Genomic DNA, 144179 nt, shown 5'->3' with positions numbered 1-144179 from the left:
TTATCCCCAATTTATCATTAAAGTAACTACAGTGGTTATAGTTCTTTTATAGTTAACTTTGGTCATTTGGATGTATGGTTTCTCACCATATGAAGTATAGTGTCTAACTCTAAGGTTTTCTTAGGTTCATTAATTTATGAAATATAGATATGGTAGGATTCTATTTGTGATCACCAAGTGGTTCACAAATAAAGGTTGGGATATAAGTCTAGGATTGCTTACTAGTGATCTCCCCATGATTTCATGTGATGAATAATATCTACGGATCATATAAGTGTTAGCATTTGGATTATTCTCCTATTTCTCCAAAGCATTGATGGCGTGTATTTCACACGTTCGTTGGGCAACCCCAAGAGGAAGGTATGATGCGCACAGCAGCAAGTTTTCCCTCAGAAAGAAACCAAGGTTTATCGAACCAGGAGGAGCCAAGAAGCACGTTGAAGGTTGATGGCGGCGGGATGTAGTGCGGCGCAACACCAGAGATTCCGGCGCCAACGTGGAACCTGCACAACACAACCAAAGTACTTTGCCCCAACGAAACAGTGAGGTTGTCAATCTCACCGGCTTGCTGTAACAAGGGATTAACCGTATTGTGTGGAAGATGATTGTTTGCAGAAAACAGTAGAACAAGTATTGCAGTAGATTGTATTTCAGTAAAGAGAATTGGACCGGGGTCCACAGTTCACTAGAGGTGTCTCTCCCATAAGACGAACAGCATGTTGGGTGAACAAATTACAGTTGGGCAATTGACAAATAAAGAGAGCATGACCATGCACATACATATCATGATGAGTATAGTGAGATTTAATTGGGCATTACGACACAGTACATAGACCGCCATCCAACTGCATCTATGCCTAAAAAGTCCACCTTCGGGTTATCATCCGAACCCCCTCCAGTATTAAGTTGCAAAGCAACAGACAATTGCATTAAGTATGGTGCGTAATGTAATCAACAACTACATCCTTAGACATAGCATCAATGTTTTATCCCTAGTGGCAACAGCACAACACAACCTTAGAACTTTCTCACATCGTCCCGGTGTCAATGCAGGCATGAACCCACTATCGAGCATAAGTACTCCCTCTTGGAGTTACAAGCATCTACTTGGCCAGAGCATCTACTAGTAACGGAAAGCATGCAAGATCATAAACAACACGTAGATATAACTTTGATAATCAACATAACAAGTATTCTCTATTCATCGGATCCCAACAAACGCAACATATAGAATTACAGATAGATGATCTTGATCATGTTAGGCAGCTCACAAGATCCGACAATGATAGCACAATGGGGAGAAGACAACCATCTAGCTACTGCTATGGACCCATAGTCCAGGGGTAGACTACTCACACATCACACCGGAGGCGACCATGGCGGCGTAGAGTCCTCCGGGAGATGATTCCCCTCTCCGGCAGGGTGCCGGAGGCGATCTCCTGGATCCCCCGAGATGGGATCGGCGGCGGCGGCGTCTCTGGAAGGTTTTCCGTATCGTGGTTCTCGGTACTGGGGTTTTCGTCACGGAGACTTTTTATAGGCGAAAGGGTAGGTCAAGAGGCGGCACGGGGGCCCCACACCATAGGGCCGCGCGGCCAAGGGGGGGGCCACGCCGCCCTAGGGTGTGGCCCCTCCGTGGCCCCTCTTCGTCTCTCCTTCGGACTTCTGGAAGCTTCGTGAGAAAATAGGCCCCTGGGCTTTGATTTCGTCCAATTCCGAGAATATTTCCTTACTAGGATTTCTGAAACCAAAAACAGCAGAAAACAAAGAATCGGCACTTCGGCATCTTGTTAATAGGTTAGTTCCGTAAAATGCACGAATATGACATAAAGTGTGCATAAAACATGTAGATAACATCAATAATGTGGCATGGAACATAAGAAATTATCGATACATCGGAGACGTATCAGCATCCCCAAGCTTAGTTCTGCTCGTCCCGAGCAGGTAAAACGATAACACAGATAATTTCTGGAGTGACATGCCATCATAATCTTGATCATACTATTTGTAAAGCATATGTAGTGAATGCAGCGATCAAAACAATGTATATGACATGAGTAAACAAGTGAATCATATAGCAAAGACTTTTCATGAATAGCACTTCAAGACAAGCATCAATAAGTCTTGCATAAGAGTTAACTCATAAAGCAATAATTCAAAGTAAAGGTATTGAAGCAACACAAAAGAAGATTAAGTTTCAGCGGTTGCTTTCAACTTGTAACATGTATATCTCATGGATATTGTCAACATAGAGTAATATAATAAGTGCAATAAGCAAGTATGTAGGAATCAATGCATAGTTCACACAAGTGTTTGCTTCTTGAGGTGGAGAGAAATAGGTGAACTGACTCAACATTGAAAGTAAAAGAATGGTCCTCCATAGAGGAAAAGCATCGATTGCTATATTTGTGCTAGAGCTTTGATTTTGAAAACATGAAACAATTTTGTCAACGGTAGTAATAAAGCATATGTATCATGTAAATTATATCTTACAAGTTGCAAGCCTCATGCATAGTATACTAATAGTGCCCGCACCTTGTCCTAATTAGCTTGGACTACCGGATCATCACAATGCATTGTTTTTACCAAGTGTCACAAAGGGGTACCTCTATGCCGCCTGTACAAAGGTCTAAGGAGAAAGCTCGCATTGGATTTCTCGCTATTGATTATTCTTCAACTTAGACATCCATACCGGGACAACATAGACAACAGATAATGGACTCCTCTTTTATGCATAAGCATATAACAACAATTAATAATTTTCTCATTTGAGATTTGAGGATTGTTGTCCAAAACTGAAACTTCCACCATGGAACATGGCTTTAGTTAGCGGCCCAATGTTCTTCTCTAACATATGCATGCTTAACCCTATGGTGGTAGATCTCTCTTACTTCAGACAAGACGAACATGCATAGCAACTCACATGAAATTCAACAATGAATAGTTGATGGCGTCCCCAGTGAACATGGTTATCGCACAACAAGCAACTTAATAAGAGATAAAGTGCATAATTACATATTCAATACCACAATAGTTTTTAAGCTATTTGTCCCATGAGCTATATATTGCAAAAGTGAATGATGGAATTTTAAAGGTAGCACTCAAGCAATTTACTTTGGAATGGCGGAAAATACCATGTAGTAGGTAGGTATAGTGGACACAAATGGCATAGTGGTTGGCTCAAGTATTATGGATGCATGAGAAGTATTCCCTCTCGATACAAGGTTTAGGCTAGCAAGGCTTATTTGAAACAAACACAAGGATGAACCGGTGCAGCAAAACTCACATAAAAGACATATTGAAAACATTATAAGACTCTACACCGTCTTCCTTGTTGTTCAAACTCAATACTAGAAATTATCTAGACCTTAGAGAAACCAAATATGCAAACCAAATTTTAGCATGCTCTATGTATTTCTTCATTAATGGGTGCAAAGCATATGATGCAAGAGCTTAATCATGAGCACAACAATTGCCAAGTATCACATTACCCAAGACATTTATAGCAATTACTACATGTATCATTTTCCAATTCCAACCATATAACAATTTAACGAAGGAGAAACTTCGCCATGAATACTATGAGTAGAAACCAAGGACATACTTGTCCATATGCTACAGCGGAGCGTGTCTCTCTCCCATAAAGTGAATGCTAGGATCCATTTTATTCAAACAAAACAAAAAACAAAAACAAACCGACGCTCCAAGAAAAAGCACATAAGATGTGATGGAATAAAAATATAGTTTCAGGGGAGGAACCTGATAATGTTGTCGATGAAGAAGGGGATGCCTTGGGCATCCCCAAGCTTAGACGCTTGAGTCTTCTTGATATATGCAGGGGTGAACCACCGGGTGCATCCCCAAGCTTAGAGCTTTCACTCTCCTTGATCATGTTGCATCATACTCCTCTCTTGATCCTTGAAAACTTCCTCCACACCAAACTCGAAACAACTCATTAGAGGGTTAGTGCACATTATAAATTGACATATTCAGAGGTGACACAATCATTCTTAACACTTCTGGACATTGCATAATGCTACTGGACATTAGTGGATCAAAGAAATTCATCCAACATAGCGAAAGAGGCAATGCGAAATAAAAGGCAGAATCTGTCAAAACAGAACAGTTCGTATTGACGAATTTTAAAATGGCACCAGACTTGCTCAAATGAAAATGCTCAAATTGAATGAAAGTTGCGTACATATCTGAGGATCATGCACGTAAATTGGCTTAATTTTCTGAGTTACCTACAGGGAGGTGGACCCAGATTCGTGACAGCAAAGAAATCTGGAACTGTGCAGTAATCCAAATCTAGTACTTACTTTTCTATCAACGGCTTAACTTGGCACAACAAAACACAAAACTATGATAAGGAGAGGTTGCTACAGTAGTAAACAACTTCCAAGACACAAAATAAAAACAAAGTACTGTAGGTAAAAACATGGGTTGTCTCCCATAAGCGCTTTTCTTTAACGCCTTTCAGCTAGGCGCAGAAAGTGTGTATCAAGTATTATCAAGAGATGAAGTGTCAACATTACCTTGGGCTTTACCCTTACCTTTCTTATTGTTTTTTTTTCCCTTTGGTTTAGGAAATATATGAGTTTCTCCCGGTATAGAGGTGAATTTCAGAGTGCCTTCTCCAACATCAATGACTGCTCCCAATAGTTTCAGCAGGGATCTTCCGAGTGTGAGTTTTCCTGTTTCAACAACAAGATAATCAATGGATATTGTTCTTCCAAGAATGGTTGTATGCACACCTGCGGCTATTCCCTTAGGAATTATAGTAGAGTTATCAATGAGAGTTATTTCTTCTCCTCCTTCATCAACTCCCCAAAGTTTCAAAGATTTATAAATACTTTCAGGCATAAGGCAAAATTCATACATAATATCACAGTAGGCATGGAGAGTTCGATCACCTATGACAATTTTAACAGAAGGATCCCACAATGAGAGTTTAGAGTTCACTAAAACTTGTTCAAGACGATTACGAACGTGGCAATAGTTATCATTCAAGCGAGATATACTTATCTCGAGATTATTTAATCTACTATATATGCTAGTGAGGACTGAATCAAAGTTATTAGCTGAATCATGTGATGCAACCAATTTCTTTATGGCATTAAAAGCTTGATCCCCAGTGCAATGAAGGAAATCTCCTCCCACTAAAGTATCCAAAGCATATCTATAGTGAACCATAAGACCAAAATAAAAATTACTAAGGAGCAAACTTAGAGTCATTTGAGGTTCAGTTTTACGATAAGAAGTAAAAATTCTAGACCAAGCATCCTTAAAACTCTCCTCATCCCCTTGTTTAAAAGTAAAGACTACTTCTTCAGGCGAAGAAGTAACAGGTTCAGAGCTAGACATGGTAACAAAAGTAACTAATTTTTTTGTATTTTTAATATAGAGTGCAAGACAATAGAGCAAACTAGATAAAGTAAATGCAAGTAAACTAATTTTTTTGTGTTTTTGATATAGCAAACAAGATAACAAGTAAAGTAAAACTAGCAACTAATTTTTTTGTATTTTGATTTAGTGCAGCAAACAAAGTAGTAAATAAAACTAAGCAAGACAAAAACAAAGTAAAGAGATTGAGAAGTGGAGACTCCCCTTGCAGCGTGTCTTGATCTCCCCGGCAACGGCGCCAGAAAATATGCTTGATGGCGTGTATTTCACACGTTCGTTGGGCAACCCCAAGAGGAAGGTATGATGCGCACAGCAGCAAGTTTTCCCTCAGAAAGAAACCAAGGTTTATCGAACCAGGAGGAGCCAAGAAGCACGTTGAAGGTTGATGGCGGCGGGATGTAGTGCGGCGCAACACCAGAGATTCCGGCGCCAACGTGGAACCTGCACAACACAACCAAAGTACTTTGCCCCAACGAAACAGTGAGGTTGTCAATCTCACCGGCTTGCTGTAACAAGGGATTAACCGTATTGTGTGGAAGATGATTGTTTGCGTAAAAACAAGAGAACAAGTATTGCAGTAGATTGTATTTCAGTAAAGAGAATTGGACCGGGGTCCACAGTTCACTAGAGGTGTCTCTCCCATAAGACGAACAGCATGTTGGGTGAACAAATTACAGTTGGGCAATTGACAAATAAAGAGAGCATGACCATGCACATACATATCATGATGAGTATAGTGAGATTTAATTGGGCATTACGACAAAGTACATAGACCGCCATCCAACTGCATCTATGCCTAAAAAGTCCACCTTCGGGTTATCATCCGAACCCTCCGATATTAAGTTGCAAAGCAACAGACAATTGCATTAAGTATGGTGCGTAATGTAATCAACAACTACATCCTTAGACATAGCATCAATGTTTTATCCCTAGTGGCAACAGCACAACACAACCTTAGAACTTTCTCACATCGTCCTGTGTGTCAATGTAGGCATGAACCCACTATCGAGCATAAGTACTCCCTCTTGGAGTTACAAGCATCTACTTGGCCAGAGCATCTACTAGTAACGGAAAGCATGCAAGATCATAAACAACACGTAGATATAACTTTGATAATCAACATAACAAGTATTCTCTATTCATCGGATCCCAACAAACGCAACATATAGAATTACAGATAGATGATCTTGATCATGTTAGGCAGCTCACAAGATCCGACAATGATAGCACAATGGGGAGAAGACAACCATCTAGCTACTGCTATGGACCCATAGTCCAGGGGTAGACTACTCACACATCACACCGGAGGCGACCATGGCGGCGTAGAGTCCTCCGGGAGATGATTCCCCTCTCCGGCAGGGTGCCGGAGGCGATCTCCTGGATCCCCCGAGATGGGATCGGCGGCGGCGGCGTCTCTGGAAGGTTTTCCGTATCGTGGTTCTCAGACCGGGGTTTTCGTCACGGAGACTTTTTATAGGCGAAAGGGCAGGTCAAGAGGCGGCACGGGGCCCCACACCACAGGGCCGCGCGGCCAAGGGGGGGGCCGCGCCGCCCTAGGGTGTGGGCCCGCCGTTGCCCCTCGTCGTCTCTCCTTCGGACTTGGAAGCTTCGTGAGAAAATAGGCCCCGGGCTTTGATTTCGTCCAATTCCGAGAATATTTCCTTACTAGGATTTCTGAAACCAAAAACAGCGTAAAAACAAAGAATCGGCACTTCGGCATCTTGTTAATAGGTTAGTTCCAGAAAATGCACGAATATGACATAAAGTGTGCATAAAACATGTAGATAACATCAATAATGTGGCATGGAACATAAGAAATTATCGATACGTCGGAGACGTATCAAGCATGGTCATGGATTAGGCATGATCCACTTGTTCTTAATATCCTTACCTCAAGTTCTTAGGATTGATGATCATTACTCAATTTATAATGATCAAAGTTTGGCTTCCTAAGGATCTCTCATTAAATGGGGTTCTCATTTCCATGATCAAGCATTGTCTTGATCCATTAAATATAGACTTTCTTTTATAGTTTCTTGAATAGACATAGTTATAGTTGTCTCATTCATTATATCCCAGGAGATTGCCTGAGATAATTACTTAGGGTTTTACTCAAGGAATGATGGTTTAACCATTTGGATATTTGAATAAATCTCTCCCTTGAATCCAAGTGTTTTCTCAACTAACTTGAGTATAACACCAGATCTTGAGCTCTCTTATATAGAAATGATTATTCTAGGGTTTACGGTGTACTCACAATATCTCCATAGGTATCAAGTCTAAAACTCCACTTGGCTATCTTGGTTGAATTAATCTCCTCCTTACTTTATCAATTCATGGATATGGTATTATTCCATGTGATATTAGGTTATCTCACCACTCCAAGGGGAAATGGTTTACCACCTAATACTTTAGTTCAAAGGTTGTCCTTTATTCTTAAATAGGTAAAGCTAAGATTGGTATGAGTGGTGTCTCTCTCATTTGGGAAAGGACTTTTAATACCATCCTAGGATTAGGTTCCATAGAGAATGATGTGATCATCAATATCTATGTTTAACATAATTGGGTTCTCTCTCTAGGGATGGTCTTGAATAATATTCCAGGGTTTCTCTTGAAGATGATGTTGTGATCATATGGATATATATATCCAAGGTTTGCCTCTAGGTTTGTCATTGCTTCCCTAAATGAAATAGGACTCTCACCTCTCTAGGTTTGATGTATAATACTATGGAATAGAGAAAGATATATATTTCTAGAGTTGATCTCATTGTTATGTTTCCAAGACTAAAGTAGGATGAATACCATGAGATTCATGATAGGATCAAGGATTAGTTTAAGACATGGAAAAGATAAGTGAAGAATGGTTTCTCCATTTATTGTTACTTGATCTCCAAATGGATGTATGTTCATATGTTATGGTAAGGATTACCATATTATAATCTTTTATCAGATCAAGCATTTGATCATTGAGTAAGGTGTTGTTGTGTTGATTATTAGTTCCATTTGATCTAACCCCTTAGATCAAATCATCTCTGCCCAAAACAAGGTTTTAGCAAAGTCACATTGAGGTTTATAGCGCTTGACTTGATGAGCTACTTCAATTCCACCAAGGTCAAGTGAAAATTCAATTACTGTGACTGTTTTACTTTAAAGCGCGAAAATTCCCCGGATTTTCTGTGCATGAATGCAATGCACACATCTGTTTCCTCTATTTTTGTAACCCCATTACCTGGGATATTACAAATTGGCTCTCCCTTATCCTACAAATTTTGAAGACAAACCTTATATTCACTTTCTGTATTGCACTTACATGTGGGTGTGAACTTCCTGCATAGGATTTGTTTTTTATGTAGAGGAAATTACCGGAGTGTTCTTTATAGTGGCAACCATGGGAGGCTAGAAAGAGAGTCAATGAGTTGAGAGTCCCAAGTCTGTTGATTAGTGATGACGTTGGGACTCCAAGTGCAGAGTGTTTTGTGATGAGCAAAAATTGCACACCGTTGGGGAACCCCAAGAGGAAGGTATGATGAGCACAGTAGCAAGTTTTCCCTCGATAAGAAATCAAGGTTTATTCGACCAGTAGGAGAAAGACGTGACTTCTGAAGGTGTTGCTAGTTGACTTGTAGAAGGGCGTGATACGTCTCCAACGTATCTATATTTTCTTATGTTTCATGCTAGTTTTATGCCAATAGCTACATGCTTTATATGCACTTTATATCATATTATGGCATTTATTGGACTAACCTATTAACAAGATGTCATAGTGACAGTTTCTGTTTATTATGTCTGTTTATTGCAGAAAAGGCCCAAAAACCAAAGTGCTCGGACAAATCCAGAAAAATTACAGAAATTCTATTTCGCCAGAAGACCCACGGAGCCAGAAGGGCCAGGCCAGAGGAGGCCCACGGCCTCCTCCCAATCCACTGGCGCGGCCAGGAGGGGGCGGCACCGCACTATGGGGTGGGCCCCTCGGGCACCCCCTCGTGCCGCCCTTTCGCCTATATTAAGCTCATGCCCTGAAAACCCTAAAGGGAGGGACGATTTCTCCAGAAGAGTTCCGTAGCTCCGCCGCCACCAAAAACCCTAATTCGGGGGACAAAAGTCTCTATTTCAGCACCCTACCGGGACGGGGAATTGCCCCCGGAGCCATCTCCATCGACTCCATCGCCATCTTCATCGCCGTTGGTGTCTCACATGATGAGGAGGGAGTAGTTCTCCCCGAGGCTGAGGGCTCTACCGGTAGCTATGTGGTTCATCTCTCTCTCCCATGGTGTGATCTTTATGTGATCATGAGCTTTGTAATCTAGTTGAATATGTAGATGTTACTCTTGTCTATTATGCACTCTAGAGGTTACTTTAATATAAACTCCGGAGTCACTCTCCACGGTGTGATGGTGACAGTGTGCACATCGTGTGTGATTCCTTTATGACGTTCTGGAGCTTGTTTACTCCGGCTTGAGGTGTGCTTTTGCAGCCCTACACAATGAATGATGTTTGTTATCCAACAAGAGAGTGTTTGAGAGTAGCATTTATTTATTCAGTTATGTGATCATTGTTGAGAGTGTCCACTAGTGAAAGTATGATCCATAGGCCTTGTTTCTAAGCATTGAAACACCGTTTCCAACAAGTTCTGCTACGTGTTCGCTTACTGCCATTTTTATTTTAGATTGCAATTACTACTTATAATCATCCATATTACTTGTATTTCACTATCTCTTCGCCGAACTAGTGCACCTATACATCTGACAAGTGTATTAGGTGTGTTGGGGACACATGTAATGTCCCAGGTTTAGAGACGATCGAGGAGTAGATTTTAGAAAGGGATGTGCATTGCATAGTAAATTCTGGGGAAATTTCGCGCTTTTAAACAAAAACTGCATCGAAGGGGGACAAGTTTCTCTCTCGACACCTTACAGGGTTAGGGTTTTGAGAGTGCGACAAACTTGCATCTCACTTCACTAGTTTAGGGTTTTAAGAAGAGAGGGGAGAGTTTGCATGATTGAGTTCTAAGTAAAGTGACATGGTTGAATTCAAACCAATGATGAATTTGAATTTCAAACTCAAACATTAAATAATTACCCTAAATAATTCAATTGTGAGGAAATTCATTAAGTAAATAATCAATAATAAACAATATGAAATTTTTTAATAAAGTAAAGCTCATTAGGGAAAACTTTGAGCTTTATTTATTAACACACAATTTACATTGTCATTACAATATTCATAAGAGAAAATAAATGAATTATAACACATTACAAGAATTGGTGAAATTGAAAAATACAAGATAATGAAAAGAAAAGTACAAGTAATGACCCTAGTCTAAATACTACAAGATCATCTTCACTTGATCTTGGATTTGATGAACTCCATGTCCATTTTGATCAATTCTTGATTCCCTGCACAAAATCACAACTAAGAGAAGTTATGCCAAGTGGCATAGCCACTTGGCAGATTAGAAATCAAATGGAAATAAGAAATGAACAGATAGGATCAAAGTGGCAAGTTCACGACCGGGAAGAAACGTGAAAGTTATGGATTCCACACTGAACGAATACCAAGGAGGACTTGCTGATATCTTACGAGCCATGTTACTGGAATTTGGGTGCGATCCCCAGATTCCAGTAAAGAAGTACATGTTCTATGATGGTCCTGTACTGGCCAAGTGCAGGGTAGGACTGCGACTTCCCGAATCTTTGGGAATGAGCGTAGTCATGCCAGCTGGAGAAGCTAGGACAACCAACACAGCCTACCATATAGCTGTTATGAGAGCCATAACCGACATACGGGAACATAAGACAAAAGAGCTTATGGATTCCGAGTTCTCCCATATTCCTCATAATCAGGAGGAAGAAGATCCCTTGCTCAACCACTACAAATATGCCAAACGCAAACCCATAGCAGCGGCAAAATATATGGATAATAGCCGTAACTTCATATCATTACTCTTTCAGTTGAACCATCACCTGATAGGAGCAATTGATACGATGCTTGAGGAATTTACTGAACCCAAGGAGGAGAGTAGGGGAAAAGAACCTATGGAGAATGTGGTGCATACACCAGTTTATTCAGCTGGTGACTACATCAGTATTGATCCACTTGCACGTGAACCCACACCTGCTACACCTGGGAACTACCTGGGTAGTTCCTATGGGGGATACGAAGGCGGAGAGGAATCCGGAAACAACCAGCGTTCCGAGACTCCTATCGAGAATTCCAGGGGTTGGCGTTGGGGAGATGATACTGGAACTCATAGTACTTCTGTGTATTATGATGGAGAGATGAATGATGACGCAACAACCCAGAACCAGAGCTATCCTAGTAATGAAGGAGTGGATGGAGGATATCCGACACAAGTTGAGTCGGGTATGAGTTTTGGTAACCCTTATGGTGGGGCTACAGGGGAGTACACTCGATGGGTGGACTATGATGCACTCAACGATCAGTTTGTGAACACTGATTTCTCCTTAGGATCATCATCTGATTCGGATTACAAGCCAACGGGGAGACCTTATGTTCCAGGGTCTATCAGGAGGACGACACGTTCGACCGGATGGAAGCCTGGGATGTACCGGGAGTGAAGATCGACTAGAGTCTACCAAGGGAGGCGAGGCTATAATACACAAGTACCACGTGTATTATAGTTTGTAATATTTGTATAAATTTGTACATATACTTTAATAAGTGAGTTTGCATACTCACATCGACTTGAGTATTGTAATAAGACCACTTAAGTATGTATATACAGGGTATATGTTTTGTATGATTTGGATTTGCTTCTTGATTTCCATTGCGTGACTAGTTCTGTGCACAAAGTTGAGCTCAGAAAACTTGCGCATGGAGTAATTATGAGTATCATCTTGTGTTGCAGAACTAGGGGGATTATGTCGGGAACGCTAGGAGACGAGACTGAAGCGCAGCGCATGGAGCGCGAAGCAAAACAAAAGGAAGAGGCTGAGGGTGCAGCCAGAGATCAGTTTCCACCACCACCACCACCCATGACGCAGCAAAACTTTATCCAGTACATGCAGCTGGTAGAGGAGCGACAGCGTGTAACACTGGAGCAGCAGAACAAATTCTTCCAGGATTTGTTGCAGCAAAACAGGGTGGAGAGACCTGAGAACCTGGGAGTCACATTAGCGGACTTCCAAAACACCAAGCCGATATCTTTCGCATACGCGCCCGAGCCAATGGACGCGGAAGATTGGCTGATGGATACAGAGCGCAAGCTCAACACCGTTGGATGTAACGACCAAGAGAAGGTTCGTTATGCTACCCATCTGCTATGTGGACCTGCCGCATCATGGTGGGATAATATTGTAGCCGTTTACCCGGCTGGAAAGGTATTTACCTGGGAGGAATTCACGAGGAAGTTCAGGGAATCCAATGTCCCTGAAAGTATTGTGGAGCTAAAGCGTCGAGAATTCGAGAGTCTCGAGCAGAAGGACAAGGCAATCCTGACCTATGTCAGGGAGTTCTCTAAACTGTCCCGGTACGCTGTTGAAGAAGTCAACACCGAGGACAAGAAAAAGAAGAGATTTCTGAGGGGGTTAAGTCCCCAGTTCAAGGTACAGCTCCGTATGATGAGAGCGACAGAGTTTCAAGAGTTGGTGGATGCAGCCATCACTCTAGAAGATGATTTCAAGCAACTACAGGAGGAAAAGAGGAAGAAGGCCAAGTTTGAGCCTAAAAGATTTTCCAATAACAAGCCCAACAACAGCTTGAATTTCAAGCCAAGATACAACAACAACAACAACAACAACAACAACAACAACAACAACAGCAACTACTATGGTAGCAGGAAGAACCAAGCGTTTCAAACTGCTAACCAAGTAATTTGTCGCATCTGCGGGTTTAAAGGACACACCTCAAAGGATTGTCGTAAACCCAGAATCATCTGTTTCGGGTAACGCTAGGAGGGGCACATGATGAAAGACTGTCCTAATAAGAAGAATGGAGGAGGTCAATCTGGAGGAGGAGGAAGTCGAGGAGGAAACACCGGAGGCAACTGGAAGAATAAGAAGCCCTTCGGCAAGCTGAATTGTACCAGTCTGGAGGAGGTGGTCAACTCTGACCAGGCGGTGATAGGTACGCTCCAGATACTCACTCATCCTGGCAAAGTACTTTTTGATACTGGTGCAACTACATCATTCATTTCTCAACAATTCATCATCAAACATGGGATTAGTTGCACTAAGTTAGATACACCCATAACCATACTTTCTGCGGGGGGAACGATAGTAGTAACCCATACCAAACAAAAACAAGTCATTATGATCAATAAGTGCGCGTTTGACGCGGACCTGTTCATTTTGCCGATGAAGGACATTGATGTCATTCTTGGTATGAACTGGTTAGAAGCTAATGGAGCATTGATCGACTGTGTAAACAAGACGGTGTCTTTGAAAAGCCCCGATGGAAGTAGAATGATCTACCAAGGCGACAAACATACACAGATTGAAGTGGAGCTACAGCTGAACAGCATGAAGGAGGTGAAGTTGGAAGATATACCTGTAGTAAATGAATTCCAGGATGTGTTTCCTGCGGAATTACCTGGTATGCCACCAGATAGGGAGATAGAATTCACTATCGACCTGATTCCAGGAACAGCTCCGATTGCCAAGGCACCATACAAGATGGGGCCCAAGGAGTTGAAGGAACTGAAGGAGCAATTGGATGACTTGGAACAAAAGGGATTCATTCAGGAGAGTGTTTCACCATGGGGATCACCTGTGATCTTCGTGGATAAAAGAGATGGAGGAAGAAGGATGTATGGAGACTACAGGAATCTGAACAACGTCACAATCAAGAACAAGTATCCACTTCCAAGAATACAAGATCTATTTGATCAAGTAAGAGGCGCAGGAGTCTTTTCCAAGATTGATCTAAGATCCGGTTATCACCAGATAAAGATCAAGAAGGAAGACGTTCCGAAAACTGCCTTTGTCTCAAGGTATGGACATCATGAATACCTTGTAGTACCTTTTGGATTGACCAACGCCCCAGCAATATTCATGAATCTCATGAATAAGATATTCATGCCATATCTAGACAAGTTTGTCATCGTATTTATCGATGATATTCTGATATATTCCAAGAACAAGGCAGAACATGCTGAACATCTGAGGTTAGTGTTGCAAACACTAAGGGAACATCAACTCTACGCCAAACTTAGTAAGTGTGAATTTTGGCTAGATCAAGTGGAATTTCTTGGTCATGTCATTAGTAAAGATGGAATAGCTGTTAACCCGAGCAAGCTAGCAGCAGTTCTAGAATGGGAAGCACCCAAGACTGTCAAGGAAATCCGAGGATTCCTAGGAATGGCAGGATATTATCGGAGATTCATTGAAGGATTCTCTAAGATAGCAGGACCTATGACAAAGCTGTTAAGGAAGAACACACCATTCGTGTGGTCAGAGGAGTGTGAGAAGAGTTTTCAAACTCTGAAGGAGAAACTCACAACAGCACCGGTGTTAGCGGTTCCGGAAGTTGGCAAGGACTACACCGTGTACTGTGACGCATCCAAGCATGGATTGGGTTGCGTACTCATGCAAGATCGGAAAGTGATATCTTATGGATCGAGGCAACTCAGACCTCATGAAGTGAATTATCCAACACATGACTTGGAATTAGCAGCAGTCGTGTTTGCACTCAAAACTTGGAGACATTTTCTCTATGGAGCGAAGTGTGAGCTCTATACAGACCACAAAAGCCTCAAATATTTCTTCACTCAGAAGGAACTCAACATGAGGCAGAAAAGATGGCTAGAATTGATCAAGGATTATGATCTGATAATCAATTACACACCAGGGAAAGCTAATGTTGTAGCAGATGCCCTGAGTCGGAAGAGTACCGGAGGAGTGGAACAAGAAATATCACCGGAGTTGAGGAAGGAAATAAGTCAAGCCCAAATACAACTTTGGGAGAAAGAAGCCCATGAAGGATTATCGGCGTTGCAAGTAGCCGATGAGTTGAATGTCAACCTGAAGAATGAGATAATGATGGGTCAGCTGGACGATCCATTCATCGTTGAGGAGATGAGAAGAATAGATGAAGGAAGACCATCAGAATTTCATCGCGGAGAGTCTAGATCATTATGGTTCCAGAAAAGAATTTGCGTTCCGGATATTGCTGAAATTAAGGAGGTAATACTCCGGGAAGCTCATCAAACACCATATTCCATACATCCGGGAAGTACAAAGATGTACATGGATCTAAAGGAACTATTCTGGTGGAATAATATGAAGAGAGAAATAGCACAATATGTGGCAGAATGCTATACCTGCCAGCGAGTGAAGGCTGAACACCAGAGTCCGGCAGGGAAGTTACAACCTTTACCTATACCAGAGTGGAAATGGGAGGAAATAGGGATGGATTTCATCACCGGACTACCCATGACCAATAAAAAGAAGGACATGATATGGGTAATCGTGGACCGGTTGATGAAGAGCGCTCACTTCTTAGCAGTAAACCAGCAGGATAAAGGAGAGAAACTCATCGATCTTTACATCAAAGAGATCGTGAGTAAGCATGGAGTGCCTAAGAAGATTGTATCGGATCGAGGATCCGTGTTCACATCAGCATTCTGAAAGCAACTTCACGAGGCTTTAGGATCTAAGTTGGACTATAGTACCGCTTATCATCCCCAGACAGGTGGACAAACCGAGAGAACTAACCAGATCCTAGAGGATATGCTTAGGGCTTGTGCCCTAGATTTCGGAGGATCATGGGAAGAACATTTACCACTAGCAGAGTTTTCATATAACAATAGTTATCAAAGCAGCATCAAGATGGCACCATTTGAAGCTCTGTATGGAAGGAAGTGTAGATCACCGATATGTTGGTATGAAGCCGGAGCAAGCAAGGAGTTCAACCCTGATTATGTCAAGGAAAAACAACAAATCATTGACATTATCAGAGACAGGCTCAAGATAGCACAAAGTCGGCAAAAGAGTTATGCCGATCAGAAGAGGAGGACATGGGAACCACAAGTTGGAGACATGGTTTATCTTAAGGTAAGCCCGATGAAAGGACTCCAGAGGTTTGGAGTAAAAGGAAAGCTCAGTCCTAGATATATAGGACCTTTCAAGATACTGAGTCAGAATCGAGGTTTAGCCTTTGAATTGGATCTACCGGGAAGGTTAGCTCAAGTTCACAATGTATTCCATGTGTCACAACTTCAGAAATGCTTAAAGACCCCAGATGAACCAATATCACATGATGAGCTGGAGTTACAACCAGACTTGACACAAGCCAGCCAAGATTCTCGAGGAGAGCTGGAAGCAACTCAGAAATAAAGCTATCAAGTATTGCAAGATACAATGGAAGCATCACCCCGAGAGGGAAGCCACCTGGGAAAAAGAAGAAGACCTGAGGAAAACATACCCCGAGCTGTTCAGGTATTACAACCACAACTTCGGGACGAAGTTTTCTTTAAGGGGGAAAGGCTGTAATGTCCTGTGTTTAGAGACGATCGAGGGGTAGATTTTAGAAAGGGATGTGCATTGCATAGTAAATTCTGGGGAAATTTCGCGCTTTTAAACAAAAACTGCATCGAAGGGGGACAAGTTTCTCTCTCGACACCTTACAGGGTTAGGGTTTCGAGAGTGCGACAAACTTGCATCTCACTTCACTAGTTTAGGGTTTTAAGAAGAGAGGGGAGAGTTTGCATGATTGAATTCTAAGTAAAGTGACATGGTTGAATTCAAACCAATGATGAATTTGAATTTCAAACTCAAACATTAAATAATTACCCTAAATAATTCAATTGTGAGGAAATTCATTAAGTAAATAATCAATAATAAACAATATGAACAATTTTAATAAAGTAAAGCTCATTAGGGAAAACTTTGAGCTTTATTTATTAACACACAATTTACATTGTCATTACAATATTCATAAGAGAAAATAAATGAATTATAACACATTACAAGAATTGGTGAAATTGAAAAATACAAGATAATGAAAAGAAAAGTACAAGTAATGACCCTAGTCTAAATACTACAAGATCATCTTCACTTGATCTTGGATTTGATGAACTCCATGTCCATTTTGATCAATTCTTGATTCCCTGCACAAAATCACAACTAAGAGAAGTTATGCCAAGTGGCTATCACTTGGCAGATTAGAAATCAAATGGAAATAAGAAATGAACAGATAGGATCAAAGTGGCCGAGCTGATCCATGCCTTGGACAAGCACCAGGACCAGGTGCACAGCACATGCTTACACACACACACAGCCTGCTCACAGGGCTATGTGCATGCAACACACACACACAGTGAGTCACCATAGTGACAAGCAAGAGCTGTCGACCAAGGAGAGCAAGTGAGCACCATATATAACCTTTTCAGAGCCAAACCCTAGCCATTTGCATCATCCATCGACAGGCAGCAGTGGTAAGTTACCAAGAACACCAAGAACAGCTAGAACAAGAAGAACAGCCAGTGATGTTCAATCTGTTCAACCTCACCACTGAAACCAAATCAAGATCACTAGGAGGAGCAGGGCAAGTAAACCAACCACAAGAAATCAGCACAGAAGCAAAACCTCTACACCAACACACCATTTTCTAGGAGCTGGAGTGAGGTATACATATCAACATGAACAAACCAGATGGTTTTGTTCATAAATTGCACAGGCATGCTCTCAAACACACCACAAGGGTAGAAACCCTATATGTGAGTCATCATATGGCTACTGGCCAAATTGGTGCAAGTGAACAAGAGAGAAACAAATAGGAAAGCACCCTGGGAACATTGGCTATGCCAAACCAGTGACATAATCAAAGAAATCCAACAAGGGATGATCCTATCTAGCTAGTCAGCTTCACTTAGCACCTATAGCCACTACACCATCAGACAGATAGACTATCAAGTGTCTATTCATGTTTATCAACATCAAGGCTACTGGAAGTTCACTAAGTGACTAGCCAGTGAGCATCTATCCATCACAGAAAGCCACTAAATAGGGGAGCTACCCTAGGGCAGCATATGAATACTGCCAGGGTCACCTCAAACCCTAGAACAGCCAAACCAACAAGCCAGATACATATATCATCACCCTGGTTGGGTTCAAATGAAGGCTAGGGTTCCCAACCACTGTGGGCATCCATCTAGCCTAAGCCAATCTAGTGTGATGATCATCACTGTATCACAGTTCACATCAATTATCCACTCTATCAATTAAGGCAACACAGATAATTGATGTTAACAAGCAAAACTTGGAATAAATAATTGCTAATGATCTAAAGGATCATTGCAAGCATCAACTGATGCTTGAGCAAGCACCATCACACATCAGGCCAAGCTTGTGTGATGCACACACATCACACAGAGGGCAACAGTAAGGCACAGGCAACCAGCATGTGATGATCATTTGATCATCAGGGCCTGCTAAAGCATGCCAAGACAAGCTAGAATCAATCACTAGTATCCCACATTAATTCTGTACATTAAACAGCCACAGATAAGCAACAATTGAATCACAGACTAAATCATAAACCATTTTATGATTGTATCCAGAAGCATTCCATCAAGGGATGGAGCTGCCAAGTCAGTAACAATACTCAATTAAGCATGATCATGAAATTATAGCACACAGAAGAGCACTCTGGGGTACTGGCACTTGTAAATTTACAAGAATTGCACACAGCAAACAAGCCAGAACACCATAAATAAATACACTTGAGTAATTGGTGAAGATAGCATCAGGAACAGAGACACTGGCACTTGCATACTACAAGGATCATGCATAGTGATCAAGCCAGGGACAAGAGTATGCACATACAGGGATATCCTAGTAGCAATAATGATCACAGAGCCAGCCAAGAGGCCATGAGCATCACCGGATGGTCATGAACAAGCACAGAAAGGCCACAGGAGGAAGCTAGCAAGCAACAGACGTGCATAGAGAAAAAGAGAAGAGCAAGAAGAACTGAATCCATGGCTAATGCACAAAGAAGAAAGATACGCATGGCAGCACCAAAGACAAAGACCCGGCTGGTTTGGCAAGGCACACAGAGGCACAGAAGCAACAGCAGCAGGCAGTGCCAGCATCTCCATGAGGAGAGGCAGACGAGTAATTAGAGCATGGCATAGAGGAGGATGAAGAGAGGGAGAAGATGGAGGCGCATGTACCTGGAGCGAGCAGACGGCAGGCGTGGCCGTGGCGGCCACGGCGGCGCGCGCCGAAGGCACGGCGGCACCTGGCCAGGCCATGCCAGGCCCGACTAGCACCGCAGCGCTCCGCACCACGGCGGCGAAGGCCGGCGGCGCCATCACGCCATGGCGCCAGGCTCGTCGGCAATGACAAGATCGCGGCGATTCGCCCGCGGTCATGTCACGGGAATGTTGGGGAAGAACGGCGGCGGCGGGGAAAAGCAGATCGATGTGGATCAATCGAAGCGCCGTCGAACGGCGGTTCGATTGATACCCATCTCACCGCCGGCGATGGCCGGAGTTGGCCGGAGAAAATCGGCGAAGGCGGCGGCGACACGGGAGTCGCCAGAGCTCAGAGGAGTTAGGGTTAGTGCGTGCGCGAGAGGAAGGGGACGGGTGCGTCCGACCGAGCCGGACGAGCGGCTCGGGTTAGGGTTAACCGCTGGGCCGCACTGACAGGTGGGCCCAGGGGCAAATCAGTCTTTTCCAAATTTCATTAAAAAAACCAGAAACTTGGAAATTCAATAAAAATTTGATAAAAGCTCTAAAAAAATAATTAAAAATATGAAAATAGATCAGCATAAAATTCTCTATTTAAATAAAATATCAAAGAGAATTTTTGAAGACAATTAAGAATAATTCCTGTTTTGATGATTTAAATAATCATTTAAATCATACACCTAATTTCCCATAATGAAAATAAGTCCATTAATGTATTTGGACTTTAAAAACACCTTGACAACATTCCAAGGTTGTATTTTACTTTAAATCAAGTATCCTCAAATTATTCTTAGTATTAACCTCTTACATAAAATAATGACAACATCGGAAGGGGGGAACAAACCCTAAAACTGGAATCATGCATAATCGTTCTTTAACCATTGCCCTTATCGGACAATGATGCTATTTTTCAGAGACAGAGGACAAGGGTCAGTCCACACCTTCCAACTGCAAAACTTTGCAGTGTTCAGGCAAGTTCATCACTTGCTCATGTCATTTGAGTATTTTTATCAAATTACTTGCAAAGTATTATGGTTATCACTATTGCACAAAAATCAAAACCACTACTTTCATAACTATGAATATGACTATGTGGTGGGCAATGGAACCATGGATTGTGTTGATATGGTGGAGGTTCCATTGCACGGGTTTATATCCATCTAGGATTAAACAACAAATGTCGCCAGTGATTCTTGTGCCGTAATAACCGTGTTAACCATAAGATCTGGAGTGGGACGGACTAGTCAATCGTATTTCCACCTCTTGTACATCAACGGATGCGCTTACCGTAGCCAGTTGTATCTTGCGGAGCAACTTGAGGGTGGGGAACCCATTCTAAGTCCCCACGGTCATGCTGTGCATACCGTAGCGGTTGCGGCTTGCGGAACAACTTGAGGGTGGGGATCCCATTCTAATTCCCCACGGTAATGTGGTCTATGATGGGTTGCAGCTACCGGCGAAGGAGTTTGGTTCAATCCTGCATCGTTGTCGTGGTCGGGGTCCACCCTGAAATTACGGGAATAATGGGACCGACGAGGACCCAGGGTCGGGGTTTGCAACAAAGGGTGGGTGTGCGAGGTAGCGGAGGAATATGATTGACTATGACCTTATACCGGGCCTCACACCAAAGGAAGTGTGGACGGGAAAGCTGCCCGGTTGGCACCAAGGTTAAGATCTCTTATGGGTAAAGCAACACACCTCTGCAGAGTGTAAAGAACTGTGACCTGTCACTCCCCTCGTTCCGGATTGAGGAACTGCGAACGCGGCCGGAAAGGAGCTCCATGAAGTTCTAGTAAACCGGTGAAGGCTGACGGACATAGCTCTTTGAAATAAAAGCAATCTCTTGAAGAAATGTTTATCAAAACTTGCATTGGTATTAGACTTTCTGGTCTAATATCGTAGCTAGTGCATTAAACACCTCTTATCTGTAATGAACTTGTTGAGTACGCTCGTACTCATACCACTCTTAAATCCCATGCTTAGATTGTCTGAATCGTCTGGAAGAGGACTGCAACAACAATGAAGAAGCCGAGATCATCGGCTATGATGAACCTGACCTCTCAGGAGGAGTGGAAGGCGTAGACTATCTCATAGTTTACGGATCCGGGGAGGCTTACGGAGGAGAACAAGCCTAGAGATATCTGATGAGTAGTTGAAGCCGAGCAGCACGAACTCTTAATATTTAGCTGCTCGAGGAAATAAATGTTTAGTTTAATGAGACACTTATATTGTAAGTTAAGTTGGGTTCGCCCCGAACCCAGGAGTACTTCTCTTAGGACCCAAGAGGAGCTCCGAGATGACATGTGTATGTTAATTGTAATAATATGTGAATGAGTTATGGACCTGCTATGTTCTGTTGTACTACTCTGAGGGATGTAACATTTGCGGAATGGTACTTCGTGAATGTTATATCAACGACTGGCATAATACAACATGCAGTGGTATGCAGGGTCACCACAGTTGGTATCAGAGCAAAAGCTTTGACCTTAGGTTGGAACCTAGTAAATGGGACCAAACGTTAGGAGTCAAATAGGACTAGTAAAGAATTCTCTAAAAATATGGTGTATATTCAATTGAGAATACAACACTCATATCTTTTAGTGCGATAATTCTTTATTATCTCTATTATGATGCATTATTACTAATCTTATAATCTTTCTATTTCTACAGCCAACATGGCAAGTTCACGACCGGGAAGAAACGTGAAAGTTATGGATTCCACACTGAACGAATACCAAGGAGGACTTGCTGATATCTTACGAGCCATGTTACTGGAATTTGGGTGCGATCCCCAGATTCCAGTAAAGAAGTACATGTTCTATGATGGTCCCTTGGCCAAGTGCAGGGTAGGACTGCGACTTCCCGAATCTTTGGGAATGAGCGTAGTCATGCCAGCTGGAGAAGCTAGGACAACCAACACAGCCTACCATATAGCTGTTATGAGAGCCATAACCGACATACGGGAACATAAGACAAAAGAGCTTATGGATTCCGAGTTCTCCCATATTCCTCATAATCAGGAGGAAGAAGATCCCTTGCTCAACCACTACAAATATGCCAAACGCAAACCCATAGCAGCGGCAAAATATATGGATAATAGCCGTAACTTCATATCATTACTCTTTCAGTTGAACCATCACCTGATAGGAGCAATTCATACGATGCTTGAGGAATTTACTGAACCCAAGGAGGAGAGTAGGGGAAAAGAACCTATGGAGAATGTGGTGCATACACCAGTTTATTCAGCTGGTGACTACATCAGTATTGATCCACTTGCACGTGAACCCACACCTGCTACACCTGGGAACTACCTGGGTAGTTCCTATGGGGGATACGAAGGCGGAGAGGAATCCGGAAACAACCAGCGTTCCGAGACTCCTATCGAGAATTCCAGGGGTTGGCGTTGGGGAGATGATACTGGAACTCATAGTACTTCTGTGTATTATGATGGAGAGATGAATGATGACGCAACAACCCAGAACAGAGCTATCCTAGTAATGAAGGAGTGGATGGAGGATATCCGACACAAGTTGAGTCGGGTATGAGTTTTGGTAACCCTTATGGTGGGGCTACAGGGGAGTACACTCGATGGGTGGACTATGATGCACTCAACGATCAGTTTGTGAACACTGATTTCTCCTTAGGATCATCATCTGATTCGGATTACAAGCCAACGGGGAGACCTTATGTTCCAGGGTCTATCAGGAGGACGACACGTTCGACCGGATGGAAGCCTGGGATGTACCGGGAGTGAAGATCGACTAGAGTCTACCAAGGGAGGCGAGGCTATAATACACAAGTACCACGTGTATTATAGTTTGTAATATTTGTATAAATTTGTACATATACTTTAATAAGTGAGTTTGCATACTCACATCGACTTGAGTATTGTAATAAGACCACTTAAGTATGTATATACAGGGTATATGTTTTGTATGATTTGGATTTGCTTCTTGATTTCCATTGCGTGACTAGTTCTGTGCACAAAGTTGAGCTCAGAAAACTTGCGCATGGAGTAATTATGAGTATCATCTTGTGTTGCAGAACTAGGGGGATTATGTCGGGAACGCTAGGAGACGAGACTGAAGCACAGCGCATGGAGCGCGAAGCAAAACAAAAGGAAGAGGCTGAGGGTGCAGCCAGAGATCAGTTTCCACCACCACCACCACCCATGACGCAGCAAAACTTTATCCAGTACATGCAGCTGGTAGAGGAGCGACAGCGTGTAACACTGGAGCAGCAGAACAAATTCTTCCAGGATTTGTTGCAGCAAAATAGGGTGGAGAGACCTGAGAACCTGGGAGTCACATTAGCGGACTTCCAAAACACCAAGCCGATATCTTTCGCATACGCGCCCGAGCCAATGGACGCGGAAGATTGGCTGATGGATACAGAGCGCAAGCTCAACACCGTTGGATGTAACGACCAAGAGAAGGTTCGTTATGCTACCCATCTGCTATGTGGACCTGCCGCATCATGGTGGGATAATATTGTAGCCGTTTACCCGGCTGGAAAGGTATTTACCTGGGAGGAATTCACGAGGAAGTTCAGGGAATCCAATGTCCCTGAAAGTATTGTGGAGCTAAAGCGTCGAGAATTCGAGAGTCTCGAAGCGTAAGGACAAGGCAATCCTGACCTATGTCAGGGAGTTCTCTAAACTGTCCCGGTACGCTGTTGAAGAAGTCAACACCGAGGACAAGAAAAAGAAGAGATTTCTGAGGGGGTTAAGTCCCCAGTTCAAGGTACAGCTCCGTATGATGAGAGCGACAGAGTTTCAAGAGTTGGTGGATGCAGCCATCACTCTAGAAGATGATTTCAAGCAACTACAGGAGGAAAAGAGGAAGAAGGCCAAGTTTGAGCCTAAAAGATTTTCCAATAACAAGCCCAACAACAGCTTGAATTTCAAGCCAAGATACAACAACAACAACAACAACAACAACAACAACTACTATGGTAGCAGGAAGAACCAAGCGTTTCAAACTGCTAACCAAGTAATTTGTCGCATCTGCGGGTTTAAAGGACACACCTCAAAGGATTGTCGTAAACCCAGAATCATCTGTTTCGGGTAACGCTAGGAGGGGCACATGATGAAAGACTGTCCTAATAAGAAGAATGGAGGAGGTCAATCTGGAGGAGGAGGAAGTCGAGGAGGAAACACCGGAGGCAACTGGAAGAATAAGAAGCCCTTCGGCAAGCTGAATTGTACCAGTCTGGAGGAGGTGGTCAACTCTGACCAGGCGGTGATAGGTACGCTCCAGATACTCACTCATCCTGGCAAAGTACTTTTTGATACTGGTGCAACTACATCATTCATTTCTCAACAATTCATCATCAAACATGGGATTAGTTGCACTAAGTTAGATACACCCATAACCATACTTTCAAGGGGGAACGATAGTAGTAACCCATACCAAACAAAAACAAGTCATTATGATCAATAAGTGCGTGTTTGACGCGGACCTGTTCATTTTACCGATGAAGGACATTGATGTCATTCTTGGTATGAACTGGTTAGAAGCTAATGGAGCATTGATCGACTGTGTAAACAAGACGGTGTCTTTGAAAAGCCCCGATGGAAGTAGAATGATCTACCAAGGCGACAAACATACACAGATTGAAGTGGAGCTACAGCTGAACAGCATGAAGGAGGTGAAGTTGGAAGATATACCTGTAGTAAATGAATTCCAGGATGTGTTTCCTGCGGAATTACCTGGTATGCCACCAGATAGGGAGATAGAATTCACTATCGACCTGATTCCAGGAACAGCTCCGATTGCCAAGGCACCATACAAGATGGGGCCCAAGGAGTTGAAGGAACTGAAGGAGCAATTGGATGACTTGGAACAAAAGGGATTCATTCAGGAGAGTGTTTCACCATGGGGATCACCTGTGATCTTCGTGGATAAAAGAGATGGAGGAAGAAGGATGTGCGGAGACTACGTGAATCGAACAACGTCACAATCAAGAACAAGTATCCACTTCCAAGAATACAAGATCTATTTGATCAAGTAAGAGGCGCAGAGTCTTTTCCAAGATTGATCTAAGATCCGGTTATCACCAGATAAAGATCAAGAAGGAAGACGTTCAGAAAATCGCCTTTGTCTCAAGGTATGGACATCATGAATACCTTGTAGTACCTTTTGGATTGACCAACGCCCAAAGAATATTCATGAATCTCATGAATAAGATATTCATGCCATATCTAGACAAGTTTGTCATCGTATTTATCGATGATATTCGATATATTCCAAGAACAAGGCAGAACATGCTGAACATCTGAGGTTAGTGTTGCAAACACTAAGGGAACATCAACTCTACGCCAAACTTAGTAAGTGTGAATTTTGGCTAGATCAAGTGGAATTTCTTGGTCATGTCATTAGTAAAGATGGAATAGCTATTAACCCGAGCAAGGTAGCAGCAGTTCTAGAATGGGAAGCACCCAAGACTGTCAAGGAAATCCGAGGATTCCTAGGAATGGCAGGATATTATCGGAGATTCATTGAAGGATTCTCTAAGATAGCAGGACCTATGACAAAGCTGTTAAGGAAGAACACACCATTCGTGTGGTCAGAGGAGTGTGAGAAGAGTTTTCAAACTCTGAAGGAGAAACTCACAACAGCACCGGTGTTAGCGGTTCCGGAAGTTGGCAAGGACTACACCGTGTACTGTGACGCATCCAAGCATGGATTGGGTTGCGTACTCATGCAAGATCGGAAAGTGATATCTTATGGATCGAGGCAACTCAGACCTCATGAAGTGAATTATCCAACACATGACTTGGAATTAGCAGCAGTCGTGTTTGCACTCAAAACTTGGAGACATTTTCTCTATGGAGCGAAGTGTGAGCTCTATACAGACCACAAAAGCCTCAAATATTTCTTCACTCAGAAGGAACTCAACATGAGGCAGAAAAGATGGCTAGAATTGATCAAGGATTATGATCTGACAATCAATTACACACCAGGGAAAGCTAATGTTGTAGCAGATGCCCTGAGTCGGAAGAGTACCGGAGGAGTGGAACAAGAAATATCACCGGAGTTGAGGAAGGAAATAAGTCAAGCCCAAATACAACTTTGGGAGAAAGAAGCCCATGAAGGATTATCGGCGTTGCAAGCAGCCGATGAGTTGAATGTCAACCTGAAGAATGAGATAATGATGGGTCAGCTGGACGATCCATTCATCGTTGAGGAGATGAGAAGAATAGATGAAGGAAGACCATCGGAATTTCATCGCGGAGAGTCTGGAACATTATGGTTCCAGAAAAGAATTTGCGTTCCGGATATTGCTGAAATTAAGGAGGTAATACTCCGGGAAGCTCATCAAACACCATATTCCATACATCCGGGAAGTACAAAGATGTACATGGATCTAAAGGAACTATTCTGGTGGAATAATATGAAGAGAGAAATAGCACAATATGTGGCAGAATGCTATACCTGCCAGCGAGTGAAGGCTGAACACCAGAGTCCGGCAGGGAAGTTACAACCTTTACCTATACCAGAGTGGAAATGGGAGGAAATAGGGATGGATTTCATCACCGGACTACCCATGACCAATAAAAAGAAGGACATGATATGGGTAATCGTGGACCGGTTGACGAAGAGCGCTCACTTCTTAGCAGTAAACCAGCAGGATAAAGGAGAGAAACTCATCGATCTTTACATCAAAGAGATCGTGAGTAAGCATGGAGTGCCTAAGAAGATTGTAACGGATCGAGGATCCGTGTTCACATCAGCATTCTGAAAGCAACTTCACGAGGCTTTAGGATCTAAGTTGGACTATAGTACCGCTTATCATCCCCAGACAGGTGGACAAACCGAGAGAACTAACCAGATCCTAGAGGATATGCTTAGGGCTTGTGCCCTAGATTTCGGAGGATCATGGGAAGAACATTTACCACTAGCAGAGTTTTCATATAACAATAGTTATCAAAGCAGCATCAAGATGGCACCATTTGAAGCTCTGTATGGAAGGAAGTGTAGATCACCGATATGTTGGTATGAAGCCGGAGCAAGCAAGGAGTTCAACCCTGATTATGTCAAGGAAAAACAACAAATCATTGACATTATCAGAGACAGGCTCAAGATAGCACAAAGTCGGCAAAAGAGTTATGCCGATCAGAAGAGGAGGACATGGGAACCACAAGTTGGAGACATGGTTTATCTTAAGGTAAGCCCGATGAAAGGACTCCAGAGGTTTGGAGTAAAAGGAAAGCTCAGTCCTAGATATATAGGACCTTTCAAGATACTGAGTCAGAATCGAGGTTTAGCCTTTGAATTGGATCTACCGGGAAGGTTAGCTCAAGTTCACAATGTATTCCATGTGTCACAACTTCGGAAATGCTTAAAGACCCCAGATGAACCAATATCACATGATGAGCTGGAGTTACAACCAGACTTGACATACATCGAGAAGCCAGCCAAGATTCTCGAGGAGAGCTGGAAGCAACTCAGAAATAAAGCTATCAAGTATTGCAAGATACAATGGAAGCATCACCCCGAGAGGGAAGCCACCTGGGAAAAAGAAGAAGACCTGAGGAAAACATACCCCGAGCTGTTCAGGTATTACAACCACAACTTCGGGACGAAGTTTTCTTTAAGGGGGAAAGGCTGTAATGTCCCAGGTTTAGAGACGATCGAGGGGTAGATTTTAGAAAGGGATGTGCATTGCATAGTAAATTCTGGGGAAATTTCGCGCTTTTAAACAAAAACTGCATCGAAGGGGGACAAGTTTCTCTCGACACCTTACAGGGTTAGGGTTTCGAGAGTGCGACAAACTTGCATCTCACTTCACTAGTTTAGGGTTTTAAGAAGAGAGGGGAGAGTTTGCATGATTGAATTCTAAGTAAAGTGACATGGTTGAATTCAAACCAATGATGAATTTGAATTTCAAACTCAAACATTAAATAATTACCCTAAATAATTCAATTGTGAGGAAATTCATTAAGTAAATAATCAATAATAAACAATATGAACAATTTTAATAAAGTAAAGCTCATTAGGGAAAACTTTGAGCTTTATTTATTAACACACAATTTACATTGTCATTACAATATTCATAAGAGAAAATAAATGAATTATAACACATTACAAGAATTGGTGAAATTGAAAAATACAAGATAATGAAAAGAAAAGTACAAGTAATGACCCTAGTCTAAATACTACAAGATCATCTTCACTTGATCTTGGATTTGATGAACTCCATGTCCATTTTGATCAATTCTTGATTCCCTGCACAAAATCACAACTAAGAGAAGTTATGCCAAGTGGCTATCACTTGGCAGATTAGAAATCAAATGGAAATAAGAAATGAACAGATAGGATCAAAGTGGCCGAGCTGATCCATGCCTTGGACAAGCACCAGGACCAGGTGCACAGCACATGCTTACACACACACACAGCCTGCTCACAGGGCTGTGTGCATGCAACACACACACACAGTGAGTCACCATAGTGACAAGCAAGAGCTGTCGACCAAGGAGAGCAAGTGAGCACCATATATAACCTTTTCAGAGCCAAACCCTAGCCATTTGCATCATCCATCGACAGGCAGCAGTGGTAAGTTACCAAGAACACCAAGAACAGCTAGAACAAGAAGAACAGCCAGTGCTGTTCAATCTGTTCAACCTCACCACTGAAACCAAATCAAGATCACTAGGAGGAGCAGGGCAAGTAAACCAACCACAAGAAATCAGCACAGAAGCAAAACCTCTACACCAACACACCATTTTCTAGGAGCTGGAGTGAGGTATACATATCAACATGAACAAACCAGATGGTTTTGTTCATAAATTGCACAGGCATGCTCTCAAACACACCACAAGGGTAGAAACCCTATATGTGAGTCATCATATGGCTACTGGCCAAATTGGTGCAAGTGAACAAGAGAGAAACAAATAGGAAAGCACCCTGGGAACATTGGCTATGCCAAACCAGTGACATAATCAAAGAAATCCAACAAGGGATGATCCTATCTAGCTAGTCAGCTTCACTTAGCACCTATAGCCACTACACCATCAGACAGATAGACTATCAAGTGTCTATTCATGTTTATCAACATCAAGGCTACTGGAAGTTCACTAAGTGACTAGCCAGTGAGCATCTATCCATCACAGAAAGCCACTAAATAGGGGAGCTACCCTAGGGCAGCATATGAATACTGCCAGGGTCACCTCAAACCCTAGAACAGCCAAACCAACAAGCCAGATACATATATCATCACCCTGGTTGGGTTCAAATGAAGGCTAGGGTTCCCAACCACTGTGGGCATCCATCTAGCCTAAGCCAATCTAGTGTGATGATCATCACTGTATCACAGTTCACATCAATTATCCACTCTATCAATTAAGGCAACACAGATAATTGATGTTAACAAGCAAAACTTGGAATAAATAATTGCTAATGATCTAAAGGATCATTGCAAGCATCAACTGATGCTTGAGCAAGCACCATCACACATCAGGCCAAGCTTGTGTGATGCACACACATCACACAGAGGGCAACAGTAAGGCACAGGCAACCAGCATGTGATGATCATTTGATCATCAGGGCCTGCTAAAGCATGCCAAGACAAGCTAGAATCAATCACTAGTATCCCACATTAATTCTGTACATTAAACAGCCACAGATAAGCAACAATTGAATCACAGACTAAATCATAAACCATTTTATGATTGTATCCAGAAGCATTCCATCAAGGGATGGAGCTGCCAAGTCAGTAACAATACTCAATTAAGCATGATCATGAAATTATAGCACACAGAAGAGCACTCTGGGGTACTGGCACTTGTAAATTTACAAGAATTGCACATAGCAAACAAGCCAGAACACCATAAATAAATACACTTGAGTAATTGGTGAAGATAGCATCAGGAACAGAGACACTGGCACTTGCATACTACAAGGATCATGCATAGTGATCAAGCCAGGGACAAGAGTATGCACATACAGGATATCCTAATAGCAATAATGATCACAGGAGCCAGCCAGCAGGCCATGAGCATCATTGGATGTTCATGAACAATCACAGAAAGGCCACAGTAGGAATATAGCATGCAACAGAAGTGCATAGAGAAAAATAGAAGAGCAGCAGCAACCAGAATCCATGGCTAATGCACAGCAGCAGCATACGCATGGCAGCAGCCAGCACAAAGACCCGGGCTGGTTTGGCAAGGCACACGAGAGGCACGTAAATAAAGAATAGTGCAGTGCCAAAGATCTCCATGAGGAGAGGCAAGACGCGTAATTAGAGCATGGCATAGAGGAGGATGAAGAGAGGGAGAAGATGGAGGCGCATGTACCTGGAGCGAGCAGACGGCAGGCGTGGCCGTGGCGGCCACGGCGGCGCGCGCCGAAGGCACGGCGGCACCTGGCCAGGCCATGCCAGGCCCGACTAGCACCGCAGCGCTCCGCACCACGGCGGCGAAGGCCGGCGGCGCCATCACGCCATGGCGCCAGGCTCGTCGGCAATGACAAGATCGCGGCGATTCGCCCGCGGTCATGTCACGGGAATGTTGGGGAAGAACGGCGGCGGCGGGGAAAAGCAGATCGACGCGGATCAATCGAAGCGCCGTCGAACGGCGGTTCGATTGATACCCATCTCACCGCCGGCGATGGCCGGAGTTGGCCGGAGAAAATCGGCGAAGGCGGCGGCGACACGGGAGTCGCCAGAGCTCAGAGGAGTTAGGGTTAGTGCGTGCGCGAGAGGAAGGGGACGGGTGCGTCCGACCGAGCCGGACGAGCGGCTCGGGTTAGGGTTAACCGCTGGGCCGCACTGACAGGTGGGCCCAGGGGCAAATCAGTCTTTTCCAAATTTCATTAAAAAAACCAGAAACTTGGAAATTCAATAAAAATTTGATAAAAGCTCTAAAAAAATAATTAAAAATATGAAAATAGATCAGCATAAAATTCTCTATTTAAATAAAATATCAAAGAGAATTTTTGAAGACAATTAAGAATAATTCCTGTTTTGATGATTTAAATAATCATTTAAATCATACACCTAATTTCCCATAATGAAAATAAGTCCATTAATGTATTTGGACTTTAAAAACACCTTGACAACATTCCAAGGTTGTATTTTACTTTAAATCAAGTATCCTCAAATTATTCTTAGTATTAACCTCTTACATAAAATAATGACAACATCGGAAGGGGGGAACAAATCCTAAAACTGGAATCATGCATAACTGCTTCTTTAACCATTGCCCTTATCGGACAATGATGCTATTTTTCAGAGACAGAGGACAAGGGTCAGTCCACACCTTCCAACTGCAAAACTTTGCAGTGTTCAGGCAAGTTCATCACTTGCTCATGTCATTTGAGTATTTTTATCAAATTACTTGCAAAGTATTATGGTTATCACTATTGCACAAAAATCAAAACCACTACTTTCATAACTATGAATATGACTATGTGGTGGGCAATGGAACCATGGATTGTGTTGATATGGTGGAGGTTCCATTGTACGGGTTTATATCCATCTAGGATTAAACAACAAATGTCACCAGTGATTCTTGTGCCGTAATAACCGTGTTAACCATAAGATCTGGAGTGGGACGGACTAGTCAATCGTATTTCCACCTCTTGTACATCAACGGATGCGCTTACCGTAGCAGTTGTATCTTGCGGAGCAACTTGAGGGTGGGGAACCCATTCTAAGTCCCCACGGTCATGCTGTGCATACCGTAGCGGTTGCGGCTTGCGGAACAACTTGAGGGTGGGGATCCCATTCTAATTCCCCACGGTAATGTGGTCTATGATGGGTTGCAGCTACCGGCGAAGGAGTTTGGTTCAATCCCAGACTGTTGTCGTGGTCGGGGTCCACCCTGAAATTACGGGAATAATGGGACCGACGAGGACCCAGGGTCGGGGTTTGCAACAAAGGGTGGGTGTGCGAGGTAGCGGAGGAATATGATTGACTATGACCTTATACCGGGCCTCACACCAAAGGAAGTGTGGACGGGAAAGCTGCCCGGTTGGCACCAAGGTTAAGATCTCTTATGGGTAAAGCAACACACCTCTGCAGAGTGTAAAGAACTGTGACCTGTCACTCCCTGTTCCGGGATTGAGGAACTGCGAACGCGGCCGGAAAGGAGCTCCATGAAGTTCTAGTAAACTGGTGAAGGCTGACGGACATAGCTCTTTGAAATAAAAGCAATCTCTTGAAGAAATGTTTATCAAAACTTGCATTGGTATTAGACTTTCTGGTCTAATATCGTAGCTAGTGCATTAAACACCTCTTATCTATAATGAACTTGTTGAGTACGCTCGTACTCATACCACTCTTAAATCCCATGCTTAGATTGTCTGAATCGTCTGGAAGAGGACTGCAACAACAATGAAGAAGCCGAGATCATCGGCTATGATGAACCTGACCTCTCAGGAGGAGTGGAAGGCGTAGACTATCTCATAGTCTACGGATCCGGGGAGGCTTCCGGAGGAGAACAAGCCTAGAGATATCTGATGAGTAGTTGAAGCCGAGCAGCACGAACTCTTAATATTTAGCTGCTCGAGGAAATAAATGTTTAGTTTAATGAGACACTTATATTGTAAGTTAAGTTGGGTTCGCCCCGAACCCAGGAGTACTTCTCTTAGGACCCAAGAGGAGCTCCGAGATGACATGTGTATGTTAATTGTAATAATATGTGAATGAGTTAGGGACCGGCTATGTTCTCGTTGTACTACTCTCGAGGGATGTAACTTTTGCGGAATGGTACTTCGTGAATGTTATATCAACGACTGGCATACTACAACATGCAGTGGTATGCAGGGTCACCACAGTTGGTATCAGAGCAAAAGCTTTGACCTTAGGTTGGAACCTAGTAAATGGGACCAAACGTTAGGAGTCAAATAGGACTAGTAAAGAATTCTCTAAAAATATGGTGTATATTCAATTGAGAATACAACAATCATATCTTTTAGTGCGATAATTCTTTATTATCTCTATTATGATGCATTATTACTAATCTTATAATCTTTCTATTTCTACAGCCAACATGGCAAGTTCACGACCGGGAAGAAACGTGAAAGTTATGGATTCCACACTGAACGAATACCAAGGAGGACTTGCTGATATCTTACGAGCCATGTTACTGGAATTTGGGTGCGATCCCGCATTCCAAGTAAAGAAGTACATGTTCTATGATGGTCCAGACGGCCAAGTGCGGTGGTAGGACTGCGACTTCCCGAATCTTTGGGAATGAGCATAGTCATGCCAGCTGGAGAAGCTAGGACAACCAACACAGCCTACCATATAGCTGTTATGAGAGCCATAACCGACATACGGGAACATAAGACAAAAGAGCTTATGGATTCCGAGTTCTCCCATATTCCTCATAATCAGGAGGAAGAAGATCCCTTGCTCAACCACTACAAATATGCCAAACGCAAACCCATAGCAGCGGCAAAATATATGGATAATAGCCGTAACTTCATATCATTACTCTTTCAGTTGAACCATCACCTGATAGGAGCAATTCATACGATGCTTGAGGAATTTACTGAACCCAAGGAGGAGAGTAGGGGAAAAGAACCTATGGAGAATGTGGTGCATACACCAGTTTATTCAGCTGGTGACTACATCAGTATTGATCCACTTGCACGTGAACCCACACCTGCTACACCTGGGAACTACCTGGGTAGTTCCTATGGGGGATACGAAGGCGGAGAGGAATCCGGAAACAACCAGCGTTCCGAGACTCCTATCGAGAATTCCAGGGGTTGGCGTTGGGGAGATGATACTGGAACTCATAGTACTTCTGTGTATTATGATGGAGAGATGAATGATGACGCAACAACCCAGAACAGAGCTATCCTAGTAATGAAGGAGTGGATGGAGGATATCCGACACAAGTTGAGTCGGGTATGAGTTTTGGTAACCCTTATGGTGGGGCTACAGGGGAGTACACTCGATGGGTGGACTATGATGCACTCAACGATCAGTTTGTGAACACTGATTTCTCCTTAGGATCATCATCTGATTCGGATTACAAGCCAACGGGGAGACCTTATGTTCCAGGGTCTATCAGGAGGACGACACGTTCGACCGGATGGAAGCCTGGGATGTACCGGGAGTGAAGATCGACTAGAGTCTACCAAGGGAGGCGAGGCTATAATACACAAGTACCACGTGTATTATAGTTTGTAATATTTGTATAAATTTGTACATATACTTTAATAAGTGAGTTTGCATACTCACATCGACTTGAGTATTGTAATAAGACCACTTAAGTATGTATATACAGGGTATATGTTTTGTATGATTTGGATTTGCTTCTTGATTTCCATTGCGTGACTAGTTCTGTGCACAAAGTTGAGCTCAGAAAACTTGCGCATGGAGTAATTATGAGTATCATCTTGTGTTGCAGAACTAGGGGGATTATGTCGGGAACGCTAGGAGACGAGACTGAAGCGCAGCGCATGGAGCGCGAAGCAAAACAAAAGGAAGAGGCTGAGGGTGCAGCCAGAGATCAGTTTCCACCACCACCACCCATGACGCAGCAAAACTTTATCCAGTACATGCAGCTGGTAGAGGAGCGACAGCGTGTAACACTGGAGCAGCAGAACAAATTCTTCCAGGATTTGTTGCAGCAAAACAGGGTGGAGAGACCTGAGAACCTGGGAGTCACATTAGCGGACTTCCAAAACACCAAGCCGATATCTTTCGCATACGCGCCCGAGCCAATGGACGCGGAAGATTGGCTGATGGATACAGAGCGCAAGCTCAACACCGTTGGATGTAACGACCAAGAGAAGGTTCGTTATGCTACCCATCTGCTATGTGGACCTGCCGCATCATGGTGGGATAATATTGTAGCCGTTTACCCGGCTGGAAAGGTATTTACCTGGGAGGAATTCACGAGGAAGTTCAGGGAATCCAATGTCCCTGAAAGTATTGTGGAGCTAAAGCGTCGAGAATTCGAGAGTCTCGAGCAGAAGGACAAGGCAATCCTGACCTATGTCAGGGAGTTCTCTAAACTGTCCCGGTACGCTGTTGAAGAAGTCAACACCGAGGACAAGAAAAAGAAGAGATTTCTGAGGGGGTTAAGTCCCCAGTTCAAGGTACAGCTCCGTATGATGAGAGCGACAGAGTTTCAAGAGTTGGTGGATGCAGCCATCACTCTAGAAGATGATTTCAAGCAACTACAGGAGGAAAAGAGGAAGAAGGCCAAGTTTGAGCCTAAAAGATTTTCCAATAACAAGCCCAACAACAGCTTGAATTTCAAGCCAAGATACAACAACAACAACAACAACAACAACAACAGCAACTACTATGGTAGCAGGAAGAACCAAGCGTTTCAAACTGCTAACCAAGTAATTTGTCGCATCTGCGGGTTTAAAGGACACACCTCAAAGGATTGTCGTAAACCCAGAATCATCTGTTTCGGGTAACGCTAGGAGGGGCACATGATGAAAGACTGTCCTAATAAGAAGAATGGAGGAGGTCAATCTGGAGGAGGAGGAAGTCGAGGAGGAAACACCGGAGGCAACTGGAAGAATAAGAAGCCCTTCGGCAAGCTGAATTGTACCAGTCTGGAGGAGGTGGTCAACTCTGACCAGGCGGTGATAGGTACGCTCCAGATACTCACTCATCCTGGCAAAGTACTTTTTGATACTGGTGCAACTACATCATTCATTTCTCAACAATTCATCATCAAACATGGGATTAGTTGCACTAAGTTAGATACACCCATAACCATACTTTCTGCGGGGGGAACGATAGTAGTAACCCATACCAAACAAAAACAAGTCATTATGATCAATAAGTGCGCGTTTGACGCGGACCTGTTCATTTTACCGATGAAGGACATTGATGTCATTCTTGGTATGAACTGGTTAGAAGCTAATGGAGCATTGATCGACTGTGTAAACAAGATGGTGTCTTTGAAAAGCCCCGATGGAAGTAGAATGATCTACCAAGGCGACAAACATACACAGATTGAAGTGGAGCTACAGCTGAACAGCATGAAGGAGGTGAAGTTGGAAGATATACCTGTAGTAAATGAATTCCAGGATGTGTTTCCTGCGGAATTACCTGGTATGCCACCAGATAGGGAGATAGAATTCACTATCGACCTGATTCCAGGAACAGCTCCGATTGCCAAGGCACCATACAAGATGGGGCCCAAGGAGTTGAAGGAATTGAAGGAGCAATTGGATGACTTGGAACAAAAGGGATTCATTCAGGAGAGTGTTTCACCATGGGGATCACCTGTGATCTTCGTGGATAAAAGAGATGGAGGAAGAAGGATGTGCGGAGACTACAGGAATCTGAACAACGTCACAATCAAGAACAAGTATCCACTTCCAAGAATACAAGATCTATTTGATCAAGTAAGAGGCGCAGGAGTCTTTTCCAAGATTGATCTAAGATCCGGTTATCACCAGATAAAGATCAAGAAGGAAGACGTTCCGAAAACTGCCTTTGTCTCAAGGTATGGACATCATGAATACCTTGTAGTACCTTTTGGATTGACCAACGCCCCAGCAATATTCATGAATCTCATGAATAAGATATTCATGCCATATCTAGACAAGTTTGTCATCGTATTTATCGATGATATTCTGATATATTCCAAGAACAAGGCAGAACATGCTGAACATCTGAGGTTAGTGTTGCAAACACTAAGGGAACATCAACTCTACGCCAAACTTAGTAAGTGTGAATTTTGGCTAGATCAAGTGGAATTTCTTGGTCATGTCATTAGTAAAGATGGAATAGTTGTTAACCCGAGCAAGGTAGCAGCAGTTCTAGAATGGGAAGCACCCAAGACTGTCAAGGAAATCCGAGGATTCCTAGGAATGGCAGGATATTATCGGAGATTCATTGAAGGATTCTCTAAGATAGCAGGACCTATGACAAAGCTATTAAGGAAGAACACACCATTCGTGTGGTCAGAGGAGTGTGAGAAGAGTTTTCAAACTCTGAAGGAGAAACTCACAACAGCACCGGTGTTAGCGGTTCCGGAAGTTGGCAAGGACTACACCGTGTACTGTGACGCATCCAAGCATGGATTGGGTTGCGTACTCATGCAAGATCGGAAAGTGATATCTTATGGATCGAGGCAACTCAGACCTCATGAAGTGAATTATCCAACACACGACTTGGAATTAGCAGCAGTCATGTTTGCACTCAAAACTTGGAGACATTTTCTCTATGGAGCGAAGTGTGAGCTCTATACAGACCACAAAAGCCTCAAATATTTCTTCACTCAGAAGGAACTCAACATGAGGCAGAAAAGATGGCTAGAATTGATCAAGGATTATGATCTGACAATCAATTACACATCAGGGAAAGCTAATGTTGTAGCAGATGCCCTGAGTCGGAAGAGTACCGGAGGAGTGGAACAAGAAATATCACCGGAGTTGAGGAAGGAAATAAGTCAAGCCCAAATACAACTTTGGGAGAAAGAAGCCCATGAAGGATTATTGGCGTTGCAAGTAGCCGATGAGTTGAATGTCAACCTGAAGAATGAGATAATGATGGGTCAGCTGGACGATCCATTCATCGTTGAGGAGATGAGAAGAATAGATGAAGGAAGACCATCGGAATTTCATCGCGGAGAGTCTGGATCATTATGGTTCCAGAAAAGAATTTGCGTTCCGGATATTGCTGAAATTAAGGAGGTAATACTCCGGGAAGCTCATCAAACACCATATTCCATACATCCGGGAAGTACAAAGATGTACATGGATCTAAAGGAACTATTTTGGTGGAATAATATGAAGAGAGAAATAGCACAATATGTGGCAGAATGCCATACCTGCCAGCGAGTGAAGGCTGAACACCAGAGTCCGGCAGGGAAGTTACAACCTTTACCTATACCAGAGTGGAAATGGGAGGAAATAGGGATGGATTTCATCACCGGACTACCCATGACCAATAAAAAGAAGGACATGATATGGGTAATCGTGGACCGGTTGACGAAGAGCGCTCACTTCTTAGCAGTAAACCAGCAGGATAAAGGAGAGAAACTCATCGATCTTTACATCAAAGAGATCGTGAGTAAGCATGGAGTGCCTAAGAAGATTGTATCGGATCAAGGATCCGTGTTCACATCAGCATTCTGGAAGCAACTTCACGAGGCTTTAGGATCTAAGTTGGACTATAGTACCGCTTATCATCCCCAGACAGGTGGACAAACCGAGAGAACTAACCAGATCCTAGAGGATATGCTTAGGGCTTGTGCCCTAGATTTCGGAGGATCATGGGAAGAACATTTACCACTAGCAGAGTTTTCATATAACAATAGTTATCAAAGCAGCATCAAGATGGCACCATTTGAAGCTCTGTATGGAAGGAAGTGTAGATCACCGATATGTTGGTATGAAGCCGGAGCAAGCAAGGAGTTCAACCCTGATTATGTCAAGGAAAAACAACTAATCATTGACATTATCAGAGACAGGCTCAAGATAGCCCAAAGTCGGCAAAAGAGTTATGCCGATCAGAAGAGGAGGACATGGGAACCACAAGTTGGAGACATGGTTTATCTTAAGGTAAGCCCGATGAAAGGACTCCAGAGGTTTGGAGTAAAAGGAAAGCTCAGTCCTAGATATATAGGACCTTTCAAGATACTGAGTCAGAATCGAGGTTTAGCCTTTGAATTGGATCTACCGGGAAGGTTAGCTCAAGTTCACAATGTATTCCATGTGTCACAACTTCGGAAATGCTTAAAGACCCCAGATGAACCAATATCACATGATGAGCTGGAGTTACAACCAGACTTGACATACATCGAGAAGCCAGCCAAGATTCTCGAGGAGAGCTGGAAGCAACTCAGAAATAAAGCTATCAAGTATTGCAAGATACAATGGAAGCATCACCCCGAGAGGGAAGCCACCTGGGAAAAAGAAGAAGACCCGAGGAAAACATACCCCGAGCTGTTCAGGTATTACAACCACAACTTCGGGACGAAGTTTTCTTTAAGGGGGAAAGGCTGTAATGTCCCAGGTTTAGAGACGATCGAGGGGTAGATTTTAGAAAGGGATGTGCATTGCATAGTAAATTCTGGGGAAATTTCGCGCTTTTAAACAAAAACTGCATCGAAGGGGGACAAGTTTCTCTCTCGACACCTTACAGGGTTAGGGTTTCGAGAGTGCGACAAACTTGCATCTCACTTCACTAGTTTAGGGTTTTAAGAAGAGAGGGGAGAGTTTGCATGATTGAATTCTAAGTAAAGTGACATGGTTGAATTCAAACCAATGATGAATTTGAATTTCAAACTCAAACATTAAATAATTACCCTAAATAATTCAATTGTGAGGAAATTCATTAAGTAAATAATCAATAATAAACAATATGAACAATTTTAATAAAGTAAAGCTCATTAGGGAAAACTTTGAGCTTTATTTATTAACACACAATTTACATTGTCATTACAATATTCATAAGAGAAAATAAATGAATTATAACACATTACAAGAATTGGTGAAATTGAAAAATACAAGATAATGAAAAGAAAAGTACAAGTAATGACCCTAGTCTAAATACTACAAGATCATCTTCACTTGATCTTGGATTTGATGAACTCCATGTCCATTTTTATCAATTCTTGATTCCCTGCACAAAATCACAACTAAGAGAAGTTATGCCAAGTGGCATAGCCACTTGGCAGATTAGAAATCAAATGGAAATAAGAAATGAACAGATAGGATCAAAGTGGCCGAGCTGATCCATGCTTTGGACAAGCACCAGGACCAGGTGCACAGCACATGCTTACACACACACACACAGCCTGCTCACAGGGCTGTGTGCATGCAACACACACACACAGTGAGTCACCATAGTGACAAGCAAGAGCTGTCGACCAAGGAGAGCAAGTGAGCACCATATATAACCTTTTCAGAGCCAAACCCTAGCCATTTGCATCATCCATCGACAGGCAGCAGTGGTAAGTTACCAAGAACACCAAGAACAGCTAGAACAAGAAGAACAGCCAGTGCTGTTCAATCTGTTCAACCTCACCACTGAAACCAAATCAAGATCACCAGGAGGAGCAGGGCAAGTAAACCAACCACAAGAAATCAGCACAGAAGCAAAACCTCTGCTCCAACACACCATTTTCTAGGAGCTGGAGTGAGGTATACATATCAACATGAACAAACCAGATGGTTTTGTTCATAAATTGCACAGGCATGCTCTCAAACACACCACAAGGGTAGAAACCCTATATGTGAGTCATCATATGGCTACTGGCCAAATTGGTGCAAGTGAACAAGAGAGAAACAAATAGGAAAGCACCCTGGGAACATTGGCTATGCCAAACCAGTGACATAATCAAAGAAATCCAACAAGGGATGATCCTATCTAGCTAGTCAGCTTCACTTAGCACCTATAGCCACAACACCATCAGACAGATAGACTATCAAGTGTTTATTCATGTTTATCAACATCAAGGCTACTGGAAGTTCACTAAGTGACTAGCCAGTGAGCATCTATCCATCACAGAAAGCCACTAAATAGGGGAGCTACCCTAGGGCAGCATATGAATACTGCCAGGGTCACCTCAAACCCTAGAACAGCCAAACCAACAAGCCAGATACATATATCATCACCCTGGTTGGGTTCAAATGAAGGCTAGGGTTCCCAACCACTGTGGGCATCCATCTAGCCTAAGCCAATCTAGTGTGATGATCATCACTGTATCACAGTTCACATCAATTATCCACTCTATCAATTAAGGCAACACAGATAATTGATGTTAACAAGCAAAACTTGGAATAAATAATTGCTAATGATCTAAAGGATCATTGCAAGCATCAACTGATGCTTGAGCAAGCACCATCACACATCAGGCCAAGCTTGTGTGATGCACACACATCACACAGAGGGCAACAGTAAGGCACAGGCAACCAGCATGTGATGATCATTTGATCATCAGGGCCTGCTAAAGCATGCCAAGACAAGCTAGAATCAATCACTAGTATCCCACATTAATTCTGTACATTAAACAGCCACAGATAAGCAACAATTGAATCACAGACTAAATCATAAACCATTTTATGATTGTATCCAGAAGCATTCCATCAAGGGATGGAGCTGCCAAGTCAGTAACAATACTCAATTAAGCATGATCATGAAATTATAGCACACAGAAGAGCACTCTGGGGTACTGGCACTTGTAAATTTACAAGAATTGCACACAGCAAACAAGCCAGAACACCATAAATAAATACACTTGAGTAATTGGTGAAGATAGCATCAGGAATAGAGACACTGGCACTTGCATACTACAAGGATCATGCATAGTGATCAAGCCAGGGACAAGAGTATGCACATACAGGATATCCTAGTAGCAATAATGATCACAGGAGCCAGCCAGCAGGCCATGAGCATCACTGGATGTTCATGAACAATCACAGAAAGGCCACAGTAGGAATATAGCATGCAACAGAAGTGCATAGAGCAAAATAGAAGAGCAGCAGCAACCAGAATCCATGGCTAATGCACAGCAGCAGCATACGCATGGCAGCAGCCAGCACAGCACCCGGGCTGGTTTGGCAAGGCACACAGAGGCACAGAAGCAACAGCAGCAGGCAGTGCCAGCATCTCCATGAGGAGAGGCAGACGAGTAATTAGAGCATGGCATAGAGGAGGATGAAGAGAGGGAGAAGATGGAGGCGCATGTACCTGGAGCGAGCAGACGGCAGGCGTGGCCGTGGCGGCCACGGCGGCGCGCGCCGAAGGCACGGCGGCACCTGGCCAGGCCATGCCAGGCCCGACTAGCGCCGCAGCGCTCCGCACCACGGCGGCGAAGGCCGGCGGCGCCATCACGCCATGGCGCCAGGCTCGTCGGCAACGACAAGATCGCGGCGATTCGCCCGCGGTCATGTCACGGGAATGTTGGGGAAGAACGGCGGCGGCGGGGAAAAGCAGATCGACGCGGATCAATCGAAGCGCCGTCGAACGGCGGTTCGATTGATACCCATCTCACCGCCGGCGATGGCCGGAGTTGGCCGGAGAAAATCGGCGAAGGCGGCGGCGACATGGGAGTCGCCAGAGCTCAGAGGAGTTAGGGTTAGTGCGTGCACGAGAGGAAGGGGACGGGTGCGTCCGACAGAGCCGGACGAGCGGCTCGGGTTAGGGTTAACCGCTGGGCCGCACTGACAGGTGGGCCCAGGGGCAAATCAGTCTTTTCCAAATTTCATTAAAAAAACCAGAAACTTGGAAATTCAATAAAAATTTGATAAAAGCTCTAAAAAAATAATTAAAAATATGAAAATAGATCAGCATAAAATTCTCTATTTAAATAAAATATCAAAGAGAATTTTTGAAGACAATTAAGAATAATTCCTGTTTTGATGATTTAAATAATCATTTAAATCATACACCTAATTTCCCATAATGAAAATAAGTCCATTAATGTATTTGGACTTTAAAAACACCTTGACAACATTCCAAGGTTGTATTTTACTTTAAATCAAGTATCCTCAAATTATTCTTAGTATTAACCTCTTACATAAAATAATGACAACATCGGAAGGGGGGGAACAAACCCTAAAACTGGAATCATGCATAACTGCTTCTTTAACCATTGCCCTTATCGGACAATGATGCTATTTTTCAGAGACAGAGGACAAGGGTCAGTCCACACCTTCCAACTGCAAAACTTTGCAGTGTTCAGGCAAGTTCATCACTTGCTCATGTCATTTGAGTATTTTTATCAAATTACTTGCAAAGCATTATGGTTATCACTATTGCACAAAAATCAAAACCACTACTTTCATAACTATGAATATGACTATGTGGTGGGCAATGGAACCATGGATTGTGTTGATATGGTGGAGGTTCCATTGCACGGGTTTATATCCATCTAGGATTAAACAACAAATGTCGCCAGTGATTCTTGTGCCGTAATAACCGTGTTAACCATAAGATCTGGAGTGGGACAGACTAGTCAATCGTATTTCCACCTCTTGTACATCAACGGATGCGCTTACCGTAGCAGTTGTATCTTGCGGAGCAACTTGAGGGTGGGGAACCCATTCTAAGTCCCCACGGTCATGCTGTGCATACCGTAGCGGTTGCGGCTTGCGGAACAACTTGAGGGTGGGGATCCCATTCTAATTCCCCACGGTAATGTGGTCTATGATGGGTTGCAGCTACCAGCGAAGGAGTTTGGTTCAATCCCAGACTGTTGTCGTGGTCGGGGTCCACCCTGAAATTACGGGAATAATGGGACCGACGAGGACCCAGGGTCGGGGTTTGCAACAAAGGGTGGGTGTGCGAGGTAGCGGAGGAATATGATTGACTATGACCTTATACCGGGCCTCACACCAAAGGAAGTGTGGACGGGAAAGCTGCCCGGTTGGCACCAAGGTTAAGATCTCTTATGGGTAAAGCAACACACCTCTGCAGAGTGTAAAGAACTGTGACCTGTCACTCCCTGTTCCGGGATTGAGGAACTGCGAACGCGGCCGGAAAGGAGCTCCATGAAGTTCTAGTAAACTGGTGAAGGCTGACGGACATAGCTCTTTGAAATAAAAGCAATCTCTTGAAGAAATGTTTATCAAAACTTGCATTGGTATTAGACTTTCTGGTCTAATATCGTAGCTAGTGCATTAAACACCTCTTATCTATAATGAACTTGTTGAGTACGCTCGTACTCATACCACTCTTAAATCCCATGCTTAGATTGTCTGAATCGTCTGGAAGAGGACTGCAACAACAATGAAGAAGCCGAGATCATCGGCTATGATGAACCTGACCTCTCAGGAGGAGTGGAAGGCGTAGACTATCTCATAGTCTACGGATCCGGGGAGGCTTCCGGAGGAGAACAAGCCTAGAGATATCTGATGAGTAGTTGAAGCTGAGCAGCACGAACTCTTAATATTTAGCTGCTCGAGGAAATAAATGTTTAGTTTAATGAGACACTTATATTGTAAGTTAAGTTGGGTTCGCCCCGAACCCAGGAGTACTTCTCTTAGGACCCAAGAGGAGCTCCGAGATGACATGTGTATGTTAATTGTAATAATATGTGAATGAGTTATGGACCTGCTATGTTCTGTTGTACTACTCTGAGGGATGTAACATTTGCGGAATGGTACTTCGTGAATGTTATATCAACGACTGGCATACTACAACATGCAGTGGTATGCAGTGGGATGTAACATGCTTGAGAGGGATATCTTTGACCTCTACCTCCCTGAGTTTGATAAACCTTGGGTGATTCACTTAAGGGAAAATTGCTGCTGTTCTACAAACCTCTGCTCTTGGAGGCCCAACACTGTCTACAGGAATAGAAGCGTGCGTAGACATCAAGCTATTTTCTGGCGCCGTTGTCGGGGAGGTAAGGTAAAAGGTATTCACACCCTCCGACTACTAAGCTATTTCCTAGCACTGTTGCCGGTGTGTGAGTGCTCGAAGCTATTTCCTTTAGATTATGCTGTTATATCTTTTTGTTTCTTATTTTTATTTCACTAGTTAGGCTTAATGGAAAACAACAACAAAATTAGAGATCTTTATGAAATTTATATTGAATTAGGACATGATGCTTTTGAAGAGAAAATTAAAAAAACCTATGGAAGTTTGTCTGTATAATAGTGGTAGTAATGTTATTAGTATAATTTTTTTTGGACACCATTATTTTTAATGCTATGGAAAAACCCAATCTTGGGGAAGCTAGTTTATATTAAAATAATCTTTTTTGCTCCTCAGCTTTGGATGAAGTATTTTGCCCTGATAATGCTTTGTCTCCAATATGTGGTAATTCGAATGATGCTTGTGATATTTTCAGTCCATCTACTATTGAGGATAAAATTCATTATGATTATTCTATGCCTCCAATTTATGATGATTATAATGATGGATGTGATAGTTTTACTCCCACTATTACTAATAAAATTGATTATGCTTGTGTGGAGAGTAATGATACTTTTATGCATGTGGATCATGATAAGAATGCTTTATGCGTTAGCTCTATTGTTGAGTTTATCAATGATACCACTGAAAATTATTATGAGAGAAGGAGACATGATTTTATATATCTCAATAATATTAAGTCGCCTCTCTTTTTGTTGAAATTTTTGAAGTTGCACTTGCTTTGTCTTTTTACGATACTAGCTTCATGCTTCAATAATTTGTTTTCTTACAAGATTCGTTTGCATAGAAAGTGGGTTGGACTTAAATGTGTTTGGTATTTGCTTTTTGGTGCTCTCTTATATTCAACTCTCATCTTTATAAGAGCATCATGAAAATTATCATGCCTAGCTAAAAGGCTTTAAAGAAAAAGCGCTCTTGGGAGACAACCCATTGTTTTATTTCTGCAATTTTTGTTTTATTTTTGAGTCAAGGTACCGCCTACTACTGTAGCAATACATTTGTATCTTTATTTTCTTGCATTGTTGTGCCAAGTAAAGTCTTTGATAGAAAGTTGATACTAGATTTGGATTTCTGCACAGAAACAGATTTTTAGCTGTCACGGTTTTGAGTTTTTCTCTTTGTAGAAAAATCTAAAAATCCTAAAAAAATTCATGAGTAATCCTCAGATATGTACGACACTTTCATTCAAATGGAGATTTTCCATCTGAGCATGTTAAGTGCCTCGAAAAAATTCGTCTTTACGGAATGTTCTGTTTTGACAGATTGTGCCTTTTATTTCGCATTGCCTCTTTTACTGTGTTTGAGTGGATTTCTTTGCTCCATTAAATTTCAGTAATCTTGGGTAATGTCCAGAAGTGTTGGGAATGATTGTGTCCTTGCTGACCATGTGAATTTTTGATTATGCACTAACCCTCTAATGAGATTGCTTTGAGTTTGGTGTGAAGGAAGTTTTCAAGGATCAAGAGAGGAGGATGATATAATATGATCAAGAAAAGTGAAAAGTCTAAGCTTGGGGATGCCCCCGTGGTTCATCCCTACATATTTCGAGAAGACTCAAGCGTCTAAGCTTGGGGATGCCTAGGGCATCCCCTTCTTCATCAACAACTTATCAGGTCACCTCTAGTGAAACTATATTTTAATTCCGTCACATCTTATGCACTTTACTTGGAGCGTCTGTGTGCTTTTATTTTCGTTTTGTTATTTTCATTCTCTGAATAAATCGGATCTTAGCATGATTGTGTGGGAGAGAGACACGCTCCGCTTTTTCATTTGAACACTTATGTTCTTCGTTTTACTTTAATATTCATGGCGAAAGCTGAAAGCCTCAGCACTTATTGTTTATGTTTATGGCGAAAGCTGAAAGCCACAACACTTGCTGGTATTTGGTTGGAAACAGAAAATGCTTCATGTGGTAGTTGGTATATTGTCTTGAATAATTTGATACTTGGCAATTGTTTTGAGCTCTCAAGTAGATCATGTTTAAGCTCTTGCATCATGTAGTTTAAATCTATTAGTGGAGAACTACCGTAGAGCTTGTTAAAATTTGGTTTGCATGATTGGTCTCTCTATGGTCTAGATATTTTCTGGTAAAAGTGTTTGAGCAACAAGGAAGACAGTGTAGAGTCTTATAATGCTTGCAATATGTTCTTATGTAAGTTTTGTTGTACCGGTTTATACTTGTGTTTGCTTCAAACAACCTTGCTAGCCAAAGCCTTATACTGAGAGGGAATGCTTCTCGTGCATCCAAATCCTTGAGCCAAAACCTATGCCATTTGTGTCCACCATAACTACCTACTATGTGGTATTTTTCTGCCATTCCAAGTAAATACTTCATGTGCTACCTTTAAACAATTTAAAACTTTATTACTCCTTATTTGTGTCAATGTTTTATAGCTCATGAGGAAGTATGTGGTGTTTTATCTTTCAATCTTGTTGGGCAGACTTTCACCAATCGACTAGTGGCATATACATCCGCTTATCCAATAATTTTGCAAAAAGAGCTGGCAACGGGGTGTCCAGCCCCAATTAATTAACTTTCATTAATAATTCTCTTCACATGTTTTGCCCTGATTTATCAGTAAGCAACTTAATTTTGCAATAGACACTCCTCCATGGTATGTGAAATGTTGGAAGGCACCCGAGAATTCGGTTAGCGATGGCTTGTGAAAGCAAAAGGTTGGGAGGAGTGTCATCTATAAATAAAACTAAAATACATGTGTAAACAAAAGAGAAGAGGGATGATCTACCTTGCTGGTAGAGATAACGTCCTTCATGGGAGCCGCTCTTTGAAAGTCTGTTTGACGAGGGGGTTAGAGTGCCCACTACCATTCGTTGACAACAACAAACACCTCTCAAAACTTTATTTTTATGCTCTCTTTATGATTTCAAAACTTGAAAAGCTCTAGCACATGATTTAATCCCTGCTTCCCTCTGCGAAGGGCCTATCTTTTACTTTATGTTGAGTCAGTTTACCTACTTCTTTCTATCTTAGAAGCAAACACTTGTGTCAACTGTGTGCATTGATTCTTACATGCTTGCTTATTGCACTTATTATATTACTTTGTGTTGACAATTATCCATAAGATATGCATGTTGAAAGTTGAAGGCAATTGCTGAAACTTAAATCTTTCTTTGTGTTGCTTCAAAACCTTTTATTAAGAATCTATTGCTTTATGAGTTAACTCTTATGCAGGACTTTTTGATGCTTGTCTTGAAAGTACTATTCATGAAAAGTTTTCTATATGATTCGGTTGTTTAGTCATTATCTATTTGTTAGCAAACTCTAGACCATTGCTTTGAGTCACTTCATTCATCTCATATGCTTTACAATAGTATTGATCAAGATTATGTTGGTAGCATGTCACTTCAGAAATTATTCTTGTTATCGTTTACCTACTCGAGGGCGAGTAGGAACTAAGCTTGGGGATGCTTGATACGTCTCCAACATATCTATAATTTCTTATGTTCCATGCTAGTTTTATGCCAATAGCTACATGCTTTGTATGCACTTTATACCATATTATGGCATTTATTGGACTAACATATTAACAAGATGCCACAGTGCCAGTTTCTGTTTATTATGTATGTTTATTGCAGAAAAGGCCCAAAAACCAAAGTGCTCGGAAAAATCCAGAAAAATTACATAAATTCTATTTCGCCAGAAGACCCACGGAGCCAGAAGGGCCAGGCCAGAGGAGGCCCACGGCCTCCTCCCCATCCACTGGCGCGACCAGGAGGGGAGCAGCGCCGCCCTATGGGGTGGGCCCCTCGGGCACCCCCTCGCGCTGCCCTTTCGCCTATATTAAGCTCCTGCCCTGAAAACCCTAAAGGGAGGGACGATTTATCCAGAAGGGCTCCGTAGCTCCGCCGCCACCAAAAACCCTAATTCGGGAGACAGAAGTCTCTGTTTCGGCACCCTGCCGGGACGGGGAATTGCCCCGGAGCCATCTCCATCGACTCCATCGCCATCTTCATCGCCGTTGCTGTCTCCCATGATGAGGAGGGAGTAGTTCTCCCCCGAGGCTGAGGGCTCTACCGGTAGCTATGTGGTTCATCTCTCTCTCCCATGGTGTGATCTTTATGTGATCATGAGCTTTGTAATCTAGTTGAATATGTAGATGTTACTCTTGTCTATTATGCACTCTAGAGGTTACTTTAATATGAACTATGGAGTCACTCTCCACGGTGTAATGGTGACAGTGTGCGCATCGTGTATGATTCCTTTATGACGTTGTGGAGCTTGTTTACTCCGGCTTGAGGTGTGCTTTTGCAGCCCTACACAATGAATGGTGTTTGTTATCCAACAAGAGAGTGTTTGAGAGTAGCATTTATTTATTCAGTTATGTGATCATTGTTGAGAGTGTCCACTAGTGAAAGTATGATCCCTAGACCTTGTTTCTAAGCATTGAAACACCGTTTCCAACAAGTGCTGCTACATGTTCGCTTGCTGTCATTTTTATTTCAGATTGCAATTACTACTTATAATCATCCATATTACGTGTATTTCACTACCTCTTCGCCGAACTAGTGCACCTATACATCTGACAAGTGTATTAGGTGTGTTGGGGACACAAGAGACTTCTTGTATCTTAATTGCATGGTTGCTTGAGAGGGATATCTTTGACCTCTACCTCCCTGAGTTCGATAAACCTTGGGTGATTCACTTAAGGGAAACTTGTTGCTGTTCTACAAACCTCTGCCCTTGGAGGCCCAACACTGTCTACAGGAATAGAAGCGTGCGTAGACATCAGGGCGCACTACCGGCGTCAGCAACAGCGTGGAACCTGCACACAACACAACCAAAATACTTTGCCCAACTTACATTGAGGCTGTCAATCTCACCGGTTTTGCTAAAAACAAAGGATTAACTGTAGAGTGTGGGAATAGATGCTTGTTTGCAGTGGAATTAAAGAGAACAATGCTTGCAGTAAGTAAACAGAACATGATGATTTTATCAGTGTAAAGGAAAGGACCGGGGTCCACAGTTCACTAGAGGTGTCTCTCCATAAAGATAAATAACATGCTGGGTGAACAAATTACAACTGGGAAATTGACAGAATAAAGACCATACATGACAAGATGTTTACTGTGAAATTCATTTGGGCATTACAACATAATACATATACCATAATCCAACTGCGTCTATGACTAATAATCCACCTTCCGGTTATCATCCGAACCCCTTTCAGTATTAAATTGCAAGCAAGAGATTATCGCATTAAGCAATGTGTGTAAAGTAAACAATATAATTATCCTTAGACAAAACATTCTTGTTTTCTCCCTAGTAGCAACAACATATCTACAATCTTAGAAGATATTGTCACTCTTCCAGATTACTAGAGGCATGAACCCACTATCGAGCGTAAATACTCCCTCTTGGAGTTACAAGCATATACTTGGCCAAAGCATCTACTAGCAATGGAGAGCATGCAAGATCATAAATAACATATGACAAGTATATAATCGATCTCAACATAGTATTCAATATTCATCGAATCCCAGCAAACACAACATGTAGCATTACATAAAGATGATCTTGATCATGATAGGCAGCTCACAAGATCTAAACATGAAGCTTAAATTGGAGAACACAACCATCTAGCTACTGCTATAGACCCGTAACTACTCACGCATCACTTCAGAGGCGGGCATGGCGATGTAGAGGCCTCCGGTGATGATCTCCCTCTCCAGGAGTGTGCCGAGAAGAGCTTCAGAACCATCCCGAGCTAGGGTCGTTGATGGCGGCCGCGACGGAACTTTTCGTGGAAGGAGGCTCGGGTCTTTAGGTTTTTTTTCGAGATCGTGAATAAATAGGAGGAAGGACGAGGTCGATGGGTGTCTGGGGCACCCACACCACCCCATGCTGCATCCAGGGCCTGGGCCACGCCATGGCCTGGTGTGGCCGTCTCATGGCACCACTTCGTCTCTCCTCCGGACTCCGTCTTCGTTACAGTAAAATAGGAACTTCGGCTTTTGTTTCGCCCAACTTCGAGCATATTTCCTGTATAACTTTTCTGAAATACAAAACAACAAAAAATAGGGAACTGGCACTATGGCATCTTGTCAATAGGTTAGTTCCGGAAAATGTATAAAAGTGCAACGAAGTGTAAACAAAACATATAGAAATTGGTATAAAATAAGCATGGAGCATCAAAAATTATAGATACGTTTGCAACGTATCAACATCCCCAAGCTTAACTCCTGCTCGTCTTCGAGTAGGTAAGTGATAACAAAAATAATTCTTAAGGTGACATGCAGCCAACACAATCTTGATCAAGTTATTCTAAAAGCATTGTGAGCTGGGATCAAAGTACTCTAAACATAGCCATGATAGATATAATTCTAACAATAGAACTTAGTAACTATGTTACAACATGAAAAGTAACTCAAACAAAGGATCATAAATAATTATGCACTGAAAGCAACTGTTTGTTTTTTAGCATAGAGAAAACATAACAAAGTGGTACTCAGCTTGTCCTTTATGAAGTAGCAAAACATAAATGTCAGGACACCTTTAAAGTTCAAAGGGTGACTAGGTACAAGTAATTTGAGAACAAGCAATAGCATAATGCAAAGAGCATATTGACCGGATCACCAATGATAAAATTCGTGATCATTATTGATGTCTACACACGCTTCTATTCCTGTAGACAGTGTTGGGCCTCCAAGAGCAGAGGTTTGTAGAACAGCAGCAAGTTTCCCTTAAGTGAATCACCCAAGGTTTATCGAACTCAGGGAGGTAGAGGTCAAAGATATCCCTCTCAAGCAACCCTGCAATTAAGATACAAGAAGTCTCTTGTGCCCCCAACACACCTAATACACTTGTCAGATGTATTGGTGCACTAGTTCGGCGAAGAGATAGTGAAATACAAGTAATATGGATGAGTATAAGTAGTAATTGCAATCTGAAATAAAGATGGCAGCAAGCAAACATATAACAGAACTTGTTGGAAACGGTGTTTCAATGCTTAGAAACAAGGCCTAGGGATCATACTTTCACTAGTGGACACTCTCAACATTGATCACATAACTGAATAAATAAATGCTACTTTCTACACTCTCTTGTTGGATAACAAACACCATTCCTTGTGTAGGGTTATAAAAGCACACCTCAAGCCGGAGTAAACAAGCTCCACAACATCCGGAGTTCATATTAAAGTAACCTCTAGAGTGCATAATAGACCGTTGCAATTTAGACCGAGTACTAACATAGCATACACACTGTCAACAATAGCTATGAAAGGGGGAATAGATCGCATCAATACTATCATAGTAATAGTTAACTTCATAATCTACAAGAGATTACAATCATAACCTACGCCAAGTACTACATGATGCACACACTGTCAACATTACATCATGGAGGAGGAATAGACTACTTTAATAACATCACTAGAGTAGCACATAGATTAATAGTGATACAAAGCTCATGATCACATAAAGATCACACCATGGGAGAGAGAGATGAACCACATAGCTACCGGTAGAGCCCTCAGCCTCGGGGGAGAACTACTCCCTCCTCATCATGGGAGACAGCAACGGCGATGAAGATGGCGGTGGTGTCGATGGAGATGACTCCGGGGACTATTCCCCGTCCCGGCGGCGTGCCGGAACAGAGACTTCTATTCCCTGAATTGGAGTTTCGCGATGGCGGTGACGCCCCTGGAGTCTTTCTGGAGTTTCGTCAATCGGTATCAAAGTTTTAGGTCACGAGGGCTTATATGAGCGAAGAGGCGGAGTCGGAAGGGCACCAGGGCGTCCTCCCCATAGGCTGGCACGGCCAGGGGCCTGCCCGCGCGGCCCTGTGGTGTGGGGGCCCCCTGGCCCATCTTCGTCTCCCCTTCAGACTTCTGGAACCTTCCCGGGAAAATAAGATATTTGGTCTTTGTTTCGTCGAATTCCGAGGCCCAAACAGCCTTTCTGGAACCAAAAACAACAGAAAACAAGAACTGGCACTGTGGCATCTTGTTAATAGGTTAGTTCCGGAAAATGCATAATAATGACATAAAGTGGGTATAAAACATGTGAGTATCATCATAAAAGTAGCATGGAACATAAGAAATTATAGATACGTTTGAGACGTATCAAGCATCCCCAAGCTTAGTTCCTACTCGCCCTCGAGTAGGTAAACGATAACAAGGATAATTTCTGAAGTGACATGCTAGTATCATAATCTTGATCATACTATTGTAAAGCATATGAAATGAATGAAGTGATTCGAAGCAATGGTAAAGACAATGATTAAACAACTGAATCATATAGCAAAGACTTTTCATGAATAGTACTTTCAAGACAAACATCAATAAGACTTGCATAGGAGTTAACTCATAAAGCAATAGATTCTTAGTAGAAGGTTTTGAAGCAATATAAGTTTCAGCAGTTGCTTTCAACTTCAACATGTATATCTCATGGATAATTGTCAACACAAAGTAATATGATGAATGCAAATAAGCAAGTATGTAGGAATCAATGCACACAGTTGACACAAGTGTTTGCTTCTAAGATAGAAAGAAGTAGGTAAACTGACTCAATATAAAGTAGAAGAAAGGCCCTTCACAGAGGGAAACATGGATTACTATATTTGTGCTAGAGCTTTTATTTTGAAAATATAGAAACAATTTTGTCAACGGTAGTAATAATTCATATGTGTTATGCATAAGACATCCTATAAGTTGCAAGCCTCATGCATAGATTACCAATAGTGCTCGCACCTTGTCCTAATTAGTTTGGATTTACATGGATTATCATTGCATAACATATGTTTCAACCAAGTGTCACAAAGGGGTACCTCTATGCCGCCTGTACAAAGGTCTAAGGAGAAAGTTCGCATTGGATTTCTCGCTTTTGATTATTCTCAACTTAGACATCCATACCGGGACAACATAGAAAATAGATAATGGACTCCTCTTTAATGCATAAGCATTCAACAACAAATAATATTCTCATAAGAGATTGAGGATTGATGTCCAAACTGAAACTTCCACCATGGTTCATGGCTTTAGTTAGCGGCCCAATGTTCTTCTCTAACAATATGCATACTCAAACCATTTGATCATGATAAATCACCCATACTTCAGACAAGACGAACATGCATATCAACTCACATGATATTCAACAAAGGTGTAATAGTTGATGGCGTCCCCAGAAACATGGTTACCGCTCAATGATACGCGTACATCACGCGACCGTTGGGAACCCCAAGAGGAAGGTGTGATGCGTACATCGGCAAGTTTTCCCTCAGTATGAAACCAAGGTTTATCGAACCAGTAGGAGCCAAGAAGCATGTTGAAGGTTGATGGCGGCGGAGTGTAGTGCGGCGCAACACCAGGGATTCCGGCGCCAACGTGGAACCTGCACAACACAACCAAAGTACTTTGTCCCAACGTAACAGTGAGGTTGTCAATCTCACCGGCTTGCTGTAACAAAGGATTAGATGTGTAATGTGGATGATGATTGTTTGCAGAAAACAGTAGAACGAGTATTGCAGTTGATTGTATTCGATGTTAAGAATGGACCGGGGTCCACAGTTCACTAGAGGCGTCTCTCCCATAAGAATAAGCATGTTGGGTGAACAAATTACAGTTGGGCAATTGACAAATAAAGAGGGCATGACCATGCACATACATGTTATGATGAGTATTATGAGATTTAATTGGGCATTACGACAAAGTACATAGATCTCTATCCAGCATGCATCTATGCCTAAAAAGTCCACCTTCAGGTTATCATCCGAACCCCTTCCAGTATTAAGTTGCAAACAACAGACAATTGCATTAAGTATGGTGCGTAATGTAATCAACAACTACATCCTTAGACATAGCATCGATGTTTTATCCCTAGTGGCAACAGCACATCCACAACCTTAGAGGTTTCTGTCACTCCCCCAGATTTAATGGAGACATGAACCCACTATCGAGCATAAATACTCCCTCTTGGAGTTACAAGCAAAAACTTGGCCAGAGCCTCTACTAGTAACGGAGAGCATGCAAGATCATAAACAACACATAGATAATAGATTGATAATCAAAATAACATAGCATTCTCTATTCATCGGATCCCAACAAACACAACATGTAGCATTACAGATAGATGATCTTGATCATGTTAGGCAGCTCACAAGATCCAACAATGATAGCACAATTAGGAGAAAACGACCATCTAGCTACTGCTATGGACCCATAGTCCAGGGGTGAACTACTCACTCATCACTCCAGAGGCGACCATGGCGGTGAAGAGTCCTCCGGGAGATGATTCCCCTCTCCGGCAGGGTGCCGGAGGCGATCTCCTGAATCCCCCGAGATGGGATTGGCGGCGGCGGCATCTCTGGAAGGTTTTCCGTATCGTGGCTCTCGGTACTGGAGTTATTATCGACGAAGGCTTAAGTAGGCGGAGGAGGTAGGTTTAGGGGCGACGCGAGGGGCCCACACAGCAGGGCTGCGCGGCTAGGGGGTGGGCCGCGCCGCCCTGGCGTGTCGCCGCCTCGTCGCCCCACTTCGTTTCCTCTCCGAACTTCTGGAAGCTTCGTGGAAAAATAAGATCCTGGGCATTGATTTCGTCCAATTCCGAGAATATTTCCTTACTAGGATTTCTGAAACCAAAAATAGCAGAAAACAACAACTGGCTCTTCGGCATCTCGTTAATAGGTTAGTGCCGTAAAATGCATAAATATGACATAAAGTATGCATAAAACATGTAGGTATTATCAATAAAGTGGCATGGAACATAAGAAATTATCGATACGTTGGAGACGTATCAGCATCCCCAAGCTTAGTTCCTGCTCGTCCCGAGTAGGTAAACGATAACAAAGATAATTTCTGAAGTGACATGCCATCATAATCTTGATCATACTATTGTAAGCACATGTAATGAATGCAACGATCAAAGCAATGGTAAATGACATGAGTAAACAACTGAATCATATAGCAAAGACTTTTCATGAATAGTACTTTTAAGACAAGCATCAATAAGTCTTGCATAAGAGTTAACTCATAAAGCAATAATTTCAAAGTAAAGACATTGAAGCAACACAAAGGAAGATTAAGTTTCAGCGGTTGCTTTCAACTTGTAACATGTATATCTCATGGATATTGTCAACATAAAGTAGTATAATAAGTGCAATATGCAAGTATGCATGAATCAATGCATAGTTCACACAAGTGTTTGCTTCTTGAGATGGAGAGAAATAGGTGAACTGACTCAACATAAAAGTAAAAGAAAGGCCCTTCGCAGAGGGAAGCATCGATTGCTATATTTGTGCTAGAGCTTTGGTTTTGAAAACAAGAAACAATTTTGTCAACGGTAGTAATAAAACATATGCATCATGTAAATTATATCCTACAAGTTGCAAGCCTCATGCATAGTATACTAATAGTGCCCGCACCTTGTCCTAATTAGCTCGGATTACCTGGATTATCACCGCAATACATATGTTTTAACCAAGTGTCACAAAGGGGTACCTCTATGCCGCCTGTACAAAGGTCTAAGGAGAAAGCTCGCATTGGATTTCTCGTTTTTGATTATTCTCAACTTAGACATCCATACCGGGACAACATAGACAACATGGACTCCTCTTTAATGCATAAGCATTCAACAACAATTAATTTTCTCATATGAGATTGAGGATATTTGTCCAAAACTGAAACTTCCACCATGGATCATGGCTTTAGTTAGCGGCCCAATGTTCTTCTCTAACAGTATGCATGCTCAAACCATTCAACTCATGGTAAATCGCCCTTACTTCAGACAAGACGGACATGCATATCAACTCACATGATATTCAACAAAGAGTAGTTGATGGCGTCCTCAGGAACATGGTTATCGCTCAACAAGCAACTTATAAGAAATAAAATGCATAAGTACATATTCAATACCACAATAGTTTTTAGGCTATTTGTCCCATGAGCTATATATTGCAAAGGTAAATGATAGAAATTTTAAGGTAGCACTCAAGCAATTTACTTTGGAATGGCGGAGAAATTCCATGTAGTAGGTAGGTATGGTGGACACAAATGGCATAGTGTTTGGCTCAAGGATTTTGGATGCATGAGAAGTATTCCCTCTCGATACAAGGTTTAGGCTAGCAAGGTTATTTGAAACAAACATAAATATGAAGCGGTACAACAAAACTCACACAAAAGACATATTGTAAACATTATAAGAATCTATACCGTCTTCCTTGTTGTTCGACCCTTACTAGAAAATATCTAGACCTTAGAGAGACCAATTATGCAAACCAAATTTTAGCAAGCTCTATGTATTTCTTCATTAATAGGTGCAAAGTATATGATGCAAGAGCTTAAACATGAGCACAACAATTGCCAAGTATCAAATTATTCAAGACATTCTACCAATTACTACATGTAGCATTTCCCGTTTCCAACCATATAACAATTTAACGAAGAAGATTCAACCTTCGCCATGAACATTATGAATAAAGCCTAAGGACATATTTGTCCATATGCAACAGCGGAGCGTGTCTCTCTCCCACACAATGAATGCTAGGATCCAACTTTATTCAAACAAAACAAAAACAAAAGCAAACAGACGCTCCAAGCAAAATACATAAGATGTGATGGAATAAAAATATAGTTTCACTAGAGGAACCTGATAATGTTGTCGACGAAGAAGGGGATGCCTTGGGCATCCCCAAGCTTAGACGCTTGAGTCTTCTTGAAATATGCAGGGGTGAACCACCGGGGCATCCCCAAGCTTAGAGCTTTCACTCTCCTTGATCATATTGTATCATCCTCCTCTCTTGATCCTTGAAAACTTCCTCCGCACCAAACTCAAAACAACTCATTAGAGGGTTAGTGCATAATCAAAATTCACATGTTCAGAGGTGACATAATCATTCTTAACACTTCTGGACATTGCACAAAGCTACTGAAATTTAATGGAATAGAAAAATCCATCAAGCATAGCAAAACAGGCAATGCGAAATAAAAGGCAGAATCTGTCAAAACAGAACAGTCCGTAAAGACGAATTTCTAAGAGGCACCAGACTTGCTCAAATGAAAATTCTCAAATTGAATTAAAGTTGCGTACATATCTGAGGATTACTCACGTAAATTGGCATAATTTTCTGAGTTACCTACAGAAAATTAGGCCCAGATTCATGACAGCAAGAAATCTGTTTCTGCGCAGTAATCCAAATCTAGTATGAACCTTACTATCAAAGACTTTACTTGGCACAACAATGCAACAAAACTAAGATAAGGAGAGGTTGATACAGTAGTAACAACTTCCAAGACTCAAATATAAAATAAAAGTGCAGTAGTAAAATCATGGGTTGTCTCCCATAAGCGCTTTTCTTTAACGCCTTTCAGCTAGGCGCAGAAAGTATGTATCAAGTATTATCAAGAGACGAAGCATCAACATCATAATTTGTTCTAATGATAGAATCAAAAGGTAACTTCATTCTCTTTCTAGGGAAGTGTTCCATACCTTTCTTGAGAGGAAATTGATATTTAATATTACCTTCCTTCATATCAATAATAGCACCAACAGTTCGAAGAAAAGGTCTTCCCAATATAATGGGACAATATGCATTGCATTCAATATCCAAGACAACAAAATCAACGGGGACAAGGTTATTGTTAACGGTAATGCGAACATTATCAACTCTCCCCAAAGGTTTCTTTGTAGAATTATCAGCAAGATTAACATCCAAATAACAATTTTTCAATGGTGGCAAGTCAAGCATATTATAGATCTTTCTAGACATAACGGAAATACTTGCACCAAGATCACATAAAGTATTACAATCAAAATCATTGACCTTCATCTTAATGATGGGCTCCCAACCATCCTCTAACTTCCTAGGAATAGAAGCTTCGCATTCTAATTTCTCTTCTCTAGCTTTTATGAGAGCATTTGTAATATGTTTTGTGAAAGCCAAATTTATAGCACTAGCATTAGGACTCTTAGCAAGTTTTTGTAAGAACTTTATAACTTCAGAGATGTGACAATCATCAAAATCTAAACCATTATAATCTAAAGCAATGGGATTATTGTCCCCAATGTTGGAAAAAATTTCAGCAGTTTTATCACAGGCAGTTTCAGCAGTTTTAGCAGTTTCAGGCAGTTTTCCAGGCTTTGCATTAGAAGTGGAAACATTGCCAACACCAATTATTTTACCATTAATAGTAGGAGGTGCAGCAACATGTGGAGAATTAGCATTACTAGTGGTGGTAATAGTCCAAACTTTAGCTATATTATCTCGTTTAGCATTTTCTTCTTTTTCCCACCTAGCACGCAATTCGGCCATCAATCTTATATTCTCATTAATTCTAACTTGGATTGCATTTGCTGTAGTCACAATTTTATTATTATTATTTTCATTAGGCATAAGTTTCGATTTCAAAATATCAACATCAGCAGCAAGACTATCGACTTTAGAAGCAAGTATATCAATTTTTCCAAGCTTTTCTTCAACAGATTTGTTAAAAGCAGTTTGTGTACTAATAAATTCTTTAAGCAGGGCTTCAAGTCCAGGGGGTGTATTCCTATTATTGTTGTAAGAATTCCCATAAGAATTACCATAGCCGTTGCCATTATTATAAGGATATGGCCTATAGTTGTTACTAGAATTGTTCCGGTAAGCATTGTTGTTGAAATTATTATTTTTAATGTAGTTTACATCAACATGTTCTTCTTGGGCAACCAATGAAGCTAACGGAATATTATTAGGATCAACATTAGTCCTACCATTCACAAGCATAGTAGCATCAATCTTATCACTCAAGGAAGAGGTTTCTTCGACAGAATTTACCTTCTTACCTTGTGGAGCTCTTTCCATGTGCCATTCAGAGTAATTAATCATCATATTATCAAGAAGCTTTGTTGCGTCGCCTAGAGTGATGGACATAAAGGTACCTGCAGCAGCTGAATCCAATAGGTTCCGTGAAGAAAAATTCAGTCCTGCATAAAAGGTTTGGATGATCATCCAAGTAGTCAGTCAATGGGTTGGGCAATTTTTAACCAAAGATTTCATTCTTTCCCATGCTTGGGCAACATGCTCATTATCCAATTGTTTAAAATTCATTATGCTACTTCTCAAAGATATAATTTTAGCAGGAGGATAATATCTACCAATAAAAGCATCCTTGCATTTAGTCCATGAATCAATACTATTCTTAGGCAGAGATAGCAACCAATCTTTAACTCTTCCTCTTAATGAGAAAGAAAACAATTTTAATTTTATAATGTCACCATCTACATCCTTATACTTTTGCATTTCACATAGTTCAACAAAATTATTAAGGTGGGCAGCAGCATCATCAGAACTAACACCAGAAAATTGCTCTCTCATAACAAGATTCAGTAAAGCAGGTTTAATTTCAAAGAATTCTGCTGTAGTAGCAGGTGGAGCAATAGGTGTGCATAAGAAATCATTATTATTTGTGGTTGTGAAGTCACACAACTTAGTATTTTCAGGAGTACCCATTTTAGCAACAGTAAATAAAGCAAACTAGATAAAGTAAATGCAAGTAACTAATTTTTTTGTGTTTTTAATATGGCAAACAAGATAGCAAGTAAAGTAAAACTAGCAACTATTTTTTTTGTGTTTTGTTTTAGTGCAGCAAACAAAGTAGTAAATAAAAGTAAAGCAAGACAAAAACAAAGTAAAGAGATTGGAGGTGGAGACTCCCCTTGCAGCGTGTCTTGATCTCCCCGGCAATGGCGCCAGAAAACAGTCTTGATACGCGTACAGCACGCGACCGTTGGGAACCCCAAGAGGAAGGTGTGATGCGTACAGCGGCAAGTTTTCCCTCAGTATGAAACCAAGGTTTATCGAACCAGTAGGCGCCAAGAAGCACGTTGAAGGTTGATGGCGGCGGAGTGTAGTGCAGCGCAACACCAGGGATTCTGGCGCCAACGTGGAACCTGCACAACACAACCAAAGTAATTTGTCCCAACGTAACAGTGAGGTTGTCAATCTCACCGGCTTGCTGTAACAAAGGATTAGATGTATAATCTGGATGATGATTGTTTGCAGAAAACAGTAGAACGAGTATTGCAGTTGATTGTATTCGATGTTAAGAATGGACCGGGGTCCACAGTTCACTAGAGGCGTCTCTCCCATAAGAATAAGCATGTTGGGTGAACAAATTACAGTTGGGCAATTGACAAATAAAGAGGGCATGACCATGCACATACATGTTATGATGAGTATTGTGAGATTTAATTGGGCATTACGACAAAGTACATAGACCGCTATCCAGCATGTATCTATGCCTAAAAAGTCCACCTTCAGGTTATCATCCAAACCCCTTCCAGTATTAAGTTGCAAACAACAGACAATTGCATTAAGTATGGTGCGTAATGTAATCAACAACTACATCCTTAGACATAGCATCGATGTTTTATCCCTAGTGGCAACAGCACATCCACAACCTTAGAGGTTTCTGTCACTCCCCCAGATTTAATGGAGACATGAACCCACTATCGAGCATAAATACTCCCTGTAAGGGTATATTGCCCCTATGTGTGGTTTTGGTAATTAATGACAACCCCTATGGACTAATGTTTTCATTGAGTTTATATGAAGGAATATTCCATAGGTACTACTTGTACCCCATGTGTTGGATTCAAGTATGGATGCCATGAAGATAAAGGTATAACTTGTGTATTGGCATCAAGATCATAGGTATAAAGATATATATGTGATATGATCAAGAAGAAGAAACGAAGATGGAGTTCTTATGTGGAACTCAATATTAGCCATGCTCTATCTTATGTGAGTATGAGAAGATACAAGGTTGAGTTGGGCAAGTTCAAGATGGGCATCTTGAGTGGATCACATGCTTGAAGCTTGCCGTCCATTTGGTGATAATGGACACGTGAAGATGTGCATCAATGAAGCTTTCCCATCATAGTGTATGGGGGAGCATTTGTGAGTATACACGAAGCGACAATGATTAAGTGATGGGATGCGCAAGGCAAAGGTATGACCTTGATAGGTTTTCCTTTTACCGGTCTCAAGGTGGTTGATGGGAGACCGGATTATAGGATAGATAGCCGCACTATCAAGAGGGGCTTTCGGTTGGGTAACTTGATCGCATCGTCTTAGGGAGCTCAATCCTTTGCATACTTTGCATATCCGTATTGCTTCTTGGTATTTCTCGGTGTGAGGTTCTTGAGCTTGTTGCTAGCTTTACAACAAGCTCAAGTTCATCGAAAACGGAGTTCACATGCATCTTCTATTGCGTTTTCGATGTTGGGTGATTTTACCGGTTATTCATGATATAAGGTTCTACCTTTTATATTCATGATAAAATCCCCTCCTACAGATTCTTGGGTTTTCACTTTCTATTAGATAGCATTCGTTGTTATCTTCCAAACAAAATTGGTTTCATGCGATTCGGAGTTCGGGAGCAATTGTTATTAAAGAAAAAGGAAAGATGAGAAAAGAATAAAAAGAAAAAGAGAAAAAGGGGAGGGAGCCGGCCGGCCGACCGGCCCAGCCACCGGCCCACCCGGTCCGCGACCGGGTCCGGCGCTGGTGCCATCCGGGCCGCCTCCCGGGGCCTTTTGGCCCAAGTCCGGTCGCAGGCCCAGTCCGTGACCGGCCTGCCCGCGCTGCCCCGGTCCGGCCGGAACGCTAACCGGGCCGCCTCACCACCGCGCGCCACGGGCCGCCGCCGCCGCGCGGCCTGCCCTCTGGCCGCTCGCGCGCTCTTACCGCGCCGCCGCTCACGCGGCCTGCCGCCCGGCGCTGCTTCGCCAGTGGGCCGCTCGCCCCGCGCGCCCTCTGCGCTATTCGCCGCTCAGCTGGCTGCTGCTCAGCCCGGTTCTTTGGGCCGGTCCGACCGGGCTGCACGCTGGCTGTCCATTCTGGCTTTGCCGGTCGGCCGGCCAGTGGGCCGGCTGGGCCGTTTTTCTGCCCGTTTTTCTGCCCGTTTTTTCTGTCTTTTTCCCCCAACAGTTATTTTTCCACTTGGGCTATAAATACCTTTCTTCCACCTTGAGCCCAACTAGTTCTTCCTATTCTCTCTCCTCCATTGCTACTATTTGAAGAACTTGCTCTCCCCCTTGATTCCTCCAATCATTCTTGCTCATATTTGAGGATTTGAGAGAGGAGATCTAGATCTACACTTCCACCGATCGATTTCTTCTCTAAGTGAGGGAAACTCTTGGGATCTAGATCTTGGAGTCTTTGGTTGACTTTCCCCCTTGTTCTTCCTCTCCAATCTCATCCTAGCATTCGTTGCTTTGGTGGGATTTGAGTGTGAAGGACTTGAACACCTCCGGTGTTCTTGCTTTGCATCATTGCATAGTGTTGAGCTCTCCACCACGATTTGTTCGAGTGAGAGACCGTGAGCTTGTTACTCTTGGAGGGTGACCTCCTAGTTGGCTTGGTTGGTGTCCCGGTGATCTCTTCGTGGAAGATTGTGAAGGGGCCCGGGCTTCTCCTTCGTGGAGCTTGTGAAGTGGTTGTGGAGCTTGCCATCTCCGGAGCGGAGGAAAAGCTAACCATAAGGAAAGGGCAATAATCCTTCGTGGGTGTGGTTCGGAGAATAGGGTGAGCCTTTGTGGCGCGGGGAATCCTTCGTGGGACCTCCACTCCTCCAAACGTGACGTACCTTGTTGCAAAGCAAGGGAACACGGGAATACATCCTCGTCTCCGCGTGCCTCGGTTATTTCTATACCCGAGCTCTCTTTCCTTGTGATAGCCATCGTGCTTGAAGTACATATATCTTGCTATCACTTGTGCTACATATATCTTGTGCCTATCTTGCTTAGCTCTAGTTGCTATTGTTACACTTAGTTGAGCTTAGCATATTTAGGGTTTGTGCTTGTAAACTAAACGATAGTTTAATTCCGCATTCTTACAAGACAAATCCGCAAGAGTTTGTAATTGCCTATTCACCCCCCCCTCTAGGCGACATCTCGATCTTTCAATTGGTATCAGAGCAAGGTCTCTCCTTGTTTTAGGCTTCACCGCCTTGAGAGTAAAGATGTCGGCTAGTATAGTGCACAATAACACAATTATCTTTAATGGCACAAATTATCTTTTGTGGCGAAATTGCTTACTTTGTAATCTTCGGACCTTGTGTCCACATATAGAGCAATTTCTAGATGTTGGTTTTTCTCCTCCGATGGATTCTCAAAATCTATCTTTAGAGGATGAGAAAAACTTACATCTTGAAGCTCAAGTATCTAATGAGCTTTTATTCTCTTTGAGACCCGATTTTCGTAGGTTCTTGATATATATAAAGCGAAAATCGTCTCATGAGATGTGGATCAAGCTTAAGGAAATGTTTGGTGGATCCACTTCTCAATTGGTCGGTGGTGACTCCGAGGAGCTCTCTTCCCCTTCACATCATGAAGAGCTCCAAGTTGCTTCCACCTCCGGTCGTGATGATATATCATCTTCTTCCACTTCACCAACGTGTTGCAAGACACAAGGTAATGATATGGTGAGTGGTGAGGGAAATTGCAATGTTGATATTGTGCTCAATAGTGATGACTCTTCATCTCTATCTCATTGCAATGTTTCCTCTTTGGACTTAAACACATCTTGCATTGAAAATAATCTACATGCTTGTGTTGATAGTCCTTGCATATCATGTGTAAATTGCTTACATAGATCTCATGAGGATATGCTTGCCTTGTCTTGCTCCCATAATCAAAATGTTTCTATTTCCTCTAGTTGCTTGTTGACTAACATTGTAGAGGAAACCAAACACTCTATGGATCAAGACATGATTTCAAATGAGGATTCAAGAATATCTTCATCTTCATCCTCCGGTATGCACATGTGCCTTATGGCAAATGGACCAAAGGTATCTCCTACTTTGACTCCTAACACACCCTCTAATGATGAGAGTGATGATGATGATAATGATGAAGAACATAATATCTTGGTACATGATATGGCAATGGTATATGCTTCTCTTCGTGGTAATAAAGAAGCTCGTGCTTATCTCGAACACTCTATGGATACCTTGAATAAATATAGGGAAACCATAGTGGAGTTGGAGTCCCATGTTGAAAATGGGGAAATGAGATTCACTCTCCTCAAGCATGAGCTAAAAGATGAGAAGCATGCTAATTTCATGCTTACACAAAAAATTGAATCCTATATGCATGAAAATGAGAAAACTATTGTTGATGCTTGTGCTACTAACTCTAATTCTTGTGAAGCATCGACCTTAAAGGAGAATGTTGAGCTAAGGGCTCAACTTGAGTTGATAACTAGCAATTATAGGGAATTGGAAGAAAGTCATAAAAAGCTCTCAAGCTCTCATGATGAACTTCTAATTTCCTATGATGGGCTAAAGTTAGCTCATGAGGCAAGTATCACTAAGGTAACATCTTGTGAGCCTCATATGGATGTTAGCACAATCTATACTACAAATGTTATATTGCCATGTGTTAGTCCTTGTAATCCATCTAGTCAAACTAGTGATACACCTTGTGTTGGATTACTCACTTTGCCTTGTTGCTCTAACAATGAAGCTTCTACTTCCTCTAGTACTTGTATTTCTACTAACCATGTAGAGGAAATAAAAGAGCTCGAGGCTCAAGTCCTTTCTTTGAAGAAAGACTTGGAAAAGCGTCATGAAGGGAAATCCGCACTTGACAAGATGCTAAGTGTGCAACAATCCCCCAATGATAAAAGTGGACTTGGATTCAAGTCCAATAACAAGAACAAGTCCAAGAGCAAGAGCAACAAGAAGAAGGGCCAAGACAAAGTCAAGGATCCGGCCAAGTTGGTTTGCTTCAAGTGCAAGGTTGAAGGGCATCATGTTAGATCATGCCCGTTGAAGAAGAAGAAGCACTTGAGTGAGAAACAACAAGGAAACGGCCACAAGGTCAAGGTCAAGCTCATGCTCGACCTCAAGTTGAAGATAGGGCACTTCCCAAGAAGAATCAAGATATTGTTCCCCAAGAGAAGAAATCAATAAAGAAGAGAAAGGGGAACACTTGCTACTTATGTCGTGAGAAGGGGCACTTTGCTTCTTCTTGCTTAGGTGGTACCTTATCTAACCCTATAATTGTTGATAATGATTATTCTCTAGGGAAGGATAAGGATGGCAATGTGTTTGCCAAGTTTGTTGGAACTCAAAGTGGTTTCAAGAAAAGAACCATTTGGGTTGCCAAGCCTATTGTGACTAATCTCTTAGGACCCAACTTGGTTGGGGACCAACAATCTCAAACTTGATCAATAGGTGCATGTGGAGGGCATTGGAGATTTGGCTACTTCATGAAGAATTAAGGGATCTTCATATATTGTATTTTTACCAAGTCAAGTCGTATGGATTATCATCTATATCTTATATCCAATGTTCCTCTTTGCGGTAACTTATACTTCAACTCTTCATGTTTATTGTAAGTTACTTGCCCCTTTGCATGTTTGGTTTTGTACCAAATATGTGTATGTATGTGTTGTGTCTTACTTGCTTATCTTGTGTATTCAAGTATGTTTGTTTGACTCGTCATATACTTATGTATTGTTTTGAGCCTAATGCATCTTGATGATATCTTATTTGGCTCTCTTTGAGTGATTAATGGAGCATCCCATTTTGGGGGAGTGATATGCTTTGTGCATCTCTCTTTCTATAAAATGTGTGTATATGGGTAGCACCACTTAGTATTGATATTCCAAGATTATCTAGTCACTATGTGGTGTGTCATACTCATGAGAAATTCAAATTCTAAATGTCCATTAATCATCTCTAATCGATTTTTAGTTGCCTCGTGTTTAGAAGAAATGTTTTATCACATTATGGGGGAGTAATATGTTTTGTACATATCACAAGCCTAGAAAATGTGAACATATGAGGTTTTGCCACTTAGAGTTGATGCTCTTAATTATCTTGCTCCTAGGTGGCATGTTTGCTCAAACAAGCTCCACTTGTAGTAAAAAAAAAAGATTTTATTGCTCATCTTTTGGTTCTTGTTTGAGTAAGAGATTCTTGGTACGGTTTTCCTCAAATACATATCTCTATATCTTATTTGGGACACCATTTGCTTCAAGTTATTCTAATCATTGCCGTGCGTGATTGTTTGACTAATTGAAGCTATCAAGAATCTTCATCCATGCATAGTGCTTAATTCTATATACTTATCCTATGCCTTTTATTGTGAAGTTGATCCTTACTATCCTTGTTATATACCACCGGAAGTTAATTCCAATATTCTCATTGTCTTTGACAATTGATAACCTTGTATGTGGTTGAATTTATGGATCATCTTCATCTTGGATTGCTTCCTATTTCCTTACTTTATTTCCAAGAAATCTTTGTTGCTCCCATGTGTCTTCCTTGTCCCTTTGAAAAACCTTTTGATAAATTCTCTTGATTCATATCAAGTGTTTGTTTTGAAAGACAAACCTTTTCCTTACGGTACATTGTGCCATTGTGAAAAGTGTAGAGGGTTTGGTTTATTTGTTTGAACCTTGCTCTTTTGGGGAGTTTGCTATCTCATTCCTTCTTACATATTCTATTTGCTTGAATGAGATATATCTTTGAGCATGCTTGCTTTATTTCATCCTTTATGCTCAATGGTTTCTTCTTAGTTCATTTGTTGAACTTTGTTGAACAAATCTTTTGAGATTTGCTTCTTAGATATAATTTGGACAACAAATTTGTTTTGTAAACACCTCTATGCCTTATTTAATTCTTTTGGTGTTTTGTCCAAAGTATATCTTTCTTGGATCTTTAAAAGTTTTGGTGCATGCTTATATGTAATTTGTTTATACTTATAGCATGCTTGCTTTCTTTTGATCCATTATGTAGGATATACTCCATCAAATCCTAAATGGCTAAGATGTGCATGAAATTCAAATTTCATCTAAATATGCACATATTTATATGGAGTGTGTCCTATATATTGTGGTTAGTCTAACCATATTGGACCCAATAAGTTTGGGGACCAAGATGTACTTGAATGATGTTTTAGGTACATTGGAGATGCAATGGAAGCTTGTCTCATCTATAAGGAAGGTGTTGTCACCATATGAGAATTGGAGTCAAGCTAGGATGATCGATGAACTCTTATCTACTACATCAAGCCATTGCTATCTCGGTAACAAGTATCTTATTCATGCATTCTCATATAGCATCCAACCTCTTGTAGGTTGCATCTTGGCATGAAATTCTTTATTTCGAAAATATTGAGGTTCTTGAAAAATCCTTTTAAAGAAAACTTCTTATTGTACACTTGAGTAATTTGAGAAGATGCATATGATGGGGATATATATATATATATCATGTTTATGATTCACCTATCCCAAATATGCCCTCTAGCAATTTATTGCATATCAATTCCTCAAAGAGCTCTTGTGTACAATATTGATGAAATTGTGAAATAAATCCGTATTTGTGATACTTGTTGCCTCTCTCAAAACATTCCAACTAGCTTTACTTCCCTTATTGTTAGTTGTGATGTTTTTGAGATTTTCTTGGTTGAAGCTCATTCATATACCACAAGTGTGTAAATTGGAGCCATAGGCTATATATGCTTTTTAAGCAAGCATCCTTGGTATATTTTATGACTTCATCTTGGATATCTGTCTTATTTATTTTGTTAACCTCTTGTGTGTGCATGTTTCTTTATGGATCACTATGTCCACTTTAGAAACTTATATACATGAGAGCGTTAATCCATCAACTTGATATCCTTGTTCCTTGCCAACCATCTTTTACCCTTTTGCTTTTAGTGGTGTTGGTAAAGAAGATTTATGAGTGCTTGGTTTACTTGTTTTTTTCATGCACTCATATCTCGTAATTGTTGGACTCAAGTTATTCTTGATAAGCATATTATTTTTATCTTGGGTGTGTTCTAAATGATATAGAGGGAGTTGATACGTCTCCGACGTATCGATAATTTCTTATGTTCCATGCCACATTATTGATGTTATCTACATGTTTTATGCACACTTTATGTCATATTCGTGCATTTTCTGGAACTAACCTATTAACAAGATGCCGAAGTGCCGATTCTGTTTTCTTGCTGTTTTTGGTTTCAGAAATCCTAGTAAGGAAATATTCTCGGAATTGGACGAAATCAAAGCCCAGGGGCCTATTTTCTCACGAAGCTTCCAGAAGTCCGAAGGAGAGACGAAGAGGGGCCACGGAGGGGCCACACTATAGGGCGGCGCGGCCCCCCCCTTGGCCGCGCGGCCCTGTGGTGTGGGGCCCCCGTGCCGCCTCTTGACCTGCCCTTTCGCCTATAAAAAGTCTCCGTGACGAAAACCCCAGTACCGAGAACCACGATACGGAAAACCTTCCAGAGACGCCGCCGCCGCCGATCCCATCTCGGGGGATCCAGGAGACCGCCTCCGGCACCCTGCCGGAGAGGGGAATCATCTCCCGGAGGACTCTACGCCGCCATGGTCGCCTCCGGTGTGATGTGTGAGTAGTCTACCCCTGGACTATGGGTCCATAGCAGTAGCTAGATGGTTGTCTTCTCCCCATTGTGCTATCATTGTCGGATCTTGTGAGCTGCCTAACATGATCAAGATCATCTATCTGTAATTCTATATGTTGCGTTTGTTGGGATCCGATGAATAGAGAATACTTGTTATGTTGATTATCAAAGTTATATCTACGTGTTGTTTATGATCTTGCATGCTTTCCGTTACTAGTAGATGCTCTGGCCAAGTAGATGCTTGTAACTCCAAGAGGGAGTACTTATGCTCGATAGTGGGTTCATGCCTGCATTGACACCGGGACGATGTGAGAAAGTTCTAAGTTTGTGTTGTGCTGTTGCCACTAGGGATACAACATTGATGCTATGTCTATGGATGTAGTTGTTGATTTCATTACTCACCATACTTAATTCAATTGTCTGTTGATTTGCAACTTAATACTGGAGGGTTCGGATGATAACCTTGAAGGTGGACTTTTTAGGCATAGATGCGGTTGGATGGCGGTCTATGTACTTTGTCGTAATGCCCAATTAAATCTCACTATACTCATCATGATATGTATGTGCATGGTCATGCTCTCTTTATTTGTCAATTGCCCAACTGTAATTTGTTCACCCAACATGCTGTTCGTCTTATGGGAGAGACACCTCTAGTGAACTGTGGACCCCGGTCCAATTCTCTTTCTTGAAATACAATCTCTTGCAATCTTTGTTCTACTGTTTTCTGCAAACAATCATCTTCCACACAATACGGTTAATCCTTTGTTACAGCAAGCCGGTGAGATTGACAACCTCACTGTTTCGTTGGGGCAAAGTACTTTGGTTGTGTTGTGCGGGTTCCACGTTGGCGCCGAATCCCTGGTGTTGCGCCGCACTACATCCCGCCGCCATCAACCTTCAACGTGCTTCTTGGCTCCTCCTGGTTCGATAAACCTTGGTTTCTTTCTGAGGGAAAACTTGCTGCTGTGCGCATCATACCTTCCTCTTGGGGTTGCCCAACGAACGTGTGAAATACACGCCATCAAGCATATTTTCTGGCGCCGTTGCCGGGGAGATCAAGACACGCTGCAAGGGGAGTCTCCACTTCTCAATCTCTTTACTTTGTTTTTGTCTTGCTTAGTTTTATTTACTACTTTGTTTGCTGCACTAAATCAAAATACAAAAAAATTAGTTGCTAGTTTTACTTTACTTGCTATCTTGTTTGCTATATCAAAAACACAAAAAAATTAGTTTACTTGCATTTACTTTACTTATTTCATCATGTTTCCTTTTAATTTTACCACAAAAGACATACCGGTAGGACGTGGGTCTATAGTTGGGAGAAATAATATAGAAGAATTTTTCAATCATGTTAGTACTATTGAAAATTTTGAAGATAGACACTTGGTAGACCTTGCGCCTACTTATGAAATTGCTGCTGCACATTTAGTTCGCTTGTTGGAAACTAAATTTGTTAATCTTAATCCTATAATCCAACACATGTTCTTCACACTTGGCGATATGGAAGAAGGGGAAAAGAAAGATTTTGTATTAGAAACCCTTCTTAGAGAATTTGGAGGTTTAGCAAGAGAAGCTAGAAAGGTGTTTGCTAAATTCAATATGCTTGGTTCTCCTACTAATTTTGTTAGTCTCCTTGAAAAGATGGATATGGATAGAATAAGATACACTAATAATATTGATGATGGAGGGGAGATCAAAGCACGAATACCATGTAAGCTCCTGGCTATGAATGATGCACTAGAAAATAACTATGCTTGGCTAGTTCCTGAAAATTTGTTTGATGAGAATAGCACGCCTAAGACTAATGAAAAGGGAGATGCTGAAACTTATGTATCCAATATACTATGCCTAGTTGAGAAAACCCCACACCCCGCTGTAGAAGTACCACCCTTCGATAATACTTGATACACACTTTCTACGCCTAGCTGAAAGGCGTTAAAGAAAAGCGCTTATGGGAGACAACCCATGTTTTTACCTATAGTACTTTGTTTTTATTTTGTGTCTTGGAAGTTGTTTATTACTGTAGCAACCTCTCCTTATCTTAGTTTTGTGTTTTGTTGTGCCAAGTTAAGCCGTTGATAGAAAAGTAAGTACTAGATTTGGATTACTGCACAGTTCCAGATTTCTTTGCTGTCACGAATCTGGGTCCACCTCCCTGTAGGTAACTCAGAAAATTAAGCCAATTTACGTGCATGATCCTCAGATATGTACGCAACTTTCATTCAATTTGAGCATTTTCATTTGAGCAAGTCTGGTGCCATTTTAAAATTCGTCAATACGAACTGTTCTGTTTTGACAGATTCTGCCTTTTATTTCGCATTGCCTCTTTCGCTATGTTGGATGAATTTCTTTGATCCACTAATGTCCAGTAGCATTATGCAATGTCCAGAAGTGTTAAGAATGATTGTGTCACCTCTGAATATGTCAATTTATAATGTGCACTAACCCTCTAATGAGTTGTTTCGAGTTTGGTGTGGAGGAAGTTTTCAAGGATCAAGAGAGGAGTATGATGCAACATGATCAAGGAGAGTGAAAGCTCTAAGCTTGGGGATGCACCCGGTGGTTCACCCCTGCATATATCAAGAAGACTCAAGCGTCTAAGCTTGGGGATGCCCAAGGCATCCCCTTCTTCATCGACAATATTATCAGGTTCCTCCCCTGAAACTATATTTTTATTCCATCACATCTTATGTGCTTTTTCTTGGAGCGTCGGTTTGTTTTTGTTTTTTGTTTTGTTTGAATAAAATGGATCCTAGCATTCACTTTATGGGAGAGAGACACGCTCCGCTGTAGCATATGGACAAGTATGTCCTTGGTTTCTACTCATAGTATTCATGGCGAAGTTTCTCCTTCGTTAAATTGTTATATGGTTGGAATTGGAAAATGATACATGTAGTAATTGCTATAAATGTCTTGGGTAATGTGATACTTGGCAATTGTTGTGCTCATGATTAAGCTCTTGCATCATATGCTTTGCACCCATTAATGAAGAAATACATAGAGCATGCTAAAATTTGGTTTGCATATTTGGTTTCTCTAAGGTCTAGATAATTTCTAGTATTGAGTTTGAACAACAAGGAAGACGGTGTAGAGTCTTATAATGTTTTCAATATGTCTTTTATGTGAGTTTTGCTGCACCGGTTCATCCTTGTGTTTGTTTCAAATAAGCCTTGCTAGCCTAAACCTTGTATCGAGAGGGAATACTTCTCATGCATCCAAAATACTTGAGCCAACCACTATGCCATTTGTGTCCACTATACCTACCTACTACATGGTATTTCTCCGCCATTCCAAAGTAAATTGCTTGAGTGCTACCTTTAAACAATTCAAAATTTATCACCTCTGATTTGTGTCAATGTTTTATAGCTCATGAGGAAGTATGTGGTGTTTATCTTTCAATCTTGTTGGGCAACTTTCACCAATGGACTAGTGGCTTCATCCGCTTATCCAATAATTTTGCAAAAAGAGCTGGCAATGGGATTCCCAGTCCCAAATTAATTAACAAAAATAGACACTCCTCCATGGTATGTGATTGTTGGACGGCACCCGAAGGATTCGGTTAGCCATGGCTTGTGTAAGCAAAGGTTGGGAGGAGTGTCATCATAATAAAACTAAAATAAAAAGGCACTCCTTCATGGTATGAGATTGTTGGCAGGCACCCGAGGATTCGGTTAGCCATGGTTTGTGAAAGAAAGGTTGGAAGGAGTGCCACCCAAAATAAAATAAAATGGGAGCCGCTCTTTGAAGGTTTGTCTGGCAAGGGGGTTAGAGTACCCGCTACCATTCGTTGACAACAACATACACCTCTCAAAACTTTATTTTTATGCTCTCTTTATGTTTTCAAAATCAAAGCTCTAGCACAAATATAACAATCAATGCTTTTCCTCTATGGAGGACCATTCTTTTACTTTCAATGTTGAGTCAGTTCACCTATTTCTCTCCACCTCAAGAAGCAAACACTTGTGTGAACTATGCATTGATTCCTACATACTTGCTTATTGCACTTATTATATTACTCTATGTTGACAATATCCATGAGATATACATGTTACAAGTTGAAAGCAACCGCTGAAACTTAATCTTCTTTTGTGTTGCTTCAATACCTTTACTTTGAATTATTGCTTTATGAGTTAACTCTTATGCAAGACTTATTGATGCTTGTCTTGAAGTGCTATTCATGAAAAGTCTTTGCTATATGATTCACTTGTTTACTCATGTCATATATATTGTTTTGATCGCTGCATTCACTACATATGCTTTACAAATAGTATGATCAAGATTATGATGGCATGTCACTCCAGAAATTATCTGTGTTATCGTTTTACCTGCTCGGGACGAGCAGAACTAAGCTTGGGGATGCTGATACGTCTCCGACGTATCGATAATTTCTTATGTTCCATGCCACATTATTGATGTTATCTACATGTTTTATGCACACTTTATGTCATATTCGTGCATTTTCTGGAACTAACCTATTAACAAGATGCCGAAGTGCCGATTCTGTTTTCTGCTGTTTTTGGTTTCAGAGAAATCCTAGTAAGGAAATATTCTCGGAATTGGACGAAATCAAAGCCCAGGGGCCTATTTTCTCACGAAGCTTCCAGAAGTCCGAAGGAGAGACGAAGAGGGGCCACGGAGGGGCCACACTATAGGGCGGCGCGGCCCCCCCCCCCTTGGCCGCGCGGCCCTGTGGTGTGGGGCCCCCGTGCCGCCTCTTGACCTGCCCTTTCGCCTATAAAAAGTCTCCGTGACGAAAAACCCGATCGAGAACCACCATACGGAAAACCATCCAGAGCCGCCGCCGCCGATCCCATCTCGGGGGATCCAGGAGACCGCCTCCGGCACCCTGCCGGAGAGGGGAATCATCTCCCGGAGGACTCTACGCCGCCATGGTCGCCTCCGGTGTGATGTGTGAGTAGTCTACCCCTGGACTATGGGTCCATAGCAGTAGCTAGATGGTTGTCTTCTCCCCATTGTGCTATCATTGTCGGATCTTGTGAGCTGCCTAACATGATCAAGATCATCTATCTGTAATTCTATATGTTGCGTTTGTTGGGATCCGATGAATAGAGAATACTTGTTATGTTGATTATCAAAGTTATATCTACGTGTTGTTTATGATCTTGCATGCTTTCCGTTACTAGAAGATCCTCCGGCCAAGTAGATGATTGTAACTCCAAGAGGGCTTACTTAAGCTCGATAGTGGGTTCAAGCCAGCATTGACACCTGGGAAATTGACAGAAAGTACTAAGGGTGTGTTGTGATGATGCCACTAGGGATAAAACATTGATGCTATGTCTAAGGATGTAGTTGTTGATTACATTACGCACCATACTTAATGCAATTGTCTGTTGCTTTGCAACTTAATACCGGAGGGGTTCGGATGATAACTTTGAAGGTGGACTTTTTAGGCATAGATGCAGTTGGATGGCGGTCTATGTACTTTGTCGTAATGCCCAATTAAATCTCACTATACTCATCATGATATGTATGTGCATGGTCATGCTCTCTTTATTTGTCAATTGCCCAACTGTAATTTGTTCACCCAACATGCTGTTCGTCTTATGGGAGAGACACCTCTAGTGAACTGTGGACCCCGGTCCAATTCTCTTTACTGAAATACAATCTACTGCAATACTTTGTTCTCTTGTTTTCTGCAAACAATCATCTTCCACACAATACGGTTAATCCTTTGTTACAGCAAGCCGGTGAGATTGACAACCTCACTGTTTCGTTGGGGCAAAGTACTTTGGTTGTGTTGTGCAGGTTCCACGTTGGCGCCGGAATCCCTGGTGTTGCGCCGCACTACATCCCGCCGCCATCAACCTTCAACGTGCTTCTTGGCTCCTCCTGGTTCGATAAACCTTGGTTTCTTTCTGAGGGAAAACTTGCTGCTGTGCGCATCATACCTTCCTCTTGGGGTTGCCCAACGAACGTGTGAAATACACGCCATCAGGAGTGAGGATTCCATGTTTGTGCATATTGTATTCAAATGCAAACATTATAAATTGTGCACGAACCTTGGGGAGCTTTCTTATTTTATTTAGAGCACTATATCTCTCTTATCATGATATCTTTGTTTGTCCAATTGGATCGTTGATTGCTTGCTTTATTTGTTGAAGCTCACTTCACCATGTTATCTTTATGCAATCTTTGATCCTCAATATAGTTTGACTTCCTTCAAGTATTCATCATTGGATATGTGCACTTGATTCCACTCAAATTATGAGAAGTGCACACTTTGGGGAGGAACTCACATTATATTGGCCTTCTAAATTTTTCACCCATTTTGACAATCGATGCCAATGGGGGAGAAGTTTAGAGGGTTTAAGGGAATGGTTTTATACTTAAGTTTGGTTTGTGCTTAAGTGTTTTGCCTCTCATGCATTCCATATTTATATGTCTTGCATGGTTGTATATATATAGTGGAAACTATCCCAAAGGTTAATCTTGACAATGTATGCAATGAATTCATGTTCATCACACGTGCATACATTGTGGGGGAGTTTGCTCTATATATATTGGTTCTACTCACATCCCTTGCATTAGTTGTAGTTGTGTGAGTAGAGTTGGTTTTGATATGGGATACTAGCTTTGTGTTACTTGAACATATCAAATACAACCTCTTGTATACAACTTATTCTCGGATAAGTTGCGTACTTGTCTCTAATATTCATTATATAAACCCTCTTATTGTGTTTGTCATCAATTACCAAAATGGGGGAGATTGTAAGGGTATATTGCCCCTATGTGTGGTTTTGGTAATTAATGACAACCCCTATGGACTAATGTTTTCATTGAGTTTATATGAAGGAATATTCCATAGGTACTACTTGTACCCCATGTGTTGGATTCAAGTATGGATGCCATGAAGATAAAGGTATAACTTGTGTATTGGCATCAAGATCATAGGTATAAAGATATATATGTGATATGATCAAGAAGAAGAAACGAAGATGGAGTTCTTATGTGGAACTCAATATTAGCCATGCTCTATCTTATGTGAGTATGAGAAGATACAAGGTTGAGTTGGGCAAGTTCAAGATGGGCACCTTGAGTGGATCACATGCTTGAAGCTTGCCGTCCATTTGGTGATAATGGACACGTGAAGATGTGCATCAATGAAGCTTTCCCATCATAGTGTATGGGGGAGCATTTGTGAGTATACACGAAGCGACAATGATTAAGTGATGGGATGCGCAAGGCAAAGGTATGACCTTGATAGGTTTTCCTTTTACCGGTCTCAAGGTGGTTGATGGGAGACCGGATTATAGGATAGATAGCCGCACTATCAAGAGGGGCTTTCGGTTGGGTAACTTGATCGCATCGTCTTAGGGAGCTCAATCCTTTGCATACTTTGCATATCCGTATTGCTTCTTGGTATTTCTCGGTGTGAGGTTCTTGAGCTTGTTGCTAGCTTTACAACAAGCTCAAGTTCATCGAAAACGGAGTTCACATGCATCTTCTATTGCGTTTTCGATGTTGGGTGATTTTACCGGTTATTCATGATATAAGGTTCTACCTTTTATATTCATGATAAAATCCCCTCCTACAGATTCTTGGGTTTTCACTTTCTATTAGATATCATTCGTTGTTATCTTCCAAACAAAATTGGTTTCATGCGATTCGGAGTTCGGGAGCAATTGTTATTAAAGAAAAAGGAAAGATGAGAAAAGAATAAAAAGAAAAAGAGAAAAAGGGGAGGGAGCCGGCCGGCCGACCGGCCCAGCCACCGGCCCACCCGGTCCGCAACTGAGTCCGGCGCTGGTGCCATCCGGGCCGCCTCCCGGGGCCTTTTGGCCCAAGTCCGGTCGCAGGCCCGGTCCGTGACCGGCCTGCCCGGCGCTGCCCCCGGTCCGGCGGAACGCTAACTGGGCCGCCTCACCGCCGCGCGCCACGGGCCGCCGCCGCCGCGCGGCCTGCCCTCTGGCCGCTCGCGCGCTGCGGGCCGCCGCCGCTCACGCGGCCTGCTCGCCGGGCGGCCTTCGCCCAGGCTGGGCCGCTCGCCCTGCGCGCCCTCTACGCTATTCGCCGCTCAGCTCGGCTGCTACTCAGCCCGGCTGCTGGGCCGGTCCGACCGGGCTGCACGCTGGCCTGTCCGGCTGCTGCTCCGGTCGGCCGGCCTGGTGGCCGGCTAGGCCGTTTTTCTGCCCGTTTTTCTGCCCGTTTTTTCTGTCTTTTTCCCCCAACAGTTATTTTTCCACTTGGGCTATAAATACCTTTCTTCCACCTTGAGCCCAACTAGTTCTTCCTATTCTCTCTCCTCCATTGCTACTATTTGAAGAACTTGCTCTCCCCCTTGATTCCTCCAATCATTCTTGCTCATATTTGAGGATTTGAGAGAGGAGATCTAGATCTACACTTCCACCGATCGATTTCTTCTCTAAGTGAGGGAAACTCTTGGGATCTAGATCTTGGAGTCTTTGGTTGACTTTCCCCCTTGTTCTTCCTCTCCAATCTCATCCTAGCATTCGTTGCTTTGGTGGGATTTGAGTGTGAAGGACTTGAACACCTCCGGTGTTCTTGCTTTGCATCATTGCATAGTGTTGAGCTCTCCACCACGATTTGTTTGAGTGAGAGACCGTGAGCTTGTTACTCTTGGAGGGTGACCTCCTAGTTGGCTTGGTTGGTGTCCCGGTGATCTCTTCGTGGAAGATTGTGAAGGGGCCCGGGCTTCTCCTTCGTGGAGCTTGTGAAGTGGTTGTGGAGCTTGCCATCTCCGGAGCGGAGGAAAAGCTAGCCATAAGGAAAGGGCCATAATCCTTCGTGGGTGTGGTTCGGAGAATAGGGTGAGCCTTCGTGGCGCGGGGAATCCTTCGTGGGACCTCCACTCCTCCAAACGTGACGTACATTGTTGCAAAGCAAGGGAACACGGGAATACATCCTCGTCTCCGCGTGCCTCGGTTATTTCTATACCCGAGCTCTCTTTCCTTGTGATAGCCATCGTGCTTGAAGTACATATATCTTGCTATCACTTGTGCTACATATATCTTGTGCCTATCTTGCTTAGCTCTAGTTGCTATTGTTACACTTAGTTGAGCTTAGCATATTTAGGGTTTGTGCTTGTAAACTAAACGATAGTTTAATTCCGCTTCTTACAAGACAAATCCGCAAGAGTTTGTAATTGCCTATTCACCCCCCCCCTCTAGGCGACATCTCGATCTTTCACTCCCTCTTGGAGTTACAAGCAAAAACTTGGCCAGAGCCTCTACTAGTAACGGAGAGCATGCAAGATCATAAACAACACATAGATAATAGATTGATAATCAAAATAACATAGCATTCTCTATTCATCGGATCCCAACAAACACAACATGTAGCATTACAGATAGATGATCTTGATCATGTTAGGCATCTCACAAGATCCAACAATGATAGCACAATTAGGAGAAGACAACCATCTAGCTACTGCTATGGACCCATAGTCCAGGGGTGAACTACTCACTCATCACTCCGGAGGCGACCATGGCGGTGAAGAGTCCTCCGGGAGATGATTCCCCTCTCCGGCAGGGTGCCGGAGGCGATCTCCTGAATCCCCCGAGATGGGATTGGCGGCGGCGGCATCTCTGGAAGGTTTTCCGTATCATGGCTCTCGGTACTGGAGTTATTATCGACGAAGGCTTAAGTAGGCGGAGGAGGTAAGATCCTGGGCGTTGATTTCGTCCAATTCCGAGAATATTTCCTTACTAGGATTTCTGAAACCAAAAATAGCAGAAAACAGTAACTGGCTCTTCGGCATCTCGTTAATAGGTTAGTGCCGGAAAATACATAAATATGACATAAAGTATGCATAAAACATGTAGGTATTATCAATAAAGTGGCATGGAACATAAGAAATTATCGATACGTTGGAGACGTATCACTCAACAAGCAACTTATAAGAAATAAGATACATAAGCTACATATTCTTTACCACAATAGTTTTTAAGGCTATTTTCCCATGAGCTATATATTGCAAAGACAAAGAATAAAATTTTAAGGTAGCACTCAAGTAATTTACTTTGAAATGGCAGAGAAATACCATGTAGTAGGTAGGTATGGTGGACACAAATGGCATAAGTTTTGGCTCAAGGATTTGGATGCACGAGAAGTATTCCCTATCAGTACAAGGCTTTGGCTAGCAAGGTTGTTCGAAGCAAACACAAGTATGAACCGGTACAGCAAAACTTACATAAGAACATATTGCAAGCATTATAAGACTCTACATTGTCTTCCTTGTTGTTCAAACACTTCACCAGAAAATATCTAGACTTTTAGAGAGACCAATCATGCAAACCAAATTTCAACAAGCTCTATGGTAGTTCTTCATTAATAGGTGCAAAGTACATGATGCAAGAGCTTAAACATGATCTATTGAGCAAGACAATTGCCAAGTATCAAATTATTCAAGACCATATACCAATTACCACATGAAGCATTTTCTGTTTCCAACCAAATAACAATGAATGAAGCAGTTTCAACCTTCGCCATGAATATTAAAAGTAAAACGAAGAACACAAGTGTTCAAATGAAAAAGCGGAACTTGTCTCTCTCCCACACATGGATTGCTAGGATCCGAATTTATTCAGAGAATGAAAATAACAAAACGAAAATAAAACACACAGACGCTCCAAGTAAAGCACATAAGATGTGACGGAATAAAAATATAGTTTCACTAGAGGTGACCTGATAAGTTGTCGATGAAGAAGGGGATGCCTTGGGCATCCCCAAGCTTAGATGCTTGAGTCTTATTGAAATATGCAGGGATAAACCACGGGGGCATCCCCAAGCTTAGACTTTTCACTCTTCTTGATCATATTGTATCATCCTCCTCTCTTGACCCTTGAAAACTTCCTCCACACCAAACTCAAAACAAACTAATTAGAGGGTTAGTGCATAATCAAAAATTCACATATTCAGAGGTGACATAATAATTCTTAACACTTCTGGACATTGCTCAAAGCTACTTAAAGTTAATGAAACAAAGAAATCCATTCAACATAGCAAAAGAGGCAATGCGAAATAAAAGGCAGAATCTGTCAAAACAGAACAGTCCGTAAAGACGAATTTTTTAGGGGCACTTAACTTGCTCAGATGAAAAATCTCAAATTTAATGAAAGTTGCGTACATATCTGAGGATCACGCACGTAAATTGGCAGATTTTTCGGATTTACTTACAGACGGGGCTGCTCAATTTCGTGACAGTAAGAAATCTGTTTCTGCGCAGTAATCCAAATCTAGTATCAACCTTACTATAAAAGACTTTACTTGGCACAACAATGCAATAAAATAAAGATAAGGAGAGTTTGATACAGTAGTAACAACTTCCAAGACACAACAAAATAGTAGCAAAATAAAAACATGGGTTATCTCCCAAGAAGTGCTTTCTTTATAGCCATTAAGATGGGCTCAACAATTTTAATGATGCTCACATAAGGATGAGAGTTGAAGCAAAGAGAGCATCAAAAAGCAAGTATGAAACAAATTTAAGCCTAAACCACTTCCTATGGGAAGGAATCTTGTACACAAATAAATTCATGAGGAGCAAAGTGACAAGCATAGGAAGATAAAACACGAGTAACTTCAAGATTCTCAACATAGAGAGGGGAAACTTAATATTATTAAGATGCATATAACCATGTTTCCCTCTCTCATAATAACTTTCAGTAGCATCATGAACAAACTCAACAATATAACTATCACATAAAGAATTCTTATCATGAGTCTCATGCATAAAATAATTACTACTCCCAACATAAGCATAGTCATTCTTATTAATTGTAGTGGGAGAAAATTCAACAAAGTAGCTATCATTATTATTCTCATCACCATAATCATCAAATATATGAGGCATAGTATAATCATAATAAACTTTATCCTCCATAGTAGGTGGCACCAAAATACCACTATCATTGTAATCATCATAAATGGAAGGCAAAGTATCATCAAAGAAAATTTTCTCCTCCATGCTTGGGGGACTAAAAATATCACAACCAACTTCCCCAAGCTTAGAATTTTCCATAGCATTAGCAACAATGGTGTTCAAAGCGTTCATACTAATAACATTGTCATTAGCATGCATATAAAGTTCCATAGGTTTTTTAAATTTTCTCTTCAAACACCTCATGTCCTAACTCAAGATAAATTTCATAAAGATCTCTAATTTTTTTGTTGTTTTCCATTAAGCCTAACTAGTGAAAAATAAAAACAAGAAATAAAAAGATATAATTGCAGGATCTAAAGGAAATAGCTTCGAGCACTCACATACCGACAACAATGCTAGAAAATAGCTTAGTAGTCGGAGGATGTGAATACCTTTTACCTTACCTCCCCGGCAACGGCGCCAGAAAATAGCTTGATGTCTACGCACGCTTCTATTCCTGTAGACAGTGTTGGGCCTCCAAGAGCAGAGGTTTGTAGAACAGCATCAAGTTTCCCTTAAGTGAATCACCCAAGGTTTATCGAACTCAGGGAGGTAGAGGTCAAAGATATCCCTCTCAAGCAACCCTGCAATTAAGATACAAGAAGTCTCTTGTGTCCCCAACACACCTAATACACTTGTCAGATGTATAGGTGCACTAGTTCGACGAAGAGATAGTGAAATACAAGTAATATGGATGAGTATAAGTAGTAATTGCAATCTGAAATAAAGATGGCAGCAAGCAAACATGTAACAGAACTTGTTGGAAACGGTGTTTCAATGCTTAGAAACAAGGCCTAGGGATCATACTTTCACTAGTGGGAACTCTCAACATTGATCACATAACTGAATAAATAAATGCTACTTTCTACACTCTATTGTTGGATAACAAACACCATTCATTGTGTAGGGCTATAAAAGCACACCTCAAGCCGGAGTAAACAAGCTCCACAACATCCAGAGTTCATATTAAAGTAAACTCTAGAGTGCATAATAGACCGTTGCAATTTAGACCGAGTACTAACATAGCATACACACTGTCAATAATAGCTATGAAAGGGGAATAGATCGCATCAATACTATCATAATAATAGTTAACTTCATAATCTACAAGAGATTACAATCATAACCTACGCCAAGTACTACATGATGCACACACTGTCAACATTACATCATGGAGGAGGAATAGACTACTTTAATAACATCACTAGAGTAGCACATAGATTAATAGTGATACAAAGCTTATGATCACATAAAGATCACACCATGGGAGAGAGAGATGAACCACATAGCTACCGGTAGAGCCCTCAGCCTCGGGGGAGAACTACTCCCTCCTCATCATGGGAGACAGCAACGGTGATGAAGATGGCGGTGGTATCGATGGAGATGACTCCGGGGGCAATTCCCCGTCCCGACGGCGTGCCGGAACAGAGACTTTTGTCCCCCGAATTGGAGTTTCGCGATGGCGGCGGCGCCCCTGGAGTCTTTCTGGAGTTTCGTCAATCGGTATCGAAGTTTTAGGTCACGAGGGCTTATATGGGCGAAGAGGCGGAGTCGGAAGGGCACCAGGGCGCCCTCCCCATAGGCTGGCGCGGCCAGGGGCCTGCCCGCGCGGCCCTGTGGTGTGGGGGGCCCTGGCCCATCTTCGTCTCCCCTTCGGACTTCTGGAACCTTCCCGGGAAAATAAGATATTTGGTCTTTGTTTCGTCGAATTCCGAGAATATTGCCCGAACAGCCTTTCTGGAACTAAAAACAACAGAAAACAGGAACTGGCACTGTGGCATCTTGTTAATAGGTTAGTTCCGGAAAATGCATAATAATGACATAAAGTGTGTATAAAACATGTGAGTATCATCATAAAAGTAGCATGGAACATAAGAAATTATAGATACGTTTGAGACGTATCAATTATCTTGGCCCGTCCATCTAGAATGAGTTAATAAATTTGCTAGCTGATGCAATCAGGTCTATGATCATTGGAAGGATAAAATAAGCAAAGTACTTCTCTGTTATACTTGACTGTACTCCAGATGAAGCCATCAAGAACAAGGTATGTTGATACATCTTTAAGTTTTGCTTGCATTCAAGAATCCTTCTTAGGTTTTTTGGATGTGAATGCTACCACTGGGCAGGGATTTTTCGATGTTCTACAAGAAGCATTGAAGAGTCTTGACATTGATGTAGGCAATGTGAGAGGGTAGGGATATGATAATGGGTCCAATATGAAAGGAAAACACCAGGGGTGCAAAAGAAGCTTCTGAATATAAATCGAAGAGCCTTTTATCAGCTTGTGGTTGTCATATTCTAAATTGGACTCCCTATGTGATATGGCTAATTATTGTCGTAAAGCAACAGATTTTCTTTGGAGTGATACCGCGCATCTATACAACATTTGCCAATTCCACTAAGAGGTGGAAAATTCTTAAAGATAATATAGCAGGACTAACTCTTAATTCATTGTTATATACTCGTTGGGAGAGTCATGTTGATAGTGTCACGGCAGTAAGGTTTCAAATTTCAGATGTAAGAGAGGCTTTGTTACAAGTAGCTGAAAGTGATAAGGACCCATTGACAAGCAGTCAAGCTCAATCATTGGCAGAACATGAACTTGATGACTTTGAATTTGCATCTTCATTAATCATCTGGTTTGAAATATTATCTAATATTAATATGGTGAGCAAAAAGCTACAATCAAAGGATATGCTTATTGATGTTGCAATTGAGTCTGTACAGGGGATGATTACCTTTTTGACAAAGTATAGAGAAACTGGATTTGCAAAAGCACTACAAGCTGCAAAACAAATTGCAATGGAGATGGATATTCCTCCCGAGTTTCGCACCAAGCGTAAAATCAAAATAAAACGACAATTTGATGAGAGTGCAGATGATACATCTGTTTATATACAATCTGCAGAGGAGTTATTCAGGGTCAACTATTTTATACCTATTGTTGATCTAGCGATAACTTCACTTAACAGGAGATTTGAACATTATCAGGGGTATGAAAAAACATTTGGTTTTTTATTTACCTCGGATAGGCTCAAATCAATGGATAGTGATAGTTTGATGGCTGCTTGCATTAATCTTGAGAATGCACTTAAGATTGCAGAACGTAAAGATGCTGATAGGAATAAGATTCCAGAACATAAAGATATTGATGGGACATAATTGGCTATTGAGTTGGTCTACTTTCAGGATTTACTTGCGAAATCCATGGATCCGGCCTATTGATATTTTGAACTATTTGACGAAGCGCCCCTATTTACCTGTTGCTACTATTGCATATAGAATTTTGTTAACCATTCCTTTTACAGTTGCATCGACGGAAAGGAGCTTTTCTAAACTCAAGTTGCTGAAATCTTACTTGCGTACAACTATGACGCAAGAATGGCTCAATGGATTAGGGACAATAGCTCTTGAAGATGATATCCTAGAGATGAATAATTATGAAGATATGATTGAAGATTTTATTTTAAAAAAATAAAAAATACTAGACAAATGATGCTATTTGGTAGAACATGAGGTCAGTTTAATACTTTAGTGGTATCCTTTATTAGAGTTAATGTTTGGTATTTTTCATACTGTACGAAATAACGCATATTGCATTTATATAATAGAGAGATAGTTTTTTTCCCACGAAGAAAACGAGAAAGTTTCTTTAGTATGTTTATGTGAAATTTAGGGCCCTATTATACATTTTGCACGGAGGCCCCGAATTCCTGGAGACGGCTCTGCCGTGAAGTATGTGACTGCCACCTCTGAGGTAGATAGACCTTGTTGAAGAAGCGACATGCGTCTCAGGTGCACAAACACAATGTTCGATAGGGCTTGTATCTCTACTACTTAAAAAGACTAAACTTATTCCTTATTCTGCCCACACTTCGATACGTTAAAATCTTCGTCGTACGTCAAAATCTTCGTCGTAGTCGACCATTCCTTTCCGCACGGGCTTAACTGGGCTGAAGCCCAGCTACATGCGTGAGCCCAACACCCGAAACCCTCGCCCCTGAACTCGACATCCTCCTCCCCGTGTGTTGATTCCATGACTCGAGCCGCCGCGCTGCACGAGCTTGGCAGCCGTCGTCACACGAGTCTCCCCGACGCAGACGCCTTGATCCTGCACGCCCACCAGCCAGCACGAGCCAGCACGCGAGGATGCTTCGCGACCCTGCCCGTCGCCCGACATCGCGCGAGTCTCCCGCCGCCGCCGCCGTCGCGCTGAGTCTCCCCGGCGCCGCCGCCTGGATCCTGCACGTCATCGGCCGCCATGAGCTAGCACGCGAGCCTACTCTTCGCTGTTGTGTGAGTATCCACGACGCCGCAGATGTCGCGCGAGTCTCCCCGCTACCGTCGCCTCGATCATGTATGCCGTCAGCCTCATTTTTGTCATCGATGGAAAAAGTTGGGCGGAATTGGGCAGCGATTCGTTCGTGGATGTGGGTTGCTGACGTGCGGTATTCGTTTGTGCAGGTACCACCGTCGAATCGGCGACGAGGGCGCCAGAGCTGCTCGGCCTGGGGCTATTCCTCAAGCGCGTCAAGGTAAATCCACCACACACCAATTTCAATTCCTTATCCTTATTGGTCACGATTGAGGAAGTGCAACAATTGGGTAGACGAGAACCAGTGCTGAACTCGAAATCTGTGATTATTTTGTCAATAGTAATCGTCTGAGCTCAAGGAGATCCCGGTGGTGATCATGTCGTTGGCGAACGTGCCCAACCGGATCAGGCGTTGCATGGAGGAGGGTGCCGAGGTCTTCCTGCTCAAGCCTATCAGGCCTACAGGTCAGTTTGGCCTCCACCCATCTCCAGTTCTTGGTCCAAGTTGATTCATCTGGCTGACAATCTTGTTCGTTGGATGCAATATCAGGGATGCAACATGCAAGCAGAGTAGCTCCCTTATGGTTTATACGCATATTTGTTTGAATATATCAGAATTACAGTTCATATGGTTCTTAGCAATAGCTGCTGAGACTGCTGGGATATGGAGAAGTACAAATTATAGAACACCATAGAGGAGTATAGAAGTTTGCATTATAGAACACCTCGGCAGAAATAATCATGTCAGCAATTCATATTTATACCAATGTATCTCCTTATCCATGTTTTTGTAAAAGCTTTGTATCGCGGTATCCATATATCTCCGTATCCGGGCAACCTAGCTCATCTCAATTATGAAATCATAGAAGAACCAGTTTCATATTAAGCACACGACAAATGCTTGATATTTTTACAATTTAAATCTTACAAGTGTGAAACAAAATCAGTCAAATTTTGTCAATGAATCATCTTCAACAATTTTTTTTTTTTTGTAATTTTTCTTTTCATCTGTTTGTGCTTGGCTAAAATATCCTTCATCAACCAAACGATGCACTCTTAAATTGCTTTTACATCAGTTGATTTGTGCCATATATAAGATCAATGGAGTACAAGGAGGATGTATTCCACGATTTATGATCTTTTATAACATTTGTTATTACTGTTATTACAATTGCAGGGATTTATTTTTAACAAACAAAGGCAACAAAAATACCCATGTCATCCTCAAACCGCACTCCATTTCAGGACATAACGAATGGGCAAAACCTAGGTGATTAACAACAGACCTTGCTATGCACTCGCTTATTATTTTGTGGTCGTATAGTAAATCGTGCCATAAATGCAGATCCTAAAGAGGCCAAAAGGTAGAGGAATCGAGAATATTATACAAAAAATAAAGATGATATTTCAAAACGGCAGCATCAAGCACACGAACTTAAAAAACAAGCGGCTTCGAGGGATGCGCCGAATGACGATAACATGTCACACACCAGCTCCTGGACAATCCGGAGTCACCCAACTGAAATCCAAACACTAGGTCATGTGTTCTTTACTTGCATATATAGAATTTTCATCTGCAATGATTTTATTTTGGTGAATTTGCATCTGCAATGATTTTTATAGATATGGCTCCACTTGTTCAACAGACTTATGCATCTCAATTCCCTCAATCAGAACCATCACGATTTTATGCAGGTGGGTCGCTAAACCATTTAGTTGGTATTATAACCTGTTATATCATGCTCTTCACTTAACATTTATCTTCAAATTCTTGTACCAATGTTTGACCTTTTCAGGTGTTAAAGGCGGAAAGCTACTGTGGGCTGCAGTAATGTTTCTCTCGATCAACCGGCAACATGTACCTTGCGATCTGATGAGTCTGGCTCGGAAACTGTCCTATCAAACACAGATCAAGGTCAACAGCAGCAAAGTGGTAAGAGTTGGTATGCTACATTGTCTGACAAGAAAAAGGCAGAGTACATACACATGCATATTTTAGCTCGCCAGCGAAAGAATGCTGCAACTCGAACTGCTGTTAATCATGCAAAAGTGTCTCTGATACATACCCCATTGAGTAACATAACCGTGTCGCTTGAAAATGGTACATAAACCTCTTTTGAGCCAATTTTGTAAAAGGTACATGACGTAATTGTTTCATGTGATATGTATTTCATCTCTATGTGCAGATGCAAGCCCGAAAAGTATGTGCACAATTAAACTGTTTCATGTGATATGTATTTCATAACTGGTTAGAACCTCAACCATGCTCAGTAATTAACTTTCTAACAATTTTCGTAAGCTAACATGGCAACCTGCGTGTGAACATTTTCTACTTTAGGGAGATGCAGCAAGTAAAAAATGCTTGATGAAGATGATAGTGATTGGCTACACAGTAATTTGGCTTGCATTCCTTCCACATCTTCAGGAGGACATGGGCAAAAGAGATTCTCTGAAAAGAGTGCATATTCCAATAAGAAACAACATTGTGATTCTTTTGAGCAGAAACGACAACGTGAAAGAAAACGGTGCTCATCAATGACAGATGGAGACAAGGAAATTTTTGAGCCCTTACCAGTGTGAGTAGATTTTTCATTTAACTCATATACTTTTCGATGGAGTGCAGACCAAGTTCACACAATCACTGATGATGAGTCCGATCCTGCGGGCATTTTTGAGCCCTTACCAGTGTGAGTAGGTTTTTGATTGTTTGCTTGCACTAGAAAAAGGTTTTATGATCTTTTGAGAAATATAGGGCAAACATTAGTTAACAGTTCTTTATTTTTTAAAGAGGTTTGATACACCTAAATTTTTTATTAGTATCAATTGTGAATAAGTACTTATTTTTGTCCAAAAGTAGATCATTTCTCTTCGATTTCTTTCGGGCATGTTTGGAGATCAAATAGTGAATATACTAACTCAAATGCTTCTTGTTGATATTTTCTCACTGTGAAAATAAATAGGAGAGAGATGTTATAGGAGATTGAGATTAGAAGTTGTTGCACAGATCCGCAAGATATCACATACTCAGAGTATAGAGAGGAGATGATGACCAAGGAGGTATTGAGGATGAACAGGGTAGAGTTGCACATATGGGGTTGCTGGCCGTAGCTGAAAGGAGCCCTGATTTGGGTGTGGACATTACAAATGCAGCTCTAGAAGCCATTGGTACGTACAGTTTAAACTTGCAGGATTTTAGGATTGTCCTGCTTGATAGATAACTTATGGCAACGGCTGGACACTTTACTCTCTCGTTGTTCAGGTCGGTGACGATGGTGGTTGGCTCGAGTAGGGGGAGCTCGGGGCATCCGTCACATCTTCTCATATTATTACAATTTGGTCATGATTGATTTTCGTCAGCAGCCACGGTAGTAAAATGTTCGATGTTTGTGTATGCATCTTCTATAGCTATTGTAAAATGCTGCTATGAAGTGAATCGAGTTTTATATCTTTATATTTTAGGGAACTTCTTGACTCCAATCTACAAATTAAGGAGATTAATAGCTAAGGATTTTATTTTTTTGAAGTAACCGAGGTCAGATAGATACGCATTGGCATTTCCATTTTTATTTGAGATAGATAAGCATTTTCTACTGGTTCTTCAATATATTCATTTAAAAAAGGATGCATTGTGAGCCTACTAGTTCTTCTATCTATGCTAAACTTCCGTTGTTCCCTTGTTAAAAAAAAACTTCTTGTTGCTTATTCAGTTTGACCATACGACCATTTTGTCATGTGGACTAATTTTATCATGTTATAAAATCTACTTGTTATTAGGACTCCCTGAATGTCAAATTCAGCAACCATGTTTACTTGAAATTAAACTGCTTATTTCCTATTGTGTTATTAGCATTCACTGAATGCCAAATTCAGCAACCATGCTTACTAAAAAGTAAACCCCTTATTTACTAGAAAAGAATGTATTCCTTCAGTTATCATGTGTTTACAACAAAATTCATGTTTTTATACCTGTGTTTGCAGCATCCATGTTTTGTGAGATCCAAGAGGAAAGATTGTTGAGTTAACAGTTATAACGATCCAAAATACAGGGGTGAGACTTACTAACAAGAATACCTAGAACTTAGAAGCACGCCGTTGATGCACAACAATGTTGTCTTGTTATTGCGTTCAGTATTATCATGCTGTAGTACATTATGATACGCCTGATTTGTTTTAAAGTTTCATAGTGAGCTATGAATTATACATGTGAAACCCGTAGCAACGCACGGGCATTTGTACAAGTCTCCTACGCAGACTGTCTCGTCGAGGCCAAACTGCCTCCATCCTTTGTAAATTGCTTTGCTATATGGGCCGCTCATGGGTATATCAGGCAGGCCTTGTTGCCTGGATAGGCCAGGCTTCGCTAACGAGAACTGGTATGCATGCACGGCCCGTGTAGCTGGGATCAAAATGGTCCACCAGTCCGTTGCTTCGGGACTTGTCGACCGGCAGCCAACGAACGCCGCCGCAAGGCGACGAGCTGCACCGCACCGCACCGCCACCTCACGCCCCACGCGTCCGCTCCCCAGGCTGCCGGCCCTGCATGGCGGCATGGCGCGGCGCGGCGCCTACATACCCCCGCTCCCGCGCCGCTCGCCTCCTCGCCAGCACCTCCCGGCTCTCCCGGGCTCCCAGCAACCGCTCGCAGACCGTAGTAGAGCCACTGTGACTTCGCCTGCGCAGAGGGGAATGGCGGCGTTGAGGCGGTGCCTCGCGTTGCTCCTGGCGCTGTGCGCGTGCGCGGCGGCGGGGGCCGACGCCTCCAAGGGGAGGTGGGAGTCGGTGATCCGGATGCCGGGGCAGGAGGAGCCCGCCACCGACGAGGCCGTCGGGACGAGGTGGGCGGTGCTCGTCGCCGGCTCCTCCGGCTACGGGAACTACAGGCACCAGGTGAGCGGCACGTCGGGGTCGGTGCTGCATGCGTTTCCGCATGTTGTCGTTGCGTCTGGAGGTTGATTTGGCTGGGGAACGGGATGAGCGTGAAACAATCGTGGTGCTGAAAGCTTGGCGGTTGCGGATCAAGAGTCCGTGCGCGGTTCTGAAAATTGACGATGCTGCTCTTGTTGATTGGAATTCGTAAAAAGTTGGAGTCTTGGACGGTCAATTTTGGGGGTCATGGGTTAATCGGTGTTCCGCAAGTTCAAAGCTTAGCTCTTCTTTCAAGCCCGAGTTCTGAACAAACACGGTTGTGTTTAGTGGCAACTCTTAAGGCTTTTCCTAGGCTTGCTTAACAGTGGAAGAATTATGTGATAATTTCCTATTAGTGGCATCTCAGGGTCTAAATGGCATTCAGCTATCCAAACTGTAGCTATCTGCTTGTCAGCAAGCTCCAGATGCTGATTATCGTTTCTACTTTTGTTCTGGTGCACTAGTGGTTGTTCTTAGAAGATGAATGTTAAATAGCAACTTGATTCAAAGTGGGCAAAAAGATGTGAAATTTGTTGCAAATTTCAATTCATCTTTTAATGCTTAAGTTAGTCTAACGAAATAGGTAAGTGGTGGATACCTGAACTTTTGACGACTAATGTGAACTGACACTAAAGCGTAATTGAATATTTCGCATGTACAGATGTGCTTATTTATTTATTTATTTAGAAATGGGGGTAAAACCCTGGCCTCTGCATCCAAAGGATGCACACAGCCTTTTATTGCATCAAATAGACAAAGAGTACATATGTGCTTATGTATCTTGTTTTGGCTCCCGGTCGAAGATGGAGATATGCCATGGACCATTTGCTTAACTGTTGATCTACCGGTGGTGCGTTGCAGGCCGATATATGTCATGCATACCAGATATTGCGTAAGGGTGGGCTAAAAGAGGAAAACATTGTGGTGTTCATGTATGATGACATTGCCAACAGTCCACTCAACCCAAGGCCAGGGGTTATCATCAACCATCCAGAGGGCGAGAATGTTTATGCTGGTGTTCCAAAGGTATTGCCTGGTAGCTTCTCCTATTATCAATTTCCTGTTTGGAGGAACATTTGGATCACTTATCATCAAACCATGTGCATGCTAGGTTTTATTTTATTATTATTTTTGCTTCAATCGTAAAGGTTTAACAATAAAATTAAGTTAAGAGAATAGAAATTTTATATTTACCTTGATTAAAAAAATCATCAGACAAGAGTTCAGAACTCAACATGGAATAAATTCCTTAAAGCAATGTGACAATAGTAGATGTGGGTTCACATAAACTATTCTGTACGTCCATATAACTCAATCTCAGCAGTCAGCACTGAACAAAATTTATGTTTGTGTTCAAACTGTTAGCTACTTCAAGCCATTAGGGTGGCTAATCTGACCACGGGAAGCAACCATGTGGGTTAAGAAAATACTTGGTCGTAGGTTGTTGCCCATTCAGCCTACTGGTTACACTATTTAATCTGTCTGCTTCATTAGTTGATCTTTTAAATAAAAGAATGTGCATAGTCCTAGCTTAGTTTCATTTGTGATAAAAGAAACTGATGTTTATGTAGAAAAAATGGGGATCAGGGTGCGGCTTTTATCATTGTATGTATTGCGGAGTTATCTTTCCTGTTCAAGCTTCAGATGGCTTTGTATAGCAGAAATACAGGACATGTATGTTACTTTTGTCTCCAAGTTTGACAAAGATAGCATGCCTTCTGATTTCAGGACTACACCGGAGACGAAGTGACCACTCAAAACCTATATGCAGTTCTCTTGGGCAATAAAACTGCAGTCTCAGGAGGGAGTAAGAAGGTCATAGATAGCAAACCAAATGACCATATATTTATCTACTACTCAGATCATGGGGGCCCCGGAGTTCTTGGTATGTGGAAATTGTATATGCTGCTTCGTTGTGTAAGTTAATTCAATTCGTCATGTCTATTGACATTTGTAAGTTTCAGGTATGCCCAACCTGCCATATCTTTATGCTGATGACTTTGTTAAGGTCTTGCAAGAGAAACATGCTTCTAATACCTATGCAAAAATGGTAAGGCTGGTGGTAGTTACTTGTTTCTGGGAGCCTTATCCTGTTTGACAAAGGATTTATATAATTTGCAGGTTATATATGTGGAAGCTTGTGAAAGTGGCAGTATCTTTGAGGGTTTGTTGCCTGCAGACCTCGATATTTACGTCACAACGGCATCTAATGCAGAAGAAAGTAGCTTTGGTACATATTGCCCAGGAATGGAACCATCACCTCCTTCTGAGTATATTACCTGCTTAGGTGACCTCTACAGTGTTGCATGGATGGAAGATAGGTATGTAACCGTTACCCTAAATTTGCCAAAAATTAATTAACAGACTACTAGCAGAATAGCATCGACACAGGAGTTGAGTTCTTCTAATTGCATTATGATGCATGGGTGTGCAGTACTTCAAGAAGATTGTACATTTGTACAATAAGCCTTCACCTTCATCTCTTTTCTTTGGAAGTACCAGAAATCGATATTACATAAATTGTAAACAGCTATAATCATATGTTCTGAATACAAATGAATAGTTATATTGTTTGTTAAGTATAAGTATATGCTAAAGAATTCTTTGTATATTCAGTACAGATTTAATTGTGTGTTTGGTCATATTTGACAGTGAGAATCACAACCTGAAGGAGGAGACAATCAAGAAGCAGTATGAAGAGGTGTTGCTTGTTTTGCTTTTTACCAATCTCATTTATGTTGGTAATGTCAAGATACTGAAACTATTGTGGCCTTGTGGGCAGGTAAAGAAGCGTACCTCACTCTTGAACAGCTATGGCGCCGGTTCTCATGTTATGGAGTATGGGGACAAGACCTTCAAGGATGAGAAGCTTTACCTGTATCAAGGTTTCAATCCTGCAAACGCCAACATGACAAACAAGCTATTCTGGCGAACCCCAAAGGCTGCAATCAACCAAAGAGATGCAGATCTTCTTTTTATGTGGAGAAGGGTATGCTCTAGTTCTATGCAGTATTTTCAGTCATTCCTCTAATTGGTTAGCTGTGGTGCTGCATTTCCCTTATTAAAAAAGAAGATTAAACTGAAGACTAGTTCTACTGTCGCTGGATCTTAAATTTGGTCCTATTTGCCACATTCTTAGTCCTTGACTCCTTGTGCAAGACATTTCTGCAGCATAACCATCTCTCATGTACAACCAACTAAAATTTCTAAACGAAAGCTGTATTCGTAATGTCAGGGAACATCACCTTATGCGCTTTTTTTTTTTTTAATTCAATACGTTTGGGTGTGAAGGAAGGTTCCTTTACGTTTGGGTGTCTATACTGAATATAAGTTACTGTATACAACTATACACTGAAGCACTTCTTGCTCACGCCGAAATTTCCATTTTTGTTACACTTATTGAGTCACTCGCACTAGAACTGGTAGTATGCATAGGGGATTCGTCTTTGCAATTTTTTTAAGTATATGTGTTTGTATTGGCCTATGCTTTACCTACGTTAACTTAAGGTTTCTTGTTTTGATTTCAGTATGAGATGTTACATGAGAAGTCTAAAGAGAGGGTGAATGTTCTGAGGGAGATCAGCGAGACAGTAAGACATAGGAAGCATCTTGACAGCAGCATGGATTTTATTGGAAAGCTTCTCTTTGGATATGAGAATGGACCTTCAGTGCTTCAAGCTGTCAGGCCTTCTGGCAAGCCACTGGTGGATGACTGGGATTGTCTCAAGAGAATGGTAAGTAGGATAATCCTGTCTGTACACTTACATAGTCGAACTCGCTTGTTGTACAACATCATAGCATTCATGCTCTGAGAGCTCCTCCTCAATAGTAAGGATTTGATCTTCTTCAGGTACGGATCTTCGAGTCCCATTGCGGTTCGCTCAGTCAGTACGGCATGAAACACATGCGAGCATTTGCAAACATTTGCAACAGTGGTATCTCTGGCACCACAATGAAGGAAGCAAGCATCAGCACTTGCGGTGGTCAGAACTCCGCGAGATGGAGCCCCTTGATCCAAGGGTATAGCGCCTGATCGGTATATGCTGAAGTACTGTTGGTATGTTGTTCGCCCTCGGCCTGTGAATGTGTGGCTCGCAGATAAACAGTTAATGTGAATGTGTGTATGTAGTATTGTATTGGGTATAGTATTGTATTGGGTATCACTATACCCAGAAAATAACCTTCTGGCCGCAGGAACTACACGCGGTAGACACTACGCAAGAATGTGCTCATGTTTAGCTGTGTGATATATATATAGTCCTTGTGCTGTTGTGTGTATTGACCGTGGCGGTGCAAGCAAGTAGACCTTTCTTTCTTCTATGTCATACGAACAGAAACAAAGCGCATATTTGTTTTCTGTTTTCATAGCAGATTTTCCTTTCAAAATAATAATACTAGGGAAAAACTGAATAACAGTGCTTCTATGACAAGTCCGAGTAGATCGGTGAACCTAAACAAGTTCAGTGCGGCCAGCATGCGTCCTTCTGCTGGGGATTCCTTATGCAACACAAATGTCCTCTCGCTCGTCTCTAACAGTAACACTGTAACTGGACAGCAAGCTTCCGTTTCTAGCCTGCATTGAAAACTTTGGTTAACTAGGATGCTTTATGCTTAACCTTTTTCTCCCTCAGCTCTAGACTTGGGTGAGAAAAAACCAAGCATGCTGAAATATTCTCGACATAATCTGGAGAGCTTACATGCTTTGGTGAGGAAGGAGATGAACACGACGAGGAGCGCCAGCCCCGCCAATACACCGACTATTATTGCTACTGTCTTCCCAAACTCGTCCCCGGAATAATCTGTCACCAAGCAAATCAAATTATGAGAACCCACCAAAGCGCTTTCTTTTTTCGTAGCGAATATATTCAGTAGAGTGGTGGGTTGAGTTATATTTAATATCTAGAATGATCAGTGTATCCATAGATCACTAGTGGCCTCATTTTGTCCGGTTCAGTGAATGGATGGCGCCAATCCGTGCAATGTTGACAAGTAAAATCAGATCCGATCCATTAAGGTTTTGCTCGACCCCCCACCGTTCCTTCAATCACAACAAAAAGGCTAATTTGGAATATATTCGGCTTGTCCTCTTTATCAACTTTGGAAGTCTACCGGTTTGGAATCTATTCTCATTTCCATATCACTTCGCTTGAGTCACTAGTTAGTGCATGGGCAGCATGGCAAACCATGGCTAGCTCGGGCATGATCTAGGACCTTTTTTATTTTTTATTTTTAAATTTGGAGCCCCATTGTTGAGATTCAAATTCGTGCGCCTCTTCATTAATCCACCGAAGAATGAGCTTTATTGACTATCTATACTCCTATATAGTGTACCAATATGACAACATATGAACCGTTGGATATGTACAATCGGAGGGCTACAACTGAAATTGGATCAATTTCTAGATTCGTGGCGCCACACATGCCGTTGGATATGGCCATCCTAGGGTCAATATACCTGGGATTCGCGCTGCGTGTTCCACATCTGGCCCACGACCCACGTTCCAGAAAATTCACGAGAAGAGCACTTATAGTGGTGTGTAGAAGTTTCTCGAAATACGCGCCTTTGGCTAGCAACACAGTGAGTGCTCACGTCGAGGATCAAATCCCAGGTCTGCACTTCAGTTATAGAGATAGCAGCCTATTCGTGCACTGTTATATGCATGGCAAAAAAAATCTAAAGAAAGATACGGTAAGACATGGACGAAAATTATAAAAAAAATCACTCTTTGTATCTTCTTAGCTCACGAGGCCGAGTAAAATAAATAAACGAGAAGGTCAAAAATATTACTGCAACTGATTTTTTTCCCTTCCACCTATTCTGATAAAATTTCGTGTTTAAACTTAATAAGCTACTTTATAGACAAATAAAATTGCGAAAAAGCAAAAGCTTTGCCATAAATTCAAAATAGAGGATGAGCTCATGTAGCCTTTTATTTTTTGAAATCATATTTTAAAGTTTGGAAATATAAGGAAATTTTATGTAGTCAAATGATATATATACATACTATAAGCGTGCAAAATCTATGGTACACATTCTCAAAATCTATAATTTGTAAAAGTGTGAACCCGTGGTACACATTCTCAAAATCTATAATTTGTTTGATTTTTTCATTTTGATGTACCATGAAATACTAAGAATTTTGCACGCTTATAGTATATATTATTGACTACATTCAGAATCTTATGAATCTTTGGTATATGATTTTTTTAATTTTCACACTACATGGCTCTCTCGAACTCGGGATCCCTTTGTCCGCACTACTATGTTCACTACTACTTATATTCGTTACAACGAATATTATTTTTCTATGCATGGTGATGGGTGCGAACATGAAACAACACTTCCACAAGTTTTCACTAAAAATATTAGATGCAAACATTCCACCACAAATTCACTATTTTTTCCACTAATTTGATACAGTGTTTATTACGTTGCAAAGCACGTACAGATGACTAGTATAAAATGGTTCTTTAGAGAATGTTACTCCTTTGGGCCCTAAATATTTGTCGGTTGGTCCAATATATATTGTATATACCTAGACACAATTTAGCCTAGATTTTACCTAAATCTGCAACAAGTATTTTAGAACGGGCACTAAGCGCGTAAGCCTATTCATTTCCATTATTTTTTGAGGGGAATTCATTTCCATTTGTGTGGAAAAGTAGGAACTTGCAGTGATCTGCTTGCCAACGTGACTTCGAAGATGATTTAACACTGCTTGACCATGCAGGCTAGGCATATTTTTTTTAAATAATACACTTTTTATTATTAATTCCAGAAATAATATTCGTTTTCAGCTAATTTCAGAAATAATACACCGTCCGGGTCGGGGAACCCGAATTTACAAAGTCGGGTTTGAGGAACCCGAAATTACCAAGTCGGGGTTGGGGAACCCGAAAACTGAAAAAGAGAAATAAAAAAAGCAGAAATCGGGGTGGTTGAACCCGATTTATGAAAATCGGGCAAGTTGAACCCGATTTATGAAAATCGGGCAATTTGAACCCGAGTTCAATAAATCGGGTTTATTGAACCCGATTTTCTGCCCAGCACGAAATTTTCCCGCCTTTTCGCGTTCGCACCGCCGTGTTTCCCTCCCGCCTTTGCCGCCACCCTTCCCGCCACTTCTTCCCGCCACTCCTTCCCGCCACTATCTCCCGCTAAATTTTCCCGCCACACTGTTGATTTTTTGCCTATAAAAGCAGGCATCGCAACTCTGGATTGCACAAGTTCTTGTATCTCTATTTTATCCCGTTTGCTCACTCTTAGCCATCATGAGTGTGCCGTGCTCTGACCAGGAGTTTAGGCCGGTGAAGGCGAAGGCTGCAAGTTTACCCCCGGGTGTGACTGCGGAGCGTTGTTGGTGCGGCCGTGTTGCTAAGGTTAAGCAGGTGGAGGATTTCTCCGACTGGTTCGGCATGAAATTTTTCATGTGTGCGAGCTATGAGCATGATCCACCCCGTAGTTCAGCTTCGTCGTCCACCAGGCCGCCGGTATGTTTGGACATAATTTTATGTTGGCATTAATTTATTTATGAATGTGATTTAATGTTATTGTTTGTGCTGCAGTCTCCCCCGCCCCTATGCAAATGGTTTCACTGGATAGACACGGAGCAGCCGGATTGGGCGCGTCAGGAGGTTGAGGAGAAACACCGGCGTGCGTGGGCAACGTTCTTTGAGGAGGAGCGTTGGGAAAAGGTTCGTGCTAATGAAAAAGCAGAGCGGGAGAGGCAGATACAGAAACTTAGGGCGGAACAAGCTCGTAATCGCGAGGTGAATCAGAAGAGGATGGATGATGAGGCTGCACGTAGGTTTGCAGAGGAAGAGGTGCGCAGGGAGGCTCGTGAAGCGGAGAGAAAGAGACTAAGGGAAAGAGCTGCTGAGGCGCAAGCGGCAGAAGAACGCGGCGACAAGTCTGGAAAATGGCCACGGTGGACGCAGGGAAAGTAGAGTGATGTGTCGTATTGGCTATGTATCTTAATTTCAGTTGTATCTTAAATTCCGTTGTAGTGTCGTTGTATCTTAAATTCCGTTGTAGTGATAAATGCTATTTTTATTTCAGCTGCAATGTATCTTCATTTCTGTTTTAGTAATATTGTATCCCGCCTAATTTTTCCCGCTCAGTTTTTTCCCGCCTTTTACCCCCGTCGTAATCTCCCGCCAATTTTTCCCGCTCACTTTTTTCCGCCTTTTACTCCCGCCCTAATCTCCCGCCAGTTTTTCCCGCTCACCTTTTCCCGCCGAAAGTCGTCCCTTCTAGCCTATAAAAACCCCCCGTTGTTTCCTTCTGTTTCAGTGTATTCTCTGAGCAAGATGGATCCCCCATATAAGAATCCCCCCCATCTTTTCACCGAATCCATGGCCAAACCTCTTCTAGACGAGGCCCGCAAAGTGATGAGGGAGAGTAAGGTAGACACATTTGAGGAGTTCATCAGCAGCGACGCCTTGCTCCGTAAGGTGGGTAGGGAGTTTGAGAAATATTCTTATGGGTGGCCATTGAAGAAGATGCCTGCTCGCAGCCCACGGGAGATAAGGTGTGAGCTTATCAGGTTGAATGAGAAGTGGAAGTCACTAACTTGGAAGAATGAACGAGATAGGGAAAGAGATTACAACTTTCCATGGCTGTGGACGGTTGAGAGTGAGGACGACGATGATATCTTTGAGCCTAGCAGCAAGGCGAAGAAAGCTGCATCGTCGAAGGGCAAGAGTGCCAAGTCCTCGAAGGGGAAGAGTGCTGCACCACCGGTCGTCGACTCGGACGACGACTTCGAGCCTAGCACGAAGGCGAAGAAGGCTGCATCGTCGAAGGGCAAGAGTGACAAGTCCTCGAAGGGCAAGAGTGCTGCACCGCCGGTCGTCGACTCGGACGACGACTTCGAGCCTAGCATCAAGGCCACGAAAGCTGCAGCATCGAAGGGCAAGGGAAAGGGTGTGCTGCGTTCTTAGTGTTCTAGTTATCAGTAGGCTCATGGATCGTGCAGTATGTTGTACCGTTTAATTTGTTAGAAGAGAGGTATGTTGTAGTGGTAAGTTGTATCTTAATTATCAGTTCATGTTGAATTTGAAATGTTTGTTGAATTTGAAATGTTTGTTGAACACAAATAGTAGTCATACATGGCGCATACAAATAGTAGTCATACATGGTGCATACAAATAGTAGTCATACATGGTGCATACAAATAGTACTCATACATGGTGCATACAAATAGAACAGTGTGTGACATACCCTTCTCCATCTTGACATCCATATATTCCATAATGGCCTTACAGTAAGGAGTGTTTGGATTTTCAAGCATATGCTTCAAAGCCAACTCCCGTCTCTCTTTGAAATAATTCATAGTGCCATATAAAATACCCTCCACAAGGGCTGTCAGCGGCAATGCCCTATTTCCCCTAAGCACGAAGTTGTATGACTCAGCTAGGTTGGTAGTCATCACACCATACCTAGCTCCATGTGTGTCATGCAGCAAAGACCACCTTTCTAATGGCTCGTGCTCTATCCACTCTGCAAAATTTTTAATCCGTCGTCCAGGCCTCCTTCTAGTATTGGGTGGGTCAAATCCAGGCAGGTCACATAGCCCAATAGGATCTGGCTCGGGCCTCGGAACCTGTGTACCCTGTGCCACAGCTGCTGCATGAGCTGCTACTAATGCAGCTCGGGCGGCTAACCTGTGCCGCACATGGTCCTTAGTGAACTCATCCAGCTTGCCGCGGAGAAAAGTGTACTTGCATGCTTGATTCTGCTTGCACAACTTCTTGAACAGATTCATAAGACCCTTGCTCCTAAACTGCGAGAAGAAATTGGCCCCCAGGTGGCGCATGCACCACCTACTCTGCATATCCTGCCATGGCGTCTCTTCATCAGGTCCGGCTTCTACCAGAGTCTTGATAGCCGCAAGTATACCTGCATGCTGTCATGTAGCACGCACAGATTTTCGCGTTCTTTCACTTTCGATTTTTTAATCGCACGAAGAACCATAACCAGCTAGCAGTGTTCTCGCTCTCAACAAATGCAAATGCGAGAGGCACACATCGATTGTTGCCATCCACTCCAATTGCTGTCAGAATCTGTCCCTTGTACCTCCCAGTTAGAAAAGTTCCATCTACACACATCACCGGACGACAGTGCATGAAAGCCTCGATGCATATGCTGAATGCGAAAAACACCCTCTGCAGAACCCTGACATTAGGGAACTCTGGTATCACAAAGTCTTGTATGTCCACATGGGTGCCCGGATTCCGGTCCTTCAATGTGTGCAGGAGACGGACGACACCGTCATAAGCATCATAGAAGGTCCCGAATCTGTTCTCCAGTGCCGTCTGTTTAGCCCTCCATGCCTTGCCATATTCAATTACATACTTATATTGAAGGTGAACTCTATTCTGGATGGCTTTAACCCCCATTGCTGTATTCTCTACAATCTCCTTGTAGAACAGGCGAGCAATAAGAGTGGATGTAAGGTTTCGGTGATCCTTCAACATACTCTTACGGACACATGTGTGCGGCACGAAGTCGCTCACCACCCATGTTGTGTCATACTTCGGACAGTACCCATGCACCCTTGATGGACATCTAGCATCGCTGCAGACCACTGTCAAGAATTTCTGACTTGAAACGGTGGTTCTGAATACCCTTTGCGTGTTCATTGCCCACTGAGTGATTGCTTCCTGCAGATGTCTCTTGTCAGCATATCTAGCACCAACTGAGATGGTGTTCATGCTGTACTCCCAGGCAGAATCGTGCCGATCATCGACTATCATTGCCTCCGACAAATCATGGTTCCAAGAAGAGGGGATCGGATCCGCCTCTTCGTTATCATCTGAAGTATCGGATCCACCGGATTCATCTGAGTCAACCTCATTGTCCACTCCATCCTCGTCTTCCTCGTCCATCATGTTCTGCATCTGTTCTTCTTCTTCGTCCACGCTTTCAAGCTCAACAGTATCGTCATGACCACCTGCTGCATGGCTACTCTGCCCGGATTGGAAACTGCGCCGCCAAGCATCGAACTTTGACTGCTACGGCCTGGATGGAACGCACCCTCGCCTTCTTGGAAATTCACCACCTTCGCCTCGGGAAGCATTAAGGCGATGGGGTGAGTTCCCCTGCGCTCGCACGCTTCCAACCAGTGCACCCACTGAGAGGTCCGCTCAATCGGCTTCAACCGCGGAAAATCTGATGCTGGAGCTGCTCCACAAAGCATGCACACCAACAGTGTATGCTTCGGGATTAAGCCCGAAATTCACGGTCAACCACTCCTTCAACTGACTAACTCGCCATGTTTTTGGGTTTGTCAGATGCAAATCCTCACACTGAAACTCGCTCAGATCAGCTCCCATCGGAGTTGTTCGGACCGTGCCATGACCGAAGTAAACAACGAATTTTACTCTATCTGACATATCTGCTCACCTATACAAATTACAGACTCGTCAAAAAAATCTAGCACCTACACTCTAAAATAAATAAAAATCTAGCACCTGCAGTCCTAAATAAATACTATCTACCGGTACATATTACACTAACTAATGTGCGAAGCTAACGAACGCAACATGCATTATGATTACACCATCTAATACCAGGAATTAGGGTTTACCCTTGAAGCGTGCCAAACACCTCTGTCAGCAGCTCAGCTTCTCCACCCCGCAGCAGCTCCACCACCACGCAGCAGCACCACCACCACAAGCTCCACCACCACCACCACCAGCTCCACCACCACCACCACCTCCACCACCACCAACACCACCTCCACCAAAACGCCTCAAAAACTAACCCATATATAGATCAGCTGATTCTACCGCATTTGGTGGTCAAACTACAACAAATGGCTGGATAAATCGCTCAGAAATGAGAGAAAACGCTGCTGGGCTGAGAGCAAAAGTGAGAGAGAGCTGATGAACTCAGAGCTGGAGGAGGAAGAAGCAGCTCGGCCCGGCGCGTCGACCAGCAGCGCGGCGCGGGCGATTTTAATGCGCCCAATTTCGGGGTCACCTTCCCCGAATCGGGGTCCTCGGGATGGCTGTCCCCGACACGGCCTGCTCCTGGCCAGGAGACAGCCCGACATCGGCCGCGCGTGGCCGACAGCGCCGTTTCGGGCACGCTGAACCCGAAATTGGCTGTGTCCGCCAGATTCCCTGCGCATCGGGCTCGTGCACCCCGATTCCTCCGTTTCGGGTTCAGTAACCCCGACGGTGTATTATTTATGAAAATTGCTGAAAACGAATATTATTTCTGGATTAAATAATAAAAAGTGTATTATTTAAAAAAAATTCGCGCAGGCTAGCATGGTTCCATGGTGTGAGTGCGTACGTACGTACCTTGCGAAGAGCGGAAATCGTGGCCGTTCGCCCAGTACTTGACGTAGCACTGCTCCAGGTACACGTCGGCAGCCAGCGCGGAGCCGCACGCGCCCTTGAGCTGCACCACCGCCTCGGCGAGGCAGGCGGCGCAGTCGGCCGCCTTGATGTCGCCGAGGCACTGCGCCACGCCCTCCACCGTGCTGGACGCGACCAGCTTGTACCCCGTCGCCGCCTGCGCCTGCAGCTGCCTGAGCACGCCGTCGCGGCTCTTGAGGAACCCGGCGTCCTCGCTGGCGCCGGAGCTGCACTTGCGGTACGCGACGGTGTTGTCGGCGCGGCCGACGAAGTCGGTGGCGCCGTACCGCACGTAGCAGCCGTCGGCCTGCAGCGACGCGGCGTACGAGTTGGCGCACACGGCGCCGAGACGCTCTGCAGTTTCCCGCACGCACGCCGCGCAGTCGCCCGGGCTCAGGTCGCCGCGGCACTGGTAGAGGCCGTACGCTGTGGTGGCGGTGGAGGCTGCCTGTGCTGCTTGGCTGTCCGCGGCGGCGGTGGCGGCGTCGCCGCCGCCGGCGGTGAAGCTGTTGTACGTGGCGCCGGAGGACGCGGTGGAGGAGATGGAGGTGAGGAGGGAGTTGAGGTTGTTCTCGAAGGCGGTGTTGCGCTCGTACTTGGACGGCGAGCACCCGGCGTAGACGAACGTGCCGATCGCGGCGTGGACGGTGGCCGTCGGTGCGGCGCGGAGGTGGAGGAGGAGGACTAGCATGGTCGCGACGTAGCTGCCGAGTAGAGGCATGGGTGAGGCCTCGATCGACTGTAACAGGGCATGCAAGCGCGTGAGGAGCTCCGGCTTTGGTCCGGTTGCAGTCGGGCGCGCGCGCCGTCTCGATGAGTATGCCTTGGCTACTTGTCGGGCGAGCGATGCATAGACGTCGGATGTTGCTGGTACGCCATCGCGGTTCGGTGCTCATGAGCGAGAGGGGCCTGGCGGAGTCTCAACAATAATTTGCTGCAATTCGAAAAAACCATAATTTGCTGCCATTTTTTATTTTAAAACATTATACTGCTATTTTGACAATCAAAACGTGGCCCAAATCCACACGTCTGTATTGCAAGGCTCAAAGCTCCATCGTGGAGAAAATGCTTTTCTCAAAAAGAAAAATCAGGGGGAAAATGCCCACACTTGGTTCCTCTTCGCAGTTTGACTTGTTACATGGTATGGTAAATTTGTTCATTACATCCATGCTTTGTTTTTAATTCGGTATTTCTTTTGTTTTTGCACTATTTTCGTTGTCCCACTTGCTTCAAAAATATGTTTCATTGTTTCCTTTGCGTCAACTATCTCCTCCAGCACGCTCCTCTCATAAATTTACGTTGCACCAGTAGCCATGATTTGTTCCTTATGTGTTAAAATTTTGTTCTGCTTGGTTTAAAATTTTATTTCTCTTGTACTCCTGATTTGTCCTATGTAGTAGTCATGGCTTGTTCCTCATTGGCTTAAATTTTGCTATGCTTGGTCTATTTTTTGGTTCATATGTAGTCCTGATCCATGTAGCTAAATTTCTGCTATGCTTGGTCTGAATTTGTGTTCCCACGTACGCTTGACTTGTTTCATGGGGGTTAAAAAAAATTCCGCTTAGTGCAAAATTGTCTTCTGCTAGTGTTGTGTTCTATTATTTCTGAAGTGCTTAGTTTTTTATTCGCTTGGTCTAAGCTATTTTTCTCATTCACACTCATGATTTTGCTCCACTAGATCATGCAGTTGCACATGTGTTGCATTGTTTTGTTCCACTTAATTATTGGTTTTGGTCCATTTTAGTGTATGTGTTGGTTTTGAGCAGCTATTTCCACACATTTTGCTTTTGAACTGCAATCCTACACTTGACTTTTTGTTAAATCGTTGTTATAGTTGTGACTGACTGAGGGAAATAGAACCGTGCTTTCAGCAAAACAAAGCAAGTGATGACCCACACGCACTAAGTGACAAAAATACACTTCCTATCTCCAGTCGTAGCGGACATATTACTACATGTCGGAGTATATTGAATAATACCACATCGCTAATATAAAAAATTCTGACATGTTTCTATGCAGCCACTAGCCCACCTTAGAGCATCTCTAGCAGACACCGCAAATCGTAAACTTCAAATACGTGTATGGAGTACATCCCAAACATTGTTTGCGGGGTGAAAAAACGCCTCGCAGATCAGACACCGCAAAAGGAGCCTCTAAAATAGCATATTCTCCATCCTGGGGCCTTTTTCATTTTTTTCATCCTTTATTCAACCTCTGCCTCGAGCCATCCTCGCGCGCCACCCGCTGCCGGCTGGCCACCTGCCCTGCCACCCATGCCCGTTGCCAGCCGGCAGCCCACGCTCGTCCCGTGCCCACTCGCCTTGCGCCGGCCGTCTGCCGCTCGTCCCTGCCCGCCGACTGGCAGCCCGCGCCCGCTCCCAGCAGTCGCTCCGCCCGCCGCCCCCTCCGTCCACCCGCTCCGGATTCCAGCGAATTTTGGCCTGACTCCGGCGAATTTTGGTAGACTCCGGAGGTTGTACGAGCTGAAATTTTCTTTGCGCCAACGCGGGAGTCGAGATGGGGTTCGCTCTCGGAAGGCCTCGTGGAACTGGGTAGTTGAGGTTTGTGCGACGCAAAACAGGACAGACTGGAAAAAAATATTTCAGATGGGGGCCCGATACGGTGTCTGGACGAGCCCTTTTTTTCTCTCCATAACCACAAAAAAACAGTTATTATGCAGATGGAGGCTGGATGCGGTGTCTGCTAGAGATGCTCTTACCTGAACAAACTTCTCCGCAGCCCCATCGGTGCCCCTATTCCCCGCTGCAAAGCAAGAGGGAGGAGCACACGAACGCAACGCCTCCCTCATGGGCCGCTCCCAAAGATGGTCCAATAAAAGGTATTGTTCCTTTTTCCTTTTATTTACTTCCTTCTATTTCCAAAAAAAATCTTTTCTGCTTTTATTTTTAAAAAAAATCAAATTTGAACATTTTCATATTCAAACAATTTTCAAATTTGAATATTTTTCAATATGAAGAATTTTTAAATTTGAACATTTTCAAAACTGGACATCTTCAAAATCTGAACATTTTTTAAAAATGAACATTTTTAAAATCCAAATTTTTTAAATTGTGAACTTTCTACAACTTCGATCAATTTTCTAATCTTGACACTCTTTTTAAAAAAATTGAAAATCTAAACAAAACATCATAAAACGGAAAAACCTAGATAGAAAACAACAAATCCACAAACGGAAAGAACCACGGAAACTCAAAACAATGAAAAAAGGTGGAAAATTGGTGCTAACTCGCTAGGGGGCGACTCAACTACCTCCGCTTGCAGGGGACGCATTCCGTCCAGCATGCGAGTCCCGATGGCAATGGGTACCCATTACCCTCTTACCTATCGGGTTTTTACCCATTAGGGTAAGGGTATGGTAGAAAAGCTTAACCCATGGGTAATTAAATGGTAAAAAATCTCTACCCAATGTGTATGGCAGGTGTGGGTATGAGAATGCAAAACCCATACCCGCATACCCACCTACCATTTATGTGAAGGAGATATGCCCTAGAGGCAATAATAAAGTGGTTATTATTTATATCTTTATGTTTATGATAAATGTTTATATATCATGCTATAATTGTATTAACCGAAACATTAGTACATGTGTGATATATAGACAACAAGAAGTCCCTAGTATGCCTCTTAAACTAGCTTGTTGATTAATGGATGATTAGTTTCATAATCATGAACATTGGATGTTATTAATAACAAGGTTATATCATTATATGAATGATGTAATGGACACACCCAATTAAGCGTAGCATAAGATCTCATCATTAAGTTATTTGCTATAAGCTTTCGATACATAGTTACCTAATCCTTATGACCATGAGATTATGTAAATCACTTATACCGAAAAGGTACTTTGATTACACCAAACGCCATTGCGTAAATGGGTGGTTATAAAGGTGGGATTAAGTATCCGGAAAGTATGAGTTGAGGCATATGGATCAACAGTGGGATTTGTCCATCCCGATGACGGATAGATATACTCTGGGCCCTCTCGGTGGAATGTCGTCTAATGTCTTGCAAGCATATTAATAAGTTCATAAGAGACCACATACCACGGTACGAGTAAAGAGTACTTGTCAGGAGACGAGGTTGAACAAGGTATAGAGTGATACCGAAGATCAAACCTCAGACAAGTAAAATATCGCGTGACAAAGGGAATTGGTATTGTATGTGAATGGTTCATTCGATCACTAAAGTCATCATTGAATATGTGGGAGCCATTATGGATCTCCAGATCCCGCTATTGGTTATTGGTCGGAGTGAGTACTCAACCATGTCCGCATAGTTCACGAACCGTAGGGTGACACACTTAAAGTTGGATGTTCAAATGGTAGAACTTGAATATGGAATGGAGTTCGAATATTTGTTCGGAGTCCCGGATGAGATCCCGGACATCACGAGTAGTTCCGGAATGGTCCGGAGAATAAGATTCATATATATGATGTCATTTTATGTGAATTAAAATGATGCGGAAGGTTCTATGGAAGGTTCTAGAATGTTCTAGAAAAGTCTGGAAGAAACCACCAAGGAAGGTGGAGTCCCGGAGGGACTCCACCTCCATGGCCGGCCAAACCTAGTGGGGGAGGAGTCCCAAGTGGACTCCCCCAAGGGGCGCCGGCCAACCCCTCCATGGAAGGTGGAACTCCCACCTCTAGTGTGAGTACTAGCTTGGGTAGGTTTCTCTATCATATGGAAGGTTTTGGGTTCGGGTCTTATTCGGAGACTTGTAGTCCAACCCTTGGGGCTTCCACCTATATAATGAGGGACAAGGGGAGGGGGCCGGCCACCTCAAGACCACAAGCTGGCCGCACCCCTCAAGTGGCCGGCCACCCCCTCCCAAACCCTAGCCGCCCCCTCTCCTCCATAGCTCCCGCGTGCTTTAGCGAAGCTCCACCGGAGTTCTCCACCACCACCGACACCACGCCGTCGTGATGTCGGATTCAAGAGGAGCTACTACTTCCGCTGCTCGCTGGAACGGGAGGTGGACGTCGTCTTCATCAACAACCGAACGTGTGACCGAGTACGGAGGTGCTGCCCGTTCGTGGCGCCGGAGGGATCGTGATCAAGATCTTCTACGCGCTTTTGCAAGCGGCAAGTGAACGTCTACCGCAGCAACAAGAGCCTCCTCTTGTAGGCTTTGGAATCTCTTCAAGGGTGAGACTCGATAAACCCCTCGTTGCTACCGTCTTCTAGATTGCATCTTGGCTTGGATTGCGTGTTCGCGGTAGGAAATTTTTTGTTTTCTATGCAACATTATCCTACAGTGGTATCAGAGCCGTGTCTATGCATAGATGGTTGCACGAGTAGAACACAATGGTTTTGTGGGCGTTGATGCTCTTGTTATCTTTAGTTTGAGTACTTTGCATCTTTGTGGCATAGTGGGATGAAGCGGCTCGGACTAACTTTACATGACCGCGTTCATGAGACTTGTTCCTCGTTCGATATGCAACTTGTATTGCATAAGAGGCTTTGCGGGTGTCTGTCTCTCCTACTATAGTGAAGATTCAATTTACTCTTCTATTGAAAACATTAGTACCAACGTTGTGGTTCATGTTCGTAGGTAGATTAGATCTCTCTCGAAAACCCTAAACCACGTAAAATATGCAAACCAAATTAGAGACGTCTAACTTGTTTTTGCAGGGTTTGGTGATGTGATATGGCCATAATGTGATGATGAATATGTATGAGATGATCATTATTGTATTGTGGCAACCGGCAGGAGCCTTATGGTTGTCTTTAAATTTCATGTTGAGTAGTATTTCAAAGTAGTTGTAATAGTTACTACATGGAGGACAATCATGAAGACGGCGCCATTGACCTTGACGCTACATGACGATGATGGAGATCATGCCCGAAGATGATGGAGATCATGTCCGTGCTTTGGAGATGAAGATCAAAGGCGCAAAGACAAAAGGGCCATATCATATCACATATGAACTGCATGTGATGTTAATCCTTTTATGCATCTTATTTTGCTTAGATCGCGACGGTAGCATTATAAGATGATCCCTCGCTAAAATCTCAAGATAATAAAGTGTTCATCCTTAGTAGCACCATTACCAAGTCTTGTCGGTTCGAAGCATCTCGTGATGATCGGGTGTGATAGAATCAACAAGTACATACAACGGGTGCAAGACAGTTTTGCACATGCAGATACTAAGGTGGCCTTGACGAGCCTAGCATGTACAGACATGGTCTCGGAACACGTGATACCGAAAGGTAGAGCATGAATCATATGGTTTATATGATGAACACTTTGAGTGTTCGCCATTGAAATCACACCTTGTCTCGTGATGATCGGACTTAGGTGCGGTGGATTTGGTTCGTGTGATCACTAAGACAATGCGAGGGATATTGTTTTGAGTGGGAGTTCACCTAGATTTTTAATTATGTTGAATTAAAATTTGAACTCAATTTGTCATAAACTTAGTCTAAACTTTTGCAAATATATGTTGTAGAGATGGCGTCCCCAATCAATTTTAACCAGTTCCTAGAGAAAGAAAAACTTAAGAGCAACGGTAGCAACTTCACCGACTGGTTCCGTCATGTGAGGATCTTCCTCTCTGGCGGAAATCTGCAATATGTGCTTGATGCACCGCTAGGTGACCCTCCTGCAGAAACTGAAACCGATGAAGTAAAAGCTGTTTACGAGACTCGGAAAATTCGGTACTCTCAAGTTCAGTGTGCCATCCTGTGCAGTCTGGAATCCGATCTTCAAAAACGTTTTGAGCACCACGATCCTCATGAGTTGATGAAAGAGCTGAAAGCTATTTTTGAGACTCATGCGGCCGTGGAATGCTATGAAGCATCGAAACAATTCTTCAGCTGCATGATGGAAGAAGGCAGCTCCGTTAGTGAGCACATGCTCGCCATGATCGGGCATGCGAAGAAACTCAGTGACTTGGGAATAGTGATTCCTAACAGACTGGGGATTAATCGTGTCCTTCAATCACTGCCACCAAGTTACAAGAACTTTGTGATGAACTACAATATGCAGAACATGAACAAAGAGTTACCTGAACTCTTTGGCATGCTAAAAGCTGCTGAGATTGAGATCAAGAAAGAGCACCAAGTGTTGATGGTCAACAAGACCACCAGTTTCAAGAAACAGGGCAAGTCTAAGGGGAAATTCAAGAAGGGTGGCAAGAAAGCTGCCACGCCTCCTATGAAAGCTAAGAACGGCCCTAAGCCTGATGCTGAGTGCTATTACTGCAAGGAGAAGGGACACTGGAAGCGTAATTGCTCCAAGTATCTGGCTGATCTGAAGAGCGGCCTTGTCAAGAAGAAGAAAGAAGGTATATCTGATATACATGTTATAGATGTTTATCTCACTAGTTCTCGTTCTAGTACCTGGGTATTTGATACTAGTTCGGTTGCCCATATTTGTAACTCGAAACAGGAACTAAAAAATAAATGATAACTACTGAAAGATGAAGTGACGATGCGCGTTGGAAACAGATCCAAGGTCAATGTGATCGCTGTCGGCACACTTCCTCTACATCTACCTTCGGGATTAGTTTTAAGCCTAAATAATTGTTATTTTGTACCCGCGTTGAGCATGAACATTATATCTGGATCTTGTTTAATACAAGACGGTTATTCATTCAAGTCTGAGAATAATGGTTGTTCTATTGTTATGAATAATATCTTTTATGGTCGAGCACCTGAAAAGAATGGCTTATTTCTGTTAGATCTCGATAGTAGTGATACGCATATACATAACGTTGATGCTAAGCGAATTAAATTGAATGATAATTCTACTTATATGTGGCACTGTCGTCTTGGTCATATTGGAGTGAAACGCATGAAGAAACTCCATACTGATGGATTACTTGAATCACTTGACTTTGAGTCACTTGATAGATGCGAAGCATGTCTAATGGGTAAAATGACTAAGACTCCATTTTCTGGTATGATGGAGCGAGCTACTGACTTATTGGAAATCATACATACCGATGTGTGCGGACCAATGAGCGTAGCATCGCGCAGTGGTTATCGTTATGTTCTAACCTTCACAGATGATCTGAGTAGATATGGGTATATCTATTTCATGAAACATAAATCTGAAACTTTCGAGAAGTAGAAAATCAACGTAACAAGAAGATTAAATTTCTACGATCTGATCGTGGAGGTGAATATCTGAGTTATGAGTTTGGCATGCATTTAAAGAAATGCGGAATACTTTCACAATTGACACCGCCGGGAACACCACAACGAAACGGTGTGTCCGAACGTCGTAATCGAACTCTCTTAGACATGGTTCGTTCTATGATGTCTCTTACTGATTTGTCGTTATATTTTTGGAGTTATGCATTAGAGACAGCCGCATTCACTTTAAATAGAGCACCATCAAAATCCGTAGAAACGACACCGTATGAATTATGGTTTAATAAGAAACCTAAGCTGTCGTTCCTTAAAGTTTGGGGTTGCGAAGCCTATGTAAAGAAGTTACAACCAGACAAGCTAAGCGGAGAAATGCGTCTTCATAGGATACCCTAAGGAAACTATAGGGTACACTTTCTATCACAGATCCGAAGGCAAAATCTTTGTTGCTAAGAACGGAACCTTTCTTGAGAAAGAATTTCTCACTAAAGAAGTGACTGGAAGAAAAGTAGAACTCGCTGAGATTGATGAATCTATACTCGTTGATCAGAGTAGCGCAGTACCGGAAGTTGTACCTGTACCGCCTACACCGGCAACAGAGGAAGCTAATGATAATGATCATGAAACTTCGAACGAGGAAACTACTGAACCTCGCAGATCGACAAGGGAACGTGCCACTCCTGATTGGTATGATCCTTGTCTAAATGTCATGATTGTGAATAACAATGATGAGGACCCTGCGACGTATGAAGAAGCGATGATGAGCCCAGATTCCAACAAATGGCAAGAAGCCATGAAATCCGAAATGGGATCCATGTATGATAACAAAGTATGGACTTTGGTAGACTTACCTGATAGCCGAAAGGCTGTCGAGAATAAATGGATCTTCAAGAGAAAAACAGATGCTGATGGTAATATTACTGTCTATAAAGCTCGACTTGTCGCAAAGGGTTTCCGACAAATTCAAGGAGTTGACTACGATGAGACTTTCTCACCTGTAGCGAAGCTAAAATCTGTGAGGATTTTGTTAGCAATAGCTGCATTTTTCGATTATGAGATTTGGCAGATGGATGTCAAAACGGCGTTTCTTAATGGAGACATTGAGAAAGAGTTGTATATGGTACAACCCAAAGGTTTTGTCGATCCTAAAAATGCTGACAAAGTATGCAAACTTCAGCGTTCAATCTATGGACTGAAGCAAGCATCAAGAAGTTGGAACCGACGCTTTGATAAGGTGATCAAAGACTTCGGGTTTATACAGTGTCATGGAGAGGCTTGTATTTACAAGAAAGTGAGTGGGAGCTCTGTAGCATTCCTGATATTATATGTAGATGACATATTATTGATCGGGAATGATATAGAACTATTAAGCAGTGTTAAAGGTTATTTGAATAATAGTTTTTCAATGAAAGACCTTGGTGAATCATCATATATATTAGGCATCAAGATTTATAGAGATAGATCAAGACGCCTAATAGGGCTATCACAGAGTACATATCTGGACAAGATTCTAAAGAAGTTTAGAATGGACGAAAGTAAGAAAGGGTTCTTACCTATGTTACCAGGCAAGGTCTTGAGTAAGACTCAAGGACCGGCTACGGCAGAAGAAAGAGAAAGGATGAGTAATATCCCCTATGCCTCGGCAGTAGGATCTATCATGTATGCCATGCTATGTACTAGACCGGATATAGCACATGCTGTTAGTTTGACTAGCAGATATCAAAGTGATCCAGGAATTGAACACTGGACAGCGGTCAAGAATATCCTGAAGTACTTGAAAAGAACTAAGGATATGTTTCTTTGTTATGGAGGTGACCAAGAGCTCGTTGTAAGTGGTTACACCGATGCAAGTTGGAACACTGATCCTGATGACTCTAAGTCACAATCTGGGTACGTGTTTATATTGAATGGTGCTGCAGTAAGCTGGGCAAGCTCGAAGCAGTGCACGGTGGCGAAGTCTTCAACAGAATCAGAGTACATAGCGGCTTCAGAGGCTTCATCAGAAGCGGTATGGATGAAGAGGTTCATTGTAGAGCTCGGTGTGGTTCCTAGTGCATTGGACCCATTAATCATTTACTGTGATAACATGGGTGCCATCGCCAATGCACAAGAGCCAAGGTCACACAAGAGGCTGAAGCATATCAAGCTGCGTTACCACTCGATTCGCGAGTACATCGAACATGGAGAAGTAAAGATTTGCAAAGTACACACTGATCTGAATGTAGCAGATCCGTTGACTAAAGCTCTCCCTAGGGCAAAGCATGACCAACACCAGAATGCCATGGGTGTTAGGTATATTACAATGTAATCTAGATTTTTTTTTTGCGAGAAATCCACCGATCTATTAATAATCATCAACAGTAGTACAAATAGCCCAAAAAGTAAAAGAAATTACAAATTGGTACTCAGACCACCTAGCGACGACTACAGACACTAGCACGAGCCGAAGGCGCGCCGCTGTCCTCGCCCCTCCATCGCTGGAGTCAGGCAAAGCTTGTCGTAGTAGAGCTTGTTGTAGTAGACAGACGGGAAGTCGTCGTGCTAAGGTCCCAAAGGACCAGCACACCAGAGCAGTAACCATCGCCAATGATGACAACCATAGATCGGAAGAGACTGACATGAAACGACACCAACTAACACGAAAACCGACCGGATCCCAGGAGATCCGATGGGCACACAACTCCACGCGCCCTCCGTTAGCGCTAGATGCACCACCGGAGCGAGGATAGGGCGGGGAGGACATTATTCTGACTTCAGGATGTAGCCGCCGCCTCACCATCCCAAAGAAGAGACTGAAAATAAAACTAAATTAAGGACGAAAACTCCCCGCCGGCGAGGGACCGTGATCCACCACACCTCCAAGGCCCCAAGGCCACCGAAGGTGGAGCGGACCAGCGGTATCACCGGCGAGGAGGACGGAACCCTAGATGGGTTTTGTAGCTTCTTGCGCCGCCTCTGGCTGTTTCCGCTGCGTACCGATTCGTTGGGTCTGGGAGGCCCGTGAATGATGGACAATGTAATCTAGATTATTGACTCTAGTGCAAGTGGGAGACTGAAGGAGATATGCCCTAGAGGCAATAATAAAGTGGTTATTATTTATATCTTTATGTTTATGATAAATGTTTATATATCATGCTATAATTGTATTAACCGAAACATTAGTACATGTGTGATATATAGACAACAAGAAGTCCCCAGTATGCCTCTTAAACTAGCTTGTTGATTAATGGATGATTAGTTTCATAATCATGAACATTGGATGTTATTAATAACAAGGTTATATCATTATATGAATGATGTAATGGACACACCCAATTAAGCGTAGCATAAGATCTCGTCATCAAGTTATTTGCTATAAGCTTTCGACACATAGTTACCTAATCCTTATGACCATGAGATCATGTAAATCACTTATACCGGAAAGGTACTTTGATTACACCAAACGCCACTGCGTAAATGGGTGGTTATAAAGGTGGGATTAAGTATCCGGAAAGTATGAGTTGAGGCATATGGATCAACAGTGGGATTTGTCCATCCCGATGACGGATAGATATACTCTGGGCCCTCTCGGTGGAATATCGTCTAATGTCTTGCAAGCATATGAATAAGTTCATAAGAGACCACATACCACGGTATGAGTAAAGAGTACTTGTCAGGAGACGAGGTTGAACAAGGTATAGAGTGATACCGAAGATCAAACCTCGGACAAGTAAAATATCGCGTGACAAAGGGAATTGGTATTGTATGTGAATGGTTCATTCGATCACTAAAGTCATCGTTGAATATGTGGGAGCCATTATGGATCTCCAGATCCCGCTATTGGTTATTGGTCGGAGTGAGTACTCAACCATGTCCGCATAGTTCACGAACCGTAGGGTGACACACTTAAAGTTGGATGTTGAAATGGTAGAACTTGAATATGGAATGGAGTTCGAATATTTGTTCGGAGTCCCGGATGAGATCCCGGACATCACGAGGAGTTCCGGAATGGTCCGGAGAATAAGATTCATATATAGGATGTCATTTTATGTGAATTAAAATGATGCGGAAGGTTCTATGGAAGGTTATAGAAGGTTCTAGAAAAGTCCGGAAGAAACCACCAAGGAAGGTGGAGTCCCGGAGGGACTCCACCTCCATGGCCGGCCAACCCTAGTGGGGGAGGAGTCCCAAGTGGACTCCCCCAAGGGGGGCCGGCCACCCCCTCCATGGAAGGTGGAACTCCCACCTCTAGTGGGAGTCCTAGCTTGGGTAGGTTTCCCTATCATATGGAAGGTTTTGGGTTCGGGTCTTATTCGGAGACTTGTAGTCCAACCCTTGGGGCTTCCACCTATATAATGAGGGACAAGGGGAGGGGGCCGGCCACCTCAAGACCACAAGCTGGCCGCACCCCTCAAGTGGCCGGCCACCCCCTCCCAAACCCTAGCCGCCCCCCTCTCCTCCATAACTCCCGCGTGCTTTAGCGAAGCTCCACCGGAGTTCTCCACCACCACCGACACCACGCCGTCGTGATGTCGGATTCAAGAGGAGCTACTACTTCCGCTGCCCGCTGGAACGGGAGGTGGACGTCGTCTTCATCAACAACCGAACGTGTGACCGAGTACGGAGGTGCTGCCCGTTCGTGGCGCCGGAGGGATCGTGATCAAGATCTTCTACGCGCTTTTACAAGCGGCAAGTGAACGTCTACCGCAGCAACAAGAGCCTCCTCTTGTAGGATTTGGAATCTCTTCAAGGGTGAGATTCGATAACCCCTCGTTGCTACCGTCTTCTAGATTACATCTTGGCTTGGATTGCGTGTTCGCGGTAGGAAATTTTTTGTTTTCTATGCAACGTTATCCTACATTATGTTACCTCATTCGAACCTTTATTGTAATCTTAAAATTTCTGTGAACTTATGGAGTTGATGAGTTTAAATTATATATTGGAATATTTATATGCAACTTATGTTTGGCTGTAATGTTGTATTCTTTCATATATGAAGGGTTGTACTAAAATGCTATTTTTTCACATAGCTTGTGTTGTTTTGCTGTTTATATTCATATGCCATACTGTTTTGCTGTTTATTTTTTATACATATGTTACATTGATGTTTCTCTTCATAAACGTGGTATGTTTTTCTGTTCCTTTTTTATATGTTATGATTTGCTGAATCAGTGAAGGAATGAAATATATATTATTATATGGTGTGCTATTATATTGCCTTGTTGGATTGTTTGGACTGCCCGGTTGGTATTGCCCATGGATTTTTTTACCCGTTCGGGTGCGGGTATGGGATAAAAACTGTACCAGATGCGGATGCGGGTAGCAGATAAGATTTCATGACATAGGTGCGGGTTTGGTTAGGGTAGACCCACACCCAATGGCCACGGGTGCCATCGGGACATGCGGGCGATAAATAGGGTTCACGGATCTCGCAGGATCTAACTTCATGCTCCATTCTGCAATGGGCTATTGGGCCGATCGGTGCATTACCCCACCGGACGAAGTCGTGACACCCCACCGCGTGGGCAATAGCTAGGAGCAGCCCCGCTAGGCGGTCACATTTGCAACTAGTACAAGGACAACTATTGTTAGGCCTTGTTCGGTTAATCCCCGCCCAAGTGAATTAGAGGGTTTTGAAGAGTATTAGGACAAACTTTGACTTAGATGGAATATGTACTCCTCAATACAACTAAAACCTGGTATATTTGGGTGAAACCGAACAAGACCTCAAAGGTGAACATGCATGCAGGTATATGTATGGAGAAATAGATACGGATCACACGAATCTTCATGGGATGCAAGCGCTTGAGAGTAATCTTGAAAGTGAGTTTCTGCTGCTGGCTGCCTTGGTGGAGCTGCGCCGCCTTGGCTAGGACGAAGGCCACATGCCGGGGGAGGGAGACATAACAACGGGGAGGCGAGCCTCTCGGTCGCGAAGGAGAAAAAATGGGGATTCTTCTTATCCCTTCGATAGTTTTGCAATTTACACCCTACAATGTGGAGTGTAGGGTGTTCGAGGGCACCGCGACCCCAGCCAGTAGAGTGCTAGATGATGTTGTTCAGGAATGGAGTCTTTAGCTGTCTTGTAGGTATGGGAATGTGTGAGGTGTTTCCTAGAGTTTTGCCTACCATGTGGTGGTGTGGTGGTGGGGTCCTGGCCCTGTGGGACATGTAAACGATCCTTCTTCTTAAGCTTATAAGAAAATGACGCGTAGATCTTCCGTGGGTTTTCGAAAAAACAAAAGCATGTTTGTATTGCGAGGCTTAAGCTCCGCCGTGCGGTCACATTTGCAACTAGGCGCTTAAGGTTTCAGTTCAGGACTTCAGTCTTCAGGTGAGCTATCTGGACTCGATGAGTACAACAAACTTTGTATGCGTTATGGGCCTGCACATTTGGGGAAACATGCCTTATTTTCGCTAGGCCGTTATGGGCCTTCGTGCTTTACATATCCCTTGCGCAAATTTTGGATACTTTGTTACTATCTTTAAGAAGTAGTAGGAGTTATGCAGTGGGACTCAGTAAATATGCCCCGGATGTATTCTTGTGATCATCAGGTCTTTTTCTTACTATGATACATGAATATCAACACAACAAAGTAACATAGTATATGCTCCCGTGGTGCTTCTTTCTTGTTGATTCCATTTCTCCGAGGCATAGGTGAAGAACTCAGGCTATGCCGATAGATAATAATAACATCATCATTCTTAACCAACTCCACGAACCCATTACCATAATTCTTCCTTGTTGTGAGCATATATAGGAGTATCCTATGGAACTTGAGGTCTTGTTTGAAAACATGCTCTTACATATGCTCATATTAACAGGCAAGACAAATACCAATACTAACAACAAAACCATCAAAATCCGTCGGAGTTTACTGAAAAGGAAGATGAAGGGAGTGATCAAGTTTTGTGGGTGCACGGATGCTGCTTGGCTCCCAATAAGAACAGAGAACACGAACCGAAGTAATAAGCTGGTAGAAAGAACACGCGCCACTACGAGAGGTCTATCAACGTTCATCTTCGATCACAGAAAATAGTATGTATGTCAGAGAGTCGGGTACGATCGTTCCTGCTGCCCGGCCGGCAGCCGCACCCATCATTGGTCGGGTGAGGTCGTTGTGCAACTCCTGCGTGATGTACAACTGCAGAAAATATTGCGGTTGCCAAAGCGCTTCAGGGATCTCGAGCGGACCTTGATGTACATAATAGAAGTCAATACTGACATTTTGTACATAGTTGAATACCAAGGTTGCATAAAATCGAGGACCTTGATATCCTAGCTTAGTGAGAACATAATGTTGGGGCCATGTTGTATCCAAAGTCCTAGCAAGCAGCCCCAACAGATTAGTGATGATCAGGTTGCCCATTAGGCTTAAATATTACGATGTGGCTTTGCTTACTTTAATTGCAAATGCAGATTGCTACCTCCGGTGACGTCTACCAGGCTAGGCGCCCAAAAGATTCATGATTAGTTTAACTGAAATTGCAGATTGCTTCCAATGAATCAAGAGAGTTCAAACTAAAAACAAATCATTCTACTACAAAACATAAAAATCATATACGACATGATTGAGTATCATAGGTAGATTTTTACTTTGGAGCAAACAATAATCGAAAAGGAAAATTCCAATGTAATAATGAACTCGTTGTTCTATTAACTCATTCTTCTCTTTTGTGTCAAGAAGCCAGACAAGCATGTTCTCTCCGAAAATTCGCAGGTACTTGTTACATGACCATATGTATATTTCTAGAATTTTCCGAAAGTTCGGAACATGATTTTACAACGGGCTATCTTTTAGGGAGCGCCTAGAGATCAGTCGCCTGAGACTTAGTCGTTGACATCAATAGCTTATTAAGCGGTGTACTATTTTAGTTTTAGCGTCCAGTTTTGTGCGTTCACATTTTTCACTAGAAAAAAGACATAAGAAAAATCTTAGTAGCAATTTATGTGTAGCTGAAAAAGACTCAGTTGCAACCCACATGTAAGTGGAAATTCTTAGTTGCGACGCATGCGTAACTGAAAAAATCTCAGTTGCAACCCACATGTATGTGAAAATTCTTAGTTGCAACACCAACATATGCGCAACTGGAAAAATCTCAGTTGCAACGCTCATGCAATTGGAAAAAATATCAGTTGCAACCCACATGTAAGTAGAAATTCTTAGTTGCAACATATGCGTAACTGAAAAATCTCAGTTGCAACCCACATGTATGTGGAAATTCTTAGTTGCAACATATGCGTAACTGAAAAATTCTCAGTTGCAACGCTCATGCAACTGAAAAAAATATCAGTTGCAACCCACATGTAACCGAAAAAATCTTAGTTGCAACCTACATGCAACTAGAAATATTTCGTTTGCAACACGCAACACACGCACAACTAAAATGTGCGGCGTAAGTGATTCCATGGAAGAGAGAAAGACGCCTTGTAGATAGGAACCGTCACCACGAGCCCATTCCGCGAACCCACTCCACAAGCCCACTCAGTGAGGTCAAAAACAAGTCAGTCCGCTTACGCGTCGGGATAACAACAATAAAAGTCAGAGCACGAATCTATAAACACAAAATACGAATCTCCAAGCGCTCGACTTAAACTTATTAAGTATCATGCGCCTGATTTTCAGCAAATCCCTATCTTTTATTGTTATCTCCAACAATTAATGATTGGGTGCTGGTAAGATTATGGCATGATAAAAGTCAAATTAAAAACCTGTGACTGAAAACTCACATCTCGTATAACCCAGATAAAGTAACTCTTTTGTGCTCCCTCTCTTCCAAATTAGGATGCATATTTGGTTTGGTCAAAGTCAAATTTTGTAAATTTTAATTAAATATATAAAAAATTATAGTAACATCTACAACATTATCTCAATGTTCTTAGAATCACCATGAAATATAATTTTATATTATGTAAATTTGGTATAATAAAAGTTAATATATTTTATATAGTTGGACCAACTTTATAAAGTTTAACTTTGATCAAACCTAATATACATCCTAAATTGGGAAGGAGGGAGTACTAAGAAATCAAATCTTATACTTATACGGAACAAAGTAAGTATAATTATAAGAGAATGCAATTTCCTTTTTTCCGTTTATCATTCCTCCAACTCGCGATTGATTAGGAAGCGCTGTCGCAGCAGACACATCAGCGAACTGTTTCTGCTAAGCACCATATTGGACGGCCATCGCAAAAACAGTCAACAACGACAAGAACTTGCTTGCAATACCTTCCAGCAGGCCGCCGGTTGTACGGACTATTCAGTTGTACGCACCACGGACATCACTTTCAGTACCAGCAACAAGTGACCCGAAACCGCGGAAGCAGAACGAACTGGCTGAACTCAAGAACTTGACCAGGATTCACATTTCATCAGTTCACTTTTCAGGTACAGTAAGTTAACAGCAGCCATGATCCATCGATCTATTCTGAAAAAAGTGGTACTAGCTAGCTAGATCGGCCACCGGAGATCATACAAGACGCACACGGTGATCGCCCCATGTCCAGCATGGGCATGCGCAAGTTGGGGCAGGGGGAACATGTTGAGCTTGAGCAAATCCTCCACTCTAAAACTAATTTAACAGGCACGATCGCATCGCATCGCATCGCATATGCGTGCCCACAAACAACGGGTCAACCAGAAAAAAGTCAAAATGCAAAACAGAGGGCGGAAAAAAAAAGACACAAATCCAGATCCTATTCGATCGAGCACATCTGTATGACTGTATGTATGTCTGTAGAACTGTACACGAGCTCGCCACACACGTGCTACGCTACGCTACCACCATCCGGGCGCCTTCCTGCCGCTGCAGCTGCCGGCCATGGCGGCGGCGCGCTCGAACCGCGTGGCGGCGCAGGGGATGGTGATCCCGCCGGGGTGCTGGAAGCCGAACTCCTCCTCGGCCTCGCGCAGCAGCTCCCCGAAGAGCGGGTGGTTGAAGTACACCACGGGGACCACGTACCTCATCGACGACTCCCCGCCGGGCCCGTCGCCGCCCACGTACACCGCAACCTGCCCCTTGGGCGTCGTCGCCTCCGCGGCCTCTTCTTCCAGGAGCCGCTCGCCGCCGCCACGCCGGGGGAGGAGCCGCATCCGCCGCGCCAGCGACCGCCCCCACGTGAGCACCCGCCGCCGAGGCTCGTCCTGAGGTAAAACGACCAGCTGCTGCTGCTGCTGATTCTTGGCGCTCCCGAAGGCCGCGGGGGACTTGTCTGCTGGGGCTCCCAGCTGCTGGCACCGCTGCAGGCGGAGGTAGCCGCCGCCGCGGCGTCGGCGGCGATGCGAGAGCGCCCAGCGGCAGAGGCCGAGCAGCTTCCGGCCGAGCCGGAAGCCTCTGTGCCGCCTTGCCATCATGCAGCTAGCTAGAAGAAGTCGAAGGTCTCCGCTTTCTTTGTGCTGCGTACGTTTCGTTATTTTTGCAAGGAGTGAAGGCGATGAGGGGGGTCTAATGGCACGAGCATCACAGTATGTTGTTTTAGTACTAGACAAGGGAGGGAGACTCTGCGGGCGTCACTGTGGGTACGGGCATTAGCCCTTGTGACTCATGAGCGACTTGAGTGTTTTGTGTGTGATTTTAGATGTATTTTAGTCATGCTGTTTGCTCGCCGGAAGGTCAGAATTTTTTTCCGATGGAAATATTCAAAGCAAGAAAAACTCATAAGAATTAACCTTTTTTTCTTAACAAAAAATATTTGCTTGATGTGGCGAGCACCCAAGCTTTGGTCGGTTCCGAGAGGTTGAGGCTTTTTGTTGGGAGAACCCGTCGTTGAGTTGCATAGAATATCCTACACCGCATCTACACAGAATGTATAAAGAAGCGGAACATGTATGCAGGGTAACTTTATGTATGTGAGAACCCTATCTAGAAAATTTCACCGACCAAAAACTCCAAGTTTGATATCAAGAAAGCATTTTACTCGGTGCGGTTGGGACTATCTTATGGATCTTCTTCGGCACAATGGTTTCCCAAACAAGTTTTGTGATCGGGTTTGGGCTCTCCTATCAACTTCATCCTCTTGAGTACTTCTCAATGGATGTCACTTGTTGTCCTATCAAGCATGGTCGTGGTTTAAGACAAGGGGACTCATTATGCCCCCACCTTTTCGTGTTGGCAATAGATCCAATTCACCACATCATCTCCAAGGCTAGGTACCAATGTCTCCTACACCCGTTGTGGGGTGCCACCGCATCAACACGGGCCTCTCTCTATGCTGATAACGTTGTAGTCTTTGTGGCATCAACCCTTGCCTCCTTCTTGGATGTGACCAGTATGAACACAAACTGTATAAAAAGTTTGTGGCTCTGATACTTGTGATGAAGTTGACCTTGATGTTATTTTACAATCCTTCCCGACAACTAGAGTGACTTTCCCCATGTGTTACCTTGGCTGTAAGTATTGATTTCCAAACACTTGAAGACAAGATTGTCGGTTAACTCAAATGCGGAAATCGGAAGAATGTTGACATGGCAGGGAGAAGGGTTCTTGCGAGGACGGTTCTCACGTCCCAAGTGATTTATTATATCACTTCCCTAGAGCTACCTAAAGAAGTTATTAACAAGATCATCATCGTTATTCAGGCCTACCCTAAGGGTAGGGTCGGAGTGTGTGATAAAGTAACCGGAGGAAAGTGCAAAGTAAAGTTGAGTCCCTACTTCACTGATGATGGAACATATTCCGTCTTTCGACGGAATAATTGTGGTGATTGTCATATATGCAACCAAGTTCAAGATGCACATCTTCTATTCAAATATCGGTTCACAACTCATATTTGGACGTTCATGCTTGCTCTATGTGGAATACAAGACATACATCCGGATCAATGGGCAATTGAAGCTATGGTTGAAGATTTTTGGGCGAGGAACACCCCTCTAAATGGAGAAAATAGGATGTCTCTGGCTACTTTGACTATGCTCATTTCATGGGAAGTGTGAAAAGAACATAATGCGATAATCTTTCGAAACCATGCATCGACGGCAATCACCGCCATTGTGAAGGCGAAAGATGAGACATGAGCTTGGAGGATAGTTGGAGCAAAATTCTCGAGGAATATAATATTGGGAGAGTAGGCTCCTTGTAATAGCCTAGGTTTTTGCTAGGCTTGTAAGACCTTCTAAACTTTTGATTAATTAATAAAAAAATCCTTTGCTTTTCTTATAATAATCCGCTTACTCACCTCACACGGTACACGTTCACGGCAAGTGCTGCACCAAATTCCACGAGAATAATCCCTTGGTAGCATGCCCTGGCCCGCGTCAATCAAAGCTGATCAACTGATCGTTATTTGAGTTCAACTGTTGCACTCGGACGAAATAGTGTGCACGTGCCACACGCTAGTGGAAAATATGACTTGGATTATTGCATCGTGGCATATGCAACACGCACGGGAGCAGCAACCTGTAGCTATAACGCTGATGGCAGATCGTCCAAATTTGTTGAACAGCGAGCAGATCAGCGACCATATAGATCGGTCTAAATCTTAGACCGTCATTGATGCACGCAACGGATCGGACCTACTCCAAAGAGAAAGGGGTAAACGGCAAGCGAAGTAGAATCCATGTCACCAGAGCACTTGGGAGCAGAATAGAAAAAGGATCCTTGTATGGCTAGGCAGACTTAGGGCATCTCCAACCACGCGACCCAAACGGACGCGCTGGGCCGTCCGTTTTGGGCCGTTTGGGTCGCCGCCCGGACACACGGACATCGCCCCGCGTCCGCGTGTCCGTTTGGGTCGCGCGCTGCGCCCAACGCGCGGACGCATCGCATAAACCGGAGAAAAATGAAAACAAAAAAAGAGGCAAATTTAAACGAAATTTCATTGAACATATGCCCTATTTTGGGCAAATTTAGTACATAGCCCTATTTTGGGCAAATAAAACTAACAAAAGAAGCCCCTATATGGGCTTTTAAATTTAAACTAAAATTTACTAAAATTAAAAACCCTCTAGGGTTTGGTCGGCGGCGCGGTGGCCGCCGGTGCGCCGCCTAGCCCCTGTGGGCGTCGTCGGCGACGTCGTCGACGTCCCCGGGCGGCGAGGCACTGTTGTGGCTCGACCGCGCCGGGGACTCCGGCCGAGGAGACCACGGGGCCTCCTCCCACGGCGAGTGGGGGTCCGGAGCCACCCGCGCCGCCTCCTCCTGGAGGCGCTGCGCCTCTCTGCCCGGCGGCGCGCACGGCCTCTGGCGCCGCCTCCTCCAGCGGCGGCACCTGTCCTCTGGCGGCGCTGCTCGTCGGCGCGGCGCTGGCCTCCTCCCGCCGCGCCGCCTCCTCCTCCTCCTCCCGTCGCGCACGGAGGGCATGGGCGTAGAGCTCCCAGCCCTCCGCCTCCTCCACCTCCCGCCTCGCCACCTCCTCCATTTTGGAGGTGCGAATGGCCGCATGGAGTTGCGGCCATTTCGCCTCCTCCTCCGCCGCCGAGATGATCAGGGCGGCGCGGAGGTCCGGGTCCTCCTCCGAGGACTCCGGCTTGGGCTCGATGAGGAGAGGCGGCGGTTGCGGCAATGCCGCACCGCCGCGGGCGGCCTCTCCGATGTGGAGGCCGCCGCGGTTCCCTCCGGCCCGCAGCTCCGGCGGCCGACGCCGACTGCTGCTGGCCTCGTCGTCATTGGCTCCGGGAGCGAACCGTCGCTTCGGGGCCATGGCGGCGGTTTTGCTCGGGGAGTGGAGTGGGGACTGGAGTGGAGGGCCAGATCCCCTCCAGTCCCCATTTATTAGACTCCCTGGTCACCGACAGGTGGGCCCAAGGGAGACGAGGCGACCAGCGCGCGGACGCGAGCGGACGGCGCGTGCCATCCGCGGCCACGCAAACCTAGCCCAGATTTGGGCCGGGTTTGCGTCGTTCCGGACGCCGCGGCCGTCCGCTTTTGCGGTGCGTCCCCGCGTTGGGCCGGGTTTTTGTCCGTTTCGACCCATCCGGACGCGCGGGCGCGGGATGGGTCGCCCGGTTGGAGATGCCCTTATCGAGCATGCGGAAAAATAACAAGCAAGCCGGAACTTTTAGGCGCACTTTATAGAAGGTTCCTAAATTAAGCTTCAAAGTAATTTTGCTACAAAAAAAAAAGCTTAAAAGTGGTAAACTGCTTTTGGTCACGTCGAGATGAGGAAAGCGTTTATTTACAAGACTACCGCTAGGTGAAATTAATTACTCGTCCGATCCCTTGTTAAAACTATTTCAAAATCTAACTCTTACATTCAAACATGAACAAACTAGTGTGGAAGGCTTTGGCTCCCCTAAAGATTAACTTCTTTGCTTGATTGGCCCTTCAAAATAGAATTTGGAAGGCGAATCCTTTAGGGAGAAGAGGTAGGACCAATTGCGGTCTTTGTCCACTTTGCAACTAAACTCAAGAGGCTCACCCTCGATTCGCAACCATGAGTCGGATGATCTCACTCTCACCCTTGCGGCATGGTGGGCGAAGATGTTGAAGGATGCCATGACAAACCAGAAGGCTATAGCCTCGCTAACCATGCTTGTTATTTGGACTATTTGGAAGAAGCAAAATGCTAGAGTTTTCAACCACAAGTCCACCCCCTTTCATCCTTCTCTTTTTTTGCGGGACCCTTCCACCCTTCTCGATATCATTAAAACCGAGGCTAACGTGTGGGTCGCTGTGGGTGTGAAGTGTTTGAGTTTTGTAATAACGAGAGTGTAATCCTTTACAACTTTCTTTGGTACGGTACTTTGTTTTATCAAGATTCAAGACACTTCTTCTTATTTTATGAATGGTGGTAAATCATTTGCCCGGCCCCACTTTAAAAATAAAAATAGAGAAAGAATATAGCCAAAAATTGTGCAGGTCTGCGCCAGCACAACACCGGAGCAGTTCGGTGCCAATAGACCTGGGCATTCGGTTTTAACCGAAAATTCGGTTCGGTTTTTCGGTTTTTTGATAATTCGGGTAGTAAAAAATGAGAACCAAAATTATATCGGTTTCCTCATGAATTTGTAATTCGTTTACCCGACAATTCGGTTCGGTGTTCGGTTTTTAACCTAATTTTGACAAAAAAAAATAACAAGTCAAGTACATATGATGGCACACAGTAGCTTGGCAGTTGCCGTGACTAGAAGCTAGGTTCACGTACGACAAAAAATGTTGAGCACGTATATACTATCAGTGCTCCTCCTAACTCCAAGAACCATACGACCTTGTAGTTCTACGCGTAGGTACGTGAAGTTTGGGACTTTGCCTACTTGGAGTATGCTTGTTGGGCAGAGAAATTAGTTCAAACTATTGATAGTGGATCTCTGTATGAGATGATTATGCTATCTGTTAACGGTATCTCGGTTTTTAAGGTCATTTCGGTTAACAAATGGTCAAAACCGAATTTATTAATATAAATTCGGTTTTTCATATTTAAGCACCGAAATTGTTTTCGGTTAATTCGGTTTCGGTGTATTCAGTTTCGGTTCCGGTTAGTTCGGGTCGGTGTTCGGTGCTCGGTTTTTTATGCCCACCCCTAGGTGCCAAGCAACATGGTGTCGTACTGAGGTTGGCGCCAAGCTACATGGCGCCGGAGTTAGACGGGCGCGGGGCGCCAATAGCAATATTGACGAACTACCAAAAGGGATTCCGTACTGCTATTCCTTAGCGCCGAACGCACATCTTCGGCTTTATTTTTGATGGCGCCAGAGTTTGAAAGAGTTTTTCCGAGGAGCGAGACAATAAATTAGTTTCGCCCTAGAGATCATATTTTAAAAAAAAAACACTACGATGAAAGCGCCTGATGCGGATCCGGTCCCCGCTGCCCCCACTGAGCTCTTCTGAGTTCCAACTTCCGAGCCTGCAGAGTCAAATTGATCTCGTGCAAGTTTTAGCACCTGCAGAACGTCCTTTCCTGGAAGAACGTTTGAAGGAAGGCTCCTGGCTCCCACGAGAGCAAATTCTTTGATCGATTTGTTAATACGGGGCCCGATTCTCTGAACAGAAATGTACTGTCACACTACACGTTAAGATATTGCTGCTAAGATTGTCTTTAGACTCTTAGTACTGACTAAGCAGCTCTTCTGGCGCAGGCTGTTCCTAGACATACATCACAGCAGCAAAAAAAAAAAAAAAAGGAATTACAGTTATACTTTGCTGCTGGAACTGTACTTGAACACAGGGCAATCGTACGTACAGAGGATATACGGATACGGCATGCATATACAAATACATTGCGCCGATATCTGTTCAGACTAGGCAACAGAGAGGCTGGGGATATGATGGCACCGTCCCGGAAGCAAGAGGCCGCAGGAGTTCTCTACGACCCTTGTGTTGGTCCAAGGACTCGGCTCTTCGTTGTTGTTGCCGGTTGCTTCGGGTGGCCCTGCCGAGGTGCCTCTTTCTACTGATGTTGCGCTGTCGGCTTCGAACTTGCTTTGGGTTGCTTCTTTAAGCTTCGACGAGGATGACGATGCCGCCGGTGATGAAGAGTTAGCTCCATGTTTGCCATTGGCATCATCCAAAGGCATTGTTTCTGGATTGGTTCGCCTAATGATGTGCGCCATGATGTGTAGGCACCAGTGCAGCCCTGCGACGGCCTCTCTGTTGTTGGTGATCTTGGTGACGAGGATGGCAAGGTGCAGATGGGTCCGGTGGCTGCCCCGGCCGCGAGCCATCGTCTTTGCTTCAAAACAAAGGACTCGAGTTTAGTCTCGTCTTCAAACGTTGAGCTCGTGGGAGATGATTTTGGTCCCTCGAGTGTGACCACCAGATTAGCACATGCCATGAGCTCTTCAGATGCATCCGTTGTCGCCGCCCTGTTCATCGGGAGCAGTTCTGCAAATGTGTGCTTTCCAGCGATTGTTCTCCGAACGCTCGTGCTCGTCCTTCAGACGCATACGCTCTTTTCCAGCGGAGTCGCTCTCCGTCGCTCAGCCTCGGCGTCCCTCGGCGTCTCAGAGTTAGGCTGAGTGTAGGGATTCATAGCAGAAAATAAAAAAGATTCTAACTAGCGCACTCTGATTGCCCATGATCTATCTAAGAGTAATGCCATAACGGAGATGGTTTCAGTGATGTAGCCTCGTAGACCGAAAGCGGTAAACATTTCGCTAGAATGTGGTTGATGACTTGATGTCGTAGTCGTACTCGTCGCTAACCTTAGGGTCGTGTTCAATCTCCTCATACAACGTCGAGTGCCGCAAGTGTCACACCTCGTAGGTTTCGCACACGTATGGTCCCAACGACGCTCCAGTCTCCCGACCCTGTTCCAGAAGAGTTGCGGAAGTACATCTTCTGGATTTAGATCTCAGCAGTGCTTCCTCGTATTGGGTGGGGTAGTCTCCTACCTGTAGTTCTTCAAGGAACCGCATGGACAAGAAAACTAGAAAGAGAGTTTTCTATTTTTAATTGTGTACATTCACCCCTCCTCGTGTCCACTATATATAGGGGGAAGGGCACTTGGCTTGGCAAGGTGGGTAAAAGGAGGGGGAGGAGGTGGTCTGGCCGCGTGGGGCCAGGCCGGCTGCCCCCTTGGCCCATGGGGTGGACGGTCACTTGCATTTGAAGTAGTTTTTTTTAAAAAGATTGGAGACCTCGAATCTACATATAAGACTTAGGAAAACTATTTAGCTCCCACTCAGTTTCTTGCAATTGCATGTCTTCTCGATATTTTGGGCTATTCCAAAGTCCTTTGATTATCCATTAAATTGAGAATTCCAGCTACGATATACTAGCATCCATATGATTTACAAAACCCGCTTGGTTATACCAATTACAATCCTTCTTCAATACAAATATTGGAAGGAGATACAGTTTTGACATTCTTTTCATCAATTCTCATAATTGAAATTGCTAGTTAAATCCTTAAGACTTAGGCATCGCTACATAAATATAGTCAACTCTTTGAATTTGTCAAACAATATAGTTTTGTGACAAATCGAGCTTTATATCTTTCTCTGATGTTCATATCTTCCTAAAGGAATACCAAGTAATATTTTTACTTAATAAGATCAAGTATCAAAATACTTTGCAACCTTGAGTGTAACTCGATATAGGATTTCATGAATTATAAATCATTTCTCGTACTTAGGTCCACCATCGCTTCTTTCTACTTCATAGGTATGTCTTTATTCAAGACAAGTGAATAATGAATATTACTCCATCGATCTGTTCCTAGATATAAGTTTTTGGCACGAATATTAAAGAATGCACATGGAGTGAATATTACACCATATTTGGGCGGGATTGCCTCTGAAGAGTTGAGGTGAGAAAATAGAGGAGTATGCAAAAGATAAGGAAACAAGTCTAATCTCAAAAATAGTTGTCCACATAAGTTGTGCAACGCAATAGACCTTATATTATGGATTTTTTTCTCAAAAACCTATACGCCTTATATCTAGAAACAGAGGGGGAGTATTCCGCATCGCAGTATAATGTATTATTCAATCCTACTTTCTTTAGCAAAACTTTAACTTGATATGTCATGATCATGATTATTAATCTCTCCTTTATTTCAGAGCTCTGGTTTTGGAACATGTTTCGTTGCGCTACTCTGATATATGTGGGAAGGTCATCCACCTTGGTTTAGCTTCACTTTCTTCCATTATCGTCGTTGTTGAGAACAACTTTCTTCAGAAAACACCATTTTAGCAACACAAGCTTTGCCTCTTTGATTTTTATGGAAGATGTATTCATAATTCATAATTACTCCAAAATAACAAAGACTTTATTCATCTTAATTTTAAATAATCCCGTAATTCAAAATTCTATGAATTTCAAATGGTTTCTCTATTAAATGAGTGTTTGCTATTTTATTTCAAGGGTTTACTTTCAATAATATCGGTAACGCAGTAAGAGATACTATAGTCTATACTACCTTCAACAGAGTATGATTAGAATACTCTGAAATAACAACACATTGCTATATTTTTAGTATCGCAATTTGTGGACCATATTTTCACAAGTCTCTAATGAGGAAATATAACTCAAATACCTTGTCACTTTGATCAAATCGTAGATACTTGATTTTCTTGTTAATTAATACCCTCCTTCTTCCTGAAATTTCTTGAGTCCATCAAGTAGTTTCAGATTTATGTTTCATTTAGTAAATACACATATGCACTTAATTTGCAACGAAGTTTATGAAATAATGATATCCATTATTTGCTGAAATGCAATACATCATTATGCATGATACTCAACAATTAAGAGTACATTCCGTTTTACCGTTTTACCAGAACGCAGAGTTTTATTCATGGAGCATAAATAAAATGTGTCAAAAGATCAATCATCTAAGGATTTGGTGTTTCATCACATATGAACATACACAATGCCAATATGAATTAAATGATAGTGTCATTCAAGAATGATGTCATTATTAAGTTGGATATATTTCGGCATTTTGCAATATCTTACAAGTCTTTATATTTATCATCAAGATCACAATAAGAACAACTCATCGAAATGCGAAGACAAATACTTTATTTATAAAGGGAACAACGGACTCTTACACATATAAATAACTTGTCTCACGAGATGCAAGACATACTAAAAAAAGTTCACTTATAACAATTACAAATTTTATTCAAATTGATAACCAAAACATCGATGATAAATGTAGAGGGAGAGTGTATTCGGCCATCAACATCTTGATCTCCATCAACACGCGCGTATCCTCATCTCCCCACGTCGGTTCCTCAAGTGGAACACCCTGTTTTCAAATAAGACATCATAAGCATTGGTAAGGAAAAAGATTTATAATGTGTATATCAAACATATACCTTCTCCATCGATGATTTCTGCTGGCATGGTGCTACTTCCAGAGTTATTAACTCATCCATGATTTCATGAAAGCTGAACTATTCTCCCCGCGTGACATATTTCATGACATGATATTCGTACCTAGGGCGAAGTGAGCGCAACACCTCAGCCATCGCAAGGTCATCGGCGAAGTAGTAGTCTCAAACATCCACAAGGTTTGAATAAGCTTAACACAATCTCGCCATGTGGCTCTCCAACAGGTGTTATCTTCCATCTTAATAGAAAAGAACTCATTCACACATTTCTATTTTTTGAACCTCACTTCCTTTCTGAACATCGACTTGAGTCTATTAATCATGTCATATGGGCTAGTGCATCCAAAACACGCTCACAACTCATGATCCATGGTACTGTTGTGAAGTGTATATGTTGATTGCCTAGCCCTTTCCATCAGTTCGGACTTTTGGTTCAAGTGGCTAGTGCATGAAGCTTAACATGGTATGAGAGCCCTAGGTCTCGAGTTTAAATCCTGGCTTTCACATGGTTTTCGCAATTAAGCCTGAAAATTGCTGTTGCCCCCCTCTTTAGCCACCGTTGTTTCGGTGTGCTCTTCTTCTTTCACGTGTTGACTTTCTCTTCTCCCGTCACACGCTAGTGGGGGTGTGTGAAGTGTATATGTGAATTGCCTAGCCCTTTCCATCAGTTCGGACTTTTGGTTCAAGTGGCTAGTGCATGAAGCTTAACAGGTACAACGTGTAGTACATTAGGCTTTGATGAACAAGTCACAATGCAGTTGATAAGCCAATTTATCACTTTCACTCGCGGAGTTCACAGGTTTATCTCCTAGCAGTTCTTGTAATACAAAGAGCACACCATTAACCCGTACCAGTCTATGAAGTTTGATCCATCACTTTCAATGTTATCACCCAACAGAAAATGATTGTCATCAAGATAAACATCTGGGTAATCCATGATCTACAAGGACATTTTGCTAAGACATTATGGCTAAGTTCATAGTTATTATGAGTTTAAATTTTTTTTCTTCGATAAAGGAGCATTGCCCCAGCCTCTGCATCAATAGATGCACACGGCTTGCTTTATTAAATAAAATATCAAGTCACCAACAATTCATCATCCCTTATTACAATCATGGAAAAGCTACGGTCGATACATGAATCAACCAGCTGAAAATATGGCTCTCAGAAAAGTTAAACATTTGCTATTCTATTAAGATGCCGCCACCCAGTAGCCTGGAAAAAGAAGTCCTGAGCAACCGCTAGCATCCGGTTGCATCCAATAACCATAGCCTCCCGCTGCTCCACTGGGAGAAGGAAAGCCCATTGTTGAATTGAATGAGCAGCTCGCCGGATAACCTGCAAAAAATTAGTCCCAGTTTGCTTGTTAAAGATAATATCATTCCTAGTTCTCCAAACAGCCCAACAAATGGCTGACACTCCAATTCTTATTTTTTGTTTATCATCCTTCTTGACACCATTCAGCCATCTACCAAACATATTAGTAATATTAGCTGGTGGTGGAATGTTATATGTAAAGTGAATCATTCGCCATATTATCTTCGCAAAAGTACAATGAATAAACAAATGATTAACAGTTTCCGTGGAATCACAAAAACAACATTTTTGACATCCTTTCCACTTACGTTTAGCTAGATTATCCTTAGTTAAAAGCACCTTATTACTCATGAACCACATAAAAAATTTAATTTTCAAAGGAACCTTTAACTTCCATAAGTATTTACGAAGAAAAATCGCATGCCCATTCATCAAATCAAGATACATAGACTTAACTGAAAACCTACCCGACTCCATAAGCTTCCAAATAAACTTATCAGGTTCAGGTGTTAAATTAATAGTAATAAGTCGTTGGCATAAATGTAACCATTGTAACCATTTATTATCATTAAATCCTCTTCGAAAAGAGATGTTGATAGGTACAGTTGCGAGTACAGTTGCGACTAACACATTCCTATGTTGAACAATATTATATAAAGCAGGATATTGATGAGACAAAGGAGTATCCCCCATCCATATATCCTCCCAAAACCTAACCGATGTTCCATTCCCCACCTTGAAAAAACCCCTCTTGAAGAAATCTTCTTTAACATGCATAAGACCCTTCCAGAAGGGTGAATCAGTGGGTTTAGCCTCAACTTGTACCAACCTTTTATTTTTAAGGTATTTATTACATAGGAGCTGATGCCACATACCCTCCTCTGAGAGAAGTTTAAACAGCCATTTGCTCAGCAAACATTTGTTTTTTGAATTCCAATACCTCAATTCCCAACCCACCTTGATCTTTCGGTCTACACAAAATATTCCACTTAGATAGTCTGTATTTCCTCTTATGCTCATCTGATTGCCAAAAAAAAATTTGATCTATAATAATCTAACCTCTTTCTCACCCCGACTGGTATTTCCAAGAAAGATAACATAAACATAGGAAGGCTAGTAAGTACCGAATTAATAAGTACCAATCTGTCATCATACGACAACATTTTACTTCGCCAACAACCTAACTTAGAAGCAAACCGGTTTTCAATAGGGTTCCACTCCGCATTCCTCAGTGTTCTATGATGTACCGGGATCCCCAAGTATTTTAATGGTAAGGTTCCAGATTCACACCCAAAAATATTTCTATATTTGTCTTCCATATTCTTTGCCTTACCAAAACAAAAGATTTCACTCTTATGAAAATTTATCTTTAACACCGAAAGTTGTTCAAAGATACATAGGATTAATTTCATATTAACCGCCATATCAATATCATGTTCCAAGAACAAAATTGTATCATCCGCATACTGTAAAATAGAAATACCCCCATCAATCAAATGAGGTAACAAACTCCCTACTTTACCATCATCCTTAGCCCTTGCAATAAGAATTGCTAGCATATCAGCGACAATGTTAAACAGGATTGAAGACACAGGGTCTCCCTGTCGTAATCCTTTCCTTGTTTGAAAATTATGCCCAATAACATCGTTCACTCTTATACCAACACTCCCTCCTTGTACAAATTGTTTTATTCTATCACACCAAATAGGATCAAAACCTTTCATACGAAGAACTTGTTGTAAAAAGGGCCATTTAACCTTATCATATGCCTTTTTAAAATCAATCTTAAAAAGGACTCCATCAAGTTTCTTCTTATGCATCTCGTGAATTGTCTCATGAAGAACAACCACACCTTCAAGAATATGTCTCCCAGGAATAAAAGTCGTCTGAGATGGTCGAATTACTTTAATCGCTACTTCAGAAATTCGGTTTGTTGCCACTTTAGTAAAGATCTTGAAACTCACATTAAGCAAGCATATCGGCCTATATTGTTGTATCTGTGTGGCATTTTCTTTTTTAGGCAGCAGAGTAATTACCCCAAAATTTAACTTATACAATGGCAGCTCCCCTCTCTATAAACTCTCAAATAAAGCCATCAGATCAGATTTAATAACTCCCCAAAAGTGTTGGTACAATTCCGCAGGAAACCCATCTGGTCCAGGTGATTTATTATGTTCCATTTGAAATATAGCATTGTAGACCTCCTCCATTGAGAAGTTTGCAATCAACACTCTATTCTCATCCGCCGACAATTGCGGAATATCAGCTATTCTATCCTCATCCAACACCACCGAACTAGGTTCTGGGCTACCAAATAATTTTTTATAATATTCGGAAATGTAAACCCTTAAATTATCATCTCCGACAATTGTACCCTTATCTTGCTCAAGTTGGTATATCTTCTTTTTTCAATGTTTACCATTTGCTATTAGATGAAAATATTTAGTATTATCTCCCCCTTCCTGAATGTATTTTACCTTTGCCCATTGCGCCCACTTAGTCTCTTCATCCCGTCGCAGTTTATTTATTTGCTCATTCGCTCGTTTTAACTCGGTACGCTCTACTAAAGATAACGGCATAGTTTCCGCTTTAATATCCAAAGTGTCAATAATGATTAATAACCGTTCCTTCTCCCTCTTATATTTGCCACTTAAATTCTTTGCTCAACCTCGTAGGAATCTACGCAAATGCCTAATCTTATTCTGCCAAGTTTGAATCGGAGTTTTTCCAAGAGGACCCGCTTCCCATTCACGAATGAGTTCATAAAACCCCTCTTGTTCTAACCAAGCCAATTCGAAAGAGAAATGCGATATTTTTCCTATATGTGCCTAAATCCCCGCATCAATCAACAGCGGAGTATGGTCAGATCCAGAGCGTGACAAAGCCCACTAGAAACATAATCCCTAAGAATGTTTAAGTGATTGCATGACTCCTATTCGCTACACCACCCCCGATCATCACGGCTGGCAACAAAGTTACAAAGGTAGACATTGAAATATCGATCACATCATTCATAAGGATACGTGCCAAAAGAAAGAAAGAATTGCAGCTGTACTTTGCTGCTGGAACTTGAAAACACAGGGCAACCGTGCATAGGACATACGGATACGTGCCAACAATACGTCAACATCTGTTCACATTACGTAACAGAGACGCTTCGGAAGGTCGGCATTCGGAGACGAGCACGAGCCAATCGTCATGGAATACAGGAATAGGAGAGCCACGATTCACAAGTCTTCCAAAATCCAAACTAAAGCTCGAAGGGAACAGGAACGTGTATCATGCCGAGACAAGCGTCCCCGCACGCTCATCCGAAAGCTAAAGGCCACTGACTAGCTAGCTTCGCTTCGTTTTGTCGCTGGTAGAGGGCAGAGCATCTCTGCTAGTGACGTGCAAGTCTCAACAGAAGCACAACACAACCGTGTCAACCGGCACTGTCCTTCGCGTACGGCGACTGATACCAAGATTTCTTGTTTAATCGAGGATAGGATACGAAGGATTTGTACCAGTAGTATCTCCGGGCGAACGGTGGCTGCTCGAGTAGAAGAATCAGCTGGTTTCCGTGGGTAACACTTTGTTTACAAGGATCGCTGGCTTTGGATGTTACCGCAGCTAGCATCAAGATCCAAATAACAAGACTATCTCTTCTCTGTTAAAAAAAAGGAAAGAAAGAAGGGTATATCTGAGTCAGTGTATGCAACAGGTCGTACCATTTTATTTTGTAAAGTGGGGATCCTGCCAAAACATGGAAGGTTCTGAGAAGCTCGTCTGGACAATTGGAAAACGGGAGTTGCCCCGTTAATCGGAAACTAAGTTAGAGCCCGATCAACTCGATGACCATTAGATTTGCATCGTGATTCGTGCATACGAGAATTATACATGGATGTGTAACCGCACATATATGTGAATTGCATATATTTTGCTCCAGTTACACACGTGAATTACACATGAAACCAGGTGACCGAGAATTAAGCTAATTCTAGGTTAACCAGGAATTAGCAGTGTCCATTGGAAAAACATGTAGAACCGTATTTTTTTGCTATCTTCTATCTTAATATTAAGAGCATTGTGTTAGACATGCCCCACTATCTTCTATCTTATTGACATGCCCCACTATGCTTCTACCGTACCGAGTCGAGATTTCAAGGGTGAAAGCCGAAGATCTAGACTTTTATTGGTTCTACCTAACAATGATCTATTTTTTGCGAAAAATCCACCGAGCGGTTCATACTCATCAACAGAAGTACAAGAAACCCCACAATTAATAAAAATTACAAGCAAATTCTTGGACCACCTAACGACGACAACAAGCATCCAACGAGCTAAAGGCGCCCTGCCCACCTAGCACCCCCTCACTGGAGTCGAGCAAAGCTTATCGTAGTACCAATTGTTGAAATAGACTAATGGGAATCGTCGTGCTAAGACCCGAAGGGACCAACGCACAAGAGAAGCAACCTCACCGATGAAGAGAAGCGTGGATCAAAAGGAACACCGACCAAATCCAGCGAGATTCACCGGAGACACACCGCCTTGAAATTTTCTACAAACAAGTACCGTACGGCACGTCGCCACCAAGTAGCAGTTTTGAAAACTAAGAGCAACTCCACTCGTTGGCGCTCTCCACGCCCAAATCCGGTGGAATTTTCGTTCGGATAGGAGTAAAATTTGGCCTAGGGAGCGCCGAAATTCCAGCCGTCCCCCCGGCAGGAAACCCCCAACCTCGACCATTTGACATATTTCAAACAAATTCGACATAGAATTGAACAAGTTCGGCGAACAAGAGTCGGAAATTTGCTGAAACAAATTCGGCGATAATCAGTACAATGTTTAACAAGTGCTGAAACAAATGAAGCACACAATTTCACAAGTTTTGAAACAAATTAAGACAGACTAGTTGGCGTCGGCGTTGGCGTTGCCTCGGAGCGTCCATATGTGCTCCACCAGATCATCTTGCAGCTATTGATGCATTGTAGAGTCTCAAATCTCCTGGCACATAGCAATGAAGGCGGCCCATGATGTCGGCACCTGGTGATTAGGCTGTGCAAGAGGACCCTCTCTCTCATATGGTGCTTCTTGCTCAGCCAGAGGAACCGTATGTTTTCGCTCATTTTCAATAATCATATTGTGTAAGCACACACAACAGTTCATCACCTCCCACATCTGATCTTTGGACCAAGTCATAGCGGGGAACCGGACGACAGCAAATCTCTGCTGGAGGACACCAAATGCACGCTCGGTGTCTTTTCGGCAAGCTTCTTGTTTCTTGACAAACTCGCAAAGTTTGGGGGTGCTAGGTTTCGAGATAGTCTTCACAAATGTTGCCCACTTTGGATAGATACCGTCTGCAAGGTAGTATCCTTTGTTGTAGTGCCGACCATTGATCACATAGTTCACCGGGGGAGCATGACCCTCAACAAGCTTGGAAAAGATCGGGGAGCAGTTTAGGACGTTGATGTCATTGTTGGATCCAGGCATACCAAAGAAAGAGTGCCAAATCCAGAGATCATGGGTAGCCACTGCTTCAAGTATCACAGTGCAGCCGTTTTTGTGACCCTTGTACATTCCCTGCCACGCAAACGGACAGTTCTTCCATTTCCAATGCATGCAGTCAATGCTTCCAAGCATCCCTGGAAAACCCCTAGCTTCATTTGTTGCAAGGATCCCCTGAGTGTCTTCGATAGTGGGTGATCTCAAGTAAAAGTCCCCGAACACTGCTATGACGGCCCTGCAGAACCGGTAGAAACAATCAAGGGCGGTGGACTCCGCCATCCGAAGATAGTCATCTGCACCATCACCGGGAGCTCCATACGCCAGCATCCTCATAGCCACTGTGCACTTCTGCAGTGACGAAAATCCAACCAAGCCAGTGCAATCGGCCTTGCATCTGAAGTAGGGGTCAAAGTCTCGGATGGCATACAAAATTTGCAGAAATAGCTTTCCGCTCATCCTGAAACGACGCCCGAAACAACTCTCACCGTGCAATGGATTGTCGGCGAAGTAGTCGGCGTACAACATGCAGTAGCCCTCCATTCGTTGTCTTGGCTTGCACTTCCGGCGACCTGGTGCCGACCCACCACGTCGACCAGTTGCCACCCCGGCGTACATGCTTGACAAGCAACCGAGGATCATCATGTGCTCCTCGTATTGGGCGGCGGCTGTCATCTCTTCTCGCATAAGCTCAACGAATATCTGCTCCTCTTCTTCGTTCGAGTCCATGGCTGGCGAGGCAAATGGACGAACACCTGACGGGCGTGGTCGAGGCAACCCGAGCCGCGAACGACGAGGAGTAGGCCGTCGTCGGAAAACAAGCCGGCAGAGGAGCAGCCCGATAGGCCGTCGTCGAAAGACGGCGGAATATAGGCAGGTGGGGAAGGAGAGACGGCGAAATCTGGGCAACAAGCCGGCGGGGTGGTGCTGGCGGCGAGAGAGATACGAGGGGTGGGGGAGATTTTGAGCTAGGTGGCGGTGGGGTTCGTGTGTCGAATCGCCGATAGATCGGGTCCTTCCCCGCTTTTCACTCATCCGGACTCCCCGATAGATCCCCGGGGGACCGGGGTTGGCGTGGGCTCGCCGGATGGATGAAGGGCCAAATCCAGACGAAAACGAGGAACCGGGGGCGCGACTGGGCCGAAATTCGCCGTTCGAATGAAAAAAACGTCCCTGGGGCCTCATTCGGGGAGACGAGTGGAGATGCTCTAACTCCAAATACTCCGTGACCTGATCGACCGAGAAGCCAGCTCGATAGTCAACATCATCGCAGCAAAGCAAAGGATCATATGATGGTCTGTTCGAACGGCAACTTCGCAGCTTGATCGTCACGCGAGCTGCTTCTACCGTTAGCTGATAGGACACGAGGCATGTCGCTAAACGATCAAGCATCACGTGCGCGCTGATCAACAAAGCGAGTCAACTGCAACTAAACAAACGATCATGGGGATTCTCGTGGTAATGGCGAGCAAATCTGAAACAACCTAAGTTGAAAATCGGACGACTATGTTGTTCGAATTATAGTCCTGATCGTGAGAGTTCTCAGACGATTAGGGTTCCTCTCCCTCCTGTCGGCGGCCGCCACCGATCTGGCCACCTCCGTGGCCTTTGGGCCATGGAGGTACGGCGGATTGTAGCTCTCGTGGGCGGGAGGGTTCCTTTTTCAGTTTTGAGGGTTTCGTTCCCCGTCTTTTGTTTATAGGGGTGGCGTTTAGGTGGTGGTGGCGGCACATCATGCATAACTTTTTCCCGGATTCAACCCCATCTCGACAGGGATGTCAAGAAGCTTGTGGGTATGGTGTGGTCTTTGAGGATTTGTCTGGCTATGATGATCTTCTGATCCTCAAGGAGCTTCATCGGCTGTTCATCCTACTTCTTTGTCTCTGGGACGGATGTGGTCTTTTCGACATGTTCGGCGACTTACCGTCAGCAACCAACAACTTCAGGCCGACTTAGGGAGGAGCGGCAGCGGCGACGCGCCGTCGACACGGTCTAGAGGTTGAAGATGAAGGGCTTCTCAAGGATCTCATTGTAATTTTCGTTTTTCTTGGGCTGCTTTGTATTGTTTGATGTTTCTTTTAATGCTATTGTCCTATTCGCAAAAAAAGATAGATGTTATTAGCAACGGACCGAGCCTAAGTCCTCTAGAAGGGCCATTTGGAAGGGTGAGAGCCATGTCCAACCCGGACCCTTTCGTGTCACGATGCGATGTCAGCGACTTGGTTTGTTTAGGAATGTAACCTAAACCGGATGGTAGAATCTATCTAAGGTTAAATACATGCGATATACCGATAACAGACAAGTACCCGAGGAAAAGATGAAAAACTTTAAAAGAGAGAGTAAACAAAGAGTGTTTGAAATTTCCGGAAAGAAAACGAATAGGCACTACTAGGAAAAGGCTTAGTAGTGGCACACCACTTTTGGGTAGGACTGGTGCGCCACTACTAGCGCGCCACTGCTAAGTGCCTGTAGTTGTGGTGTGCCACTGGTAAGCCATGTACTAGTGGTGCACCACATGGTGTGCCATTATTAGTTGTTAGATGCACCACCGCTAGTCCTGCCCGGTGCGCTACTGGTATAAAACTAGTGTGCCACTGTTATTCTTGAAATCTGCATCTGGTTCTAGATCTAGCACAATTTTAATTACGATTTGTTTGCGTTTTGCTTTTGAAGAATTATCTTTGTTGAGCATGTTGGTGGATTCGCTGGAGATTGAGACAGTGAGGTGGGGGTAGGGAGGCCGGCGACGAGATCGGGGAAGGTGAGGTCGTTGGGTCGGCGTGCAAGGGGAGGATGAGGCAAGGAGTAGAAGGTGTAGGCATGAGGAGGAGGAGGAGGAGATGTACACCACTACTATTTTATTTTCTTTTTTGATTTTTTTTCATCAAAATTTAATAACTCTAAAAACTTTCCTTTCCTTTTTAATTTTGATTAATCTAGAAAATCGATAAACGGTCGTAGGCGGTAAAAATAAGATGTAACTTTTTCCATGGATACATTTTCATATAAAAAACTTTTTCATCGGAGGTCATGTGCAGAATCCGAGGCTAGTTTACTGGAACATGGCATCATTTTAAAAAAAAAAGTCAAAATTCATACTTTTTAATTTTCCTAACAACTAGAGTATGTAACACATTTCTATCTCAAAGGATTTATTTTTCAAAATTTCTATCATTTTCTGTTATTTTTTTTCAAAACTGAAAAGGCGATACATGGTAGACGGGGAGGAATTTTAGGGACATCATAGTAGTTGGTGCACCATGACATGGTGCGCCACTGCTATGTGGTCCCTAACCAGTCCCCTAGACATAGGGGTGGTGCTTCCCTAACCTAATGCGCCATTGGTAATGGGTTATACATCTCAAACGTATCTATAATTTTTGATGCTCCATGCTTGTTTTACACCAATTCATATATGTTTTGCTTACACTTCGTTGCACTTTTATATGATTTTTAGCATAGCCTATTAATAAGATGCCATAGTGTCAGTTCATTGTTTTCTGCTGTTTTTGTATTTCAGAAAAGTTGTACATGAAATATTCTCGGAATTAGACGAAACAAAAGCAGAAGTCAATATTTTACCGAAACGAAGACGAAGTCCAGAGGGTGGTTGAAGAGGCGCCACAGGGCGACCAGACCACCCGATGGCGTGGCCTGGGCCTGGCCCACACCTAGGGGGGTGTAGGTCCCCCAGGCACCCACCGACAAATCCTCCACCTATTTATACATCTTTTCGGGAAAACCCTAGATACCGGAGCCTCCATCCATGAAAAGTTCAGTCGCGGCCGCCATCGCAGAACCCATCTCGGGGGTTTTGAAGCTCTTGCCGGCACCCTGCCGGAGGGGAAAATTATCGCCGGGGGAATCTACATCGCCATGCCCGCCTCCGAAGTGATGCGTGAGTAGTTCAACCCTGGACTATGGGTCCATAGCAGTAGCTAGATGGTTATCTTCTCCAATTTGTGCTTCATATATAGATCTTATGAGATGTCCTACATGATCAAGATCATCCTTATGTAATCCTACATGTTGTGTTTGCTAGGATCCGATGAATATTGTATACTATGTTGAGATTGATTATATATTCATGTCATATGTTATTTTGTGATCTTGCATGCTGTCCGTTGCTAGTGGAAACTCTGGCCAAGTGGATACTTGTTACTCAAAGAGGGGGTATTTATGATCGATAGTAGGTTCATGCCTCTAGTTTTCTGGGAGAGTGACAATAATTTCTAAGATTGTAGATATGCTGTTGCTACTAGGGAGAAAACAACAATGATTTATTTAAGGATAATTCTATTGTTTACTTTACACACATTGCTTAATGCGATAATTTGTTATTTGCAACATAATACCGAAAGGGGTTCAGACGATAACCGGAAGGTGGATTATTAGTCACAGACGCAGTTCGATTACGGTCTATGTATTATGTTGTAATGCCTAATAAATCTCATTGCAATCATCTTGTCATATATGGTCGATATTCTGTCACCTACCCATCTGTAATTTATTCACCCAACATGCTATTTATCTTTATGGAGAGACACCTCTAGTGAACTGTGGACCCCAGTCATGTTTCCTTTATACTGATAAATTTATCTACTGCAATCATGTTCTGTTTACTTTCTGCAAACATCTCTTTTCAATCGATACATCTAATCCATTGTGTTCAACAAACTATTCAGATTGACAACCTCACTGCAATTTGCGGCAAAGTCATTTGGTTGTGTTGTGTGCAGGTTCCACGTTGTTGCTGACGCCGGTAGTGCGCCCTGCCACTAGTCAGCTAGCAACACCTTCAGAAGTCTCGCCTTTCTCCCAGGGACGAAGCTGGAATTTTATTTCACTGGTGTCAGCTCTATTTTTCCCGTATTTTACTGGGGTCATCTTGCTAAACTTGGCACTAATTAGTACTACTTAGTTAAGAGATTGCTAATTTTCACTGGGTCAGCTGACCCCAATGGCTATATGCTAGCTCCGTCCCTGCTTTCTCCTACTAGTCGATTAAACATTAGTTTCATACTGAGGGAAAAATTGATGTATTCATCACACCTTTCTCTTGGGGTTTCCCAACCGCTTTCACAATAATTGCCAACAAGATTGTCTGGCGCCATCACCGAAGCACCATCAATGGGCTAGCTGTGACGCATATGCTAGTGGTGCGCCACTTCTATATAGTAGTGGCGCGCCACTAGCACTATGCGCTACTGCTAGCAATATTGTGGCTAGTTGTTTCCCTAGTAGTGAGGTGCCGACAATGCGCCCCATCCCTATGTGGAAGGATCTTGCTAGTCTGCCGCTTGGTTCAAGGCATGGACTGTTGTCGGTTGTGCTGGCGGCAAAACCCCATGGGCTTCAGATGCCTCCGATGTCCATCATCGACACGGGGGATACCTGTTTACGGTGACCCAACATAGCACTAAATGTTGTAGTGCACAAATCGTTGGTAAAACACTCATGAAACCCCTTTTTGTAAATATTATACCCCTCATAATGGTATAACAGAAAGATTGATGGCCCACAACTCATTTATTTTCTATCACATTACAAAGAGTATAAGAAGATTATTATTAATCCTTTCAGTTTAAAGGATTTGCAAATAGTTCGAAATTCAAATGACCTACCTCTAAGAGTTAGGGTACTTGGAGAAATGTAGTAGAATATAGACTCTAGACTAGTCTAGCCTATCTAGTATTTGGTTCCTGACTACAGTCTTCCGCTTCTTTGCCCTATTCTATCATTGTATATCAATGCCGATGACTCCTCCACCTTCAAGTCCTCCTCAAGCCTCCACTTTCTTTTCTCACCGTCTAGCAAGGTTTAAGAAGTAATAGATTGATCACTATAGTACTCAACAAGTTCTATGGTGGGTGTGTAATGATATATCTATGGCCATGCATTACGGAATCCTGGGTTTATGTTAGTTTAAAAAAAATGATTTTTTAGAAAAAGTATGTCTTGAATTTATGAAAACTATCTCCGGCAAACTTCATGGGTTGTGAGAACTTCAGGAAGTTACTTGCCGACCGCGATTACAGTTCTTTCCAAAACAACGAGTATTGTGACACGTTTTATACACTCTCGAGAGGTCCGCTACTTTTCTCACAAATGTTCTTGGCCTTGCTGCCTATTTCACACTTCTGATGTATGAGGAACACACCAACTTCACCGAGTAATGCTTAGACCGAGTAATGCTTAGAAAATATAATCGGTTTAGTGCTTTACATAAAGTTTAGTTATTTTCGAAAAACAGTACAAACGCATATTATCGCAAATATGTATATACACCCACCTCTATGAACGCACATACACTCTACCCCTACGAGTTCCTATAAGATACTGAGTCCAAAGGACTAATATGTCAGGTTTCAGATTGATGAAGTTCCCATAGATGCATCGTTATCCAGAAAAACGTCACCTGCCACCGATAATAAATCCTCTTTTATGAGATACACAAGTGCCAAACCTAGGTTTGATCCCTGGTAATTTGGGGTTAGATTGCCCCTCCTAACCATCAAACCATAGGTTTGGTTTTCAAGATTTGTTTTTTGCAAGCATACCACTAAACATTTTGCATTCTACATGGACCGGGGTGGGATTTGGCCGACTTGACTACTTATGGCTAAGTATGATCATATCCACCAGCGTGTTCAAATAGACACCGGCAGATGCGCTGACACACCTATATTGGGGGTACCGGCACAAGGTCGCATGGTACAGGGCGATCGTCTCACACCGGCAAACTCAATACGGCTGGCTCCTAAAAATTGGTTTTTTTTTACCAAATTAGAAGATTTTTCATAGTTT

The 144179-nt window shown here is 42.9% G+C and overlaps 4 protein-coding genes and 1 pseudogene across 4 annotated transcripts; 3 read left to right on the top strand and 2 right to left on the bottom strand.

The window, feature by feature from the left end:
• Positions 1-41997: 41997 nt before the first annotated feature.
• Positions 41998-84326, top strand: LOC127310229 (uncharacterized; annotated as a pseudogene).
• Positions 84327-89939: 5613 nt separating this feature from the next.
• Positions 89940-94620, top strand: LOC127306913 (asparaginyl endopeptidase Rep2). Its single transcript, XM_051337617.2, has 9 exons — positions 89940-90366; positions 91246-91410; positions 92113-92269; positions 92349-92434; positions 92506-92705; positions 93037-93085; positions 93167-93373; positions 93912-94118; positions 94235-94620. The coding sequence occupies exons 1-9, from the start codon at positions 90028-90030 to the stop codon at positions 94415-94417; spliced, it is 1593 nt and encodes a 530-aa protein (XP_051193577.1). The 5' UTR covers positions 89940-90027; the 3' UTR covers positions 94418-94620.
• Positions 94621-94733: 113 nt separating this feature from the next.
• Positions 94734-103577, bottom strand: LOC127306914 (plasmodesmata-located protein 8). Its single transcript, XM_051337618.2, has 3 exons — positions 102697-103577; positions 95082-95183; positions 94734-94957 (listed from the first exon to the last, which is right to left on the bottom strand). Exons 1-3 carry the CDS (start codon positions 103472-103474, stop codon positions 94953-94955), a joined length of 885 nt encoding a protein of 294 aa, XP_051193578.1. The 5' UTR covers positions 103475-103577; the 3' UTR covers positions 94734-94952.
• LOC127306915 (uncharacterized) lies at positions 97298-98504 on the top strand. The gene is made up of 2 exons (XM_051337619.2): positions 97298-97875; positions 97951-98504. The coding sequence occupies exons 1-2, from the start codon at positions 97657-97659 to the stop codon at positions 98329-98331; spliced, it is 600 nt and encodes a 199-aa protein (XP_051193579.1). The 5' UTR covers positions 97298-97656; the 3' UTR covers positions 98332-98504.
• A 16947-nt stretch (positions 103578-120524) lies between the features above and the next one.
• Positions 120525-121314, bottom strand: LOC127306916 (auxin-responsive protein SAUR36). Its single transcript, XM_051337620.2, has one exon. The coding sequence runs from the start codon at positions 121206-121208 to the stop codon at positions 120633-120635; it is 576 nt and encodes a 191-aa protein (XP_051193580.1). The 5' UTR covers positions 121209-121314; the 3' UTR covers positions 120525-120632.
• Positions 121315-144179: the final 22865 nt, after the last annotated feature.

The sequence above is a fragment of the Lolium perenne genome, chromosome 6 (genome assembly GCF_019359855.2).
Source record: "Lolium perenne isolate Kyuss_39 chromosome 6, Kyuss_2.0, whole genome shotgun sequence".
Taxonomy (NCBI): Eukaryota; Viridiplantae; Streptophyta; class Magnoliopsida; order Poales; family Poaceae; genus Lolium; species Lolium perenne.
Note: the sequence above shows the minus strand (reverse complement) of the source record. Positions and strands in the feature narration are given on the sequence as shown.

Coding starts and splice junctions, on each gene's coding strand:
- LOC127306915 (XM_051337619.2), top strand. CDS start 97,657: ATGAGTGTGCCGTGCTCTGACCAGGAGTTTAGGCCGGTGAAGGCGAAG. Junction 97,876..97,950: donor CGTCGTCCACCAGGCCGCCG/GTATGTTTGGAC, acceptor TTTGTGCTGCAG/TCTCCCCCGCCCCTATGCAA.
- LOC127306913 (XM_051337617.2), top strand. CDS start 90,028: ATGGCGCGGCGCGGCGCCTACATACCCCCGCTCCCGCGCCGCTCGCCT. Junction 92,706..93,036: donor GTTGCATGGATGGAAGATAG/GTATGTAACCGT, acceptor CATATTTGACAG/TGAGAATCACAACCTGAAGG. Junction 93,374..93,911: donor TTCTTTTTATGTGGAGAAGG/GTATGCTCTAGT, acceptor TTTTGATTTCAG/TATGAGATGTTACATGAGAA.
- LOC127306914 (XM_051337618.2), bottom strand. CDS start 103,474: ATGCCTCTACTCGGCAGCTACGTCGCGACCATGCTAGTCCTCCTCCTC. Junction 95,184..102,696: donor CGATTTCCGCTCTTCGCAAG/GTACGTACGTAC, acceptor GCTTGGTGACAG/ATTATTCCGGGGACGAGTTT.
- LOC127306916 (XM_051337620.2), bottom strand. CDS start 121,208: ATGATGGCAAGGCGGCACAGAGGCTTCCGGCTCGGCCGGAAGCTGCTC.